General features: G+C 38.1%; 1 protein-coding gene across 1 annotated transcript; it reads right to left on the bottom strand.

Annotated features, from left to right (window-relative positions):
* Window positions 1–129,824: 129,824 nt before the first annotated feature.
* LOC149168231 (uncharacterized) lies at window positions 129,825–130,739 on the bottom strand. Its single transcript, XM_089424859.1, has one exon. The coding sequence runs from the start codon at window positions 130,737–130,739 to the stop codon at window positions 129,825–129,827; it is 915 nt and encodes a 304-aa protein (XP_089280985.1).
* Window positions 130,740–144,179: the final 13,440 nt, after the last annotated feature.

Here is a 144,179-nt window from a genome sequence, read left to right as displayed (position 1 = left end):
GGTGAATGTAAGGAAGTGTTGTTGGTTTGAGTATAGAACTATTGGGTGATTTGCTTGAAGGAGGTGAAGAGGAGATTTCTTTCTGCTGGGAGGTGATGCTGGATTGGGCCTTTTATGGTTGTATCACTTCCTGAACTTTACTTCTTCCATTAATAAAGCATTTGAGGTTCTTCTATATGCATGTGCTTCAATAGTGTATTGTTATACTTGTGTATTTGATTTATTCTAATCCTTGAATCAATTATGAATGTATGCTTCTTGTAGTTTCCCTCTCTTGCCATTTTGCAGGATCTTGGTGTAGCTGGGCCAGTGAAAGAGCAAGGAGCTGGGAGCAAGCAGCAAAGAGAGAAGATTGAATCAATCATTAGCGGAAGACAACGGTTAGTGGATCTCTTTCTCCCCTCTCTTACATCTCATAAAGAAGTAATCTCGAATAGATTTGCTTTGATTGTTGCTGAGGTACTATCACCCTTAGAGTGGGATAGGGTCATTCCGTATTGGATACTTTTCCCAACAACAGTAGGGTTAATTAATATTGCGGGAGTTAAATATATACGGGACACGCGTTTTTGTTTTGGATTTAATAAATAAATTAGTAATTAGTAAAGTGAGCGGAAAGAGGCACAATACCCTAAGTATATGATACTTCATGTTTTAATTCTTTTCCAATAATGACATAAAGACTTAGGATATAGTGTTTTTGTGGGTTTTTGATACGAAAATAATTTATGTGGGGTAATAAATACTTTTCCTAGGTAAAAGTAATTTAACCTTAGGAGAAGGTTATTATTAGGGAAAATGAATGAACTAAAGGGGGGAATGAATGTTTATGAGGGGGTTCTAGTACTTGTTTCCTATAAGTCATTGAGCTGAGGGTCTGGTCCCTCCAAAAGTCAGGGAAATGATCTGAGCCTCACTGACTTAGGGTTTTTTAAGCACTTTGAACTTTATTATGGGAAATTAGTTAAGTAAAGGTGAAATGAATGAGGGAAGTTAATTAATTGACTTTGATATCCATCTACATGCTTGATTGCCCATTCACATTTGAAATACATGTTGAAAGGTGATAAATGTGCATTGTCTAATCAATCATCATACTTCTGCAACCTTTCTACTACTTACCCATCTACTCATCCTACCATTTTTACTTTCTTTATTAGGGTGCATTTAAGCTAGAAAAACCTTATCAAACATTATTATTTCTATTTATAATAGTAAACTAACTAAATCTAACCTTATGACATCCAAGGGCTCAGATTGAAAAATGGAGCTCCTTTTATTCACTCTACCTATCTAATTATCTCCATGATTAAATAGTTTGGTTAGATTTTTATTCTCTATCTATAGACCTGAAATTGAGACATGAAATATCCAAGTTTAAACATTTTGACTATCATGGATTGTGGCAAATATTACAAACTGCACACAATAATTTATTATGTACAAAAGTAAATAGTAGTGGCATTTTGGCTTACTCACTTTCATGGTCTTTTTCTTTTCTTGGGGTTCATATTTTTCATATTTTTTGACCTTTTTGTTCTTTTTGTCCTTTGATTATTCTTTTAGGACATACCCACTTTACATTTTTTAATTTTTTGAATATGGAAAACATTTGCAGAAAGCAAAGGTATGTACGTATTACAGGTTTAATATGAGACATTAAAAAATTATGACTCCCATTGGTATAGGAACCTAACAGTGGCTCCACTTGGGGATGGCATTTCCTGGTGAAATGTCAAGAAATTTGTAGACCATTGGCCTTCTGAATTGTTGTGATGTTACCCTGTAACTTTCCCTTTTCATATTTCTGCATTATTACTATTTATGACAGTAAAAATTTTGAAGCTTAGGGCCTTCTCTTCGGGCTTCAACTTCAAACATTACCATCCAATCAACTCTAGAATTTGAAAGTAAAGTATGTACAGATGATTAGTGAAATCAGTAACTAGGTTCAATATAGTGTTTGAGTATTCGACCATTCACTGGTCCTCCTTTTGCTTCTGTCCCATCCATTTCTCTGAGGAAGAAAGCATTATTACCTCTGAAAGCATAAATGATATAAGGGTCTTTCCATAGGAAATCAAATTTTCCATGTTTACCTTTATCTTCTCTCCTTGAATCGCATTGTAGAACTTTGTCCCCTAGGTAAAAATATTTTGCCTTAGTCCATTTATCAAAAATCTTCTTGATCATTTCCTGCATAACTTGAGATCTGATGTACACTTCTTCCCTGGTCTACTGTAAATGAATTGTTTGGTTGATTCTTCTCTGTATGTCAATTGGTTCAACTTGCAACTCTTGGAGTAACTTCATCACTAGTGTTCCCAAGGAAGATGGGAAAACAACTTCCATTTCATAAACTAGCTGGTAAGGACTAGTACCAATGGATTTCTTTATCGTTACCCTGTCTACCCATAAGGAATTTACTAGCTTCTTGTTCCATGTTTTCTTGTTATCCTCTAACAATTTTTTGATGATATTTACCAGACTTTTCTTTGCGGACTTTGCTAGCCTATGTCCTTAGAGGTAATAAGTAGTGGAATGGCCTAGGGTTATATGATACTTATTACATAAATCAATCATTCTTATGGATTTGAAAGCTATTGCATTATAAATGATGATCTTGGTTGGGCACCCACATCTAGATAGGATGTTGGTCTCAAGGAAGGTTATTATAACAGTGTCAGTGGCTTGCCTTGATCATATGGCTTCTATCCATTTGGTAAATAATCTATAGTAGTGAGGATCCATTTGTGGTGGGTAGAGGAAGGTGGGTGGATTTCACCAATGAAGTCAAGACCCCATTGTTGAAAAGTTGCTTCAGCAGAGATTGGCTTTAAGGGCAGGGGTAAAATCTCTTTCTTTCCTTAAAAAATTTGACATTTATGACATGCGGTTACAAATTTATTTACATTAGAAAACAAAGTAGGCCAATAGAAATTGGCTCTAAGAATCTTGTCAGCAGTGGTTTTCTAGTAAAGATGTCCTCCACAGTCACTTGCATGAAACTCTTGCAACACCTTGTCAGATTCTTATTTCAAAAAACAGTTAAGAAGGATACCTTCATGATTCATCCAAAACAAAGCATTGTAAATTATGCAAAATTTTAAAGATTTCATTTTTAAAAATCTGCTTTTGATCCTGGATAATTCAAGAGGAGCTTGTAGATTTTGTAAAACATATATGATGTCAGCATACTATGGTGGTTCAATAAAGGCCTAGCTGATTGGTGGAGTCGCCATCTCCTCTCCATTATCCATTTCTACAATAAACTTTATATCTAAGGCCTGACAGTTTGATTCAACCATGAGTTTGGCTAAACCTTGGCCTTTGATTAACTTTTTTGGTTTGATTTCTAGGTCATATTCTAATATAGTATCAATCCATTTCCCTCTCTTTCCACCTGGACCATCCTGAGTTAGGATATCCTTGACTACTGAATTGGGGACATATGCTATTACATGAGAATATAAAATTTAAACTCTAAAATCTTTGATAGCTTTGACCAAAGCAAAGGCTTGCTTTTCCATTATATTGTATTTTAAAGGGGCATCTCTCAGAGCTTTTCTAAAAAAGGCGATAGGTTCTTCATAACCCTCATCATTCTTCTGCAGTAGAACTGCAACAATTATATGTTCTGAGGCAAAGGAAAATAAAATGAAGTCCCTGTCAAATTTTGGTCTAGTCAAAACTGGTGTTTTAGTTAAGGCTAGCTTAATGTCTTCAAATGATTTTTTACCCTCAACAACCCATTTTATGGTCAAATCTTTTTTTAACATATTGTTTAATGACCTAATTAATTTTGTAAGTTAGAAATAAATCTCCTAAGAAAGTTAATTTTCCCTAAAAAGGCTTGCAATTCCCTAATGCTCCTAGGGTGTTGTATTTGTAAGATGGCTTCAATTCTTGCAGGATCTATTCGGATACCATCTTTAGAGATTATATGTACTAATAAATTTCACTCTTCTAACCTAAATAAAGATTTCTTGGAATTCAAAGGAATTCCATACTTCCTACATTTGATGAAGACCTATCTTAGATGATCCAGGTGTTGTTTATCAGATTTTGAGAATACAGTGATATCATCTAATTATATTACTAGGAAGTCATGAATTTCCTTAGCAAAAGCTATGTCCATAACTCTTTGGAAAGTGGCCCTTGCATTATTTAGTCCAAAAGGCATCTTCACATACATGAATGTGCCCCAAGAAGTAGTAAACACAGTTTTAACCTGGTCATCTGGGTGAACTAAAATCTTATTATAACCAGAAAACCCATCCAATAATGAGATTTTGGTTGACCCTACTACCCTTTGTAATATATGATCCATTTTAGGGAGAGGGTAATTGTATTTAAGTGAAACTTTATTAAGGTTCCTGAGATCAACACAAAGTCTGATCTCACCAGTTTTCTTCCTTGTTGGCAACAAATTTGAAACCCAATCAAAAAATCTAATTGGTGCTATTACCTTGGCCTCATACATCCTTCAGATTTCCTTTTAAATAGAAGGCAATAGGATGGGATTGATCCTCCTAAGCTTCTGCCTGAAAGGTTTCTGGTTTTCTTTTATGGGGATAGTGTGTTGTATGATGCTGGTGTCATAGGACTTGAGGTCCTCATAACTCCAAGCAAAGACATCTTGGAATTCCTTTAATAGTTCAATGTATTTCAGTTTTTTGGTAGGAGGTAAGGACTTTCAAAGTTTGATCAATTTTGGATTTTCCTTAGTGCCTATATTACACTCCTCTATATCAGATTTTAAGGGTTCCATCTTTGGTTTTCTAGGGACATCATTTGAATCAAACAAGTCTTCCAAAGGGGTTAATCCTTTGGGCAAAAAGTTGTCTTTGAGATTAATGATTTCAAAGTCTTCGTTAATTACCTCATAAATTTCAACTTGCTTTAGGTTTTGTACATCTAATTTTGTCAATTTAGTGGGATGGAATCTACCTATCTCTTCATCTTCTATCTCATTAATTTATTTTTCATCTTTGAAATCGGGATCTAATTTTATGTTAGTATCTATATTGCTATTTACAAATTCCTCCTCTAAGGTTAAAAAATTGTTTATCTATTGGTCAGTAGCAAATACTTGCCAATTTTTGAAGTTATCTGGGATAGCAGGTCTGTGCCTGACCTCAACATTGTACTAATGGTTAGGTTGAAATGGTAATTTACAAGTGCTGGCAAACATTGCTAAACTATGAGCCTGCATATTATGTTTCCTAGGAATTACAACAACCTTGGTTTCTAAGAAAGTGTTTAGTATTTCTATAATGGTTCCTCTGTAACAACTTAATCTAGGGTCTTTGGTAATATATACAACCTTAATCTGATTTATCATTAATTCAGAGTCTCCCATGATAGAAAATCTTATAGCTCCTAACTTTCTAACTAATTTAAGACCTAAAATAAGTGCTTCATACTCAGCCATATTATTAGTTCATTTGAAATTCAGTCTGTAAGCATGGTCCTCTGAGTGATCATTCTCTAGATTATATATCCATACTCCTGCTCCTTCTCCTAACTTATTCACTGATCCATCAAATTCAAGGTGCCATAATATCTCATGTTCATAGTTTTCACTATCAGGGAGAAGAAAATTTCCTTGTTTGAGTTGTTTTGATCATCTTGTTTATTAGAAATCTCTTGAGTTTGGATAGTTTATTTTTTAGTTGTAATTGCAATTTCTTTTGGTGCTGAAATAATATTGTTTGAAGTGGTTTGTTGTGTTTGTTTAGCATTATACAAAATAAAAGAATCAATGTCCAAATGCAGGGAGTAGATAGGGAAGTTTTGAGGCCTATCCCGGCTACTCACCACATATTTCATTAGGGTCTCTCTGTACAACATTTTAGGTTGTCCGAATATTGACATTGTGGCATATGATATGTCAAGTTGCAAAGATCCTTGGAGTTTAGCTCTCCATGATCTAGACAATAGCATGCCATATTTAGGTGGGATATCAGCAACTACTATATCCATGAGAATGGTCTTGGAAGGATATTGTACTAAGGAAACACATAGGTCTTTAATTAATCCTAGACACTTTACTTGACTTGAATCAAATGTTAATAAGTCCTTGTAAGGTCTAGTGATGTCCAAGTTTAACTTTTCCATAACTGATTTAGGCATAAGATTGTGTGAAGCCCCTGAATCTAACATTCCATTGTGTAAGATTTTATCATGAATGCTAAGGCTAATATAAAATGGTGGTGTTCCTCCTTTTAATGGTTTTCCATTAACATCAGGACCGAATATAAGCTCATGCTGATCATCAAACAAGTTGAAAGAGTCTTTATTCTCAACAAAGATTAAGGTTTTTCTTATTTGAGATTTATAGGTTTCATTTTTAATCAGCTCTGTTAAGGGAACCAAAATTTTCAGTTTAGCTACCTCTACTCCCAAATTGAAAGGAAAAGGGGTTTTTTTTGTTTGAGTGTTTGGAATTTTCATAGAAGGATTTTGAGTAGGTTGCTCTTCTTCTTCTCCATTTGAAGTCTTTTTCTATGGATTTTCTAATATGGTGTTTGGATATTTCTCCACTGTCTCCTTGGAGGGGATTGAAGTGGATGTTTGACCATTAGGCGGTTGGTCATGGGTTATATCTACAATGGTGGGACCAGAAGGGTTCTGATTTGGTAGAGGGAGGATTTGGAGAGTCTTATTAACTAGAGCTATTTTGATTTTCTTGGGTTGATTTGGCACTGTTTTCTTGTTCTGGTCAGGAGTATCAGAATTATTTCTACTCTTTAAGCTTTATTGTTTGTGTACTTCAAAAATAGCATAATCATACCCTTGCTTATAATTGATTCTCTAGATTGGGTCTGCAATTGCTGCAGCATATGCAGTTCCTGCTCATCTTGGGTCAAGAAGACATTTTCCTCATCATCTAATCCCATTAAGTTAATTTGTGTGTCTTGCTTAAGGTCATCTGAATGGGATGTTTCAACATATTTTTCTTGAAATGGAGGCCTAATATTCTGATCAGGTCCATTCTTTCCAGTATTTTGATTTTAATTCTTTCTAAAGTTTGGGTTTCTCACCGGAGGTGCCTGTTGATTATCCCATTGAAGCTTCCTCCCAGTGTTCTCTATCATATCCATCAGTTTTTCCATACCCTTGGTTATAACATCTATTTTAGGGTTAGAGGGTGAGGCTTCATCTTTGGCAGATCCTCTCCTTTCATTCCTAAACCTAGTTGTTTTTGCTAGAAAGTTAGCTTCTACACTAACTGCTACACTCTGCATGTCTTCTAAAGTTGGGGGATTTCTCTCTCTAAGTTGGAATTCCATATCAGTATCAAATCCATAAGGAAACTTTATCAGTGCTAAGTCAGGTGGGGGTCTAAGATCGACTGGTATTGCATTGTATATATTGTTAAATCTGGTACAGTAATCCTAGACTGTTTCATTTGGTCCTCTTCTGATGTTTTCATATTCTGAAAGGATTTGCAGAGGGTTCTTTTTCTTTTCCCATCTATTTAAAAATTTCTGATAAAATATATCTAAACTATCTATGCTATTAGCAGGTAAAGCTCTAAACCATTTCCTAACATCACCAGCTAGAGTTTGAGAAAAAAGTCTCATTTGAACATCTCCAATATCAATTTCATGTAATTCAAAGTAATCTGTCATTTTTTTTACATGATGTTGTGATGTATAAGGTCCTATTCCATCAAATTGGACAATTTTGTTTTGGTAATCTTGTGGCATGGCACCAAGTGGGGCAGGTAACACAAGAGGAGCATATCTATTTGCCATGGCTCTAAGTTGGGCAGGGCTAAGAAGTGGGGTTGGGGTACCAAGAGATGATACAATAGTTGATGGAGAACTAGGAGTAATAGGTGACTGATGTGTAATGATAGGTTGGTAGGGAAGTGAAGGTATAAATGAAGGTGAGGAATGAACTTCAGAGGTGGAAGGGAATAATGGTGAACTAAGGGTAGTTGACACTAGTTCATAAAGATCAGGGATCTTAGTAGTAGTAAGGGATGATTGAGGGGAATTTAGAATATACTCATAAATTGACTGGTTTTCCTTTTGGACTTCAAGATCTGCAATAAACTCTGGATCTAGAACTATATCTTCAAGTGCACTTTCAGACTTGGTTCTAAATAGGGAAAGGTCAAATGACTCATCAAAGGGGAGGTCTTCTAAAAACAACCAATCATTAGGGCATGAATCTGCTTTGATTGAAGGTGTTGGACTTACTAAACTTTCTTGTCTTTTGGATCTTCTCAAAATCAGGTTGGGATTTTCCACTACCGGGGCAGGGTTTGGGTCTGGATTGACCCTAGTATAGTGATTTCTCCTTGAATCCATAGTTTCAAACTTTTCTGATTACTTTCTTTTTGTGATATTTTGTAAATAACTTCTAATAAACCCTTCAAGAGGCTTGAAATAAATATTTGAAATTTTCTCAAAGGTTTATTAAGATCGAGGATTTGAGTTCCCCAGTATGGTCGCCACTATGTTATCACTCAGAAGTTTTCCCTAGAAGTTATCAAAAGAAGGAATCATCTGAGGTAACCACAAACCAATCTTTTAGACTTAGGTTCTAGCCAACCTAAGTCTAGAGAGGGCTCTCTCTTTATGATTTAACTTTGTTTTTATTAGATTTTAGGCTAGTTCTTAGTGTTCATAGGGTTTTGATTTTGGATTGAAGGTTGGGTGGTGGAATTCTTGAAACATATGGATAGAGCTAGGTCTTCAAGCCATTGGGCTATGGATTCAATCAATGGATAGCATAATTGGACCAAATCAATAAAGGGAATGTTCACAGGGCAGGCTAGCAAAACAAAAGGAAAATCTTCAAGTCTAATGGATGAAATGATTCTAACCATGGTGAAAGGGCACTTAAGAATCCTTGGACCAAGATCAGAATGAAGAAAAGAGGCTGATCATGAACAAAGGGAAACTAAGAATCCTTTGCTATAGACCAGGGGAGAAACTACGGAAGCTAAGGAGCAATTAAGGATTCCTTAACTAAGATGTTTAGCAGAAAACATTCAGAATGCGAAACAGTCAAGATAGAGTGCATTCAAGCAATTTCTAAAATATCATTTCATGTTATACATTTAGATTTACAGAAACAAACAAGATTATGAAGACACATTAGAGAAACAACAGTAAACATGAGAGAATACTTATTTGTATTTTGCTTTACACAAGAATCCTGTAAAATATCTGATCTTTAGTCCTTCATCCAGCAAACCAATCCTGTCATTGCTACAATAGAACTTTGATTTGAGCAGAAAGTCTACAAAAATGTCTTGGAATCCACGCTACATACTTCGAAATGTGAAGTATTTAAACAAAAAGTAATTACAAAATATCTCATAACAATTTGAGATTTAATCTAGGAAATAAAATATCTTCATGCATGAAGATAGAGACAAATGTGAAACTGCTTCTTGCTATCCCTTTTATTGTGGTGTTGCTGGTTGTTTCTATTGAGTTTTAAGCCCTTTAAAATGGCTGATAGTTGTGGTATTTCCACGCTGGAGTCTTCTTTAATTTGATCTTTCTACTGATACTCTTTGACTCTGTTACTCTTTGACCTTGCTTATTTGTCTTTCACATGTTTCACCTGGCTGCCTTCAGATTTAATGTGGTAACTTTTTGCTATAAAACTTTTTCAAAGTAAATCTATCATTTTTTCCCACTATTCTTCTTTAGGCAATCTCACCTTTAACATTCTTCTGTAAATTTCATTTTCCTCTGTGTATTTTGTAAAATTAGGCTTGGTGAGAAACAAATGCTTGACCTCATGTTCTAGGAAAAATAGGTTTTCCAATGGATCATATAATACTTTGCCAGTGGGCAAAGCTTGAATGCCTAAAGAGTTGGCTTGTTCCTTGGCTAACTTCATGAGTGTATAACTATAATCTAATTGGGTCATGAGTCTATCATTGATGACCATAGGACTAGGAAGGCCTTCGTTCCTCAAAAGTTGAAATTTGGCCATAAACCTGTCAAAGGCCACCTGTATGTTGTGGCACTTTTATTTTAAGTTGAGCATGAGGTTTCTTTTGGAAAGAACCTTTTTAATCTTTAGGATAGATTCAATCCTATCCTCTACACCAAGCTCATGGAGCTCATACCTGTCCTTACTGTTTAGGAGGTGGATGAGTCGATTTGCATCATCAGGTTGGTCTCCTAACTATTCCCTTACTTTCTGGATAGCCTCAGTGGCTACCTTCACCAATTTAGTTTGCTCAAATATAACTTGAATTGATGGCTAAATATCATTGACAGAGTCAATGATATTGGCCCAGAGCATTTCTTTAGTCTATCCTAGTGGCTTCTACAGTGTCAAATATTTCTCTAGGACTTTGATTTTCTCACCCATCCTTAGGGCTTTCTGTGTTTCTTCTCTTTGCTGAATTTGGGCAAGTTTACAGTCAGGTTCTAAACTTGCCACTTTTTCCTTTAATATTATGAGCTCTGTAGCTTGGATGGACATCTCCTCCATAGATTTTACCAATTCTGCTGTTTTTTTAGTTGAAGTACTTGCTGCTGTAGTGGATTCAGTTGTACTTGGCAGTGCTGTAGCAGGTGGAGTTGTAGGCACCAATGATGTTGCTAATGTGGAAGGAACTGTTGTTTTCACTGCGGGAATGGTAGTTGTGGAAGTTGTTTCCCGGTCACCTTGCTTGGACTGAATCAAAATGTCCAACTCCTTCTCTGTTTCTTTAAGCTGATCATTTAGCTTTAGGACTAGGTTCATAAGCTCTTCATGCCCTTTTTTTGCTTCTATGACTTCCATTGTTTGAGGGTGATGTAGCTGAGGAATTTTGAGAAGCTTCTTCAAGGCAACAATGTCATCATTATTCTTTTTAATTAGCTACTTTATTTCTTTCACATCCTTGGGATCATGTCCCAATCCTATCACTAAGTCCTCTAAGGACTTGATTCTTGTATCTTTGGCCTGTGAAGAGGCCTTCTCCAACTAAAAATAAGATGACATATTATTTAAAGAGTTCTACAGTTGGTGGGCTGCTATGGCTTTTCCTGTCAATGTAGTATAAATCATCTCACCTATTTGTTTATGTAGCTCAATATGGTCAATGGGATGAATATCCCTTGCTAGTACTTCAAAATCCACTCTTTTTAAATATGTCATTGTCTTTGGCTGCTGAGTGGTTGGCTTGATGAAGGTCATTTGCATTTTCCCCTCTTTAACAACATAGGCTGACATAAGCCTTGTCTGATTGGTAGGGGTCATTTTTCAAATATTGTGCATAAGTTTGGGCTTTCAGTGTCTCATTCCTAGCCTTTATCTCTTTGTATCCCTCTTTGATGTCTTGGTCTTTATCAACTGGAATCCTGAAAGAGGATACCTCGACACTTTTTTGTCTTTCCAACATCTGAGTGTGTGATGTGGAAGGTTCAAGGATGCCTCTAGATGGAGTGGCATGCCTGCTCCCATCTCTTTCTGTGCTGGTAACCTCAGTTGTCTACTCTGTATATTCCTGTTTAGAGACATGATTTATTCTTTGTCTTTTAGCCTGGCTTGTCTCTGCATAGGCTTGTGATGTTGTTCTTTTTGAAGGACTGACCCCTTCGTTGTTTCTCTTGAGGCTTTTCTCCTCATTTAGAGGAGTCTGTAAGACTGGGGGGGTACTCATGGTGGCCTCAGGTCTATCTGTTTTCTCTAATTATTTTGGTATGTATGATTTCTCTGGTGCTTCTGATTCTTCTGGTACTTTTGTTCCTTCTTGTACCTATGATTCTTCTTGGACCTGTGATTCTCCTAGCACCTACAGGAAATAACATTTATCAAGATTTTTCCCTAGATCAATTAAATCATTTTCCACAACAACTTCAGTGTTATCCCTGTTTTCTAAAGTGTTTTCCACCCATTACAGTTGGTTGGCATACTTTTCTATTTCAAGGATTCGATGATGAATATAACGAGCCATCTTGTTTTTCTATCTTTTATTGCAGATGAAATCCAAGGGATCATATCTCCATATGAAGATCTATTTTAGATTTAATCTTTGAAGGATTTGGTCTGCCTCCTTTCTAGCTTCTCGGCATTACAAATGAAGGGATCTAATTGGTCTTTGATCCTAAGTTGGGCCTTCTTTTTGGCTTTGACAAAGTGTACCTCACCTGAATTGATCATCTTCCTGTAGTACTCTAGAGAAAATAACCTCATTGGGAGTTATTTGGGTAGTTTATATGGGGCCAACTCACAACCATAAATTCTAATCTCAGTGTGGTATTGGTACAAGTACCAATCCCCCCCTTTGGATTGTTTTGAGAGTTGCAGGATCCTCCTTATATCTGAACGGATTCTTGGAGGAGGGCTGCCTATTAGCATTGTCATAATGGGATGTACAAATAGGTCTATGAAGTCTATATATGAATATGGAGAGTCATATTTATAGATCAATGGAGTCTAGAAAATTACTGACCTAGGGTGACCTTTTGTGTCAATCTTTTAAAGAGTAAATGGGAACTTATTAGCTTGGTAGTATAGAAAGAGGTGATATAAAACAGAGGAGTACTTGAAGACTCGCTCATTACTCATCCTAAAAACTGGTCATGCATCCTATCAGCTATAAACTTGGCATAATTATAAATAACAACAGGAGGTTGTCCTGGAGTGTATATGGAAATGAAGGCCGGGATGATCTCATCTATATACTCACTGGTGGTATAACCTAGGACACTACATATCATTGCTACAATGTCTTGACCAGATGGGGAAAATATGGTATACACATAAGGAGGAGGTTCCTTGGGGGTATACTTTTCTTCTACAATGTAGGTTTGGATTATTTGGGCCAATATTACAGGGCTAAGATTGGGAAATAAGTCCAATAGATCTCCAATGGAGAGGGGATTCAAGTTTTGGACAGGTTGAAGTTGCAGCATCTCATTTATTGATTCAGCAGTGATGGTGAAAAGTATAGTCTGGTTAGGGGAAATCACTGCTCTTTGGCTGGGGATATAGTTTGCATGGTAGTAATGGACAATTTTTGGGAAAATGTGAACTTCAGGGAATTGGTACTTGGGAAAATTGGACTGCCACAAACCACTTTTATCAACATGGTTTAGGTATTAGTCTCTGTATCCATAGTAGAGTTTCAGAGGGGATTAATGGATAGAGGTGTCCTTTATCTGGAAATCCTTGTCTGCTAGGGGGAGATGGTCTAGGTCTAGATGAGGAGTGGAAATATGTCTCACATCCATGGCAATTTGGGTAGCCATTCTTAGTTTTTGTGGATTTGAGAATGGGGGAGGTGATTTTCCGTTTTTTAGGGCAATGGTGGTTCAATACAGTGTAATCTTAAGTTACTTTAGTTTCTTTAATTATTTTTTCACTTTAACTAACAAACTCAGTAACTAGTTCTGAAATTAGGAGGTTTTCTAGTGAATTATGGCTTAAATACCTAGAATTAAGGAGAACTAGATCTGAATAGGGAAACTACAACTGCAAATGGTTGAAAAAGGTTCTGAGTAAGCTGGAGAGCAATCTGGGTTCTCTGTGGCATCTTTAGGGTGCAATTAGATGTAGGTTGACAAATTCGACATTCGCAGGTGCGTGCATGGAGCTTTTCAGTTGAAAAAAACGATAAAACAAATGATTTGGGATTTTTTGGCTTTATGCGCAAAAGTCAATTTTGGCGGGTATGGGTGAACAATGGTCGTTTATCGCATAGCGAGGTGAACAGTGGCTTTTTGGTGCATAGCGGGTAGGCGGTAAGTGGTTTCTATCGCACCACTTTTCAATGCTTGGTGGTATTGGGGGGAGGCCGCTCGATTCCATACATTGAGTGACATGTAGCCTTGGGGGCCCAATAGAAAACAACTCTTTTCAGGCAAATAATGCTCAAATTTCGAGGCCTATCTGAAATGGATGAGGGTCATCCGATGTCGAGGGGAGCGATCATGCGATGATCGGGAAGTGGAGTTGCATGGAGGGTAGTGGGGGGTCCGATGGATAATTAAGTGTTGCAGTTTTAAGTTAATGAGGGATTAAGGCGGGGTTAAGGCATCAAGGTCATTAGTGGAGGGTTTAATTGGATTTTTACTAACTTAATCATGGATTGATTAGTTAGTGGGTTTGGGTAGAAAATCATAGTTTATATAATTAAACTAGGGTAGGGTTAATTAATATTGCGGGAGTTAAATATATATGGGACACGGGTTTTTGTTTTGGATTTAATAAATAAATTAGTAATTAGTAAAGTGAGAGGAAAGAGGCACAATACCATAAGTATATGATACTTCATGTTTAAATGCTTTTCTGGTAATGGCATAAAAACTTAGGATATAGTGTTTTTGTGGGTTTCTGATATGAAAATAATTTATGTGGGGGAATAAATACTTTTCCTAGGTAAAAGTAATTTAACCTTAGGAAAAGATTATTATTAGGGAAAATGAATGAATTGAAGGGGGGGAATGAATGTTTATGAGGGGGTTTTAGTACTTTTTGCCTATAAGTCATTCAGCCGAGAGTCTGGTCCCTCCAAAAGTCAGAGAAATGCTCTGAGCCTCATTGACTTAGGGTTTTTTAAGCACTTTGAACTTTATTGTGGGAAATTAGTTAAGTAAAGGTGAAATGAATGAGGGAGGTTAACTAATTGACTTTGATATCCATTTGCATGCTTCATTGCCCATTGACATGTGAAATACATGTTCAAAGGTGATAAATGTGCATTGTCTAATCAATCATCATACTTCTGCAACCTTTCTACTACTTATGCATCTACTCATCCTACCACTTTTACTTCTCTTTATTAGGGTGCATTTAAGCTATAAAACCCTTATCAAACATTTTTATTTCTCTTTACAATAGTAAACTAATTAAATCTAACCTTATTACATCCAAGGGCTCAGATTGAATAGTTGAGCTCCTTTTATTCACTCTACCTAATTATCTGCCAAGATTAAATAGTTTGCTCAGATTTTTATTCTCTATCTATAGACATGAAATTGAGACATGAAATAGCCAAGTTTAAACATTTTGACTATCATGGATTGTAGCAAAGATGACAAACTGCACACAATAATTTATTATGTACAAAAGGTAAATAGTAGTGGCATTTTTGCTTGCTCACTTTCATGGTCTTTTTCTTTTCTCAAGGTTCGTATTTTTCATCTTTTCTGACCTTTTTATTCTTTTTTTCCTTTGATTACTCTTTTAGGACATACCCTCTTTACATTTCTTAATTTTTTGAATATTGAAAACATTTGCAGAAAGCAAAGGTATGTACATATTACAGGTTAAATCCCAGACATTCAAAAATTATGAATCCTATTGGTATAGGAACCTAACATATACTATAACAATAGGAAAAATGAAGGGTGTTGAAAAGTGTGCAACAAGATGATGGAGGTTAGTGAAAAGAGTCGCCTTCACTAAGTGGGCCCGCAGGCTATTTTTGGCGCAAGTCTATTTTTAGACTATGTCTATTTTTAGACATATGGATCATGTCTATGTTTATGGATGATTGATCAAGTTGGGAAAAATAGATGGACTTCTATTTTGGATGAAAGTGTGAGTGATCACAGTGTGAGTGATCAAAGTCTATTTTTAGACTGGCTGTCAAAAATAGAAAAGTCAAATATTATTATCTCACAATAATATTTGGACTATGAACTTGATCTGATTCTCTTGGAGCACTTTAGAATGAGCTACGGATGTGGTACATGCAGATCCCACAAGGAAATACGTGGTTACCTATGGGATGACTAATATTTGCATGCAGGACTTCAGTTAGAACTCAAGTGAGTTGACTTTAGTGGACTGGAGGTGCAGTTGATGGAGTTGTGTTCAGTTTAGCTTTGTTAAACTGGTTGTATTTAGTCGAACTGATCAATAGACTAGAGATGAGTTGGGTGAATTAGTTATTAATTAATTCACAAGTTATTAACTCATAATACAACTAATGAATACATCAGTTAACTCAGTTGCATGTCAGTGCATGTTCAGTTCAACAGGGACAAGTGGTAGAGAATCAGATTGCTATCAGTTGTGACTATAGTTGTGCATCAGATCTTGCACAATCAAAGGATTGAGTATGCCAATGAGTTTGCTCACGTATTTGGCCCACATTTTAGCCTTTTCTCACGTCCACAAAGAGTGAGTGACTATTTTGCAGGTGAAAAACGAGTTTGGGAAGCTATTCTCATCAGTTCTTGAGCAGGTATTGAGCAGTGGAGGCAGGCAAGCAGCGGGGAAGATTTGGAGATCAAATATGAGCTGTATTGTGTGTAACAGGTGGAGATACTTGTGAGAAGTATTATGCTTTGTAATGTTACATGATTCAATCAATATAATATACAGATAGTGTGGGGTTTTTAGCGAGATGCTTTCCCCGTGATACATACTGTGTTTATGAGTTTGATTGATGCTTCTATGTGTGCCTGTGAATGTTTCTGCTTCTGTAAATTGATGATCAACGTAGAGGAGATTATGTATTATACATGTTCCGCTTATAATTGTATGATCAGGATAATCTCTGTGAATATGTGTTAAATTATTCAAAATTTCTACATGGTATCAGAGCTAGATGATTTGTAGAAAAAGTTTCTACATGGTATCGGAGCTGCTTGATTTGTAGAAGAGATTTTTACAGGATATCAAGCGAGGATTGATCATCAGATCTACTATTCAGGAAGTGTTTACATTCTATTTCTTCAGGCAGAGTCTGTAATCGGGCCAGGTGGCCTCTGGATTCATCCTTCTTTTGGAAGGTGAGATATCCGGTGAATGCCCATACAGTCGATCTTTGTAGAAGAAATACTTTGTTCTCACGAATTGTAGATCGGAAGCGGTTGAGTTTTGTGCTGGTGGAATTCGAATTTAATTCCAAAGCAAGAGCGAAACTCAGAAACATTCAGTGTGAGAATGGAGACAGTATGCCCCAGTATCTCACGAAGTTCACCTAATGCCGGGATGAGCTGGGAAGTGTGGGGGTGACTGTCGGATGAGGATGGTGAGTCTAGCACTCCTTGACCTTCCTAAGAGTTGGCATAGCTACCAGGACTCGGTGAATGGAAGGGAGAAACTGCCAAATTGGGAACGACTATGGTCAGATTTGATGCAGGAGGAGATTAGACGGAGCACCAGAGACAGTTCTTCATCCATGCAGGATGAGGAGAACTGTGCCTTAGCGAGTAAGGCGAAGAAGGGGAAGGGGAAGGTTTCTCTTTCCAAATCCAGTTCTTCCAATGATGGGAAGAAGGTTGACAAGGCGAAGGTGAGATGCTTTCGTTGTCATGAGTTGGGTCATTATGCTACTAATTGCCCAAAGAAGAAGTCCAAGAAGGGATCCGGGGAAGGATCTGAAGGTGAGGCAGCCTCACTTGCTTCACAGTTTGAGTTGGACTTCACACTCTTTGCATGCATGGTTTCATCCATGATGGGAAGTGGTTGGTTTCTCGACAGTGGAGCTTCTTTCCACATGACCGGTGACAAAATTTTGTTCAGTACTTTGGAGGAGAAAGATCTCCAGATACTCATAGGGATGGGTAATGATGAGAAGTATAGTGTCTCAGGTGTAGGCACGGTTATTTTTCAGAGGGAGCATGGAGCTCGCCTTACCTTGACTGATGTCAAGTATGTACCAGGACTGAAGAGAAACTTGGTGTCGATCGCGATGCTGGAAGACAGAGGCTATGATGTAGTCTTCAGTAAGGGAAAGGTTTTCCTTAGACACATCATCACCAGACAGGTGAAGAAGATTGGTTCACGGGTCAAGAACCTGTATGCTCTTGAGGTTCAAGATGCATGCAAAGCCTTGAGCAGCAAGGAAACTGATGGAGACTTGGTGGTTGAGAGGGAGCGTATATTACCTCTCAACATGCAGAGCCAGAAGAAGTCTCAGACGATTGTGGAGGAGCCACGATTGGTGCAGCAGCTTCAGGAGATTGTGGAGGAGCCACAACAGGGGAAGCTGAGAGGAGATCGAGTAGAGACATCTACTCATCCAGAGACCTCCAGTAGGGGGAAACTTCAAGCCAGGTGGGCTGAGGGATCGCATGCAGCCATACCTCCAGGTAGGAGGTGGGGTGATGTGGATTGATTGTCCCAAGGAGGAGGGGCAGGATCCTTGAGGTACCCAACCTCTTGGATGAGACCTTGCTACGGGAGCCCCGATGTGTAGTAGCAGGAACTGATTGATTGGGTAGAGACAGATGCGGATGGAGCGGCAGAGAGAGCGACAGTGCAGGGAATCCCAGGACAGCGCAGCTAGCAGGCTGTAGCAATGCGAGAGGCACAAGTGTTTTGCACAGTGCTAGGTGGCACAGAGAGGTGTGCAATGGTGCAAGATGCATGGAGATGTTGCAGTAGCGCAGATGTCAGAGAGGGAGCACTTGTTAGCAGCAGGTAGAGCTTCAGCATCAGAGGATGTTTCTAGTCCAACAGGGAGGTCAGTTGGGAGGTGCAGTGTGGATGCAATGCTGGGAGATAGAACCAGCAGCAGCACGGATGCAGTCAGAGATCAAAGTGACAGAGGCTAGAGTAGTCAGATACTGAAGAGCACAGAGATGCAGAGTTTCAGTCGACAGAGGCAATAGCAGTCAGAGACTTTGATGACAGAGCAAGTGGACCGGCCAGATGTGTTGCATGGAGAACATTCCAGAGTTACAGGATCGGGTTTGAGAGGAAGCCTTTCTTGTTGAGAGGGAGTGTTGAAAAGTGTGCAACAAGAAATTCTTGTTGAGAGTGCAACAAGATGATGGAGGTTAGTGAAAAGAGTCGCCTTCACTAAGTGGGCCCACAGGCTATTTTTGGCGCAAGTCTATTTTTAGACTATGTCTATTTTTAGACATATGGATCATGTCTATGTTTATGGATGATTGATCAAGTTGGGAAAAATAGATGGACTTCTATTTTTGATGAAAGTGTGAGTGATCACAGTGTGAGTGATCAAAGTCTATTTTTAGACTGGCTGTCAAAAATAGAAAAGTCAAATATTATTATCTCACAATAATATTTGGACTATAAACTTGATCTTATTCTCTTGGAGCACTTCAGAATGAGCTACGGATGTGGTACATGCAGATCCCACAAGGAAATACGTGGTTACCTATGGGATGACTAATATTTGCATGCAGGACTTCAGTTGGAACTCAAGTGAGTTGAGTTTAGTGGACTGGAGGTGCAGTTGATGGAGTTGTGTTCAGTTTAGCTTTGTTAAACTGGTTGTATTTAGTCTAACTGATCAATAGACTAGAGATGAGTTGGGTGAATTAGTTATTAATTAATTCACAAGTTATTAACTCATAATACAACTAATGAATACATCAGTTAACTCAGTTGCATGTCAGTGCATGTTCAGTTCAACAGGGACAAGTGGTAGAGAATCAGATTGCTATCAGTTGTGACTATAGTTGTGCATCAGATCTTGCACAATCAAAGGATTGAGTATGCCATTGAGTTTGCTCACGTATTTGGCCCACATTTTAGCCTTTGCTCACGTCCACAAAGAGTGAGTGACTATTTTGCAGGTGAAAAACGAGTTTGGGAAGCTATTCTCATCAGTTCTTGAGCAAGTATTGAGCAGTGGAGGCAGGCAAGCAGCGGGGAAGATTTGGAGATCAAATATGAGCTGTATTGTGTGTAACAGGTGGAGATACTTGTGAGAAGTATTATGCTTTGTAATGTTACATGATTCAATCAATATAATATACAGATAGTGTGGGGTTTTTAGCGAGATGCTTTCCCCGGGATACATACTGTGTTTATGAGTTTGATTGATGCTTCTATGTGTGCCTGTGAATGTTTCTGCTTCTGTAAATTGATGATCAACGTAGAGGAGATTATGTATTATACATGTTCCGCTTATAATTGTATGATCAGGATAATCTCTGTGAATATATGTTAAATTATTCAAAATTTCTACAAAGGGGTCGGTCTATAATATTATGGCATGCTTTAAAGGTGTGTGGGAATTAGACCCTTTTATTTCCTCCCTCAGATTTGTATAAAAAGGAATTTATTATCACAGAAATTCAATGTAAATAGGGTAACAAGGAAGCACTTTTTTTGACCAAGACTAGGCATTGTGGGTAAATAAGGCTAAAAAATTTGGGCTTGCATCAAACTGATATCAGACAAAAAAATATTTGTAAGCTTCAAAATAGAGAAGTTGAATGGAGGAGCAAAAGAGATAAAGTATATGATCTAGACGAGAAGTTCCACAGGGTATATTTCTTTGTTTTTAATTTTATATAAAGGCTGAGGAATGATGATCACAAGTTATATTTTGAAGAAATTGCTAAAACGTTGAGGAGATGAAGAAATACTGGAGCATGTAATCAATGAAGAAAAAATAATTAAATTATAGGTGTAGGATCGATAGGAAGAAGGAAAAATACCGTAGAAGTTCAGGGTGGAGGATTTGGTAGGTAATCATTTTATTTCATGATAATTTGGAAGATAGAATATAGAAAGAAATGGATGTCAGGAATTAAAAGGAAGGTAATTTTATTTTTATGTAGAATAGAGATTTGATTATGTTTGAGAAAAATAACATCAAAGTTATTTTGAGGATGTAAAATAGGGAGTTTGGAGAGGTAATGTTATCTTAAGGGTAAGGAGTGTGAGTCAATGGGGTACTAGAGATGTTTCAAAGAAGGAGATTTCTTATGTAGGTTTTAACCCCATATAGAAATTACCTACATACGAATTATAAAACACAGAAAATAAAGAATGCGAGATCATAACACATAAAACACATATACATAGGGATTTTCCCCTGGATCCCAAAACCAGGACTACCAGCTTGATTTTTCATTATATTCCTTTCAATGTTACAATACATATTTATACATGCCGAAGCATCCAATACCATGGACCGAAAAACCATCACGTCAAAAACCATGGACCGAAAACCATAGGTAGGTCTGTGCAACCTAATATAGGGTCCAAAAATTTTTTTCCCAGGAGACTACCCGCCCCCCTAAAACCCCCAGGATAGGGGGGCTACCGCCCCCCTTGTGACCCCCCCACTGTGCAATCGACGCAACAAAGGGAGGGCTCCACCCCCCCTCTAACCCCCCAGTTCACTAATTCGGTTAGTCGTAGAAAGAATATAACACAACCCAACATTCTCCCACTTGTTGTTTTCCTTCCACGGGGGACCACATGAAAGCTTAGTCATTTTTCCAGCCCTGAAATGCCCATTGTTTCTCTACACTAGGAGAACTTCTCAGAGCTCACAGATTTTTTCAATGCATCTACAATATTCTTCAAAGTGTCCACCTTTATGAGCAACACCCTTTTGTCTTCTATAATATCCCTCATAAAGTGATACTGAACATCAATGTGATTTGTCTTTGAATGATAAGCAGGGTTCTTTGCTAAGAAAATTGCAAATTTTCTATCACAGTCTATCCTTATAGCTCCCTGTACTAACCCCATACTTGAACACAATCTCTGCAACCAAACTACTTCCTTGCTTGCATGAGTGGCTGCCATGTATTCTGCCTCTGTAGTTGATAGTGCCACTACAGATTATTTCTTACTCATCCAATTGACTGCATCTCCAAATATATTAAACACATACCCACTTGTAGATCTTCTCTGATCCAGATCTCCAACCCAGTCGACATCAACAAAGCCACGAATATCCAAAACTCTGTCCAATATTGGTCTTCCTTGGTAGCATAAACCATAATCACTAGTGCCACGCAAATACCTGAAAACCTGCTTCACTACTATCCAATGCTCCTTCCCCTGGTTTTGACATAAACCTACTCAATACTCCCACTGCATGTGCAATGTCTGGTCTAGTACAAAACATTGCATACATTAGGCTACCAATTGCACCTGCATATGGAACACGGGACATATCCTCTTCCTCTTCTTCTATCTTGGGACACTTTTCAACAGATAACTTTACACCTATAGGAATAGGATCCTTCACTGGTTTACTATCCTGCATATTAAACCTCTGCAGTATTGTCTCGACATACTTCCTCTGGTTAAACCAGAGCTTCCTCTTTTTCCGATCTCTTTTAATTTCCATGTCCAAAATATAGTTTGCAACACCAACATATTCATGTCGAATTTGGAGGGCAATTGGGTCTTCAAATCCTAGATAATTTCTTTGTCATTTCCAACCAACAACATATCATCCACATACAATACTAGATAAATAATATGGTCAGCAATTAATTTAAAATACACACAGTGATCTGCTTTGCTTCTGGTAAAGCCAAGTCCCCATATAAATGTATCAAATTTCTGATACCACATCCTTGGTGACTGTTTTAACCGATACAGAGACTTCTTTCACTTGCATACCAGTGCTTTCTTACCCTTCACCGCAAAGCCTTCAGGTTGCTTCATGTAGATCTTCTCTTCCAGATCCCCATGAAGAAATGTTGTCTTCACATCCATCTGTTCTACCCCAAAATCAAAAGTGGCAGCAACAGATAAAAGTAATATAATAGAAGTTTCCTTGGCAACACGATAACAAATATCACTAAAATCAATTCCCAGCACCTGGGAATAACCTTTTGCAACCAAACGAGCTTTGTATTTCTACACCTTTCCTTCTGCATTTGCCTTCTTCTTGAACACCCATTTATTGCCAATGGGTTTACCAGATACCAAGCCCCATTTTTGTGCAAAGATGCCATTTCATCAACCATGGCCTTTTCCTAGAGTTTTTAATCCTCTGAATCTACTGCTTCCTTCACAGTTCTGGGATATCATCAGTAATAGATAAAGAACAAATTGAACAGAAAGCATATGTTCTATACCTTTTTGGCTTCCTTCTTTTTTGAACTGATCTTCTTACACTCGGAGTTTATGGCTCTTCATCTTCTGATTCTTCCTCTGCTATAGAGTCTGATTCTTCCTCCTTTAGCTCAAACTCTATCTTCTCAAGTTCCTTTGGTTGGACTTCATGTTTAATAACATCTTTCACCTCTCTGAACACCACATCTCGGCTGTACACAACCTTCCTTATTGTTGGGTTCCAAAGCTTATAACCCTTTAAACCATCCTTATACCCAATAAAGATGCACTTTTCAGATTTACTATCCAACTTGGTTCGTTTCTACTTTGGAACATGTACATATGAATCACATCGAAATACCCTCAGATGTGAAAGAGAGGGTTTCTTACCAGTCCATACCTCTTGTGGAGTCTTATCCTCCAATTCTGATGAAGGTGATCTGTTGACCAGGTAACATGTTGTCTCCACCGGCTCTACCCAGAATTCCTCTCCTAACCCGACACCACTGAGCATGCTTCTTGCCCTTTCCATCAACATCTTATTCATTCTTTCTACAACTCCATTTTGCTGAGGTGTATATGGAGTAGTCTTTTGTCGTGCTATACCACACTTCTTACATAATTCTTCAAATTCCTTACTGCAAAACTCTCCACCATTATCTGTCATCAACACCTTTATCTTCTTCTCTGTCTCATTTTCCACTAGAGCCTTAAATTCTTTAAACCTGTTAAAGACTCCAGATTTATTCTTAAGGAAATATATCCATATATTCCTTGAGAAGTCATCTATAAATGATACATAGTACACAAACTTACCCAGTGATGGAACCTTCATAGGTCCAAACACATCACTGTGCACAAGCTCTAATATCTGTTTCGCCCTCTTACCACCAGAGGGGAAACTCACCCAATTCTGCTTCCCATATACACAATTTTCATAGAAATCAAAATCCAGAGAGCCATTACTCATACCTTCTACCATACCTTTAACTTGGAGTATTCGAAGGCCCTTCTTTCCATATGTCCAAGCCTTTGATGCCACAACATGTTCTTCTCTCTAGAGACCACTAGATTTTTTGCTCCACTTTCAAGAACCACAGAACTGTTGCACCCATCAACAACAGTGCTACCTTGCATCTTGTACAAAATTCTAGTCCGAACTCTCCAGATCAATACCAGTGCTCCTTGAACCATCTTGTAGCTATCCTTCTCGAACATTGTTTTTACACCTGCATCATCCAGCTTGCTTACAAAAATCAGATTTCTGGCTAATGCAGGAATATTCCGAACACCCAGAAGTGTTCTAACACTTCCACCTTGCAAATTCAACTTTACTTTTCCGCGACCAATGATTCTAGCCTTCCTATCATCCCCTAAGAAGACATCACCACCATCGTATTTAACATACTCGTAGAACCACTCTCTATGGGGAGTGAAGTGAAAGGATGCACCTGAGTCAATCAACCATGCCTCATGATCTACATGTGTACTTGAAGAAGCCAAGTAAACATACCCACCTTCATCTGAGGTGGTTTTCGACTCTGCAGAACAAGCAACATAAGATGCCTTTCCTTTGTCAATAGCTTTAGATTTACAGTCCCTTTTGTAGTGCCCTTCCTTTCCGCATTTCTAGCACACCACCTTTACAGGTTTTCCTGGAGATTTAGATCTCCCTCTAGATTTAGATCTCCCACTCGATGACTTAGTTTTGTTTCTTCTCTGGGACCATCCTCGTACAGACAAGGCATCACCATTCTAGCTCTCCATATCTTTCCATCTCATCTCATCTGTTAGCAAGGATTAGACTATTTCATCAAATTGTAAGGAAGTTGCTTTGCTACCTATTGCAATAACCAGACTTTCCCACAAATCTGGTAGAGAACACAACAAACTGATGCACTTATCTTCATCTGAAATTTTAATATCAACGGATAATAACTGATTTACCACTGTATTAAATGCGTTTAGATTCTCTGTCACCGAGTCTCCATATTTCATCCTCAGGTTATATAGCTTTTTCCTTAGGAAGAGTTTATTAACCAGAGACTTAGATTGGTACAAAGTCCCTAACTTGTCCCACAAAGCCTTCGCTATAGCTTCCCCTAATACATTCAGAAATACTGAATCTGAGACACACAATCGTATTGTGCTCTTAGCCTTTCGATCTAACTTCTTCCATTCTTCATGAGACACTCCCATTGGTTTAGTACCTGGATCTATCACGATCCACTGATCTTTATCCACGAACAGATCCTCCATCTTGAGTTTCCACAACTCAAAACTTTGACCATTAAATTTTTCGATCTCTATCTTTCCACTGCTCACCATCTTCTTTCACCACTGAAATCGATCCCGCAGATCTCCCATTAAACAGGGTCTACCACAGGCTTGAGCGAAACCCCTCAGAAAAAAAGGCATCCCCTTGAAGCCAAAACAACTTCGATACCAAATGTAGGTTTTAACCCTGTACATAAATTACCTACATACGAATTCTAAAACACAAAAAATAAACAATGTGAGAGAATAACACATAAAAAACATATACACAGATATTTTCCCCTGGATCCCAAAACCGGGACTACAAGCTTTATTTTTCATTATATTCCTTCCAATGTTACAATACATATTTATACATGCCGAGGCATTCAATACCATGGACTAAAAACCATCGCATCCAAAACCATGGACCGAAAACCATATGTCATGCGGAAAGAGTCGATAATGCGAACAAAACCGACCTCCCTAGAAGCAAAGGCTTTCTAGTGACAAACAAGACAAATAAACACTACCTTTCTCTAAACATGCATTGAGAATACAAGTAATCAGGTGATTTTAACATACCTTTAGTCCAACGCTTTGTAGTAGTCCAGCCTCGCCGATCCGGATGAGCTCCTCCTTCTCTTCGAAACCTGCATTCACTAACAAGCCAAAAGATTAAATAGCACCTGATAAACTCATAAAATAATACATATCCATCATACAGACCAAGGAGTATATGAAACAAATCATGAATAACAATCTGTTGAGAAAAATGAGTTCATTTGTATTAAGTGGAAACAAAAGAAACCATTACAACCTGAGCCTTGGTGTTGTGCAGGTCCCTCCTAGGGTCCAGAAAGAGTTTTCCTTTACTTTGATCAGCTCACCCACTCTCAAATAAGGCTAGGAAAGGATGGGAATCTCTCCTCTCAAGCTTTACAAGGGAGTCCTAATTCCAGCAGCATCTGCCCTTAGGAATGTTCAGCTTTCAACCTCCCCTCCCTCTGGCCCAATGCCTGCATTTATAGTGCTCTAGAGGAAGTTATTCAGGTCCACCATCAATGGGATAAGCCCCTCTTTGGATGGGATAGCTCCCCTCTTGATGGGATAAGTTCCTCTTTGATAGGGATACATGAACCATCTAGAGGCGCTCCATACACGTCAAACAAGCTTCTAGAATGCTCTAGAAATGACCACAAGTAACTTTTTTGGAGTGAAACTTGCGCCTTTTGAACTTTACAGGAGTATGCACCCTCCCCTTTACAGACAGAGCGTACAAGTACGCAGGTATTGTGAACTTGGAGTGCGTACACGCAGGTAAAGCTAAGAGAAACTGCGTACCCAGAGATATATAGATTTTTAAAGACTTTCTCTCTTTCTTGGAGTTTGACATGGAGAGCAGAGGTATGAGACTTGCCAAGGAGGATAGTATGACTGTTGATGGAGCCATACTAACTGCAAATAGTCATGGTGACATATTTTAGTGTAACAGATTGCCCCCTAAAGTGCGAAGCCTGTAGTAGATAAGGGTTTCATATCATCTAGGAAGGGTGAAGTACTTTATCATTTCAAGGATTATCTTGTGGAGAGGCCAGTCGGAACCTGCAAGTATTCAACACAAGATACATATATAAGATCATATCATCACTGAGGTAGGAATTCCCATACTCAGATTGAAAACTTTAACTAACAAACTATCTACTGCTCTGATATAGGAATGATTTTGCAGTACATCATAATTATAGACTTTGTAGACACAGTATGGACGCAGCCATCTGTTTATGATTAGTCTACTGTATAATGAATACAAAACTCCTCGCAGCCTGGATGGTGGAAACTAGATCCAGGGTCTTCATTTCTACTTCCCGAACAGGTACGATTCTATCCATGTGAATAAATGAGTTGATGTCGAACATGGTAGAAACCACTTGATTACCAGTCAATGATGTAAACTGTTAACAAGCGTGAGAGAGACCACCAGTGATGTCAATGGTTCTCAAAGTACCCAGTACAATCCATGAGATGTGAATGAATGAGTTGATGTCGAACATTCCACGGAATCCTTCGATCGAAAGTCAATGATGTAAACCGTCGTCAAAGGCGAGAAACCTGCAATTGATGCATGCAGATTTCAAGGTACTGACGATTTCTAGGTCATCTTTCTAGATAATGTGCTGATGTCGATAGAAAGCAACTCGTTGCAGGCAAGCCCACAACATGAAATCATAGATCAAGTTGAAGAAATGTAGCTGTAAGGACTGACTCAGGGATGGTCAAGATGGATGACGGGTATTTTGTAGATGAATGGTTTATTTGCAGAGAACTCTTGAACACATAACGACACAACAGATGGCTTGGTGACATTTGACCCAAAGTTAATACCCGGCTGAAAACTTTCAATGTGGTTTGATCAACTGTGAGGCAAAGGATTTCCCAACCCAGGTGAATGCAAAGTGTCGTGTTCAAGAGTGGTAATAAGGCTTCTTCTGAGACAAAGGATAACAAATAGGCTCATTTTTCTCTCTTTTCCCCCACCATTTCTGGCAAGTACCTCTTTATTTTTTACAAGCTTGAGGAGGATAACATATGCTTGATTATAAGCTCATCCTTCGGATGAGTCCAACTTAGTTTTGATTCGAACCCTAAGAAGGAGTGGTCCGTTCCTGTTTGTAATCGAACAGGTCCTTTACTGTGAAATTTTAACGAGTCCAGTATAGGAGAAACTCGGCGTTTTTCAATTTTGGAGAGTCTAAAAAAACTTAAGAAAACTCCAGGTCGAACTTTTTCGTAAAGTTGTGTCTCCCAAGCCCGAAAAAGTATAAAATAATACTTGAGAGAACCGCTTGATCTTGCGACCAAGGAGTACTTTCATGATTAGTGTCTTTGACCTGATAAGTAAAAAGCGATCAAGGACACGTCGTTTTATTTCCAATATCGAATTTGAAACGACAAAAATCTAGGAATCTTTTCCTGTTTTTTACGGTCAGAAAAGGTCTATAAGGGGACCGTCTTTTAATTCCGTTTTAATGAGTGTAAAAGAAACGCTCAGCAATCTTTTCATGTTTTAGGAGTCAGAAAAGGGCTTAAAAGATGACTCTGATGTTTTTGTATGTGAAAAATGACAATTTTCCCTGAAAATCCTTTTATCCTACACAAAAACCAACACATTACTCATACCTGTTTAATATAGATAAAAATACTTTGAAAAATACCTTTTCATGGTGGAAAATAAACAAATTTAACATTCATTTACTCAAAAAACCTATAAAAAGGGCTTTTACCATTTCATTTTTACCATTTCACTGTTGAGGAGAGAAAAAGGGCTTTTGGCAAGAAATTTCCCATGGTCGTTGCGGAGAATCCGACCGTCGAAACCGAACGCCGTCTCATCAGGTATTCTACAACATCCTCCCTTGCATTTCCATCCGTTTAGAATTCATTTTTAGGCTTTAGTTTTATTTTTTGGAGACCTTGGGGGTTTCAAGGTCCGCTTTTCGGGGTACGCAGGTGCCCCATGGGTGACCTGCGTACCCCGACATTTTCTCCATTGGGAAAATGTCGGGCGTACGCAGCTTGCCTTAAGAGAAGGTGCGTACATACACCCTGTCTCTAAAGGGCTGGCTGCGTACACCGCGGAGTGGATTCTTAAACTCCAAATTCTCCAAAATGAACCAAAAACTTTCATTTTTATGGACTCTAACAGATGTTTTATGGTGTGTAGATTTCCCACCATGCTTGATTGGCGCGAGAGGGAACACAAAGATGTTGATTTAGTGGCGATTAATCATCAACCTTCCATTGATGCTTTGAAGGCATGCGATCTTTACAAATACTGGGCCATACCTGGCATGAGGGTCCAGGTGCGCTTTCTAGAGTGGCTGGTCGAAAGGTGGAATGTTCAGGATCAGTGTTTCTACATTGGAGGGCACCAGCTCGAGATAGAGCCCTCTGATATTTACTTCATCACTGGTTTGCCCAAGAGGGGCGAACAATTGACTCTGTCCGGGACTAGGCCGGGTGGCCAGTCCATTGCTAGCCTCCGGCTAGAGTGGTGTAACAACCAAAACCAGGATAAGGGGATAGAAATAAAAAAGATATCCCTACATGAACTTATGGTAATTTCCTTTATAGTTACCAGACTTTGCGGCGCTGCCGCTTTGCACATTGCCAATGGGTCCCAAATGCGGATGGCGATTGACTGCTATCGAGGCACCATTTTCAACTGGTGCGATGCTGTGTTGGCCAATTTAAAGGGCCAACTGACTAGGGCAAAAGACGGGCAACTGAAGAATTTTGGTTATGGGCCCTTAGTTGTGAGTTTTTCCCTAGAGAGGGTTCCGATGTTGATCCCGCAGCAGCTCACCGTTGAGGCTGGGCTTCCCCGAGAGCCTAAGTTGATGTGATGGGTTGCGGTGATGGCCCGTCATCCTGACGAGGGCACGGAGGTTGTCCGATTTAGACCGGAGTATTTTCACTGGTTAGAGAACCAGGTCTTCTCGATTCAGGATTTTCCGTATGCCGGAGTTGATTTTCGCGGAGATCTGGACATGATTCTTCCAGTGGGAGAACAGTGGGACGACACAGGTACTTCATTTTCCACAAGTTTTTTAAATTATTTACTTTTTTTTTGTTTTTATATCGTCTCAAAACTGACAGTGACAATTTTCAAAATGCAGATGTAGGTCCACAGCGTCCGGCCAATCTCCGGCCTTTCGAGAGGAGAGTACCAGTTGCACCAGCACCAGCCCCACAGGATGCGGCCGCAGAGACCTTAGCCGAGTTGGAATAGGACCTAGAGCGTCTTACGACAGACATACCAGAGACGACTATAGATGATATACCTATCAGACTTCAGCGCTATGTGGTCGCAGTCCCAGGACCTTTTAGGAGGTTCTTGTGTAGGGTAGCGCGTGCAGTGGTGTCATATAGAGAGCACCACCAGTGATTGGATAGTCACTTTTTGTAGACATATGTGACATTTTGGTTTTTTGTATTTATCATTTTTGCCGATCATAAGCTGTTTTTCAACCTATTATCGAAGACGATGTATATTTTGACACACTCCTATCTATATATATCATTATTACCGGCTTATCTCGTTAAACATGTGTGATGAAATGTTTTTTAAATTTACATGTATGATTATCGCAAATGTCTGTCTAACATTCGAGAAGCAATTGCATCTACTAATGTATTTAATGACCTTGGAATATGCTGATATTCAATGTAATCAAATTCACGTTCCAAGAGGCGCACTCTCAAAAATAACCTTAATAACACTGGCTTTCTAATGGCATACACTCTATTAAGTTGTAATACAATGAGTTCAGAATCTAACCTCACTATCAAACTCCGAATCCCAAATGAAATAGATTCAGACAATAACTCAATCACTGCACTGTATTCTGCAATGTTGTTTGTTGTTTGACCGAGGCTCACCCCGTGCATAGAAACTAACTCGTCAGAGGGCGAATAGATAACCCAAGCTGCGGAAGAGATATTCCGTGTACTACGACAAGCACCATCAGCGAATCCAATATACGTTCGGAGAGGCGTCGACATCTGCAATATCAAGAGTAAAACCAAGATAAGCCAGAATAACGACGAAAAACACACTCTCTAAGCTAAGCACACTGTCTATACTAACAAACACACCAACTAGAAAGAAAAACTAACCTAACTAAATCTCCATACCCATCATTTAAGCATAATACCTCTTTAGGTAAAGTCCATTTCTGGGCTTACCCAAAGAGTCCCCATCAAAATCTACCAGCTCATAGGCCCCTTTTGCTAGCTTTCGCTTGACAATGTAGGGCCCATGCCACATAGGAACGAATTTTCCAGCACCTAATTTATCGTTAGCTTGATCATATAATAGCACTAGGTCTCCTTCCGAAACATTTCGAGGGGTCACGTTGCGATCATACTGAGCTTTCATCCGTTTTGCGTGAGTCTCGATTGCCAATGCAGTATCACGTCGAGTCTCATCTAATTGAGCTAAGTATAATAAACGCTTCTCCTCTTTGGAAGTAGCTGGAAGTAATTCGACAGCCATTTGAAGTGACGGGATTTCGCATTCAATGGGCAGCACAGCTTCCAAACCATAAACTAGTTGGAAAGGAGTGAACCCTGTTGATGTTTTCACTGAGGTTCGGTACGCCCAAAGCGCGGAAAATAACATGTTGTGCCAATTCGACCGATGAATACCAATGATTCGTCGGATCATGATAACTAAAACTTTGTTGATAGACTCAACCAGGCCATTGGCTTGTGGATAATAAGGACTTGAGCTATCATGACGCAAACCAAGCTGGACTGTAAGTTCTGTCATCATAATGTTTCGAAAATGGCGCCCATGGTCAGTGATTATCTCTTGTGGGACACCAAACCTAGCAATAATGTGATTGAATACAAAAATCGCAGCTGTCTTGCCGTCTGCCTCGAATGTAGGCATCGCCTCGGCCCACTTAGTAAAATAATTAACCGCAAGGATGATATACGCATGCCCCCCGGTCGAGTGAGGGTTACATGTAATAAAATCGATACCCCATTTAGCAAAAGGACCAATGACAATTATAGGGTGGAGAGGAGCAGGTGGTGCACGCATCTTGCGATCAAACACTTGACAGTTGTGGCATTTCCGAACCGCAATAATACAGTCTTTAAACAAAGACGACCAGAAGTAGCCAGCGCGCAATATCTTTTGGGCTGTGGCATACCCAGACATATGACCGCCACACGCTCCAGAGTGACAGTCATTCAAAACCCTTTCAGCTTCCTCATGAGTTAGGCAATGACGAAAAACCAAGTCCACCCCACGACGATAAAGAGTATCTCCAATAATTTTGTACTGTTGGGACTGGAATCGAATTTTCCGACGTTCCGACTTTGAAACTTCGGGCCAAAAGGATTGGGTTTGGAGATAGACAATTATATCCCCATACCACGGATCTAAAGTGCTGATGAGAAACAAAGATTCGTCTGCAATTGGTTCCTCTGCCACAGTTTCTGTGTCAGCACGCGGGAAAACACACATCAACTCCGCAAAAACTAAAGATTTCTTAGACTTAGACTTTTCAAATTCCATGTCGAACTCCTGCAGGATAACGATCCATTTAGTCAAAATGTAGATCATATGGCTGCAATCTGAAATGACTGTAGTTTTACGGAGAAGAATGTAGTGACGAAAACGTTGGACAACTTGAACAGCTGCCAAGGCCAATTTCTCCACATGTGAATATTTGAGCTCAGTGGGATTTAACGTCCGACTAAGATAATAGATCACATGTTCCGTTCCGAATTCATCTTCCTGGACTAAGACCATTCCAATGGTGGAATGAGCGGCGGCGAGGTACAAAAAATAATCCTGGTTGTAGTTGGGAGGATGCAGCAACGGTGCATGGGTCAACGCGTGCTTTAGCACATCAAAATATTTCTGAGCTATCTCATCCCAAGAGAATTGAGCATTTTGTTTCAACAACCGGGTAAAACCTTTGGTAATCTCAGCGTAGTTAGGAATGAATCAGCGTAAAAAGTTTTCTTTCCCTTGCAAACTTTGGAGTTGGCGAAGACTCGAATGAGGAGGCAATTTGATGATAGCTTCTACCTTCGAAGGATCGACGCGAATGCCGGCTTTTGAAACTACAAATCCCAACAATCGTCCCACTTCTATGCAGAAGACACATTTGTGTGGGTTCAACCGTATATGATAATGCCTACACCTCATAAAAATTGCTCGTAAATGGACAAGGTGATCAGCTCGATGTAAGGAGTGAGCGGGCAAATCATCGAGATACGGTTGCACAATGTGCTTGATGTCATGAAATGCATAAGACATCGCCCTTTGAAAAGTGGCTCCGGCATTCTTAAGCCCAAAAGGTAATTTGCAATAAGCAAATGTCCCCCATGGACAAATGAAAGCCGTTTTTGGTTGATCGGCAGGTAGAATATTGATTTGGTTGTAACCGGAAAAACCGTCCATAAAGGAAAATATTTCACTGCTGGCACAATCATCAATTATTTGATCGATATACGGCGTTGGATAGTTGTCCTTGGGACAAGCACGATTGATATCCCTATAATCGATACATATTCTTATTGTTCCCTGTTTTTTGTTAACTGGAACAATATTCGATACCCAATCCGTTAACGGGATCGGATAAATGAAACCTGCTTTCAACAACTTCTCAACTTCTGCTTTAATCGCAGCCGCTTTTCGTGGGTGAATCTGACGCAAACGTTGCCGGATGGGTTTAGCGTCCGGGTAAGTCTTGATTTCATGGACAACAATGGCGGGATCAATTCCTGGCATTTCCTCGTAAGACCAGGCAAACACGTCGCGGAATTCTTGAAATAGGGCCTTGTATGTTTGAATTTCGTCATCTGAACATGAGGCACCTATATGAATGTGTTCAACAATTCCGGGCTTCACTGAAATGTCAATGGGAATAGTGCGAGAAATGTTTCCCAAATTCAGCTCTTAATCAGGATGTTTCATTGGACTCTGAGCGTCCTTGACATATTCAGCTGTAAAGATTGATGAGAAATCATTTTCAAAACGATCATCCTCAGGTAAAAACGGAGATCTATGATGGAGATATTCCCATGGTAAATCGTCTACGCACAGGACTTCACAAAGTTGTTCGTCAGATGACACAACTTTGGGAAACGTTGTTAACTCCGAGGTTGACGCAAAAAGGGATTCCTCACGGACCACATTCATTTGGTCGATTTTGGTTGAACTTGGGTCGGTAAAAGACTGCACGGCTTCATAGGCTATTTCATATGGACTCAAAGGCATTGCATCACCAAATGAGTCTATCTCAGATTCAGAAGGAACGATCCAAGGATCGTCATAAATAATAGTGTCTGAAGTAATCATATGAATAGATGAAAACGAAGACACAGCGTTGATTGGAGGAAAAGGAAAAGTTCCCAGTAAACCGACATCTTTAACTAATCCTACACCAACATCCTTATAAGGGATAGTCGTTTTACCGACATGCTGGATACTCTCTGAAGAGGTTGGGTCGGATGAAAAATAAGCCAGCTGGTCTATGGTTACGATCTTGCCATTGTGTGGAAACTTTATTACTCTAAAGACCGATGAAACGACCGTTGTCATAGCGTAAGACCAACTTCGACCCAAAAGAAGGTTGTAGTCTAGAGGGGCATCAACCACCTCCACATCTAGACTAACGGTTTTTCCTTCAACCCCTATAGGCAACTCCTGTATAATGCCAAACGGATGGAACCCACGGCCATCAAAGGCCTTAAGAATTGTCGGGATTGATTTAGTGAAGGAGAACCAAGCAATCTCCAACACTGTATCGACATAATACACGTGGAAGCTCCCTCATCAATTACAGTCCGATGAATAGGCCTGTTTTTTACTATCACTGGGATCTGGAAAGCCATCTGATGAGGTAAATGCGGTGTACTATTTTCTAGATCAAATATTATTAGGTTCAGGTCCTGAACATCAACAGCTCCTATAGACGACAAAAGTAATTTTCGGTGTGCTGGGAATGATTGCAGCACTTCTAAAGCCAACATTGCTGAGGGTGAAACAGCTAAATTCTCAACAATGTTGTAATTCTGGGCTGCTTTCGCATGTGGATTGAAAGCAGACCTTCGAAGTACACCCTTGGTGGGCGGTTTGATTACTAAGTCAGGGTTAGGTTTATCGATCTGTAGTGGATCGGAACCGGGAGCTGAGGTTGATGGATTTGAATGAGAAGATTCTGCTTCTTTCGATCCATCAACAGGACTTTTACTACCATAATCTTGCGATCGAGTCGCAATCCTTACATGAGACATCATCAATATGGGTTCTTCGGTGGCACCCGAGGAAGAACCTATCATCGTACTCTCCTGCTTTGGAAATGGATCTTTCAAAACGGCAGGAGTTGAGGAATCTTTGACGATTTTCACAACCTCGGCCCGATGAGGGCAATCTCTTGTAAAATGATCCTCTTCACAAATAAGACAAGGATATCGAGGTTTGCGCTTTTCGTCATTGGTTTTCGACTTTTCTGTTTTCTCCTTTGGAGTCTTGTCTGCTTTACCCTTATTCTTACCTTTCTTCTTCCCACCGTTTTTTGATTTAGCCGTAGATGACTCTACAGCGTGAATATCAGCGGAAATTTCAGGAGAAGATTCTCCTGTCGGGGAATCTGGTAAGGTTATAATGGGCGAAGAATTCTTTGAAGACTTCTTCTTGCTTTTAGTATTTACCGTACCAATCATGCCATCAACAGCATGAGATCCCGAAGGAGCAGCAGCAATTTGATTTGACTTTGGAAGATTTGGGATCTTTTCGTGTAACGTACCTGACTGAGTGTAAACTAAGTCAAGGTACTGCGCTTGAGCAATTACTTGCTCCTCAGTAACTACTCCAGCCTTAGCTACATCTTCAGTAATCTTCGGTAATAATGATTTAACAAACCATTCAGCTAAGATTTGGTCCGGGATAAAAACTTTCACTAATCGCCGTCGACGTCTCCATTCATGTATATGATCGGAAATATAAGTGGACGTCGACTGTCTTAGTGAAGTTAGTAGCTCCGTGCCATTATCATATCTGACCGGCAACTGAAAATGAGTTAGGAACGAGGTAGCTAACTGACTAAAATTGTAAAAAGAGGTCCGTGGTAACTCAATGTACCACTTGGCCGCGAGACCAATGAGCGTACGCTGAAAAAGACGTAAGCGGATCGAATCATTCGAAATGGAATTTGGAGCACACCAGAGGTGGTAAGTCATCACATGATTTGACGGATCCTCTCTAGACTTACCTTCGAACTTGGGTATATCACTGGGCAACTTATTTGGCATTGGCGGCCAGAACGGAAGATAATTTATTGGATCGTTCGTTAGGCGCGAAAAGTCTGGTAAATCCAAAGTTGCGATAAACAGTAACTGCCGATTAGGATCCCTAAAACTCTGGGTCACAAGACCAGTCCCAGGAGGAGGATATCCAGGATAACTTGGAATAGGAATCGCATTCGGGATATTGTATCCTCCTGGAAAACCAGGATTAACCGGACCGTACTGGGGTTGCTGAGGTTGTTGATAAGTGTACCCAGGATACGGTTGATACTGGTAAACCGGCTGTTGGACAGCAGGCCCGTATTGGTACGGTCCCTGGTACGGTTGATAAGCGAATTGTGGTTGACTAGTGACAACCGTACTTAAACCAGGTTGTCCTACAGGCATCTGAACCGTAGTTTGAATCGTAGATCCAGACAATGGTAAAGATGTCTGAGGAGTAGTTGCAGAGACAATAGAAACCGGAGTTGTCGATACTCCAGAAGCAACTGTGGTGGAAGGAACAGATGTTGCGGTAGTTGCAGCAGTCGTTTGAGATGGAGTACTAGGTGCAATTGACGACTGAGTAACTACCGAAGGTATAGAAGTTTGAACATTAGACTGGACTGGTAGCTGGGATGAACCAGCAACTAAGGGTTTTCCAGCTTGAGATGAGAACTGTACACTTGGCTGCAATATCTGTTGAACTTGCGATGGATCCCACACTATGTTCATTCCGGGGTATTGACCCATGACAGGTTGAGGATATTGAGATCCATAACCGGATTGAGGGTAGGATTGATAATTGAAAGGTACATTTCCCGTACCTTGAACATAAGATTGACCTTGAGGTGGTTGATAACCTTGACTCGAGTATTGACCTTGAGGTTGATACCCTTGAGGTAAATACTGATACTGGGGTTGACCTTGAGCTATAAATTGATACTGAGGTTGACCTTGGGGTACATATTGAGGCTGGGGTTGACCTTGACGAACGTATTGTACTATGGGTACATACTGTCCTTGAGGCTGCCCCCCAGATGCAATTTTTGTACCTTGAGGTTGCCCCCCAGGTGTTAATTGAGGCTGCCCCCCAGGCGGTAATTGGCCACCTTGAGGTTGAGAACCGGGAAGTGAACCTGACATCATGTAAATGTCTCCTACACCCAACGGTTTATTACCATTGTTTCCAGCAAATAACCCATGTTCAATGGGTTGAGGAGATGCTCCCGCAAAAGTACCAGAAAGTGACTGATACCCGGAGGGAACAGAAGGACCGCCGTACATGAAAGATTCAGGAGATTGAGTGAACACGGACGACTGACCAGACATATTTACAGGAGTATAAATACCTCCAGGTGGATAAGGAGTACGAGGTGGAGAAAAACTTATCCCTGAGTTGTCTAAATAATTGGTTAACGAAAGGTACCAAGTAGTACTTCTAGGAGAACTGTAAAAGATGGATTCACGCTCCCTTAGATCAATGGTAGGTTGATCTTCAAGGATAGAAACTCCAAATTCTTCCTCTGGAGAAAGTTCTTCAATAGCTATCAAACCAGCAGGAAGATTTTCAGTGATAACTCTTTCTATCCTAGGTGAATCAGGAGCACTAGAAGTTGGAGTAACAGGTTCAGATATTTCAGGTTCTTCGCCTATATCACTAGTTGATGAAAAACTACCAGCAAGCTCAGAAACTACAACAGCTTCGGGATTATAACCTGTTTCTAGACCTTGGTAATCTAGATGGACTACCAACGACGACTCTCCTTCTTCAGGTGAACCTACTTTACTGCCACTAGGAGTTACAAGGACTTTCAAACCTTCGTAATGACCCGGAACCTCTTCAGGAGGTTCGCCCCAAAGTCTACGGGACTTCCTCAACAAATCGGCCACGGTAACAATCTCAGGAGACTTGCCCCGAAGTCTACGGGACTGTCTCGGTAATTCAGCCACAGTTAAAAACTTTTAACTACTGCACACGCAAACAAAGTAAAATCTCAAAGCAAACCACCTAAAGTCTCTAAATAACCAAACAAATTCGAATCACACGCCTAAAGAATCTAGGGCGTCAAACCATACACAAACAGTAGCCTTCCGGACCGAAAACACTAGTTGGAGATGAAACCCAACATCGCCGAATTCAGTACAGAAGTGGTGGGTGGAACAGTTACCCCGGCAACCTGCTTAATGAATAGACCGGCACAAGTTCCTCCACTTTAACCGTCTCGAGTGAAGTGAACCCCCCATAAAATCCAAGTGAGTCTAGCCGACGTCTGCTCCAGGTACAGTGGGATCTTCCCTCCATCGTCACCTCGGTAGAATCCTAAAGATAATGGTCACTAAGGTTACCAACAGCAACAAATATACCTGGGGGAACAATCTACGACCCGATAGCACGCAAGGGCAGAGTAACAAGCTCAATCCCCTTGCCGGCTCCTTGACAATAATCCAAGGTTTACCGACAAGTGACCCCAGGCTCCTCGACAATAATTTGAGGTTTACCGTTTGTAGTACGTGCGTATCTGGCGTCTTTCCCAATGAAGGAGGATTGATCCCCTCACTGGTTTAGACACGGTCTCATGCTTCTCCTTTAAGAGGAGCTTTCCCAGAGTACAAATGAAATAGTTGGATTTATCCTACCACAAGATGAGCTACTTGTTTGGTTTTACTGTCTTGGAGAGTTAATTACTTTGCTACTCCAAGACACTAGCCTGATCTATATTGGTGTTTCAGAGCCCTAGTAAATAAAAAGTTACTAAGTTGATTTTAATTTAAGCGTTAATTTTTATGGCTTTTCTTTAAGACAAAAGGTAGTGGAGATGAAATTGATGGTGTGTAGACTCGACCGAAATCCACTAAAAAGATGCACTTAGGATGATTTATACGAATTTTCTTTTTCAATGAATTCCCTAGCTAAGAGAGTTGGAGAATGCAAAATTGATATAAAAACAACTTTCTTGGCAATGAAAATCAAAGAAACAAACTGTTTATCTTTTCCAAAGCATACAACACATGACCACTTATTACTTCACGAAAATTCCTTTTCCTTCCAAAGACTCAAATGCTACCAAAGCAAACTTTCCTTCAAAAGATATTTTTTGTATTTTTCCTAATTAACAAAGCATGTAAAACTTACTTTAACAGAAATCAAAGTTAAAAAAGCTATGGCAATCAAATCAACTCAATTTCACTCGAAAGCAAATCTAAGAGAAATGCACCTAAAAACTAAATCTAACGAGGCAAAAGCCTACTAAAGATGATTCCTGGATGTTTTACTTAGTCAAAATGTAACTAAGGACTAGTTAATGGAGAACCAAAAACCAGTCAAAAACAAAAATCAAAATCTTTTGTTCTTTTTCTCAAGAATAAAATTCAAAGTTCAATCAACAAACTTTTTCGAGATTTGGCAAAGAGAGAACACAAAGGTAGGTTTCTCACAAGGGTGGATTCTATGAAAGGCTCGACTCCTAAGAGGACTGAACAAAACCAGGGAGATCCAAAGTTTGACAACCTCTAAAGCCAAAGTCACTACAGGACCAGTGCAAAAATCAAACCCTAGGGCAAAATCTCTATGAATTTCACTAAAACTCTCGACACTGACAAAACAAGCTTAGGTGAAGATTGATGGCAGAAAACCAGTGGATCTGGGCAAAAAAATCAAATTAAAAACAAAATGTAAAAGGAAAAAAAGGAGAAAATTGAAATTTTCTCAATTTTGACAGGGTACGCAGGTAACCTGTTTGCACAGGTGCGTGTACGCTCTGTGCACAAAGCTGCAGTGCGTACAGGTACGCACTATGCTCAACGCAGAGGCTGCGTACTTCTAGCAAAACAAAGAAAAACTAAAATCTAATTTAACCCTAAGCTAGCCCACCCAAATACACAGTCAGACAGCCAAAAACAGAAAACAAACGACTTTTCTCAGACCAAAGTTTCACACAAAGGAAAAATCATTCACATCAATGGATTCCCCAGTGGAGTCGCCATTTTGTCATGCAGAAAGAGTCGATAATGCGGACAAAACCGACCTCCCTAGAAGCAAAGGCTTTCTAGTGACAAACAAGACAAATAAACACTACCTTTCTCTAAACATGCATTGAGAATACAAGTAATTAGGTGATTTTAACATACCTTTAGTCCAACGCTTTGTAGTAGTCCAGCCTCGCTGATCCGGATGAGCTCCTCCTTCTCTTCGAAACCTGCATTCACTAACAAGCCAAAAGATTAAATAGCACCTGATAAACTCATAAAATAATACATATCCATCATACAGACCAAGGAGTATATGAAACAAATCATGAATAACAATCTGTTGAGAAAAATGAGTTCATTTGTATTAAGTGGAAACAAAAGAAACCATTACAACCTGAGCCTTGGTGTTGTGCAGGTCCCTCCAAGGGTCTAGCAAGAGTTTTCCTTTACTTTGATTAGCTCACCCACTCTCAAATAAGGCTAGGAAAGGATGGGAATCTCTCCTCTCAAGCTTTGCAAGGGAGTCCTAATTCCAGCAACATCTACCCTTAGGAATGTTCAGCTTTCAACCTCCCCTCCCTCTGGCCCAATGCCTGCATTTATAGTGCTCTAGAGGAAGTTATTCAGGTCCACCATCAATGGGATAAGCCCCTCTTTGGATGGGATAGCTCCCCTCTTGATGGGATAAGTTCCTCTTTGATAGGGATACATGAACCATCTGGAGGCGCTCCATACACGTCAAACAAGCTTCTAGAATGCTCTACAAATGACCACAAGTAACTTTTTTGGAGTGAAACTTGCGCCTTTTGACCTTTACAGGAGTACGCACCCTCCCCTTTACAGACAGAGCGTACAAGTATGTAGGTATTGTGAACTTGGAGTGCGTACACGCAGGTAAAGCTAAGAGAAACCGCGTACCCAGAGATATATAGATTTTTAAAGACTTTCTCTCTTTCTTGGAGTTTGACATGGAGAGCAGAGGTATGAGACTTGCCAAGGAGGATAGTATGACAGTTGATGGAGCCATACTAACTGCAAATAGTCATGGTGACAAATTTTAGTGTAACACCATAGGTAGGTCCTCCCAACCTAATGTAGGGTCCAAAAAAAATTTCCTGGGGTGCTGCCCTGCACCCCATAGAGGCAGGCTATCCACCCCCCTAAAACCCCCCGGACAGGGGGGGCTGCTGCCTCCCCTATGACCCCCCTGCTGCGCAATCGACGCAACGAAGGGGGGATTTTCCCCCCCTCTAACCCCCTGGTTCACTACATCAGTTAGTCATGAAAAGAATATAACACAACCCAACAGTTTAGAGAGGTGAACCAAAATCAAAATATGCCTTTGGTAATTTGATGACACCTTTGGTTGGGAGGATTTATGTTTGTAGTAGAAACAACCATAGAGTAATCTAGAATGTGACAAATAAAGAGGAAGCAACCACCATAATAACAATGATAGTAAAGAAGGGAGGAGAAAAAAACCAGAGAATTTAAGAAATGATTGTCACATAACCTGATAGTAGCAAGTTAATTGTGAGATGAGGATAGCTGAGTTCTCAATAAGAGTGAGAAAATTAAGATGTAGAAGCCAAAACATTTTGGAAGCTGAGAAGCAGATAAGCTCAAGAGAAGAAGAAGAAGAGGTTCTACTACAAGGAACAAGGAGAATTCCAACGAGTAGTAGTTGGGTAGAAGTTGTAAGAAACGAAGTTCCAAAATCATTGTGGGTAGAGATATCCATAAGAGGAAAGAAGATACCAAGAGGAGATCTTGGTATTGATTGCAAGAACCTTTTTTTTTTACAAAGGGAGATAGGCTTCTTGCATCTCATTCATGAGTGAGGATGTTGGCATTATGATGCATGTGTTGTCCTTGATGGCAACTCACTTGTAACAGAATTCACAGGTCAGCTCAAAGGTAACAAAATGAATACAACAAAATACTAGAATGAATACAGTTGTGACATAATGCATGACAATTCAGAAGATTTAGTTCAGAGAAATGATCAAGTTGGAAGTTGAAAATATATACGAGGGTTCTGTTAAGGAAAGTTGCATATGCACACGAGTTCAGTGAAGAAAAGTATTATATGATTTTTGTACCATGGTATTCTAAAATACCAGGTGTCCTTACCAAGGTATTGGCCCATAGTAATGAGCGTGACAACGAATATTGATCCCATTAAAGATTACCACTGACACTAATGTTTTATTGACCTGTGGATACAGATGAGGGCTAAAATATATAAAGAAGTGAAGATCGAAGGGATACGTATGCAAGTGCAAGGGTTTTTGATGACTACTTCAATCTAAAGTATATTTGTATTATAAAGGCCATATGTGTCCCATTTCTCTGAAATAATTATGCACTGATGAATACAATGATGGATCAGGATCATGAGACCTGAAATGACTATTATTGTATGATTTGTTCAAGGATTGAATGGATCTAAGTACTAACACATGTTTTTATCTTTGATTATTATTATCTGGGTCTTTCTGAAGCTCTCAAGAGTTGCACAATTTTAGGTTACAATTTGCAGGTCTATATGCTTGGATGGTTTTAGGAAAAGCGTGTATACACGTGGGTTCACTTCTATGAAGTCGTGTATATAAAGTAAGGAGTTTATGTTCATAAATGACTCATCAACCTGATCAATAATGTTGCTTCTCTATTGTCTGTCATTGATGTCCTCATGTTAATCTGGTTTGAGTGATAACGTATGAAGTAGATCTGATTGAATGATGAAGTTGAATTTGGGTATTAATTCATTGATGAATGTTAACAATACTTGCTAATTGTGATTGATGATCAAAAACAATTTTGTGATTGGTTTAGAGTGTTGTAGTAGATCTTGGTGTGATTCAGTGTTCTTTTCAGAAATTGCAGTGGTCAAATTTTCAGTTTTTAGTATCTTAAGATCTATACATGGGTTTCTCTCCAAAAAAGCGGGTATGCACGCGGGTTTCCTTATGTGAAGCGTATTCATTTTGGTAAATGAATGATCAGGGTTGCAGTTGATTATGTGTGTTGATGCAACATTCTGAGTTCAGTTCTATGTATTGGTTATAATGATCTAACTGTTCCAGTTGATTGGTTAAGTTTTGATTATGTATCAGTTGTTTGGGTTTCAGTGATTGGTTGATTCTGTGTGTCAGAGATTGATGATTATTTTACAACGATGATTGAGAATAAGTGTGGATATTGGATCCAGTCTGAAAATCTGCTGAAGCGTGGTCCATTAATGTTGCTGAGGTTTGGATCCTTCAGTGAGGAAGTCAAAACTTCCTGTCAGTAGTGGCTGATGATCAGATCAGTGGGTTGGAGCTCCCTTCCAATAGTAGCTGGAGAATGATTGATGGTTGTAGCCTTCAGCAGGTGCGTGCTTGTGCACTGGTATGAGTTTGCACTAGTAAAAGAATGTAAGTAGTTTCTAATGTTAATATGTTTTGAAGACTGAGACAACAACAACAATGGTTTTCTCCCACATTGGGTTTCCACCTTAAATCCCGATGTTCATGTGTGATACGTTATTTTTTTCTTACTGCACCTACTACTGCTTATCAAATGACTGATAAATATCTTACATTCTGGATCAAAGATTAATAAATAAAGAATTAGCTATTTTACAAAGTTTACTAGGAATATGCTAGTTTTTTTTAACAACAGATGTGTATAGATGATAGTTGGGTTCAGTCAAATCACATATACATTTCAGAAAATAAAAAATATTATTGTGAGTTTTTAAAATACTGATTCACCCCCCCTTTGAGTATTTTTCCCAGCAATTGGAATCAAAGTAGGTCCTTCAAAAGAAGCTTGATCGCTTGAAGGAAGATCTCGGAATATGAACAATTAAGATGGATTAAAATATATCAGACCACCACTTTTTCAACGAAAATAATTTTATATATTGGAAGACAAGAACTAGATCCTATCTTCAGTCTCTTGGAGCAGATGTTTGGGAAATTGTGGAAGGGGTTCACCAAATCCATCTAAAGTTCCCACAAATGTAGCAGAAAAGAAGACATATGAAACCAATGCCAAAGTTGTCAATGCTTTATTGGGAAGTCTGATAGAATCATAATTTGTCAAAGTTATGCAGATAAACACAACAAAAGGAATATGGGATAGAATAATTCAAAGCTATGAAGGTGATACCAAGGTAAAAAGTGTTAAACTCCAAAATCTTAAAATTCAATATGAAACCCTTAGAATGCATAATGATGAAAATATTGACAATTTCTTTCTACATATAGAAGAGATTGTAAATCACATGAAAAATCTACGTGAAGAAATAAAGGGCACTAATTTAGTAGAGAAAATATTAAGATCTTTAACTCCTAAATTCGAGTAAAAATGTCTTCCATTGAAGAGAAACATGATCTATAAACTCTTACTGTTGTTCAACTTCATGGGATACTGACAGCTTTTGAAATGAGGAAAGGAGGTCCCTCAAAAATCAGAGAAGTCACATTTAAAGCATCTGCAGAAGGAAAAGAAAAGGAGGAATGCAAGGAGTCAGGATAGATATCAGAAGAAGAGGAGGTGAAATTTGTAAAGAAACTTCAACTGGGCACTGGAAGGTTTAGAGGTAAGATTCCCTTCAAATGCTTTTCCTGTGGTGGAGTTGGTCATTATGCTACTAAATAAAGACAACCATGACAAAGGGAAGGATTCTGCAAAAAGTAATAGGAGACAATTTGATACTAGAAGATCTTAAATTACTCATGGATTTTGAGAAAAAAACTAACGAGTCTAAGGATAAATTTGTGGATGCATTAGAAGAAAACGATTTCTTTGAAGAAATTACTCAACTCAAATTTTCTTGGAAGAAAACAAATTAGCCATAGATACTTTGAAGCATCGACTCATAGAAAAAGAAGAGCATAATGAGAAGTTAGAATCTGAAGTAGTACATCTAAGAAAGGAACTTGAGAAAATAAAAACTTTGAATCTTATATTTGCTAAAGGATATGAAACCTCATATGAAATTATCAAGGTACAATGTTGTCCTCTTATGAAGATAGGTCTTGGATACACTGGAGAAACATATCAACCAGAAAAGTCTTCAGCCACCACCGGAAGCTATCTAAATGCAACAAAAATAAGTGAGAAAAGCTTCATTAATGTAGCAAAACCCAACCAGCAGAACTACGGTCCTCAGCAAAATAATATAGGCATTCCACAGGTAAATCATGTTCAATCCATTCCAAGGATTAAAAACAAAAGAAGCTCGAGTCAAAAGGTAAAAAACACTATACGATTCTATGGTCACATAAATTTATTCTTTAATGGACAATGTTTCTCATGTCATAATTTTGGTCATAAGGTTGCTCAATGTGTTGCATACAAAACTATCATGACAAGAGAAGCAAGAAAAAAAAGGAATGAGACAAGAGTGAAGAAGAAATCCTATAATATCTTCTCACCTCTTATGGATGAAATTCAATGCTCAGTTTGCAATAAATTTGGTCATGAAGTACCTGAATGTAGAAGAAAATTACAAGCAACATCTCAATAGGAGCAACTATCAACAAATTCCAAGGTATGGAAAAGGAAGGAGTTACACTCTGAAAGTTGTGGCATAGCATTATTTGCAAAAGGACAAGAAAATCAATGGTACATTAAAAAAAGATGCTCAAAACACATAAAATGTGATAAAGATAAACTTATTTCATACAATGCTTTATAGAAAGAAAAGAATGTCACTTTTGGAAATGACAAACATTTTGTCATTAAGGGTAAAGGTTATGCTTTTTTAAAAGAAAACGTTAAGGTTGTTAATGTTATGTATGTTGATGGATTAAAGCATAAATCATTGAGTGTTATACAAATGTGTGATTAAGGAAATGAGGTGGTATTTCGATCATGGAAATGTGTGGTTTGTAAACTTCACATAGGAAATACCATAATAAAAGGAACAAGAACCCAGAGCAATCTGTGTATATTGAAAGGTGGCCAAGAACAATGTTACTTAGACAAGGTAGAAGAAAATTGGTTATGTCACAGAAGTTTGGGACATCTAAGCTTCTCTCAAATAAGAAAATCAAGTAGGCTCAAACTTGTTCATGATCTACCCTACATCACCATACCAAAAAGTACCATATGTAAGTCATGTCAATTCTATAAGAATACGAGAGTTTAATTCAACGCCAAAGAAGGATCAACAAGTAAGCCTCTTGATCTTATACATAGTGATTTGTGTGGACCAATAAGAAAAAAGTCACCTCGTGTAGAACAATACTATATCTTATTCATTGATGACTTTTCTAGAATGTATTGGATCAGTATTTTGAAACACAAAGATGAAGCATTTGATAAATTTAAAGTCTTCAAGGAATTAATTGAAAATGAAGCAGATCTAAAAATCAAATGTCTCACATCTAACCGAGGAATATTTTACATATCAGATTAATTATTTGATTTCTATGAACAACATGGCATAAAAAGACAATTTTTTGTAGCTAAAACTCCTCAAAAAAATGGCGTGGTAGAAAGAATGAATAGAAATGTTCAACAAATGGCTCACGCTATGCTTGATGAGTTAGGAACTCTTGACACCTTCTGGGGTGAAGTTGCACATACTGCAATAAATATTCTCGCCAAGGCTCATGTTCATGTGAATAGTTATAAAACTCTGAATGAACTTTGGTATGGTAAGCCTCCCACTATAAATAATTTTAGAGTTTTTGAAAGCAAATGTTTCATTAAAAATAATGATGAAAAACTTGGTAAGTTTGAAGCTATAGTAGATGAAGGAATACTTCTTGTATACTGATCTAGAAGTAAAGGATGCAAATGTTAGAATAAGAGACTTTGGAAAATTGTTGAATGCATTGATGTTGTGATTGAGGAAGAACGCACAAGGCTCAAAAAGGTAACATCAACAAAAGAGGATGATGATGATGAATTCTTTCCCACATCAAATCGTAATGATATAGAAAAAGAAACTAATGAAGAAACAAAATAAGATACATCAAACAAAGAAAAGGCTCTATCCAGGTATGTTCAAAACAATCATCCAGAAACTCAAATCCTAAGAGAAAGGGAATCTGGGCTACAAACAAGAAGAACTGTTGTAGGATATTCTAGTCATCCATATTTATTATGCACCATTGAACCACCAAATGTAAATCAAGCTAGTAAAGATGAATGTTGGGTTAAGGCCATGAATGAAGAACTTGAACAAATTGAAAAGAATGATACTTGGGAATTGGTTCCATGGTCTCATGATAAGAATGCTATAGGGACAAAACGAATATAAAAAATTAAGTTGAATGAAAATGGAGAAGCCATTAGGAACAAAACTGGAATTATTTGTAAAGGTTATGCTCAACAGTAAGGTATAGAATTTGAAGAAACATTTGCATCAGCAGCCAAACTTGAAGCCATAAGAATGTTTCTTGCATTTTCAAGTTTTCAAAATTTCAAAGTTTATCAAATGGATGTAAAATATGTCTTCCTTAATGGAGATCTAGAAGAAGAAGTATATATTGAACAAGCAGAAGGATTCATTTTGGGGAATGTTGAAAACCTTGTATGCAAACTCAGAAAGGCTTTAATGGGATAAAACAAGCTCCACGGGCATGGTATTATAATCTTGAAAGATATCTTCAACAACAAGGTTTCACAAAAGGATCCATAGACAAAAACTTGTACACAAACATTGAGGGTTATAGACTACTAATTATTGTTTTTTATGTTGATGATATCATTTTTGGTAGTAATGAAGAATCTACGAGTAAAAAATTTGCTTCTGTTATGCCACAAGAATTTTAAATGTCTTTACTTGGGGAACTAACCTATTTTCTTGGTCTACAAGTCCAACAAGAAAAACATAGCATCTTTCTCTCACAAACAAAATATCTCAAGAAAATTCTGAGGAAGTATGGGATGAAAGAATGAAAACCTATATGTACTCCCATGATGATAGGATGTAGCCTTAGTCCTAATGATGATTCTCTTGCAGTAAACCAACCAGAATAAAAGTCTCTAATTGGAAATATACTTGATCTAACAGGTACCAGACCAGATATCATGCATGTAGTTGGGATTGTTGGACATTTCCAAGCCAATCCAAAGGAATCACATCTTCAACCAGTAAAGATAATATTCACATATCTCTATGGAACCCAAGATTTTGGTCTACGGTATCTTAAAGATGAAGACCTTACCCTTCTTGCATACACAAATGTAGATTGGGTTGAAAATGTTGATGATGGGAAAAGCACTAGTGGAGGTGAATTTTATATGGGGCCCCAATTGGTATCTCGGTTCAGCATTAAATTCTGTTTCATTGCCTTATCTACAATGGAAGTAGAATATGTAGCTGCTACATATTGTTGCACATAAATTATCTAGATGATGCAAATATTATAGGATATACAAATAAAACATTCTCCACCCATCTCAATCCTATGTGATAATTCAAGTGCTATTAGTATTTCAAGAAATCCTGTTATGCACTCCATGACCAAGCATATTCCTATTAAGTATCACTTTCTATGAGAACAAGTGCTTGAGAAGAAGGTTAAATTGGAATATGTTCCCTCCAAATAAAAAGTTGCTAATATATTTATCAAACTCCCTCCTAGAGAAGCATTTAAATATATCATACATAAACTGGGAGTTTTCTTTGCCACATTTTGCTGTTAAATCAGTCTTCTCAGTCTATAGGTGAAAATTCAGAAGGTTATTGGCTATATGCGGGATTCATGAAGTGTAGTCGCGTATATACGCGAGTTTCTTTGTAGACAATCACGTATTTTTTTCTCTGATAGAAAAAGAGTGGGACAAACTCAATATCAACCTCTGACATGCTTCTAAAAACTATGATTTGATTTCTCTTGGTCTAATGTTGATGGTATAGTCTAGTGATATGGTATTGAGTTATGTTTTTCTCATTGATATTTATTTGATTGATGAATATGCTTCGATGAATGATTTATTGAAAATGAACAAGTAGCACAGGTTTAGGGGGAGAATTAGCCTTGCATAATATAATGCATTATTTCCATTCTCGTTGTTGAAGTTTGCTAGTTTTAATATATTTTAGTCTCAATTATTAATGTCATATTTTTCATTTGATGTAAAGGTCATGTAAATACCTATGATGTAATAATTGTCATATTCAATCATGTATGGACTTTTGAGATCATGTCAAATATGTAATCCCACTTGGTTGGGTGTTTGTGTTTAAATATAATCCCACTTGGTTGTGTGATTGATGTGAGTATGGGCCCTTGGTGATAGGAAGGTCATAGTGATAAAGTCATATAATTCATTTTACATCCTTCATAGATTTTGGCATGTGCTCCAGGAGAGCATGATCAGAGAATTCATCATGTTCTCGAGGGAGCATGGTTAGTATGCATATTTAGCAGTTCAGATATGGAAGTATTCATTTAACATTGATCAGTCCTTTTCCCCTGATGTCAAAGGGAGAGAGTAGCTTGGTGTTTGGAGAATAGCTTGATGTTTTGAAAAGATTTGTGCTTGGATTGATGCTATTTACAAGTTGTGGTGACCAAACACCAAAGTGGTTTCCATCAAGTCCAAAGGGAGAAATTGTTGGCATTATGATGCATTTGTTGTCCTTGATGGAAACTCACTTATAACAAAAATTACAGGTCATTTTAGAGGTAATATAATGAATACAATAGAATATAAGAATGAATATAGTTGTGACAAAATGCATGATAGTTCAAAAGATTCAGTTAAGAGAAATGATAAAGGTGGAAGTTCAAAATATATACGTGGGTTCTGTTAAGAAAAGTCACGTATGCACACGAGTTCACTTAAGAAAAGTAGTGTATACTTTTTGTACCATCGTATTCTAAATACGAGGGGTCCTTACCAAGGTATTGACCCATAGTAATGAGCACGATAACGAATATTGATCCAGTCAAAGATCACCACTGACACTAATGTTGTTTTCACTGATGGTATTGGATGAGGGCTACACTATATAAAGAAGTGAATATCGAAGGGATAAGTGTCCAAGTAAAAGGGTTTTTGATGAATACTTTAATATGAAGTATATTTGTATTGTAAGGGCCATAATTGTCACATTGATCTAAAATAATTATGCACAGATGACTACAATGATGGATCAATATTATGAGATCTAAAATGACTATTCATTGTCTGATATGTTCAAGGATTGATTGGATCTAAGTACTGACACATGTTTTTATCTTTTCTTATTATGATCTGGGTCTTTCTAAAGAGCCTAGCAATTTTAGGTCAAAATTTGTAGATTTATACGTTGCTTCGTTTTAGGAAAAGCACATATACATGCGGGTTCACTTCTGTGAAGTCACGTATATAAAGTAAGGATTTTATGTCTATAAATGATTGATCAACCTAATCATGTTGACTACACCCTATAGACAAGTATCCAGTAAGCAACCAACAAGGAAGCATTTCATTTCCGCTCCCATAGGAATGAATACTATAATTCACATCGCGAACAAGCATAAAAACAACATCTATAGGAAAAATTCTGTCCTGATAATTATTTGGACTGGGAGAGAAATAATGATGATTTGGAGAAGCAAAATTATGTTCCCCCTTTAGTCGAAAGTTTGGTGTTTTGGTGTTTCTCTATTGTCTGTCAATTATGTTCTCATGTTGATCTGGATTGAGTAATAATGTCTCAAGTAGATCTTATTGAATGATGAAGTTGAACTTGGGTATTAATTGATTGATGAATGTTAATATTACTTGCTGATTGTGATTGAATATCATAGATAGTTATGCAATTGGTTCAGAGTGTTGCAGTAGATCTGAGTGTGATTTAGTGTTCTTTTAAGAAATTGTAGTGGTCAAATTTTCAGTTTTTAGTGTATTAAGATCTATATGTGGGTTTCTCTCCAGAACAATGTGTATGCATGCAGGTTTCCTTAAGTGAAGTAGCATATACAATTTGGAAAATGAGTGATGAGGGTTGAAGTTGATTTTGTGTGTTGATTCAACATTCTAAGTTCAGTTTTGTGTACTGGTTACAGTGATCTTACTGTTCCAGTTAATTGGTTAATTTTTTATTATCTATCAGTTGTTTGGGTTTCAATGATTGGTTGATTCTGTGTGTTAGAGGTTGATGATTCTTTTACAGTGATGATTGATCATAAGTATTGATATTGGATCCAGTCTAAAATTTTGATGGAATTGAATTCGTTAATGTTGCTGAGGGTTGGTGCCTTTAGTGAGGAAGTCAAAGCTTCTTGTCAGTAGTAGTTGATAATCATATTAGGGTGTTGGAGCTCCCTTCTAGTTGCAGCTAGAGAACGAGTGAAGGTTGTAGCCTTCAGTAGGTGGGTGCCTGCGTACTAGTATGAGTCTGCACTAGTACAATAATGTAAGTAGATTTTAATATTAATAAGTTTCGAAGACTGAGACGATATCAACAATGGATTTCTACCACATTAGGTTTCCACCTTAAATCCTGGTGTTCATGCATGTTTACTTATGTTTGATACTTTATTCTATTCTTATTGTACTTGTTTACTGCCTATTAAATGCCTGATAAATCTCTTACATTGTGGTTTAAACTTCAACAAATAAATAATTAGGTGTTTTACAAAGTTTACTAGGAATACACTAGTTTCTTTTACAACAGTTGTGCATATACTCTAGTTGGGTTCAGTAAGATCACGTATTCATTTCCAAAAATGTGAGTTTTTAAAATATTGATTCACTGCCGCACACCCCCCCCCCCCCCCCCCCCCTCTCAGTATTTTTCCCAACATAGTTCAAAAGGGAAAGAGGTAAAAATGGCTATTGATAGTCATGTGCAGGGTTCAAGCAGAATTCAAAGTAAGAGAGAAGAAAAGGCTAAAGTAGTTGGCATTAATAAAAGAATAATTGAAGAAGAAAGGAAGATTGAATTGGCTGAGTTAAGAGTAGATTTTTATAGTCTGAAGAAATGATTTAGAGAGTGGGGATGTTATGGTAAGATAATGAGGAAGAAAAAGGTAAGATGGCCTTCATTGCAAGCAGAGTTGAGAGAAAGCATGTATAACATGCTGAAGGAGGAACTCAGAGAACCTGAGTTAGAAATAAGTGTGTTATTTTATGTAAAAGAAGCCAAATATGTTGAATAAGGATTCCTAAATGGTATGCAAGAGGAAGAAGAGGAGCCTAAATCCTCGGGAAAATAAGGAAACTATGTTTTTGAATATGACATTTTGTGTGTGTTTGTAGGTATGGCATGTGGTTATCAGTACATGATAGATATATTTATGAAAACTATGAAAAAATGAGACTTATCAGGGAGATGGTTGAAATGGAAAAGTTTTGTGACTGTATGTTTAATAACTTTGAAGAGGCCAAAGTTAATAAGGAAGATGTTATACCGGGAAAAATCTAGGGGCTATCATCCTTGAATTATAATCTAAAGGAGGATGAAGCAACGTCATTTTAATAATATGATACAAATGTATAATATTCATAAACATAAAAAGGTGAATCAACAACTAGAGATGAAGAGCTACTTTACGAAGATATGCTCAAAAGAAGATTTCAATTGGAAGTATCATGCCTGGGAAAGAAGGCATAAATGAGGATGAGGAGAAATGGTTGACAAGAAATCAAATAATAGAGTCCATGAATACAATTCCAAGTAGTTTTGAATTGTATGAAGAATTGAACTCCTTAGAGAAGAAGATACATATCAAAAAACTGCAGATTCAGATGGCTAAAGCATAATTAAAGGAAGGAGAAATTGTGTTTGGAAACAATGAAGAGAGGACTACAAGATGTAGGCAATAAACTGATAAAGGGATGTGTAACCCATAATTGAATCAAAGTTTTATAATTCTTATAAAATAAAAGCATCTTCAGCAACCTAAGAGAAATGACAACAATGGAATTCAGCTAAACATGGAAATTGATGAGATGATAGACAAAATGTGGATGCTGATGAGAAGGACATCTAGGAAAAGGTACCTCAAAAGGAGGAGGACAACCAACAAATAATTGTAGCTGACTGAAGCAATGTGTATTAGTAGAGAGAAAGGACAACAACAACATAAAATATGAAGACCTGGAGAGTTGGAAGCAGTAAAATAACAACAAAACAACAGGGAGAAAGACCAACTACAGATAGAAGTTGGGGACCCAGAAGGATTTTCATTAGCATATGAAAGAACACGGTCAGGAGACCATGATCCTTCTGACCTTGGGAGTCTAATGAAAGAGTATCCAACTTCCAAGTCAAAATGTATTTTGACTAGACTAGAGATAATTTCTTTAGCAAGGGAGTTAGTTCCTTAATTAAATGTAATTGATTGATTATTTGTATTTTCTTATGTTTTCAAGGATTTCTGGAACAATATGTAATTAGGAAATAAATTGTAATCAAATATATTCCTTAGGATAAATCTTGAGAATATTTTGGTGAGTTGGAGATATTTTAGGGTAGTTGGATTCCATCAATAATTGGTGAATGTAAAAATCCTAGAATAGAGGATTAGATGAGGATTCTATCGATCTAAACTGAATTAGTTCAAAATCTTATTCTGTATAGTTGTAATCAATTTCATACTAGCCAGGAGTGTAGAGAAGTGTGTTGAAGAGAGAGTTTGGGAGGTTTTTAGGGATAGGACATGCCTTAGGCAAGGGGGACTTTTATTGTAAATCAGGCTGAGAGGGCCTTATGTATGTTTTATGTTTATGTTTATTAATATAGAGATACTTTGTTCACGTATATGGACTTGTGTGTGAATATTTGTCTATTGTTATGAATTTCTGTTATAAGTTGAAATGATCTCGATAGGTTGTAATTGTTTTAATGAATTGCTGAGTGGCCACAACTGAAGCTCAGAAGGAACAACAACGTATTTTTTCAACATTCAAAAGGAGAGCCATCAAATTAAGTGCATTAGAAGTGAGAAGATGCTCAAGAATGAGGAGAAGGCTTTGAATAATGTTAAGACTTGTAGGAGATGGGATTTCTTTTGAATCAATACAAATTAGAGTAACACAGAAGAATATTTAGAGTTGGAGCATAAAAAAGCAGGAAGAATAAGCTCAGGAGAGATAGGCATTGATCATTTAACAAAAACATATCAATGAGCCATTAAACAAAAGAACCAGAAGCCACAAACCAAAGGAAGAGGAGAAGTTAGGTACAAAGGAGTGAATCGAGCCAAAGTAGTAGAACATAGAGGAACCAACATAACACTTAGGTTTTAAATGTATTGATGGAAGTTTGTCATTTGACAAAGTCGAGATATGCCATTTGACAGAGCTGAGAGACAAAATTCATAATGTTGTGTTAGAACCCTAGAAGCCAGTAAAATTTATGAATTGCATTTAAAAAAAAATCATTGGGAACCATGGATTCACCCATCGATGAAAATTGTAAGAGACGAGAAAATTTCCATTGCTCGAGACAATCAAATCCAAGACGAGATTTTCAAATCCAAGAGATTTTTTAATTGAGATATAGGGATAAGTGGGAATAATAGGTGGAGAATTGGAACAACAAAAAGACATGAACAATGGGCCATGCCTTGAAGCTGGGAAGCCAAGAAATCGTGAAACTTCCAATTAATTTGAAAAAGGAAAGGAGCGGTCATTTAAGAGCGGGTTCACATGGCAAGTGGACACACATAAGATAATGTGTAGGAAGGAGCATTAAGGTGGGAAAAGCTAGAATCCCATAAGCTTGGGATTGATTTTAATCGTGTGCCAGGTATCAAAAGGACCAAACTAGAATGAGGGAGTGAGATTTTTAAGTGCATGGCCATGGGGCATGGATATTAATGAAGTTGTGGGGCTTAAGGGGAAAGAAACTATAGGAATTATATCCTTTGAGTTCCTCCCTATGCTTTGTAAAAAAGAAATTTACTATCATGGAAAATTGACTGTAAATAGGGTAACAAGGAAGCACCTTTTTGGACCAAGACTAGGAATCGTGGGTAAAGCAGGCTAAAAAATTCAGCCTTACAACACATTTTTGATCTGATTCTATAAGTAGAAGATTCTTTTGGGTTTCCACCTGTTGACGATGTTGGACCCTCCAACATGTAAGGGGATCTCCTTGGTAAGAAGTCCCAATTAGATCTTAGACCGTTTGGTGTAGGAGTCCCATCAGTGGATTGTACAGTGATGCATTGACTACAATTTCACATAGAGGCAAGTAAGATAACTCTGTTGGTAGCAAGGGTGTGACATATGCAGCGGACCAAGGAAGGTGCATGAGAAGCTCTAACACAAGGGGGTTGAGATGAGTCCACCCCTTGGAAACATGTGATAGCACACAGTTAAGAAGGGAACACACAAGAAAAGATACATCACAACATGGAAGGAAAGTTAGCAAGCAATCAAAAGTGATGGTTAAACCAACAACACATTTCAGAAATATTCATGCATACATACACAAATAGTTATGCATGCATGCATAAGTAAAAAAATACATATATCATTTATAGTAAACCAGTTATGATAGAATACAATACAACATATGCATGAAACATGCTAGCTCTTGTTATATTAAGAAGTTTAAGTTCCAGTCATACAATACATCCATTTCCAACCACTAGTTCCGATAGCAGAACATTACGACCACAACTTCCTGCTCCTCCAAAGAGGTGTACTAGCTCTACACAATGGAGAAGCCAAGGCTCATTACAATACTGTCCAAGCTCTCCCCAAGATAGTCTTATCGGAAGCCTGGCTAACCAAAAGCCTTTACAATGAGTTATGAGGTTCTATTTATAGCAAAGGGTGGGGTGACCCTTGACATTCCCCTTTGTGATAGTTCATCTTCCTTCATGACTCTTCATCTACTCTATGACTATTACTTCCAACTATCAACACTTGAAATTCCACTTGACAACATGTTACATTACAATGCACATGTGACCATGTGAGACAAAAATGGCTTGAGCAAGCCATGCAAGACATCATTGACACTCGGTCCGTTATGGTGAGACCAACTCTTTGACATGCTTATGAAGGTGAAGGTAGTGAGTTGATGCCAAGCTTGGTCGTCCGTGATTGTGTGCATGCGCTCCATGCTAAAATCTTGATGAAGCAAACTCTTGCCTCCATTGCATCTACTGCATTGGTATGGCTCCTCCATCCAATTCGTCAGCTAGAATGCACATGGTTTTCTTGGGTGCGGACGAACTAGCAAGACACTGATGCATAGTGTCTATGTTGATCTTCCAGTGTGTGCTGGTGGTCATGCGCATCAACTATAAACTACATGCTCAACTACTGTTGGAATTTCTTCTTATCTTTGCCTCGGTGAGTGTGTTGAATGGGTGGGATCACGTGCGTGTGCACAATGACATGCGTTCTGCTAAATTCCCTTTCATGTGATCAACAACAATGCTCACCATGCTTTCTCCGTGCGAGCTGCTGTGATGGATCTTTAACATGTAAGGCTGCAGTTTCATCTGTGAGTGCATGTTGCACCCACTGTTGTACTTATTCGTACTGCAACTCATTCTCTCGTCTATACAACTCATGTTCTTCCTTGAGTTTCTTATTCAACACATGCAACTTCTTCTTTGTTCCATTCTCTATTTTTGCGTGATCTTCGTGTCACGTCATCACCTCATAGCCTGAGTCTCCAAAGTTTCTTTCATCACAAGTGGATTTGCTTGAGTTTGCAACTTTTTTCCATATTTTTGTTGTCAACAACCTTCCTCTTGGGTTCGTTGCATTTGATATGCTGCCTTCAACTATTGTTCATGGTGCTTCTCACTGTGATGTTGCTGCCATCTTATCTTGATGTTCTTGTCTACGAACAACTTGATGTCTTCATAGGTAGGCAAGCTCATAGACACTTTCTTTACTGCAACCCATGTTGTGCTCTCAACGGTGTCATTTGACTCTGCTTTCTTGGTGGCCATTGTAATTGTGTTGCTGAGAGACAGACAAACACCTGTGATGCCTGTAGACATAGAAACACTCATGGAAAACAATCTGTTAGTCAAAAACCAAAAAAAACTTGAGGATTGACTTGCAACATACCTATGTGATTGATCATGAATGTTGCACAATTTCCACCGGGAGGTTGGGACATTGACTTCCAAGACTACACAAGGCACAATCCAGGCTACCGTTCGTGAAAAACATTTTCATGCATGTGACAGAAGTGAGATGTTAACAAAAACTGAAACGGTGCTAGTACAATGTAGTATTTATCGAAATGATAGCAAAAAATCGCTAAAATCAAGTAGACGTTATTCATACAAAGCAAAACACAAAAAGCGCCAGAAATGCAACACAAGACATGAACGCTGGGCTTACCCAAAAACATTTGAGTTGAATGTGCCGACGACTTCTAGAAGTGATGTGGGATGTCAGAGCTACAAGGTTTATGAGAGGAATGCACTCTATAACATTCGGTTCATTAATTTTCATAAAATCGAAGATGTGACGCGCATGCCACAAATCTAGGAAGAGCGACACTTGGTGGGAGGTTTACCAAATGATCTTTGCATGCACCCTCCATCTACTAAAATTAGATCCCTGAATCAAGGGATGCCTCTGCATGTTGCCATGGGAGAAGCAACCCATGCATGAAAATCAATTTTGCTTGGTCCAGAAGGGAACCGGTCAACTCGAATGCGCATGAAGGAGGTTGCTTAACTTTGAGGAGAAAATGCACATTTCTGGAAGGGAGTTTGGATGGCTTTCCAAGAGATTTGCAAAATTTATGGGCAGAGCAACTGACTACTACCCAATATTGCACAATTCCTCGGCTCAACAGCCTTGCTGGGAGGAATTGCACAATTTTCTGGATGAAGCCTCATAGGTAGAATTGTGCAATTCTGGAGCCCAGTAGGCTGCCAGACTGACTTGCACAATTTCTAGAGGGAAGGCTGGTTTCCCTCCAGAATTATGCAATTTCTTGAGGGAGATGCTCAGCCTGTAGCTCGACCAAGTCCAGAGAAACAACCTGTGAGGGGAATGCATCAAGATTTGATAGACAGGCTGCCTTTCTATAAGAAAATCATTGAAGCTTGTGTATGTGACGAAGTAAGACATGTCGCTGTGAAAGGTTGGTAGGCAGGTTCCAAAACGAAGCTAAGGAAAAATTTTGGAGGGTGGTTGTAGCCGCTATAACACCACCTTCTGCGGGTTTTCCCTAGATTGGAGCCTAATTTATTGTTTTCTTTGTCTCTTTGTGATCTTTATGTTTTGGTAATTTCTTGATGAAGAGAACATACAATTTAATAAGAATCCAACAAACATTCATAGGAAATTATTAAGTTAATGAAATCAATCATCATCTTTATGGCACTTAGTTTCTCAATAGATTTAACCTCCATGGAATATGTTGGAATATTCATAGTAGTATTCACGGATCAAGAGTTAAGACTTATTTCCAAGTTACTTGTGTTCTTTTAATTAATTGATCTCAACTTTAATTAATTGAAGAAAATTTCATATAAACACATGTTATATTCAACATGTGGTAATAATAAGCCATGGTGTCGGCCCATGGTAATGTAATAAAATGTTGTAGCAACATCGACCCCCTATGTGGCCATTTCACCTAGATCTCAAGGTTGTCATGAAGTTTCCAAAGGGAAAGAACTTTGAATATTAGGTTTTTATATGAGAGAGTGTTTTATGGCTAAGTGGTCCTTTTTAAAGATAACAAATGTCAAGTTGAGTTGTTAGGAAAATAATATGAGTTAGGACAGCTATCCAAATCATCTCCATTATGTTAATAAATATTCTAGTTAGTAGGAATCCATATAGGTGTGTATCGACATAACTATGAGGGTAGGTTTAGAGGTACAAAGGAGAGACAAAATCAAATCACATGAGATACCTTAGAATTTGTGGGTATAGACTATGTAATCATCTTCAAATATGCCCTTTTTTGAGTAATGGATTTCTTATGAATTTTTACTTGTACATATATTGTGTATTTTGATCCTTGCATTCATACACTGTGTGAATGTTGTTGTATTGTTCATGCGATGGTTGAATTGAATTTTAAGTCTCAGGTTTTGTTAGTCTCATTGAATTTAACAATTGGTTTTGGTGAATTGAGCATGTATGTCCTATAGGATAAAATCACAGAGTGTGTAATTTGAGTGTGAATGTGAGTTTAAAAAAACTTTAAGTGTTCTTGGTGTAGGTGTAGTCTATTTGTTTAAAAAATTGAAGAAAGTCTCATGAGAAAAATAGTTGTTTGAAGTTCATTTCAATCAGAGAGTCTTTCAATCCAAAGGCTCATGTGGTTGCTTTATTTGTTTAAAACCTAGATTTAGGATTACAAAGTTACGTGAGGACCATAGGCTGTATCTGGGTTTAGCCACACTTCGAACTCTTGACGATTTTGTTGAATCAATCTGGACCTTTACCTATCTATATTCAAAAAATATCTTGGTTCACACATTAATTAGGTACTTATTTCACGTCTCGACTTTTGATAAATTTAAGCCTCAAGGAATTCAAATTCGAGTGGATATCCTCACTATATTAAAATATAGACAACACTTCATCTGGGACTTATCAAAAAACCTGGTGGCAAGGATATCTAAGTCAATAGATTGATATTTCCCTTAAACTATCTGGAACTTGCATCAAAGTGAAAATTAAATAGAATCTATATCTTCCAATAGAGTTTGAGACAAGGAGATTTGATTCATAAATCATGGTTGTCCATCAAAGAAAAGAGTGCAACCCAAAGAATTGACTTCATGTCCAAAGAAGACTAAATCAAAAGTTGGTTTGATCCAAGGAGGACAACCAATAGTTTCATAAGAAGGAAGAATCTAATTATGGAATCCCTTCATTCACAATCGAAGTAAAATAAGGTCTATGATCTATGAGGTCTGTAAATCTTCACTAATAAATCCAGACCATTGTGAAAGAATCTCTGTCCATAAGAAATAGGTCAGTAATGAATAGTTCCATAGTACAATCTTTGTCATTGGGTTATCTAATAATTGAGAACCATCGATCATGATCAATGATGAATAACAATTATGCACCCCCTTGATTACTAACGTAAGGCATAGACCCCCTTCCTTACAACAAATTCAAACTGTTGATTAAATCAATCATGGTTATTGAGTGCAGGCCCCCCCCCTTTCCACTAACATCATAAGGGGAGAACCCTCGCACTCCATAATAGTCATTGATTCACCAACTTAATTATGGTTGTAACACCCCTCGATAAGCCTCGTATAAAAATACACAAGATAAAGAATTTTTACCATATTCACTACCATGTAGTATTCCCAATGAATTATCACATACTTAACTGATTATCAAATGTGAAAATCACTCTCATAAAGTGAAGTAACCTTAGAAATAAATTTCACATCTTGTAAAGAAATAATTATCGGTGCAACTTGTTAACATAGTGCTTTTTGTTGAATATTTGCATCATTACATTGTGTAGAAATTCTGCAAATTCTCTACAAATATCCCTTTGAGACCTATGTAGAAAATCTAACTGTAGGTTAACTCTATAATGCAATATAACCAAAGAAAACTATAACCTACTTCTACTATCAATTTACGGAAGCTTAAATATAGAGCAAGATCAAGCTGAACACATATAACCAGAAGAAGAAGAATCAATCGCACAATACACATGAAAATACTTTGGGGAAAGACTCAACTAAAAACTCACTATTTGTATTATCATACAAGGTGGAAATACATAGAGATTATACAAAGCCTTAGCTCTCACAACTAGTTAGCTCTCAATACAATCCTCACAGATGCTCACAGGAAATCCTGGCTTCTCACAAGCCTTCCTCTCTGCCGTCCAAGTTCCTATTTTCTTGCACTATTCCTAGTGGATGATTCTCACCTCACCAAGTGGAACACTGCTCTAACACACTGTCAGAACTGCGCAATCCTCCAAGGCACCTTACCTTGACTGCATGCATGAGTTTCTTTTATAGGAAAACACATGCAATTGATAATACACTATCATTGACTTTAATCTCAATTGGGTCTTTCTCATAATAGACATGCATGAGTTTCTGAAGAGGGAACCTTCAGTTATCTAGAGTACACTAGTTGAGTGCGTGCATGCATCAACTGAATGATAACTCACAATTAGTTCCTCAAAGAATTTGGAACTAATTTAACTAGACTTAACTGTTGTGGGGAAAAATGCCTATGCAGGACGATCCTATCCACCTAAGGTGTGACAGTGCCTTAGCAACAAACAGAAACAACTACTCTAGTATTCTTCCTTTATGAATTAAGAATGAAGAGAGATGGATGGACTAATCAGTGTCTTCCGTTTGTCCCTCGATCCGGTTTCTCTTCTCTTTGGGAGTTCCTAGCTACTTGCCTTCTCGCTTGCCCAACTTCAAGAGGTTTCTGCAAGATCACAAGAAGATAACATTACACAAAGACATAGATTCATATTCATAACTAGTTCAGGATTAGAAATAAACTAAATACACTAATGCAATCATACATCAAAGACACATCAGCATATAGGAGAAACCAAGATAGCTTTATTGATGAATAACAAGGTTCAGGAAGAGATACAACCCAGAGGGCTCCAATCCAGCATCTCCTTCCCAGAAAATGAAATTCCTATCTTCACCTTCCCTCAAAGCATTAAGCACCCAATGATTCCAGTCTCAAACCAACAACAATTCTTTGCAATAACAAAATTCCAGCCTCTAGATCTCATGGAGGAGAGATCCATATATAGATGTTTGGAGAGAGGATGAGTCAGCTTGAGATCTAACTAGTGTCCTCTCCCTCTGTCAGTTCTTGCTTCCACTTTGAGGTTCTTGCTTCCACTTGGAGATTGAGAACCTCTTACTCATCACTAGTCGAATTCACTGAGGCAAGTGTCATTGAGGAAGATTCTGGAAGCTTCCAGGGTCTTGACACCTTGTTGAATGAACTTGCCATTTGTCAATTCTCGCTCAGGCGCACCCTGGTAGTGCTTCTACCTGCGTTGCAGTGCAGGTAGCCAGTGAAGACTTTGCATTTCAACGCAGACAGCTAGTGGAGCCTCTGAATTGATCCTGAATTGACTTGTTTTTGAGCAGTTTCTGGTGGAGAACTTCTGTGAATTGCTGTGGTTTGTTAGCCTTGTTCCTCTAGGGGTAGGAACAACATGTTTAGGGACTTTGGATCCCTTAGATTATGGACATTTCATGCTTATAGCTGTAAGGCACAAAAATGTCTATAACAGTTGCCCCCTAAAGTATGAGGCCGTTTATCGGGTGAAATGCTTTATCAGGAGGATCGGAAGTTCGTCCAATGTTGGGAGGAGACCTGTAATAAGATACAATACAATACATTATTTTTCATGCTGCTTTCATGATCTAGCTGAGGCGGGCATTCCCATGCTCAGCTTTACAAATTCATTTTTCTGTACATAGAACAGACAATCGTCTGATGGTAGACTGATAATTTTGATGAAATTATCATCCTTTGGGTAGGATGATTATCTGCTGCAATGATGTACATGTCAATGTCTTTATCTTTCCTGAATATATATCGCAGCCCGGATGGATGAAACTAGATCAGGGGTCTTCAAACTCGTTCGATCTTCACTCTAAGTACAAGTCGATCCATGTGATAAATGTTCTGAAGTCGAACATGGAAAGACATCGCTTGATTACCGGTCAATGAGGTAAACCGTTAACAAGCGCGAGAGGAATCACCGATAATGATAATGACCCTCAAGGTACTGCAGTACAATTCACGTGGTGTGAATAAAGGACTTGGCGTCGAACACCACACAAAATCTTTCGGTCGAAGGTCATTGATGTATACCTGTCGCCGGAAGTGAGAAACTTGCCATTGAGGCATGCAAGCTTCAAAGTACTGAAGGGGTTGTTCCTAGATCAACTTCTTGGATAATGAGCTGATGTCGACAAGAAGCGGTCCGTCAAAGGAGGGCCTTAATGAATCCCACATCAATGACACAGAACGGAGCTAATGATTTTGATGGAGGTGAAAACGATCTGATGACATATGATTCAGGGTGGCAGTCATGAAAGGATGAAGGATAATGTACGACAGTGGATGGGACACGGTTGACTTCTCTGAATGACTTCTCTTGAACATATGGTGACACTTATGCGATGGATCGGTAGCATTACCCCAAATATGGATGGTATGGCGAGACCATGGTGATGTGACCGGTGAATGAAACAACCCAACCCGTTTGTGGTACGGAGGAAAAGTGTCATGTTCAAGAGCGACTTGCTACCATCAAAGTTTTCTTGAGTTTCTCCCAATTTTTCCCCAGTCATTGCTAACCAGTACCTCTTTATTTTTGTCAAGCTTGAGGAGGATAACATATGCTTGTTCTATAACTTTCCCTTCGGGCAAGCCCATCGCTATGTTTTAACGAGCCTAGCGATAGTGAAACTCGTTCTTGTCTAAAGACAAGTTTTTCGCTATTTAATGATTTTAACGGGTCTAACAACAAAGATAACTCGGTCCTTTTCATTTTTAGAGAGTCTGAAAAGGTATGTAAAGTCAACTCCGAAAGTCCTTTTTCGTCATCTAATCCCTTAAGTTCGAAGAAGTATAAAACAATACAGAAGGGATGAGTTTTCGATAGTTTTAACGAGCCGAACAAAACAAGCGCTCGATCTTTTTGTGCAATAATCCCTCAGGTCCAAAAAGATTAAAATCTAGAGGAGGGATAGCACTTCTGGTCGCTTTAACGAGCTGGAAGGCCAAAACTCGACAATCTTTTCATATTTTACGAGTCAGATGAAAAGAGCTTAAAGAAGACTCGTCTTTTGAGGAACGAGTGATGAAACGGGTTAGCAGCTGATTCCAGGTAAGGCTTGGAATTTTCCAATCACGGCAGTGTCACAAGGATGGCTAAGTGAAATCACTCTTCGCAACTGTTCCTCAAAATGGGTAAACAATCAAATGGAGGTGAATGATCGGCCAATGGAAAAGTGGAGGTGACGGTGCAAACACGACCAAGGCTTTAATGGCTGATGATATTACATTCACTGTGGTTATTTACCGGGTAGTTCATTTTTTAACGAGCTTAAACGCGGATTGAAACACTTGCTCGATTTTATGTTTATTTTTTAACGAGCATGAACTATACGATAAAACTGCTCGGATCTTGCGTTTATTTTTTAACGAGCATGAACTGTGTGCTAAAACTGCTCGATCAATCCAGTCATATGATAAGAATGTCTCATGTAAGATTCCATTTTTTATGGAGCTTGCGCCTTACCAAAGCTATGCCCCGCATCCTTTCGTTATGCAAGTTCAGAAATGACTAATCCTACGAGTTTAAAGGGTTAGACCTACAGGTTTAAAGGGAGGACCTAAAAACTTAAAAAATAAATGGCCGCCCCTTGCTTGCACTCTGAAAGGTTTGCATGCCCCCAGGTATAAAATAGAGTTTCAAGGTTACCCCTACTTTAGTCCGGCAAAACAATTGTTTTACCGAGAGAGGCCTACCTCTTTCAGGTTACCCAAAGATTGCTCCATTCGCGGCCACGAATAAAACACTTCCTCGGTGATGTCTATCGAAATAGACAACGGTGAGCGACGATGCCCGCCAACTCACATAACTTTGACAAAAGAATCTTATTCTAGAACAACCCCTCTTCCAATCACGGACGACGTACGGACTAGTCATATTCTCCCGCCGAAACTTACCCTATACCCAAAGTTTTCCTGCCGAAGCAGACCACGACGCACGCCCCCTGGGTTCCAGTCATATCCTCTCGGATTACTCGCGCTCATCAGGAGGACGGACCGTGGGTTGAGACATTTCTTGCGTGAAGAGACCATTTAGGGATGGTATATGACTATTTGCGATGCGTGATACGGGAAATGAAAGCTGGTCCACGAGCTTGACCACTCTTCCTTCATGCGGAAAACACATTACTCTAAAGAGTGAGGAAACGATGGCTCCCATGCAATATATATAGTCTCGTCCAAGGAGTAGGTTATAATCCAAGGGTCCTTGAACGACCATCACGTTCATTTGAACGGTCTTCCCTTTCAATGTTATGGGCACATTGGGGAGGATCCCTAAAGGTCGACTGGTTCCTTTATCAAAGCCTGATAGATTTCTCATTTCAGGGAAAAGCGCTCGCGAACCAAGTGCTTTCCAAGCAATAGAGGAAAGGATACTCACAGATGCCCCCTCATCAATGATTGTGCCAGTCATTACCATTCTGTATATTTGGACGATAATTCTGAATGGTATGCTTGCTGGCAAACGGGGTCTGCCTAGTTGGTTCCAGTCGAACGAGACAACTAGGTTGCTTGGTGGTGGGACCGAATAGACGGCCGGGTATGACTCTGATGAAGTTCCTTCCTACGATAAAGGAATGGGCAAATTGCCCCCTTGTTCGTCGGAGTCTGTGTTGATGAAGAGAATTTGGACGGTGTCATCTTTATTCTCCTCTGTGATGGTATCATTCGAAGATAGAGCCTCTGAAGGCAAAACCGAGTCAACTGCCGCCTCAACCTTTTGACTTTCGTCAGGTATGGATCCAGACGGTTCATCTTCAATGATAGGTGCTTCGGCTGACCACCTGGGCGGGCCAGCCGGGTTCTCAACTAGTGAAGGACTTGGCAGGAGTTTTTGATATCCAGGAGGAAGTTGCGCTCGTATAATCGGGCGATCTTCCAAAACTTTTTTAGCCTTGTCTAAGAAGGGACAACGGTGGATGGCATGGTGGCCTTCACACAGTTTGCAGGGAAATCTAGCTTTCCCTCTCTGTCCTGTGGCTTCACTTTCACTAGTTGACGGTGTGCTGTCAACATGGCTATCAGAGGTTGACGCCACCGAATTGTGCAAACGGGGAGACCAGTCCCTTAGTATCCGAGGGATGCAGGGACAATCTCTGTGGAAGTGGTCTCCCTTGCATATGACACATGGCGATTTAGGCCTAGTCAGTGCTGTGTGTGGATTTTTGTCAGACGACACTTGTTTGCCCCCAGTCGCTTTTGGCTCCTTCTTCTTCTTCTCTTTCTTCTTCTTTTCCTTCTTCTCCTTAGGAACTTGGTTTTTTGTTTTACCAGTTCCGTCAAGCGAAGAGGAAGGAGGAGAGGAAGAATTAGATGAAGTAGAAGGCTGGTGGGCAACTCTGGTCTGGTCTAACTGTTGACTCGACTGTTCAGGAATAGTGGTGTTCTGAACGACATTGGTTGAAAAGAGCCAGACCGGCAAGCCAATTTTCAGTCCTGGAAGCGACAATGTGGCCATATGGGGCGCACCAACATCTCCCCAAGAGGAGAAGGGACTAGGATTTCCGCCAAGGGGAATTCCTTGGTTGGTGAGCTCCATTTTTTCAACCTAAAGATCAACGCAGGAATAAAGGGTGATTGTTCCGTTTAAAATAAATTTTTAACGATGCTTAGACACAACTTGCTTTTTCAATTTTAAAGAGTCGAGAAAAAGCTAAGGATGACTCTAGTCTCCTTCGATGTTTTAATGAGCCCAAAGTGACAAATGCTCGGATGGAATTTTTCCGTTATAGAGTCTGAAAAAGGCCAAAAGGAATTGCTCTGGAGTTCTAGGTAAAGGGTGTGCCAAACTTTTCGCAAAACCGCAGAATACTTTTTAAGGTACGGGCGGTCGATCTTCCTGAATGCTGTGTTCAATGCATTGCGATCAGTAGGGCGGCCGACACGGCTTCATAAGGATAAAGGTTTTATGCCTATAGGGGTCTCCCAATATATACGCGACGGTACGTGGGAGCACAATCCGTACTGGCGCTATCGTCCCTTAGGAGGAATCACCCACCATCAACGATATCGACAATCACCAGGCTTTACGACGCCGCAACACGTCTCTAGCCTAGACCTCTATGTTGTGCGTTATGTTGCAAAGCGTTGTTAAGTTCATTCAATTTATTTTAGGTTGATCTTTTTAGAAGTTTGCCTTTTGAGGTTCACCACGAGATGTATGATACAATTCCTAAATGCAGTCTAAAGATGATAAGCAAGCTTTATATCTTTTCAACTTATGAAAATCCTAGCTACAAAGGGAAAAGAAAGACACCATCTTTTCTCAAAGAGCAATCAGCACACTCTAATGCACTTTCTCTAAATCAAGCATGCAAACTATCAAGATGCAAATGCACAATGCAGGTGTTTGTTTTCCGCTTTCTTAGTATTGATGCCTACAAAGAAAGCTTTTTGTTCAACTTTGAATTTGCTTTTAAATGACAAATACAAACAAGTTTACTTTTTCGAAATCAGAGAGGGTAGAAGAGATTACAACACTTAACAATTTCCGAAATGAATACTTGTTTCGACACTTAAAAGAGACAAACTCAAACCAAAAGCAAAAGTAAATGTATAATCAACTGTAAACATCCAATGAACTCTCTCCTAAGATCACAATCAACAGATCTGAATCAAGGGCTACAGGATGACTATTTCACTCTTGCAAAGGAAGATTGTAAATGACGCCACAAACACATAAAAACACTCACAGTCTTTTTGTACAAAAGGAGGCGGAATTTAAGCAGAGAAAAGGAGTTATCAGACAGGTACCTATGCTGGTTACAGGTTGCAAAAATCAGAGATCAAAACAAGGCAAAACAGAGCAGAGAACCCCAGCTGCACAAGGCCTAACTGGATCAGCACACCCTCAACACAGGGGTTTTGACATTCAGCGCAGGTAGCCTTCACGGGACCTGCGTTGAAATGCAGAACCTCTTCACAGGGTCTGCGCTGAAGGAGAAACGAGAGTTTCTCACTGGGTTCTGGGTCACAGTTTGCTATTTAATCTAGAGTTTCAGGCCAAATCAAAGCAACAATGAAGGTACAATCGAAGGGATGATTTGAGGGAGTACAAAGATCTATCACAAAGGATCATCAAATCATTTGTGAGTCCATTTTTCAGATCATAGACAAATCCAGTGATTGGATCCAAGCAGCAACTGTCTACTTTGCATCTGATAATAGCAGATGCAGTTCGATTGTTGTTGTTGAGTCTATGAAACAAACAATGATAGAGACACAAATAAAATGACTAAACAGATTTCCCCAGCGGAGTTGCCAATTTGTTGTGGGGAAAAATGCCTATGCAGGACGATCCTATCCACCTAAGGTGTGACAGTGCCTTAGCAACAAACAGAAACAGCTACTCTAGTATTCTTCCTTTATGAATTAAGAATGAAGAGAGATGGATGGACTAACCAGTGTCTTCCGTTTGTCCCTCGATCCGGTTTCTCTTCTCTTTGGAAGTTCGCAGCTACTTGCCTTCTCTCTCGCCCAGCTTGAAGAGGTTTCTGCAAGATCACAAGAAGAGAACACTACACAAAGACATAGATTCATATTCATAACTAGTTCAGGATTAGAAATAAACTAAATACACTAATGCAATCATACATCAAAGACACATCAGCATATAGGAGAAACCAAGATAGCTTTATTGATGAATAACAAGGTTCAGGAAGAGATACAACCTAGAGGGCTCCAATCCAGCATCTCCTTCCCAGCAAATGAAATTCCTATCTTCACCTTCCCTCAAAGCATTAAGCACCCAATGATTCCAGTCTCAAACCAACAGCAATTCTTTGCAATAACAAAATTCCAGCCTCTAGATCTCATGGAGGAGAGATCCATATATAGATGTTTGGAGAGAGGATGTGTTATGAAACCAGCTCACAAAAAGATAGAAAAGAGAGATCCACGACTTAGAATTCAGCCTCTTCGAGGGGGCAACCTCCTTTACATTACATAAATGAACAATTCTTGGATGATACAAATGAAAATACCTCCTTTCTATATATAGGAGTCTAAGTGGTCCCAATACAATCAAAGCCTACATAACAATAATATTGTAGGGCACAACAATAACAATAGTGGGCTTCTATGTGGCACAATAGTAACAATATGGGCATTACATGGGTACATCAATATAAATAAGGGGTATAACTACAATAGTAATGGGGTAATCACTAGTATTATAGGGACCCAACATGCCCCTCTCCTTCAAAAAAGTGTTGTCCTCAACGCTTGAGTAGTTCAGGATACTTCTGCATAAAATTCTCGTCCTCCCATGTGGAATCTTCAGCGGATAAGTTCTTCCACTTGATAAGGTACTCTGAAATTGATCGATTTCGTAGCTGTCGAGTTCTTGTTTCTATAACTGCTTCCGGTTCCAATATAATTTTTCCTTCTTCGTCAAGTTCTGGCAATATTGTTTGAACTGGGAGCTTTTCGCCTATAACCTTCTTTAAGCATGAAACATGGAAAACTGGGTGCAATCGAGAAGCTGCAGGAAGCTCCAATTTGTATGCCATAGTACCAATCTTTTGCAACACCTTGTACGGACCATAATACTTTGGTGATAATTTATTATCCTTCTTAGCTTGCTTGAGGGACATTTGCTTATATGGTTGTAGCCGTAGGAATACCCAATCACCTACATCAAAACTTCTTTCACTGCGATGCTGATCTGCCTGTTGTTTCATTCTATTCTGTGCCAACACAAGGTTATCCTTTAAGAGTTGGAGGACTTGTTGTTGATGTTCGATGTGATGTTCCACTGCCTGAACCTTAGAATTTTCTCTTAAATATGATGTGATGGATGGTGGTTGATACCCATAAAGTGCCATAAATGGGGTCATTTTTGTTGCTGTATGAAAGGAAGTGTTATACCACCATTCAGCCAGAGGCAACCATTTGACCCATTGTGTCTGTTTATCAGATACAAAGCAACGAAGGTATCCTTCCAAACATTTGTTTACTATCTCAGTTTGCCCATCAGATTGAGGATGATAAGATGAGCTATGAGCTAACTGAGTACCAAGACAAGAAAATAATTCTGTCCAAAAATTTCCAGTGAAAATGGGATCTCTGTCACTTACAATAATCTTTGGGTTTCCATGTAGCTTTTGAATTGTTTCCATAAATGCAGTAGAAACTGTACTGGCTTTAAATGGATGTGATAATGCACAAAAGTGTGCATACTTGGTAAGTCTGTCAACTACCACCATGATGACACTCTTTCCCTCAGACTTGGGTAAACCTGTGATAAAATCCATTGATACCTCCTCCCAACGTTGGCTTGGAATGGATAAAGGTTGTAATAGACCCGGTGTCTTAATTGTTTCAACTTTATTTTGCTGGCAAACCAAACATTCTGCCACAAACTTTTGAATATCTGATTTAAGGCCATCCCAAAAAAATTCCTTCTTAACCCTGTGGTAAGTTTTTAAAAATCCTGAGTGCCCTCCTAAGGGAGAAGTGTGTAATTCCATAAGAATCTTTTGTTTTAGCTGGGAATTCTTATAGAGGTATAAGCGATCTTTGTACCATAACGAATCATTTTTCCAGCTAAATGTATCAGACGTACTGGAATCTTGTTGTAGCTTTCGAATAAGTGCCCATACTTCTTCGTCATTCTTCCATTCCTCCCTTGCTTCATTTATCCAATCTGGTTGGATGATAGAAATAGCGCACAACAATGCTTCCACATCCTCATCCTTCCTTGAGAGTGCATCTGCCACCACATTTTGCTTCCCCTTTTTGTAGATGATTTCAAAGTCATAACCCAACATCTTTGTGACCCACTTTTGTTGCTCTTCAGAGGATAATCTTTGTTCTAAAAAGTATTTAAGGCTATCATGATCTGTTTTTACCTTGAAGTGTCTTCCCATTAGGTAGGGTCGCCATTTCTTAAGTGCATGGAGTATTGCCAACATTTCCTTCTCATAAATAGCTTTTCTTAGAAACTTTCCCTTGATTGGACGACTTTCAAAGGCAATGGGTCTTTCATCTTGCATTAGAACAGCACCAATTCCATTTCCTGAAGCATCACATTCCACAATAAAGGTTTTTGTGAAGTCCGGTGTAGCTAAGACCGGTGCTTGGCACATTGCCTCTTTAAGATGTTCAAAGGCCTTTGTTGCTTCCGGAGTCCATGAAAATGCATCTTTCTTCAATAATGTTGTTAGAGGTGCTGCTATTCTCCCATAATTCTTAACAAACTTGCGATAATACCCTGTCAACCCAAGAAATCCGCGCAAATGCTTTATGGATGTGGGGATTTTCCATTCCTTAATGGCTTTAATTTTGGTAGGGTCTACCTTAACTCCTTCATGAGATACAATATGACCCAAATATTCCACCTCCTGGACTCCAAAGAAACATTTGGATCTTTTGGCATATAATTGTTTCTCTTCCAATAGTTGTAGCACCCTGTCGACATGTTCAACATGATCCTTCCAAGACTTGCTGTAGATAAGTATATCATCAAAAAATACTAACACAAATTTTCTAAGGAATGGTTTGAAAATTGAATTCATCAAACCTTGAAATGTTGAAGGTGCATTGGTAAGGCCAAAAGGCATGACCAAAAATTCATAATGACCCTCATGAGTTCTAAATGCCGTTTTCGGAATGTCTTCAATCTTCATTCTGATTTGATGATATCCTGAACGAAGATCCAACTTGGTGAAGTAAATTGATCCATGCAATTCATCCAGTAATTCATCAATGACAGGAATGGGGAACTTATCTTTAATAGTGAGCTTGTTGAGCTCCCTATAATCCGGACACATGCGCCATGATCCATCCTTCTTGTGCACCAATACTACTGGAGCAGAGAAAGAACTTTGACTCGGTTGAATTATACCAGCCTCTAGCATTTCTGCAACCATACGTTCAATTTCACTTTTTTGGACATAGGGATATCTGTACGGCCTGATGTTTGGAGGAACACTTCCTGGAATCAGATGAATAGCATGATCATGATCACGCATAGGTGGGAGACCTTTGGGAGTCTCAAATACCTTGGAATGATTGTCCAGGACTTTTTGGAGATCTGGAGAAATAGATGATTCTAATGTGGAAACATCTAGCGAACATAATTGTGCAATTACACCCTTTGCTCCTTTTTTAGAAGCTTTGTCATACCATTAGAGCTGATTATCTTTCCTGGTTTCCCTGCAATACCCCTTAATTCAACTTCCTTTCCTTCCACAGAAAATTTCATGAAAAGTTCTTGAAAATTAAAAGCTATTGTACCCAAGGATTGTAGCCATTGGACTCCTAGTACAACATCAGCACCTCCCATTGGAATGGAAAGCATTGGGCTAGTCAATACATATTCTCCCATGGATAGCTTGATATTATGGCACTTTCCAGAGCAATTTATTGTTCCTCCATTTGCAATCATCACTTGACACTCTGGTGCTGGATATAGGAAGCAATTCAATTCTTTTGCTACCCTACAATGAATAAAATTGTGGGTGCTTCCTGAATCAATCAACACTATCACCTTTTTCTTCTTGATTTGTCCTTCTATCTTGATGGTTTGAGGAGTGGTAATTCCCGCCAATGCATTACAAGATATGGTCGGATTTATTTGTTCTTCATATAGGCTTTGTTCCTGGAATATATCCTCTTCTTTTGACCTTTCTTGCTCCTTTTCTTCTTCCTCTTCACAATCTATGTAGAATAATTTCTTCTCAGCACACTTATGACCTTTTGTGTATTTGCTATCACAATTGTAACAAAGCCCTTTTGCTCTTTTTTCTTCCAATTGTTGTGGTGTCAACCTTGTAGGTTGTGGAAGACTATGGGCAACAACACTTCCATCTTTATAGTTGTGAATGGTATGCTTCCTAGTTGCCATAATTTTGCTTTCCATTTTTCTTGCTAACCTGAATGCCTTCTCTAATGAATCAGGTTCCCAAAGGCGCACATCATGTTGGATATTATCCTTTAAAGACCCTATGAACACATCAATCCTATGCTCCTCTGGAATATCTTTTATCCTTATGTTCAATTTTTGGAACTCCTCAATGTGCTCCATTATTGAACCCTTTTGTTTGAGATTATCAATTGGCTAAAAAAAGTGTTGCTTTTTGTATCCTCATAATGTGCTATCAATTCTTCCGTAAAAATTGCCCAAGTGATAAATTGTTTACGAGAACAAAGCCATTGATACCATACAAACTGATTTGGTTCCAAATATAAAGTTGCCATACGTACCTTTTGTGTGTTTTGCACATTATTGAGATCGAAGAATTGCTCCATCTGTAATATCCATGTGGCGGGATCCTTGCCATCAAACTTCCTCATATCGATTTTTGGAACATGGTGAGTCTTCGATCCAACATTAGAGTCTATGGAATCATGATTAACATTTCTTTTGTTCTCATCATGAGTTTCCTTTACTACCTTTTCACCATTAGTGACCCTTTCTTGTAGCAACTTCTTCAATTCATCCATCTTATCATCCATGCCATCAAATTTAGCGTCAATCTTAGCTTCCATGCCATCCATCTTAGCTTCCATGCCCTTTATCTTAGATTCCACGCCATTTACCTTCGATTCCACGCCATTTATCTTAGATTCCACGCCACTTATCTTAGCTTCTGTTAGCTTTTGTGAGCGTGACATTTGTTGCACTTGTTCTTGTAATTTTGATATATCATGTAGCATTTCTTCCTCTTCTTCATGAGTCATGCTAGAGCTTTCAGGTTCCTTACTAGGTGTTTGCATTTTCTTTCCTCGGGGCATCAGTTACCGATAATAATGCTTTACTATGCCCTTTGAATTCCGTTAAACCAAGCTTACACAAAAATTTAAAAAAAAACTACACACCTTTTTTCACTTTATAGAAGCCTGATATTGAATCTGATGTATCTCTGTGATTTCGGATCATCTAGTTCTGAAATTGCTATCTGAAGTAGCCTTCTGCGTCCTCTTTCCAATGCCACAAGTCTGAGCCAAATTGGATTCTCCAAGGAAGAGTTATGTGAAATCTCCCACAGTGACTTGCTTTTAGACTGGTTCAGTAGAGCGAACTTGTACGACGTGCCACGAGTCACTGTTTCAACCTTTGAATCTGAAACTCACCCACAGGAAACTACAGTCCGTCCTCTTTATGTACCTTTTTACGAAATTTCAATCCGATCCTCAGAGAGAGAGTTATGACGATTTTCCCCAGGTCACCTGTTTTGAATGTAATTCAGGAGTCTGCAAAAAGACCAACTTCCTCAGATCATATCTCCGAAAATATCGCGAGAAAAGTTCTGAAATTCGGACCCAAGGTTCAGCGCCAATTCTTCTCAAATGGGTTTTTTTTGAGACTTCTGAAACGTCACAGAAAAAAATTTATAGCGAAAATTCCACGATGACCTGTTTGGAGCAGCGAAACCCTAGAATCCAAAGCTCTGATACCAAATGTTATGAAACCAGCTCACAAAAAGATAGAAAAGAGAGATCCACGACTTAGAATTCAGCCTCTTCGAGGGGGCAACCTCCTTTACATTACATAAATGAACAATTCTTGGATGATACAAATGAAAATACCTCCTTTCTATATATAGGAGTCTAAGTGGTCCCAATACAATCAAAGCCTACATAACAATAATATTGTAGGGCACAACAATAACAATAGTGGGCTTCTATGTGGCACAATAGTAACAATATGGGCATTACATGGGTACATCAATATAAATAAGGGGTATAACTACAATAGTAATGGGGTAATCACTAGTATTATAGGGACCCAACAGGATGAGTTAGCTTGAGATCTGACTAGTGTCCTCTCCCTCTGTCAGTTCTTGCTTCCACTTGGAGGTTCTTGCTTCCACTTGGAGATTGAGAACCTCTTACTCATCACTAGTCGAATTCACTGAGGCAAGTTTCATTGAGGAAGATTCTGGAAGCTTCCAGGGTCTTGACACCTTGTTGAATGAACTTGCCATTTGTCAATTCCCACTCAGCGCACCCTGGTAGTGCTTCTACCTGTGTTGCAGTGTAGGTAGCCATTGCAGACTTTGCATTTCAGCGCAGACAGCTAGTGGAGCCTCTGAATTGATCCTGAATTGACTTGTTTTTGAGCAGTTTCTGGTGGAGAACTTCTGTGAATTGCTGTGGTTTGTTAGCCTTGTTCCTCTAGGGGTAGAAACAACATGTTTAGGGACTTTGGATCCCTTAGATTATGGACATTTCATGCTTATAGCTGTAAGGCACAAAAATTTCTCATTAACTTAGTAAACTGAGCTAACTAATTACAACTCAAATATAACTCAACCTTATCTCCTTAATTTAAGGCGTATCTCCTAAATTTAAGGGATAACTCTTGCATGACTTCAGAAAGACTTCTAACTTGAATTTCTCCAACTAATTAAGTCAAAATAACTTAATTAATTATTTCCAAGTAGCTGGTGAGACTAAATTCGATTTTAACTCACAATTTTAATTCAAGGGAAAATTAAAATTGGAATCTCTGGATTCTATTTTTATCATTTCTTGTTGCTATTTTCAACACTCCCTCTCAAGAAGAAAGGAATTAAACTCGATCCCGATCGTGAACCTTTGGAATGTTATGCATGCAACACTTCTCTCTAGTGTTGTTGCTCTAGAAACTCCAGAAACAAAAAAAAAAAAAAACATCCAACCTGAATCAGTATGATGCATCTGTCATCAAAGTCTCTCACTGCTATTGCCTCTATCAACTGAAAACTTTGACTGCATCAATCCCACTGATTTCTCCCGCTAATATGTACATTGGGCTCTCGTAGCAAGGTACGATCCATGAGATAAAACCTCTCAATGGACCCTGCCCAATTTCAGCCTTCTTAGGACTATCACTTCACATCACCCCACCTCATACCTGGAGGTATGGATGCATGTGATCCCTCTGCCCACTTGGATCGAAATTCCCCCTTAATGGAGGTATTTGCGTGAGTGGATCTCTTCACTCAGTTTCCTCTCTACTTCTCCAATTGTGACTCCTCCATAATTGTCTGAGACTTCTTCTGGGGCTGCATGTTGAGAGGTAATTTACTCTCCCTCTCAACCACCAAGTATCTAACATTTGCCTTGCTCCTCAAGGCTTTGTATGCATCTTGAACCTCAAGATCATATAGGGTCTTAACTCGTGAACCGATCTGTTTCACATGTCTCATGGTGATGTGTCTAAGAAAAACCTTTCCCTTACTAAATACAACATCGTAGCCTCTGTCCTCCAACATTGCAACCGATACCAAGTTCTTCTTTAGTCTAGGCACATACTTCATATCTTTCAAGGTGATAGGAGCTCCATGCTCCCTATGAAAATCAACTGTGCACACTCCTGAAACACTATACCTTTTGTCGTCACCCATCTCTATGCGCATCTTGAGGTCTTTCTCTTCCAAGGTACTGAATAAACTTTTATCACCGGTCATGTGGAATGAGGCTCCACTATCAGGAGACCAGACACAACCCATCATCGATGACACCATGCATGCGATGAGGGTAAAGTCCATTTTGAACTGAGAGGCTAATGCCTCACCTTCCAATTCTTCTGAGGATCCCTTCTTGGATTTCTTCGATGGGAAATTAGTCGCATAATGTCCCATCTCAATTGAAGTATGATATGAATTCGATTTGCACCTACTACCTCAAACTTCAAACTTCGAATTCTCTTCTCAGTATACTGTTCATGGCTATCATAAACTTGGCTCCGATACCATGTATAAAATTCTGTACAAATCTAGCTCTGAGACCTATGTAAACAATTTGACTGTAGGTTAACCCGATAATGCAATATAACCAAAGAAAAATACTATAACCTACTTCTACTATCAATTTGCGAAAGCTTAAAGATAGAGCAAGACTGAACTAAACACATATAACCAAAAGAAGAAGAATCAATCGCACAATACACAAAAAAATACTTTGGGGAAAGCCTCAGCGAAAAACAAACTATCTATATTATCATACAAGGTGGAAGTACATAAAGATTATACAAAGCCTTAGCTCTCACAGCTAGCCATCTCTCAATACAATCCTCACAGATGCTCACAAGCAATCCTGGCTTCTAACAAGCCTTCCTCTCTGCCCTCCAAGCTCTTATTTCCTTGCGCTGTTCCTAATGGATGATTCTCACCTCACCAAGTGGAACACTGATCTAACACACTGTCAGAACTGCACAATCCTCCAAGGCACCTTACCTTGACTGCATGCATGAGTTTCCTTTATAAGAAAACACATGAAACTGATAGTACATTGTCATTCACTTTAATCTCAAATGGGTCTTTCTCAGAATAGACATGCATGAGTTTCTGAGGAGGGAATCTTTAGTTATCTGGAGTACACTAGTTGAGTGCATGCATGCATCAACTGACTGATAACTCACAATTAGTTCCTCAAACATTTTGGAACTAATTTAACTGGACTTAACCCAGTAAACTGAGCTAACTAATTACAACTCAAATATAACTCAATCTTATCTCCTTAATTTAAGGCTCATCTCCTTAATTTAAGGGATAACTCTTTCATGACTTCAGAAAGACTTCTAACTTGAATTTCTCCAACTAATTAAGTCAAAATAACTTATTGATGATTTCCAAGTAGCTGGTGAGACTAAATTCAATTTTAATTCACAATTTTAATTCAAGGACAAATTAAAATTGGAATTTCTGGATTATATTTTTATCATTTCTTGTTGTTATTTTCAACACTTGTTCAAATAATGAGAGCTTATTTATAAAACATTAAATGATGTAATTTTCAATGTCATGAAAGGTAATAAAATCATCAAGATAACAAAATAACAAGCACATACTTGAACATCAATATAACCTAGAAACCCAAAAGGGAAAAACCAAAAATAATTATTTTATTAAATGGTTGTGAGGGATTTCACCCCTCACTCAATGGAAACAAGGGATTCCATCCCTTTTCCATTGTTAAAATTTTACATAAGAACATAATCATTAATTCAAACATTAAACATAATTTCATATTTTCAAACACTTTACCCCATTCTCAAGAAAAATATATTTGTGGCATGGTTTATTTCCTATAGTGAGTCATCCCTTCGAAACTGCATTTGGTAATCCTTCACTCTACTTGATTCAATATCCAAGCGCAATGACATCATTATTTGCCATAGTGTTAGTGATCATCTATATTTCAGTTGTTGCAAATCAGATATATTTGAAACTATCAATATATTCTTTGCATAAGTCATATTTCTTTCCTGTAATTGCTATCGTCAACAACTCTAACACCATGATTAGGTAAAATATCGATTTATCAAAACCAAAATAATCAATCTCCACTACTTATCTCTAATACTCTTCTATGTGTTATACATATTTTCATGTTTCACCCTCTTCCACATGCATAATAACTGTAAAAAAAATCCATCCTTAATATTTTACTTTTACATGCATCTCCAAGCACAAGACCACTCTGTTAACGGGAGTGTCTACTCAGAACGCCCCTATCCCACTAAGGTGTGACAGTAACTTAGAAACAAACAAGGAAAACTACTTTCATATTCTTCTTTATGAACTATAAACGAAGAGGAATAGGATGAACCAACCTGTGTCTTGTGCTAGTCCTTTGATCCAATCTCTATCCTCTTTGACAGCTTCCAGCTATCTGCTCCCTTACTTGCCCAGCTTCACCAAGTTCCTGCAAGATCACAGAAGAGGAAAACTACACAAAGACATGGATTTACATTCATAAATAGCTTAGGATCAGATTTAAGCTAAACATGCAAATATAACAAAACATCACTGATACACAAGCATGTAGGAGAAACTCAAATAGTTTTATTGATATAACAAGAAGGTCCAGGAGGAGCTACAACCGATGATTCCTGATCCAGCATCAACCCCCCAGCAAAGGAATCCCCTCTTCACCTCCAACAAAGCATAAATCACCCAATACACTAATCTCTATCTCAAAACCAACAACAATTCTCTGCAATGTACAAAATTCCAGCCTCCTGGATCTCTGGGATGAGGGATCCATATATAGATGTATGCAAAGAGGATGAGTCAGCTTATGATTTGACTAGTGGCCTCTATCTGTCAGTTCTTGCTTCCACTTGGAGACTGAGAGCCTCTTACTCATCCTTGGTCGAACTCAGTGAGGCAAGCGTCATTGAGGAAGATTCTGGAAGCTTCCATTGTCTGTCCACCTCGCGGAATGACACTGCCATTTGTCATTTCCCGCTCAGCGCACCCTGGTAGTGCATTTAGATGCGTTGCAACGCACCTAGCTAGTGTACTGGGGTGCTATGCAACGCAGCTAGCTAGTGGAGTAGCTGAAATGATCCTGATTTGACTGATTCTGAGCAGTTTCTAGTGGAAAACTTCTGGGAGAAGCTGTATTTGGTTGACCTTGTTCCTCTAGGGGCAGGAACAACACTTTTAGGGACTTAGGATCCCTTGGTTTATGGACATTTCATGCTTAGAGTTGTAAGGCACAAAAATGTCTATAACAGTTTCCCCCTAAAGTATGAGGCCATTTATCGGGTGAAATGCTTTATTAGGAGGATCCGAAGTTCTTTCAATGTTGGGAGGAGACCTGTAATGAGATACAATACAATACATTATCTTCATACTGCTTTCATGATCTAGCTGAGGCGGGCATTCCCATGCTCAGCTTTATAAATTCATGTTTATGTACACAGGACAGATAATCGTCTGATGGTAGACTGATGATTCTGATGAAGTCATCATCCTTTGGTAGGATGATTATCTGTGCTGCAATGTTGTACATGTCAATGTCTTTATTTTTCCTGAATATATATCGCAACCCGGATGGATGAAACTAGATCTGGGGTCTTCAATCTCGTCCGATCTTCACTCGAAGTACAAGTCGATCCATGTGAGAAATGTTTTGAAGTCAAACATGGAAAGACATCGCTTGATTACCAGTCAATGATGTAAACTGTTAACAAGCGCGAGAGGAATCACCGATAATGATGATGACCCTCAAGGTACTGCATTACAATTCACGTGGTGTGAATAAAGGACTTGGCGTCGAACACCACGCAAAATCTTTCGGTCAAAGGTCATTGATGTATACCTGTCGCCGGAAGTGAGAAACTTGCCATTGAGGCATGCAAGCTTCAAGGTACCGAATGGGGTGTTCCTAGATCAACTTCTTGGATAATGAGCTGATGTCGACAAGAAGCGATCCGTCAAAGGAGGGCCTTGATGAATCCCACATCAATGACACGAAACGGAGAAAATGATTTTGATGGAGGTGAAAACGATCTGATGATATATGGTTCAGGATGGCGGTCATGAAGGAATGAAGTATAATGTATGGTAGTGGATGGGACACGGGTGACTTCTCTGGATGACTTCTCTTGAAAATGTCGGCGACACTTATGTGATGGATTGGTAGCATTTAATGCAAATGTGGATGGTATGGCGTGACCATGGTGATGTGACCGGTGAATGAAACAACCCAACTCGACTCAGGCACGGAGTGGAAGTGTCATGTTCAAGAGCGACTTGCTACCAATAAAGATTCTTTGAGTTTCTTCCCAATTTTTCCCCAGTCATTGCTGACCAGTACCTCTTTATTTTTGTCAAGCTTGAGGAGGATAACATATGCTTGTTCTATAATTTTCCCTTCGGGCAAACCCATCGCTATGTTTTAACGAGCCTAGCGATAGTGAAACTCATTCTCGTATAAAGACAAGTTTTTCGCTATTAATCTTTTTAACGAGTTTAACGACAAAGATAACTCGGTCCTTTTCATTTTTAGAGAGTCTGAAAAGGCACGTAAAGGTAACTCCGAAATTCCTTTTTCGTCATCTAATCCCTTAAGTCCGAAAAAGTATAAAACAATACAGAAGGGATGAATTTTCGATAGTTTTAACGAGCCGAACAAAACAAGCGCTCGATCTTTTTGTGCAATAATCCCTCAGGTCCAAAAAGATTAAAATCTAGAGGAGGGATAGCACTTCCGGTCGCTTTAACGAGCTGGAAGGCCAAAACTCGGAAATCTTTTCATATTTTACAAGCCAGTTGAAAGAGCTTAAAGAAGACTCGTCTTTTGAGGAACGAGTGATAAAATGGGTAGCAGCTGATTCCAGGTAATGGTTGGAATTTTCCAATCACGGCAGTGTCACAAGGATGGCTAGTGAAATCACTCTTCGCAGCTGTTCCTCAAAATGGGTAAACAATCAAATGGAGGTGAATGATTGGCCAATGAAAAGTGGAGGTGACGGTGCAAACACGACCAAGGCTTTAATGGCTGAAATCTTCATTCACGATGGTTATTTACCGGGGAATAGTTCATTTTTTAATGAGCTTAAACGCGGGTGGAAACACTTGCTCATGTCTTATGTTTATTTTTTAACGAGCTTGAACTATGTGCTAAAACTGCTCGATTAATCCAGTCATATGATAAGAATGTCTCATATAAAAATGGCAATTTTTAGATTTTCGCCCCACATCCTTCCTTTATGCAAGTTAGGTGATGACTAATCCTACGAGTTTAAAGGGTTAGAGGTCCTAAAAATTTAAAAAATAAATAGCCGCCCCTTGCTTGCACTCCAAAAGGTTTGCATGCCCCCAGGTATAAAATATGGTTTCAAGGTTACCCCTCAATTTGCAGACAAAACATTTGTTCTATCAGGAAAGGCCTACCTCTTACAGGTTACCCAAAGATTGTTCTATTCGTGGTGCAAACAAAAAACTTCTTCGACGATGTCTACCGAGATAAACAAGGGTGAGTGATTCAGTTCTGTCAACTCACATAACTTTGACAAAAGAATCTTATTCTAGAATAACCCCTCTTCCAATCACGGACGGGGTACAGACTAGTCATATTCTCCCGCAGAAACCTACTCTATACCCGAAGTTTTCCTGCCGAAGCAGACCACGATGCATGCCCCCTGGGTTTCAGTCATATCCCACCCAATTACTCGTGCTCATCGGGAGGACGGACCAGAGATTGAGACATTTCTTGCGTGAAGAGACCATTTAGGGATGGTGTTATCACTGAAAATATTTCAAAGGAAAAGGAGAGCAGAAATCTTCATCAAATTCAAACAAGGCAGCCAGCAGTCAAGAAGAAAGACAGAGCTTTGAGGAGGATAAGGAGAAATTTTGAAACTAGCTATGAATCCACGTTCTCGTAGCGCATACAGTGTAAAAATCCTGTTTTGCGCTACGAAATCAGTGTTTTCGCAGCGCGCTGCGAAACCCCTGTAGCAGCCTGTTTCAGCTGAAGAAACTCTGTTTTCTGCTTTTACTAGTCAATTTATAAAAGCTTTCTTGAGCAGCTGAGAACTTAATTTTGCAAACTGAAAGAGGCTTTTCTTAATAACATGCTGCACTACAAAAACCTCTTTCCGTTTCTTCAAATTCGTTCTGAGGTGGGAGTAATTTATGGTTAAACTTGCGCTACGAAACTGCAGAAAGTCAAGCTTTGTCTACTGGTTTTAGTAGTGTTTTTCAAAATCTGTTTCTGGTCACATGAAAGGCTATCTTGGAATTCAGAAGGAGTTTTCTCTTCAAAACATGTCCAGCTACAATAACCTATATCACTTTATTCGTATGTGTTTTCAGTTGGGAGATAAGAAGCTTTCATTGAGACCCTAATTTCAGAAAACGGATTTTTCCCTGTTTGCCACGTGTTTTTCAAGGACAGGTTCTGGACATCTGGAGAAATATTTTAAAAAACCAGGAGAGGTTTTTGTTCTTGACATCATGGGCTACAAAAACCTCCTTCCGTTTCGTAAAATGTGTCATGGATGAAGAGATAAAGGCTCTGCAATTTTCAAGGATCTAACCCTAAAAACAGGGAAACATGTTCCCTAAATTCTAGGGTTTCTCATCAGCAGTTGGGTGACCACGTGGGAGGCTTCATCAAATTCGACCTCATGGAGTATTAGGTGTCAAAGAATGCTTTAAATTTTTATATAAGTTTGTTGTAATCATAATAAGGAGTTACACTCCTAGTTGTATTAGGTCTCTAGGACTACTAGTTAGGTGTCAAATACATTTAATGGTTTGTTTTATGGTTAGAATAGGTGTCACTGATGGCAAATTCGAATTCTCTTGAGGAGGGATGATGGAATCCTAATTTTAAATGCTTTATATAGAGCAAGAGGTCGAATTAGCAAGGGGTTGGAGAGTTTTTGGCTCAATTGCTGCTCTATGTGCAGACTGTGTATATTTTTAACCTAATGCAGAATTTCTACTTAGACAACTCAAGATTCATGAAGAGTTCTTGTATGTTCTTGTTTTGATGGCATCTTCCAATACTTACATTGCAGTGAGGTTTACTTATGATACTCAGAATTCATCAATGATGCTCTGACTTCCTTCATAGATAAACTAATTGTGTTTCACTGTTTTATATTTGCATTTCTGCACTTGAACTCTATAATGCCTTGACTTCCATGCTAGGTAGAATGTTTTGGCTTCACTACTCAGGATTCAAAGAGGGTTTTTAATGTCCTATTGTCTCATGGCTTTCCTCTTTCACTTACTTGCAGTGGTATGAATACATGTTACTTAGAATTCATCAATGATGCTCTAACTTCCTTCATGTATTTATAAACTGTGTTTCCTTGCATTGTATCTTTGTTTTGTTGATGTATAAAAACTCTCTATGCCTTGACTTCATGTTAAAGCTGATCTTGCTGTGGTACTGAACATACTTTGACTCCATAGCCCAATGGTAGCCAACCTTCATCTTTCAACCTATAAACATATACAATCACAAACTATAGAGTTAGCCATCTATCTTATTCTTTAATCAAAATCTTTAACCCTTTGAGAGAGCCCTCTCAGGCTGAGGAGGCTAAGCCTCAGCCAAAAGTTTGGTTTGAAATAGTTACTCAAAGTCTTCCTGATCAACAGCCTATCAGGGGCATGATTTTGTGATAACATTTTGGTGCGTCTGCCGGGAGCCTGAAGTCTATTCATTCCCGAAATCAATGGTTGAACTTCTGAAGGTAGCAGGAGCTCAGACATCTTTGAGGCTGCAAAACTACCTTGGCGACTCCACACATTGAATAAGAAATTGTAAGGTGACTCCACTGCTAGAAGATCAGTAGCTTGATGAAGTTTCAAAATGAGTTCCACTGCAAGAATGAATGCCAGGTATGCTCCTATGAATCGGTCTCATATCCCTGGTTTTCCAAATCCTATGCCAAAGGTTGATTGGTTAGAGGATCTTCCGATATTCAAAGATGAAAAGAAAGACAATGCTGCTCTTCATTTGGTTAGGTTTCATATGCATGTACGCAGTCTTAAGGTTCACTTTCCTGAGGATTGTCTCATGAGGATGTTTATGGCCACTTTAGAAGGAAAAGCATGGTCTTGGTATAAAAGTTTGGAAAATGGTTCATTATCTTCTCTTGCTGATTTCCATGATGTCTTCTATGACATGTATAAAGAGTGTCATCCTTCCTTATTGTTGCTCAAAGATTGTTGTAGACATTCTTTAAGTCTTATTCAGTACTTGGAGGATTGTTATGATGATGATGAATTTATGGATGAAGAAATTTTAGAGGCTCTTCATAACAATGCATTTCAGCACCAAGAAGAAAGTACAACATCTCATGAAATGCAGCATGAAGATCAGCAGGGGTTTACTTATGAAAATCATATTACATCCTCTGAGATTGATGTAGAGATGCAGCGGACTTCTCAGTCTTCGAATCATAATGAAGATGAAAATGATTACGCACAGCAAGAAGAAATGTTGGAAGAAATTTTTTATGACCCTCAGGCAGAGGAAAAGGTTGTTCATTTTTGTGATTCCTTGCAGCAGCTTGCATCAAAGAATGATCTTTATAATGAGGAAAATTCCATTGTTTGTGGGCATCATGCAGAAAGGCAGTTGGATAGCACATCAAAGGAATTTTGTGTGGTTGAGGATAAGTTGTTAGAAGATATAAAATGTTATGAGAATCATCAAACTAACCATGTGTTTTTTGACCCTATAGCTGAATACATGGAAAAGATTTACTGTTCAGGCTTCCAATTATATGTTCATCTTGAAGAACAGTTGCACCTCATGCTTCCTTGGTTATTTCAGTATCTGGTTTATTTATGCTTCAAGCACAGTAAGGAGATCCAAGTTTCAGATCAGATTGATGACTGGATTTATTGGAAGTTTCATGTTCCTTGAGCTACAAGTGGAGCTTGCAGCTGATAGGGTAGGTAGGTAGGAAAGTGCAAATAAGCTCAAGGTGACTGAGCATTTTTATTTTTCAGTAGATATAGACTTCTTTCTCCTACAGTGATCATCAAGCTTAAGCCTGAGGTGAAGGCCCAAGGAACTTAAAGAAGATGTTTGTCAAATAAATTTTTGTTCATGATAAGAGGATAAGGCACTGGAACTGCAGGTTCTTAGTGTACCACAAGGGCACACTATCCCAAGTGGAGCCACTGTTATCACTGAAAATATTTCAAAGGAAAAGGAGAGCAGAAATCTTCATCAAATTCAAACAAGGCAGCCAGCAGTCAAGAAGAAAGACAGAGCTTTGAGGAGGATAAGGAGAAATTTTGAAACTAGCTACGAATCCACATTTTCGTAGCGCAGACAGTGTAAAAATCCTGTTTTGCGCTACGAAATCAGTGTTTTCGCAGCGCGCTGCGAAACCCCTGTAGCAGCCTGTTTCAGCTGAAGAAACTCTGTTTTCTGCTTTTACTAGTCAATTTCTAAAAGCTTTCCTGAGCAGCTGAGAACTTAATTTTGCAAACTGAAAGAGGATTTTCTTCCTAACATGCTGCACTACAAAAACCTCTTTCCGTTTCTTCAAATTCGTTCTGAGGTGGGAGTAATTTATGGTTAAACTTGCGCTACGAAACTGCAGAAAGTCAAGCTTTGTCTAATGGTTTTAGTAGTGTTTTTCAAAATCCGTTTCTGGTCACATGAAAGGCTATCTTGGAATTCGGAAGGAGGTTTCTCTTCATAACATGTCCAGCTACAATAACCTATCTCACTTTATTTTTATGTGTTTTCAGTTGGGAGATAAGAAGCTTTCATTGAGACCCTAATTTCAGAAAACGGATTTTTCCCTGTTTGCCACGTGTTTTTCAAGGATAGGTTATGGACAGCTGGAGAAATATTTTAAAAAACCAGGAGAGGTTTTTGTTCTAGAAATCATGGGCTACAAAAACCTCCAGTTTCGTAAAATGTGTCATGGATGAAGAGATAAAGGCTCTGCAATTTTCAAGGATCTAACCCTAAAAACAGGGAAACATGTTCCCTAAATTCTAGGGTTTCTCATCAGCAGTTGGGTGACCACGTGGGAGGCTTCATCAAATTCGACCTCATGGAGTATTAGGTGTCAAAGAATGCTTTAAATGTTTATATAAGTTTGTTGTAATCATAATAAGGAGTTACACTCCTAGTTGTATTAGGTCTCTAGGACTACTAGTTAGGTGTCAAATACATTTAATGGTTTGTTTTATGGTTAGAATAGGTGTCACTGATGGCAAATTCGAATTCTCTTGAGGAGGGATGATGGAATCCTAATTGTAAATGCTTTATATAGAGCAAGAGGTCCAATTAGCAAGGGGTTGGAGACTTTTTGGCTCAATTGCTGCTCTATGTGCAGACTGTGTATATTTTTAACCTAATGCAGAATTTCTACTTAGACAACTCAAGATTCATGAAGAGTTCTTGTATGTTCTTGTTTTGATGGCATCTTCCAATACTTACATTGCAGTGAGGTTTACTTATGATACTCAGAATTCATCAATGATGCTCTGACTTCCTTCATAGATAAACTAATTGTGTTTCACTGTTTTATATTTGCATTTCTGCACTTGAACTCTATAATGCCTTGACTTCCATGCTAGGTAGAATGTTTTGGCTTCACTACTCAGGATTCAAAGAGGGTTTTTAATGTCCTATTGTCTCATGGCTTTCCTCTTTCACTTACTTGCAGTGGTATGAATACATGTTACTTAGAATTCATCAATGATGCTCTAACTTCCTTCATGTATTTATAAACTGTGTTTCCTTGCATTGTATCTTTGTTTTGTTGATGTATAAAAACTCTCTATGCCTTGACTTCATGTTAAAGCTGATCTTGCTGTGGTACTGAACATACTTTGACTCCATAGCCCAATGGTAGCCAACCTTCATCTTTCAACCTATAAACATATACAATCACAAACTATAGAGTTAGCCATCTATCTTATTCTTTAATCAAAATCTTTAACCCTTTGAGAGAGCCCTCTCAGGCTGAGGAGGCTAAGCCTCAGCCAAAAGTTTGGTTTGAAATAGTTACTCAAAGTCTTCCTGATCAACAGCCTATCAGGGGCATGATTTTGTGATAACATTTTGGTGCGTCTGCCGGGAGCCTGAAGTCTATTCATTCCCGAAATCAATGGTTGAACTTCTGAAGGTAGCAGGAGCTCAGACATCTTTGAGGCTGCAAAACTACCTTGGCGACTCCACACATTGAATAAGAAATTGTAAGGTGACTCCACTGCTAGAAGATCAGTAGCTTGATGAAGTTTCAAAATGAGTTCCACTGCAAGAATGAATGCCAGGTATGCTCCTATGAATCGGTCTCATATCCCTGGTTTTCCAAATCCTATGCCAAAGGTTGATTGGTTAGAGGATCTTCCGATATTCAAAGATGAAAAGAAAGACAATGCTGCTCTTCATTTGGTTAGGTTTCATATGCATGTACGCAGTCTTAAGGTTCACTTTCCTGAGGATTGTCTCATGAGGATGTTTATGGCCACTTTAGAAGGAAAAGCATGGTCTTGGTATAAAAGTTTGGAAAATGGTTCATTATCTTCTCTTGCTGATTTCCATGATGTCTTCTATGACATGTATAAAGAGTGTCATCCTTCCTTATTGTTGCTCAAAGATTGTTGTAGACATTCTTTAAGTCTTATTCAGTACTTGGAGGATTGTTATGATGATGATGAATTTATGGATGAAGAAATTTTAGAGGCTCTTCATAACAATGCATTTCAGCACCAAGAAGAAAGTACAACATCTCATGAAATGCAGCATGAAGATCAGCAGGGGTTTACTTATGAAAATCATATTACATCCTCTGAGATTGATGTAGAGATGCAGCGGACTTCTCAGTCTTCGAATCATAATGAAGATGAAAATGATTACACACAGCAAGAAGAAATGTTGGAAGAAATTTTTTATGACCCTCAGGCAGAGGAAAAGGTTGTTCATTTTTGTGATTCCTTGCAGCAGCTTGCATCAAAGAATGATCTTTATAATGAGGAAAATTCCATTGTTTGTGGGCATCATGCAGAAAGGCAGTTGGATAGCACATCAAAGGAATTTTGTGTGGTTGAGGATAAGTTGTTAGAAGATATAAAATGTTATGAGAATCATCAAACTAACCATGTGTTTTTTGACCCTATAGCTGAATACATGGAAAAGATTTACTGTTCAGGCTTCCAATTATATGTTCATCTTGAAGAACAGTTGCACCTCATGCTTCCTTGGTTATTTCAGTATCTGGTTTATTTATGCTTCAAGCACAGTAAGGAGATCCAAGTTTCAGATCAGATTGATGACTGGATTTATTGGAAGTTTCATGTTCCTTGAGCTACAAGTGGAGCTTGCAGCTGATAGGGTAGGTAGGTAGGAAAGTGCAAATAAGCTCAAGGTGACTGAGCATTTTTATTTTTCAGTAGATATAGACTTCTTTCTCCTACAGTGATCATCAAGCTTAAGCCTGAGGTGAAGGCCCAAGGAACTTAAAGAAGATGTTTGTCAAATAAATTTTTGTTCATGATAAGAGGATAAGGCACTGGAACTGCAGGTTCTTAGTGTACCACAAGGGCACACTATCCCAAGTGGAGCCACTGTTATCACTGAAAATATTTCAAAGGAAAAGGAGAGCAGAAATCTTCATCAAATTCAAACAAGGCAGCCAGCAGTCAAGAAGAAAGACAGAGCTTTGAGGAGGATAAGGAGAAATTTTGAAACTAGCTACGAATCCACATTTTCGTAGCGCAGACAGTGTAAAAATCCTGTTTTGCGCTACGAAATCAGTGTTTTCGCAGCGCGCTGCGAAACCCCTGTAGCAGCCTGTTTCAGCTGAAGAAACTCTGTTTTCTGCTTTTACTAGTCAATTTCTAAAAGCTTTCCTGAGCAGCTGAGAACTTAATTTTGCAAACTGAAAGAGGATTTTCTTCCTAACATGCTGCACTACAAAAACCTCTTTCCGTTTCTTCAAATTCGTTCTGAGGTGGGAGTAATTTATGGTTAAACTTGCGCTACGAAACTGCAGAAAGTCAAGCTTTGTCTAATGGTTTTAGTAGTGTTTTTCAAAATCCGTTTCTGGTCACATGAAAGGCTATCTTGGAATTCGGAAGGAGGTTTCTCTTCATAACATGTCCAGCTACAATAACCTATCTCACTTTATTTTTATGTGTTTTCAGTTGGGAGATAAGAAGCTTTCATTGAGACCCTAATTTCAGAAAACGGATTTTTCCCTGTTTGCCACGTGTTTTTCAAGGATAGGTTATGGACAGCTGGAGAAATATTTTAAAAAACCAGGAGAGGTTTTTGTTCTAGAAATCATGGGCTACAAAAACCTCCAGTTTCGTAAAATGTGTCATGGATGAAGAGATAAAGGCTCTGCAATTTTCAAGGATCTAACCCTAAAAACAGGGAAACATGTTCCCTAAATTCTAGGGTTTCTCATCAGCAGTTGGGTGACCACGTGGGAGGCTTCATCAAATTCGACCTCATGGAGTATTAGGTGTCAAAGAATGCTTTAAATGTTTATATAAGTTTGTTGTAATCATAATAAGGAGTTACACTCCTAGTTGTATTAGGTCTCTAGGACTACTAGTTAGGTGTCAAATACATTTAATGGTTTGTTTTATGGTTAGAATAGGTGTCACTGATGGCAAATTCGAATTCTCTTGAGGAGGGATGATGGAATCCTAATTGTAAATGCTTTATATAGAGCAAGAGGTCCAATTAGCAAGGGGTTGGAGACTTTTTGGCTCAATTGCTGCTCTATGTGCAGACTGTGTATATTTTTAACCTAATGCAGAATTTCTACTTAGACAACTCAAGATTCATGAAGAGTTCTTGTATGTTCTTGTTTTGATGGCATCTTCCAATACTTACATTGCAGTGAGGTTTACTTATGATACTCAGAATTCATCAATGATGCTCTGACTTCCTTCATAGATAAACTAATTGTGTTTCACTGTTTTATATTTGCATTTCTGCACTTGAACTCTATAATGCCTTGACTTCCATGCTAGGTAGAATGTTTTGGCTTCACTACTCAGGATTCAAAGAGGGTTTTTAATGTCCTATTGTCTCATGGCTTTCCTCTTTCACTTACTTGCAGTGGTATGAATACATGTTACTTAGAATTCATCAATGATGCTCTAACTTCCTTCATGTATTTATAAATTGTGTTTCCTTGCATTGTATCTTTGTTTTGTTGATGTATAAAAACTCTCTATGCCTTGACTTCATGTTAAAGCTGATCTTGCTGTGGTACTGAACATACTTTGACTCCATAGCCCAATGCTAGCCAACCTTCATCTTTCAACCTATAAACATATACAATCACAAACTATAGAGTTAGCCATCTATCTTATTCTTTAATCAAAATCTTTAACCCTTTGAGAGAGCCCTCTCAGGCTGAGGAGGCTAAGCCTCAGCCAAAAGTTTGGTTTGAAATAGTTACTCAAATTCTTCCTGATCAACAGCCTATCAGGGGCATGATTTTGTGATAACAGATGGTATATGACTATTTGTTATGCGTGATTCGGGAAATGAAAGCTGGTCCATGAGCTTGACCACTCTTCCTTCGTGTGGAAAACACATTACTCTAAAGAGTGAGGAGACGATGGCTCCCATGTAATAAATATAGTCTCGTCCAAGGAGTAGGTTATAATCCAAGGGTCTTTGAACTACCATTACATTCATTTGAACTGTCTCCCCTCTCAATGTTATGGGCACATTGGGAAGGATCCCTAAAGGTCGACTGGTTCCTTTATCAAAGGCTGTCAGATTTCTCATCTCAGGCAACAGCGATGGCGAGCCAAGCGCTTTCCAAGCAATAGAGGAAAGGATACTCACAGAAGCCCCCTCATCTATGATGGTACCAGCCATGACCATTCTATATATTTGAACGATAGTTCGGAATGGTATGCTTGCTGGTAAACGGGGTCTGCCTAGTTGATTCCAGTCGAAGGAGACAACTAGGTTGATTGGAGGTGGGACCGAGTAGATGGCCGGGTATGGCTCTGACGAACATCCCTCCTGCGGTAAGGGAATGGGTAGATTGCCCCCATGTTCGTCAGAGTCTGTGTTGATGAAAAGAATTTGGACGGTGTCATCCTTGTTCTCTTCAGTGACTGTATCATCTGAAGATAAAACTTCTGAAGGCAAGACCGGGTCAACTACCACCTCGACCTTTTGACTTTCGTCTCGTATGGATTCAGATGGTTTATCTTCAATGATAGGCACTTCAGCTGACCACTTGAGCGGGCCAGCTGGATTCTCAACTAGCGACGGACTCAACAAGAGTTTTTTATATCCAGGAGGAAGTCGTAACGGTGAAACCGGACGATCATCCAAAACTCTTTTCGCTTCATCTAAGAAGGGACAACGGTGGACGGCATGATTGCCTTCGCACAGTTTACAGGGAAATCTAGATTTCCCTTTTTGTCCTAGGGCTTCACTCTCGCTAGTTGACGATGTGCTTTCAACATGATCATCAGAGGTTGACGACACCGGATTGTGCAAACGAGGAGACCAGTCCCTTAGTATCCGAGGGATGCAAGGACAATCTCTGTGAAAGTGGTCTCCTTTGCAAATGACACATGGTGATTTAGGCCTAGTCGGTGCAGTGTGTGGATTTTCATTAGACGACACTCGTTTTCCACCATTCGCCTTTGGCTCCTTCTTCTTTTTTTCTTTCTTCTTCTTCTCCTTCTTCTCCTTAGGAACTTGACTTTTGGCTTTGCCAGCCCCATCAAGCGAAGAGGAAGGGGGAGAGGAAGAATTAGAGGAAGTAGAAGGTTGGTGGGCAACTCTGGACTCATCTGGTTGCTGATTTGATTGTTCAGGAATAGTGGTGTTCTGAACGACATTGGTTTAGAAGAGCCAGACTGGCAAGCCAATTGTCAGTCCTGGAAGCGACAATGTGTCCATATGGGGTGCACCAACATCTCCCCAAGAGGATAAGGGACTAGGATTTCCACCAAGGGTAATTCCTTGGTTGGTAGACTCCATTTTCTCAACCTAAGATCAATGTAGGAAAAGGGGATGAATATTCCGTTTAAAATAAATTTTAAGACGCTTGGACATAACTTGTTTTTTCAGTTTTAAAGAGTCGAGAAAAAACAAAAGATGACTCTAGTATCCTTCGATTTTTAATGAGCCTGAAGTGACAAGTGCTCAGATGGACCTTTTTCGTTAAGGAGTCTGAAAAGGAACGAAATGGCGACTCCGCTTGGGATCGTGTCTAGTTAGTTTGTTTGTGTTTCTCTTGTTGTTTGTTTCATAAACATAGAAGTAGCAATCGAACTGCATTTGCCATTATCAAATGCAAAGTAGACACCTGCTACTTCAATCTATTCACTGGATTTGTTTATGATTTGAATAGCTGATTCACAAGTGATCTGATTACCCTTTGTGATAGCTCTTAGACCTCCTTTAAATCCACCCTCTGATTGTGCATTATTGATTGCTTTTACTTGGCCAAAATCCATAGATTAAACTGCAAACTGTGACCCAGAACCTGGAAGGAATTCTCGTTTCTGCCCCAGCGCAGGCACTATGAAGAGACTCTGCATTTCAACACAGTTCCCGAGAGGGCTACCTGCGCTGCAATTTAGTTTCTCTATGTAACAGGTGTGCTGATCAGCCTAACCGTGTGCAGCTGAGGTTCTTTGCTTCATTTTTTCAGTTTTGTCTCTGATTTTGCAGCCTGTGATCAGTGTGTATCTGTTTAAAAACCCCTTTTCTTTGCCTTAATTCCGCCTCCTTTGTACAAAAAGACTGTAGATGTTCTTTGTGTGTTTGTTACATCATTTACAGTTTTCCATTGAAAAAGTAGAATAGTCATACTGTCGTCCTTGGATTTAGATCTGTCATAAGTGTCGATTTTGATCTTAGGAGAAAGTTTTTTTGCTGTTGACAGTCGATTATGCTTTTACTTTTGCCTTTGGTTTGAATTTGTCACTTTCTAGTGTCGAAACGAGTGTTTATTTCAAAATCATAAAGTGTCGTAATCTTCTCTACCTTTTGATTTCGAAAAGAAGCTTGTTTGTGTTGTTCACTTGAAAGCAAATTCAAATTTGTACATCAACTTTCTTTTTAGGCATCAATATTAAGAAAGTGAAAACAAATACATGTATCTGTGCATTTCCATATTGATAGTCTGCTTGGCTTGGTTTAGGAAAAAGTGCATTTACAGTGTTCTCTTTGCTCTTTGAGAAAAGATTGTGTCTTTCTTTTCCCCTTGTAGCTAGGATTTTCATTGCTGAAAAGAGATAAAAGCTTGCTTATCATCTTTAGATTACATTTTAGGAATTACATCTACATCTCGTGGTGATCCCAAAAGGCAAACTTCTAAGAAAGATCAACTTAAAATAAATTGAATGAATCTAACAACGCTTTGGAACTTAACGCACAACATTTAGAGGTCTAGGCTAGAGACGTATTCCGGCATCGTAAATCCTGGTAACTGTTGTCCTCACTGATGGTTGGGTGATTCCTCCACTTTGAGACGATAAGTGCCAGTACGGACTTGTGCTCCCACGTACCGTCGATTATATATTGGGAGACCCCTATAGGCTTAAAACCTTTTATCCATAGGAAGCCGTGTCGGCCGCCCTACTGATCGCAATGCACCGAACACAGCATTCGGGAAGATTGACTTCCGTACCGTAAAAAGTATTCTGCAGTTTTGCGATTGGTTTGGTACTCCCTCTACCTAGATCTCTAGATCAGTCCCTTTCGTTCCTTTTTAGACTCCTTAATGGAAAAGGTCCATCTGAGCACTTGTCACTTCAGGCTCATTAAAAATCGAAGGAGACTAGAGTCATCTTTTATTTTTTTCGACACTTTAAAACTGAAAAAACAAGTTGTGTCCAAGCGTCTTAAAATTTATTTTAAATGGAATATTCATCCCCTTTTCCTACGTTGATCTTAGGTTGAGAAAATGGAGTCTACCAACCAAGGAATTCCCCTTGGTGGAAATCCTAGTCCTTTCTCCTCTTGGGGAGATGTTGGTGCACCCCATATGGCCACATTGTCGCTTCTAGGACTGACAATTGGCTTGCCAGTCTGGCTCTTCTCAACCAATGTCGTTCAGAACACCACTATTCCTGAACAATCGAATCAGCAACCAGACGAGTCCAGAGTTGCCCACCAACCTTCTACTTCCTCTAATTATTCCTCTCCCCCTTCCTCTTCGCTTGATGGGGCTGGCAAAGCTAAAAGTCAAGTTCCTAAGGAGAAGAAGGAGAAGAAGAAGAAAGAAAAAAAGAAGAAGGACCAAAGGCGAATGGTGGAAAACGAGTGTCGTATAATGAAAATCCACACACTACACCGACTAGGCCTAAATCGCCATGTGTCATTTGCAAAGGAGACCACTTTCACAGAGATTGTACTTGCATCCCTCAGATACTAAGGGACTGGTCTCCTCGTTTGCACAATCCGGTGTCGTCAACCTCTGATGATCATGTTGAAAGCACACCGTCAACTAGCGAGAGTGAAGCCCCAGGACAAAAAGGGAAAGCTAGATTTCCCTGTAAACTGTGCGAAGGCAATCATGCCGTCCACCGTTGTCCCTTCTTAGACGAAGCAAAAATAGTTTTGGATGATCGTCCGGTTTCACCATTACGACTTCCTCCTGGATATAAAAAACTCTTGCCGAGTCCGTCGCTAGTTGAGAATCCAGCTGGCCCACTCAAGTGGTCAACTGAAGCACCTATCATTGAAGATAAACCATCTGAATCCATACCAGACGAAAGTCAAAAGGTCGAGGCGGTAGTTGACCTGGTCTTGCCTTCAGAAGTTTTATCTTCGGATGATACAGTCACTGAAGAGAACAAGGATGACACCGTCCAAATTCTTTTTTATGAACTATAAACGAAGAGGAATAGGATGAACCAACCTGTGTCTTGCGCTAGTCCTTTGATCCAATCTCTCTCCTCTTTGACAAGTTCCAGCTATCTGATTCCCTACTTTCCTAGCTTCACCAAGTTCCTGCAAGATCACAGAAGAGGAAAACTACACAAAGACATGGATTTACATTCATAAATAGCTTAGGATCAGATTTAAGCTAAACATGCAAATATAACAAAACATCATTGATACACAAGCATGTAGGAGAAACTCAAATAGTTTTATTGATATAACAAGAAGGTCTGGGAGGAGTTACAACCAATGATTCCTGATCCAGCATCAACCCCCCAGCAAAGGAATCCCCTCTTCACCTCCAACAAAGCATAAATCACCCAATACACTGATCTCTATCTCAAAACCAACAACTATTCTCTGCAATGTACAAAATTCCATCCTCCTGGATCTCTGGGATGAGGGATCCATATATAGATGTATGCAAAGAGGATGAGTCAGCTTATGATTTGACTAGTGGCCTCTCTCTGTCAGTTCTTGCTTCCACTTGGAGACTGAGAGCCTCTTACTCATCCTTGGTCGAACTCAGTGAGGCAAGTGTCATTGAGGAAGATTCTGGAAGCTTCCATTGTCTGTCCACCTCGTGGAATGACATTGCCATTTGTCATTTCCCGCTCAGCGCACCCTGGTAGTGCATTTAGGTGCGTTGCAACGCACCTAGCTAGTGTACTGGGGTGCTATGCAACGCAGCTAGCTAGTGGAGCAGCTGAAATGATCCTGATTTGACTGATTCTGAGCAGTTTCTGGTGGAGAACTTCTGGGAGAAGCTGTATTTGGTTTACCTTGTTCCTCTAGGGGCAGGAAAAACACTTTTAGGGACTTAGGATCTGTTGGTTTATGGACATTTCATGCTTAGAGCTGTAAGGCACAAAAATGTCTATAACACACTCCCTTGCACATGCATAAAAAACATTAAAATTTATATTCAATATTTTATATTTACATACATCATCAAGCACAAATCCATTCATTTTTGTACCAATGTAATAACTAAGATCTAAAATACAACTAAAGTCTTGTTTTTTTATTCTAATGGATTAAAAAATGCATGTTTAATTTTTCATATTTCCAATACATTAATAAATGAATACAAAAACCATGCCTACTTATCTTGCATGAAATAATGCATAAGCTTATAAATCATGTGTTTTTATTCATATTTCATATACTTTAAATATAGGGATATGATTATGAAAGCACATTTTCTTATCCACATCACACATGCATTAAATAAAATCCATGAAGAATATCAAGCATGTTTATTCATCCCTAGATGCGGGTGACACAAATGAATTTAATGCTCTTCATGGCAGACAGTAAGGGCTGGTACTGCCAGCTGCAGGGCAGCATGGCTTCCCAGGATTTCACCCTGCGCAAGAAGGATAATCTTAACAAGGGTGGATTTGGTAGGATCTCGACATTAATGGTTTGCTCCATTCAAAGTGAAGCAATGATAGTTATAATCATGGCGATCTTGTTCATTCTCTTCACAATTAGTGTTCAGTCTTCTTGCTCCAGGCCTTGGTTTGCTGCGGATTTTGGGGGAAAGCAGGTCTCTTCTCACAGAGGCAAGCTTCGTACCTATACCCCATTATCTTGGAGGCGGTATTACTATGTTAAGGGTCTTGGTGGCAGGATAAACTCTGCTAGAAGTGGTAAGCTTTCTATTGCTCTGGAATTTCGAATTGGGTGGTCTTCAGCTTCCTCTCAGGCGTACTCTGTGCGCTCGTATTGGTTCCCGGTTCAGTCCTTTTGCCCTCCAATCATTGTTTCTGGTTGTTCAGTGCCTTCCCCTATGCACCTCAATATGGTTCGCTAGAGTGGGAGGAATCGTTCCGGGGGGCAACGAGGTAGCCGAAAGCATTCGAAGGCAAGCTATTCTGTGGACCTTGAACTGTATCCTGTCAATCTCCCCTCCTCTCCAGTGAATGTGCCACCTCCTAGCCCTGTTCGCAAGCCAACTCCGACTAGTGCGTTTCAAACCACTCATTTCAATTTCCAAAGCAATCTTAACGGGCCATTGATCATCGCTCATATCACTATTATCCTTTCGGAAGAAGAGAACCAGCTTTATCCTCTGACGTGTGTCGCTCCTGAGCCTTCTCAAAGCAGTGAGCAATTTATGGATGGGGGAAGCCAGGAGAAACGTATGGGAGATAGGCTTGGCCAAGATGAAGCTCCCAGCGTCACTCCGCCTCTTGAAGACATTATCCCAGTGGCCGGGGAAGGGAATTCTAGGGCCACTAAACATCCTATGGCGAACCCAGCGGGTGAGAAGGCTGGAAACAAAGATTTGTGGATTGGCAGCGCGTGTCAGGAAGTGGAGAAGCCTCCTAGTGAGGACGTGGAAGTTTAAGGCCACCTGGGTCTGTTCAATCTTTATTTTTGGTTTTGCTGACATTTCAAATGCCTATTTCTAGGTCGTTTTGTTTACAGTCATGGTTTAGCATCTTCAACCTGATGATTTTGTTTCCCTCCAGGGCAGTAGCAGTATAATTACCTTCTGCTTTGCCAAGGAAATTGGCTATCTTGCTTTCACGTTTCTTCTTATGTTCTACTGGTCTATCTCTGGGCTCTACATATGTTTTCTAGCTTTCTGTAACTGGTCTTCCCAGGTTCTTTCTATACTGGGGCAGTTTTGCTGCGTTGAGTGCTCTCGGGTACTGTTATCTGAGGCCTCAACGCCTTGTAATATTATTTTACTTTTCAGTTAATAGAATTTAGTCTTTGCCGAGAAAAAAAAAAGCATGTTTATTCATAAGCATTAATTAAATGCATAAAATCTCCCTTATCAATCCTTATTATACCTCCATTACCACCTTTACCTATAAAATAATCACTTGTAACCTAAATGTGAATGAAGAGCATCATGCAATCATGACGTTTTATCTTTTTCTCAAATATAAACCAAAGTTATATTATCTTGCATGTGAACAAGGATTGTGCATGAACTTACAAAACTTCATCTATTCAAGAAATCACCATAGTTTAGTTATCTTTCTACACAAAATAACATAATTAACTTGTCTATGAAATATTTTCAACAAAAATATCATGATATACTTCTCTCTTCATGAAACATATAATATTTTCCAAGAAATCAATATAGTTAACTAATCTTAGTTCACAAGAGTCCATGAAATATTTTCAAGAAATTAATATAATTAACTTATTTTTGTTCATAGGAATGTATGAAATATTTTCACAAAATCAAGAATGTTAACTCATATTTCTATGGACAAGAACATTTTATATTTTAAACAAAGTTAACTTATGCAATATTCTCAAAGAAATCAATGAAGTTAACTTATATTTTTACCCACAAAATTCCATGCAATCTTTTTCAAGATATTAACGCACAAGAAACATGTAAATTAAAAAAATTATTCTATCTTTCCACACAAAACCATGCATTATTTTTCAAGAAAATCACTAGCACAATTATTATATCTTTCCACACACATAACCCTGCAATCTTTTTCAAGAAAATGACTTGAATTCTTATCTTTTTACGAACAAGATTAATTTTCAATCCTTTTGAAGAAAATAACATGGATGCTTTATCTTTTATGAACAAGATTCATATGTAATTTTTTCAAGAAACTAGGATGGATTCTTTATATTTTTATGCACATGATTCATATGCAATCTTTTTCGTGAAAAATAACATGGATTACTTATTTTTTTCTTTTTGGTCTTCATCAACGTTGCTTCATCTCCTCTACTACAAGTAGCCAGGTCGATACATTCTTTATCTTCGACCTCTTTTCTTATTTAGGGTGTAATATGAATGGATCTTGTCAATTTATTAGCCTCTCCACTATTTTTATAGGAGAATTACTTTTATTTGGATTTTTCTTTCATTCGTCCCTTTCCCACTTCACCTTTTTACCTTCATCTCTTAAACAAAATGCACATAGGCTAACTACTGGCAAAAATTCTTGAAGACGCAAGGAAAACATACATAGTTTATCCAATACAAATATTAAACCAATGCAAAAAATAATTGTGATTAAGGAATAATTATATAAACTCTCACTCGACATAGCGAAATACCAAGTTAAGGCTTCACAGTGAGGGTATCACAAGAACAAATATGAAACGCATTTGCATGGATTCAAATCAAATTAATTTTTTGTTCCCTGCACAATCCTATTTAATATTGTAGGATAATAAGATCCAGTGTTAAATTTTTGTAGTCAAAAGACAATAACACATTATCCGACATGGTAACAACCATTCCAGATAGCCAATAAATCGAATTAACTTGAAAGGTGTTAGTCCTTACAATCTCCTAGGCTAAAAAGGAAATCGACAAGGGTAATATCAAACCACTTCAGCTCAGTAGCTAGCCCTACTGAGCATGAGAGGGATCTCTCTAAGTCTCTTATCAGTGATATGACTTTAAAGCAAATGAATTTTAGGCTATGTGTTTTTGTTTGTGAAAATTTGTTTTGTTAAGGATTTGTTGAACTTAGAATTTGGAGCCACAAGTAGGTCTAGGCTATGGGAATACAGGAGAAAACATAGAAGGAGCTAGATGTCAGAAGCCATGGTGTAATTTGAGTATTTGTTAGTGTAGTATAGAGGATATAGTGTGGAAGAAACTAATGAGCATAAATAAACATGATCTCATTAGCTTAGGAAGACAAAACACATAACCATGAAAACCATATAACAGAGCTTAAAAAACAAGAATTCTGAGTATTTTATCACAAGGCATTCATAGAAAGAAGAGATATAATGTAGATAAAGATGATTAGACCATGAGAAAACAAAAAGAATGAAGTACAAACACCATGAATTGACTGGGCTAGAGTTCCTTGAAAATAGCTACAACCTATATCTGTATTAGTTGAAAGATGATTACAATGCAAGCCTCATTCACAAAAAGTTCAACCATCTTCTCCTAAGGATAAATGATACATATAGAATCTCCTAGATCACCTTCCCACCTTCAGGAGTCAAATTCCTTGGTTGGTGGAGGAACTAACTCCAAGATTCTCTCAACCAATAGGTGAAAGTGAGAAGGTGAAACTCAAACACTTCATGAAGAGTTTGTTTCGGAGTTTGCTTCTTTTGTGAGGCCTAATAAACATAAAAAACAAGCTATGATGTACATTTATTCATGCCTACATCACCTAGCCTCGTAACTAGTGCCATTACATAGAGAATCTTGACTTTGAAAAAGTCTGACTAGAAACTAGAAATTTTACACTGTGAAATTTTCCAAATAAAAACATAGAAAGTGTAGAAGCGTAACACCAACTTTGAGCTAATTTTCAGGTGCCTTCCAGGGGTCACAATACAAATCTGAGAGAATGGTAAACTAGCCCTTCAAGTCTCATTTCCATAACAATTTTCATTTATGAATTTGGAGCACGACAAGACCTTAAAAAATCCATTCTCCCAAAGCCGCTCTAGAAGCACAGCGCCTCTCAAAAAATGGTCTAGAATGCTAGTTGTTTGCCACTTTTTTGCATTTTTCTCCAAAACTAAGCCACCTCTGAAAAATTTGGGCTAATAGGTTTTTAGAGGATGGAAAGACCTTTCCAAAAAAGTAGACTTTTCCTCAAATGGAGGCCTAAGGAAAAAGCGCAGTGCCAAGGTGTTGCGCTTCTATAGGAGCTGCATTTCTGAACTTAGACCAAAATTTGTCAGAAAACTCAAAATGCTCAAAATTTGCTCAAAATTGGAGAGAAGGTGTAAAAATAGGTTTGGTATATCTTCATGGATTCTTCAGCAAGCATCTCCAAGTTTCCCTCATCCTTTTGATGTTTTCTTGCCTCCTTGAGCTTCTTTTCAAGTTGTTTCACTTTGACATTGGCGATCATGTTTTGAGCTTGATAGTGATGCACCATGTGTCTGAGAAATTTATTGTCTCTATTTGGCTTCTCAAGGAGCTTCTCCAAGTGTTCATTCACCCTATTAAGCCAATATTCCTTATCTTGATGAACCTCTAGGGAGATCCTATCTTCTAGGTCCAGATCCTCATTAAGCAAAAAATGTTCTTGTTCCTCTTGCAAAGCTTTCTTGAGGCCTCTTGTTCTTGGTATTTTCCTTTTTCCTCTCACCTCTAATGCTTCAAGCTCGCTTGATGTCATGATCTCCTTAGCTTTGTTGACTTGCTGCAATAACTTGGATTTTTCCTTTTCTAGGATCAACTCCTTTGCTTTGAGTTGACTGTCTTCTTGTTCAGGGAATGATATGACATATTTTTCTCTTTCCAAATTGATTTCTAGCTCCTTGATTTGATATTCCTTATCCCTATTTTTTTGTCGCATGTTTCAAGTCTGATCCTCAGCCTCTGAATCAACTAGTTCAAACTCATGCTCAACTATGTCTTTCTCTTTTGCTGCTGATTATTGCTTTGTCGATGAAGAAGGCTTCGCCCCTTTCTCTCTATGAGAAAAAAACACAAGCCTATGGCCCTTCTTATACACTTTAGTCACCTCAGGGGTGGATAGCTGAGTCTTCTCCACTAATTTGCTAGAGGACCCCACCTCCATTTGAATGAAAAATAAATTATGAGGTATGAATGGAAATGAAGTGATGTGAAGGTGGATTTTGACAAAATGATAGAGGAGGTTTGAAAAAGGTGTATATCAACTTTGTAAGCTGGTGAAAATGAGTGAAGAAGTAGTGGAAGAGTGATTTGCTTGCAAGGAGGAAAAACAGGGTTTGTAATGAAAAATGCCTAAAAACATCTAGGAATGAGCTAGGGTTTTACTTTTTTCAGAGGTAAAAATTTGTTTTGATGTGAATTTAATATTTATAATGGTTTATTAAACATATATGTAGGTGTATGAAACCATTTTACATGTTTTAGAAACTAAAAACTAAAGATGGTCATTTTCACCCTATCATTTCCCGTGCAAATTTCACTACAAACCATAACTTGAAGAATCATTGACATGAGATGAATTTGGAAAAGCAAAAGGGGGATAATGATGGTGTAATTACTTGTCGCTTGGATTAGAAGTCAATAAAATCAATATTTCAAGTGAGAAATTGAGATTTGGGAGAGTTTTAAAGGATTTCTGGGCACTCTGTCCTGCGCACAATGCAATGTTCCTACGTACAGCACCAAAGCACAACGTAGTTCACAAAAGCACAATTCCATCTTACAAACCAATTTTGGAGGCCTTAAACGGCTCCAAATTGAGAATGTTATAGCTTGTTGGAAATCTCTTGAAGTCTGATATACGATGGACACCTCAAGAATGTAATTTGGACACTCGAGGAGGGCACACAATTGATTTTCCTAAGGTCACTCCAAAAACTCAGGGTTTCTCTGACAAAAGAGAAGTGCCAACTTGCAAAGCACTTGTGGATGCCTTCCACTAATCCAAATCATGATATGAAGGTACCATTGGAAAGCTTAGGATGTTTGCTACACAATAGATTCCTTAAGAACTGCCAACACCTACTCCAAACTCGTGAAAAATTGTCTTGAAGTCAAGCTGTCTAGAAGTGCATTAAATCTCCCGTAGAAAGTGTATTTTGGTAATTTATTTCAAATAATAACACCTGCGCATAAACTAAAGGAGGTTGTTGTTCCTTGGACTATAATTGACAAAAACCTCTTTCACTTTGGTAAAAGTATTCTCCATTTTTTCAGAAACATATTTTGAAGCAAACACGTCCCTATGAGAAATGATGAGGCGAGGTGGTGTACTGAAACATTGTCTTATTTGAAATTAAATTTATTTACCTAAGATGCTAACTCCATTTACCCACTTAATCACATGATGGGCATACTTTTGGCAACATATGGTATCGTGATGACACATGAAGGTAAACCCTAGACCATGACCTAAAATGAGGAATTTAACCATTTGATGACCCAAGACATTTAAATGAAGATATGATACCTCAAAGAAGACAATGAACATGATGAGTGATGAAGACCATGAGTAAGTGAAGGGAGCACCAGTGACCTAGACACGATAACCAGTGACCAAATCTTTATTTGAAGACTCACTGAAATGACAAAAATTTGACTTGACACCCTAACAACACCTTGTAAGAGCATATTTGATCACCAGTGACAGGCTGAACTGACTAACACTAACAAAAGGAAATCCATCACAAAAAATAAATTAATAATGGAATGAAAGAACCTCTTGGTTTTCATAAGACACGATGAGGAGGTCCCATAGTGTCACAATCAATTTTTACAACTAATTCTTGATGGAAACTGTTAAATATATTAAAATTAATAATATTTTCAAGAATAGAAAAAAAATGCACGGTTCTTGGGATATTACATTCCCCCACCACCTTTAAAGATACCACCGTCCTCGGTGTTTATCTCATCATCATTATATGTTCTTCTAGTGTTTATATCCCAATGGTGCTTTGTATTTTAATTTAGATTACTTTTATTACCCACATTTTTAGATCATCTTTCCCTAATGAGATTTAACTTCAATCATAATAATTTTGTAACCAAAACAATCAAAAGGGTATCCTTCCCCTTCAAATGAAGGATTTTAGTTTCAGGAATTACCAATGAGTAAAAGAAATAACGTTTTGTTGATAACTATAAATATATTCAATTTTTACCTTAAATGTTTTAGCTATTGTTCAATTTCGAAAAAACAAAAATAAAGGGTATTTATGAAACTTATTCTTAGTTTCCAATACTCTTGGAAACCATGGCCACTTCAGGAAATAATTTAATCACATGTGGTTTATTAGCTGTGTCAAGCACTCTAACAGTGGGTTATGGAACCAACAAAAAACACTTTATGTGGTTTATCAACCCCCATGGAAAGAACCTCGTGTCATATGCCCAACATATACAGTTCGTATTTCTCTATAGTAATCATATTGTTTTCAATCAAATGATATTCAAAATATTTTTAACTATCAATCATTTATCATAGTACCTCTGCAAGTACTGAGAGAATGTATAGTTCTCTAATCATAGAAATGATCAAAGTATTCATAACAACACAAGGTTCATACCATTTTATCCCATGCTAAATACATCCACAAGATTAGTATCATGACCTCCTATAAATACAATAGAGGTCGCCCTCCAACTAAAATTTCAGTAGTTCCTCCTTGAGTACTAGGCTACTTTCCTCCCAAGAAACTATTGATAACATTTTCATACATTTACACCTCCTCAACCCAATCAATGTCTAACTAGATATGGGTATAAGTCTAGTCTTTATCTCCCACTCGAACCTTTAAAGTCATACCTCATTTATCTCCCACATTATTTTCATTCATATTCCACCCATTACATTTATCTCTAGTCATTTTAGCTTTTGGTGGTCTTCGATCCATGACATTTTTCTCCATTCTTGTTACCTTGTGGTGGTCAAATCAGCCAAACGGGATCATCCCTTTGGTCAAAAATGGACGATTTTTCTTGTCCCTTCATGGAAATAACCAATTTTCACTATTTCCTAACAGTTGGGAGCCTATGCTCCCATGTGGTGGCTCCTCTAATATCCCCCCCAAAAAATAATAAATATTCATTTTAATTTTGATGGAAAAATAAATATTTATTTTATCATAAATAATATTTACTTTTCACCTTTTTTGCCGCACACCATCTTAGAAAATCCTAAAAGTCATTTTAAAATGGATTTACCACTTTTTCTTGATGTTATTTATCAATATGCTAAAGTCACCTTTCGATTTCCACTGTCATCAAATGTTTCCTTGAAACATTTCCAAATCATAAACATTTTCAAATAATTACTTATGATTCCTACAAGTTCATGATTCCTTAAAAAAAATTAGTCTCTACTACCTAATCATCCTCACCGTTTTGGCCTTCAATTACGACATCCTTCGAAATCCAACAATTCACATGGGTGGTGGTCATTTCAAATTTTCCATAGAATAATTGCCATGCAATTTAGAAAAAATATCATTAACTCTTATATGCACAAATATTGGATGTCATGTTTGCACAATAGTAACCATTATACCTTCATATTTCCAATCACAATTCACATTGCAACTATTTTCTTTCCCCTGGTTCTAATATTCCATGTTGATGTAATCTTAGTGACATCAATATGCTACCATCAAGCTACACCTATTTAATCATACTAGCAACATTAGTCACATTTGTACTTCATAAAACCATACTCTTCACAAAATCATGTTATTTACAAAACATCTTCAATTTTCACAAGCATCAGCTTTTGGTACATCTTGTTAAATATACTCAAGATGCATTTCAATTTTCACAAGCAAGAGTGTTTGGTACCGGTCCTATCAATATTTCACATCGATTTACATGAATTAAGAGTAAAGATACCAAATAAGGATACCTCTTCCTCACAATACATAAGAAAATTAAAAAAAAAATTCCATGAATATGTTTTTCATAATAATAATTAAGGAAAAAATGACCCTCTGGAGGATACATCCATTATAATCTCACATTGACATTCATCATAGTTCTAATTAATTAAAATGGAATTTCACACACATGTGGTCAATCATGAGTCGTTATGCAACATTATTAACTTAGAGTCAATGAAATGGACATTTCAAGTCAATAAAATTGTTAGAAATTAATTAACAAAGTATTGAAATACATAAAATATTGCGGAAACACAAATACAAAAATTCATAAAACAAGAGAGACACAGATATACATGGTTCACCCACTTTGGGCTACATCCATGGAAAACCAGTTGGTCCTTCATTTTATATTATACAACAAAATGAAGAGATACAACCTATAATAGATCCACTGTAATTTCCTTTTCTCTCTCGTACAACCTCCTCTCTCTCTCTCTCTCTCGTTCAGAATAATATTACGCAACCACAATACAATTCCCTCATATAAAACAAGGGTTTCCTTGTAGGGACCAATAGCCTAAATTAACATAACTTCTACCATTACATCATCTACCTAATGAACGAACCAGATTGACTACAAAATTACAATATTTTACAAGGAAATTTTTCATCTATTTTTAGCTTTAGGGGTGTTTCCCTTGAACCCCTTACATGGGGTGCTCCGTTAGGTCCCTATACTACTAGTGTAACCCCTTATTATTATTATTACAACCCCCTTATTATATTCTTGTGCCCATGTAGTCCCCATATTGTTATTATTGTGCCCCATAGAAGCCCACTATTGTTATTATTGTGCCCTTACATTATTTTTGTTATGCCGGCTCTGATTATATTATGACCCTTAGACTCCTATATATAGAAAGGAGGTCTTGTCATTTGTATCATCCAAGAATTGTTTATTTGTGTAATGTAAAGGAGGTTTCCCCCTCAAAGAGGCTGAATTCTAAGGCATTTATCTTTCTTTTCTATCTTTTTGTAAGCTGGTTTTCTAACATTTGGTATCAGAGCTTTGGATTCTAGGGTTTCGTTGCTCCAAACAGGTCATCGTGTCATTTTCTCTATAAATTTTTTTTGTGACATTTCAGAAGCTAAAAACAAAAACCCATTTGTGCCAAAATCGTTCTGAACTTCGCTTCCAAATTTTAGAGCTTGTGTCGCTACATGTTCGAAGATATGATCTGAGACATTTAGGGTTTCTATAGGCTCCCGAATTACATCCCAGACAGGTGACCTAGGGAAAATCGTCATAACTATCTCTCTGAGCATCAGATTGAAAGTTCATAAGAAGTTGCAGAAAGAGGATGAATTGTAATTTTCTGTGTATATTTTTTAGGTCCAAAGGTCAAAACAATGACACGTGGAACTTCATACAAGTTCGCTCTTTTGAAAAGGTATATAATCACGTCCTCTTGGGAGATTGTGCACAACTCTTTCTTGGAGAATCCAGTTTCGATAAAATTGGTGGCATTGGAAAGAGGATGCACAAGGCTACTATGGGTTGCTATTTCAGAACTGGAAGATCCGAAATTACAGAGTTACAATCGTTTCAATATCGAGCTCCTAAAATCAAGAAAAGGCGATATGAGGAAGTTTGATGGCAAGGATCCGGTAAATTGGATACTATAGATGGAGCAATATTTTGATCTACATGAGGTGAAACTGTTACAAAAGGTACGTATTGCATCTTCATATTTAGAACTGGATCAATTTTTATGGTATAAATGGCTTTTTTCTCGTAAACCACTTGTTACGTGGTCAATTTTCACAGAGGAAATGATAGCACATTATGAGGATACAAAGAGAAACACCTTCTTTAGCCAATTGATAATTCTCAAACAAAAGTGTTCAATGGCAAAGCACATTGAGGACTTTCAAAAATTGAATATAAGGGAAAATGATATTCTAGAGAAGCAAAGGATTGATGTATTCATAGGTACTTTAAAGGATAACGTTCAACATGAGGTTTGTATTTGGGAACCTGATTCATTGGAGAAGGCATTTAGGTGGGCAAGAAAAATTGAAAGTGAAATTATGGAAACAAGGAATCCCACCACTCATGACTATAATTATGGAAGTGTTTTTTCTCCTAGCCTTCCACAACCTACAAGGTTTACACCACAACAATTGGAAGAAAAAAGAGAAAAAGGGCTTTGTTACAATTGTGATAGAAAATGCACTAAAGGTCATAAGTGTGTTGATAAGAAATTATTTTACATAGATTATGAAGAGGAGGAAGAAAAGGATCAAGAAACATCAAAAGAAGAGGATATACACCAAGAACCAACCCTAGAGAAAGAAGAAATGAATCCGACTATATCTTGTAAAGCATTGTCAAGAATTACCACTCCTAAAACTGTCAAGATAGAAGGACATATCAAGAAGAAAAAGGTTCAAGAAGTGAAATATCACATCGAGAAAGAAGAAATGAATCCAACCATATCTTGTAATGCATTTTTCGGAATTACCAATCCTCAAACTATCAATATAGAAGGACATATCAAGAAGAAAAATGTTCAAGAAGTGAAAGTTCACATCGAGCATCAAGAAATGAATCCAACCATATCTTGTAATGCATTGGAAGAAATTACCACTCCTCAAACTCTCAAGATAGAAGGACATATCAAGAAGAAAAAGGTTCAAGTAGTGAAAGATCACATCGAGCATCAACAAAAAGTTCTCCAACTTTTAAAGGATAATGCCACTTTGGTGCAGAATCGAATGAAACAACAAGTAGATCAACATCGCAATGAAAAACATTTTGATGTAGGTGATTGGGTATTTTTACTGCTACATCTCAAGAAAGCTATTTATGAGAAGGAAATGTTGGCAATGCTACATGCAATTAAGAAATGGCGACCTTGCCCAATGGGAAGACACTTCAAGGTAAAAATGGATCATGATAGCCTTAAATACTTTTTAGAACAAAGGTTATATTTAGAAGAACAGAAAAAATGGGTCACAAATATTTTGGGTTACAAATTTGAAATCATCTACAAAAAAGGGAAGAAAAATGTTGTCGCAGATGCACTCTCAAGAAAGGATGAGGATGTGGAAGCATTGTTTTGTGCTATTTCTATTATCCAAACAGATTGGATAAATGAAGCAAAGGATGAATGGAAGAAGAACGAAGAACTGTGGCTACTCACTCAAAAGTTGTAGAAGGTCCCAGTTCAAACAATATTGCCAGAACTTGACGAGGAAGGAAAAATCATATTGGAACCTGGAGCAGTCATAGAAAAAAGGACCCGACGGCAACAAAATCGATCAATTTGAGAGTATCTCATCAAGTGTAAGAACTTACCTGCTGAAGATTCCACATGGGAGGACAAGAATTTTATACAAAATCATCGAGAACTACTAAAGCATTGAGGACAACACTTTTTGAAGGAGAGGGGAATGCTAGGTCCCTATACTACTAGTGTAACCCCTTATTGTTATTAGTACAATGCCCTTATTATATTGTTGTGCCCATGTAGTCCCTATATTGTTATTATTGTGCCCCATAGAAGCCCACTATTGTTATTATTGTGCCCTTACATTATTATTGTTATGTCGGCTCTGATTATATTATTACCCCTTAGACTCATATATATAGAAATGTGGTCTTGTCATTTGTATCATTCAAGAATTGTTCATTTGTGTAATGTAAAGGAGGTTTCCCCCTCGAAGAGGCTTATTTATAAGGCGTTGATCTATCTTTTCTATCTTTTTGTGAGCTGGTTTCATAACATGCTCATTAAAAGTAGTAGTCACTCCCATGGACATCCCTGATAGCTATCATATGGGAGGTGTTTTTGCCCTGTTTAGGAACTGGGGTCCAACACGACTGAGACCTCTAAATTAAGAAGATAATCAAGATCGAGACCCAATAAAAGTCAGTAATGTCAACTAATTCAAAATTCCATCCAGATTCCAATTAGTAGTGACAATAAAGACACCACAATTCCACCACATAATGGAATTAATTGATTAGGTTTAATATGTACTATCACCCACATTATTCAGACATACTGGATGAATTTATAAAGGAGGAATATAACATATTTTTTAGATGAATAATTCATACATGATCATTCATACTAACACCATCTCTGAATCATCAACCTGCAAAACTCATTGTTATGTGTGACGTTTGAGAAAACAATGTAATCAACAACACCTAGTTGTTTCTTTTATATCATTCAGTTAGTGAACATACATAATATATTTCATATCATGCATTTACATTATGGGACAATACATTATTAAAACATCAAATAATTTGTGTTGCCCTTATCACACTAGTTACTATTTATGAATGTTCATATAAAAGGACATAATCCCTTTTCCTTCATGTTCTTATTGTTGACATAACCATGCATTTATAACAGTATTTTTTATAAGGCATCATTGTCACCGAGATCTAACTTATTGTTAAACATTAATATATTTATGGATGGTTAAAAAAATATCTACTTTCATAGTCATCATAGATTCTTGCGTACTACTACCTTAATATGCATAAAATCCTATAGAAACCTTTACTCATATAATAACACTAATTCACCATTAGTACTTGAGTGTCGATAAAAAATATGGTAACAATTAAGAATCTAATCAAACCCAAATTAAACAATGTATTGAAATCATTAAACCAAAATTCACGAAAATGAACTACCAGTATCACATTTTTTACTTCTTAAAAATGTTCATCAATAAAAACCGACTGATGCATATTGCATTCACAGGAAATGATTTCATGTAAATGCTAATTCATAGGAGGTAGAAAAACATAATAAATAGTCAATGATACCCAACTATCATAAACCCAAAAACCTATGAGTTGACTCATTGTTTATTCTCAACATTCAAGGGCATCTTTGTAAATTTATTGTTAGCAACACATGTCTTCCTACACTCTTTTTCTATCACACAAAACAATACGCACATTCATTCTATCACACCAATATTTTTTTTTAATGCACCATTAAACATTGAAAATGTATGCATACAAAGATTGATAATTAATTCACACTATCACTATTTACAGTGTGAGTATTTAAAATTGTCCATGATTTATCTATAACTAGTGCAACCAAATTTCTAATTGTCTTTCATCCATGTAAAGACTGAAATTCCATGAGTACAATTATTCTTCAAAGCAATGATTAACACTATCACTCTTCAATGTAGTCATTAACATCATCATGTGTCTCATATTATATATGCACTCTATTTTATATATTTCCATGTAATTTCATTAGTGTCATACCTCAATTTATATGCACTAACATCATACCTCTACTCCTTCTCATTCTTACAAACCCCAAGGGGTGTCAATGCTGCAACCTTTTCTTTGATACCACTTATAACATCCCTCGGTAAACCTCGTTAAAAAATACACATGATTATAATTTTTTACCATATTTACTAGCACGTAATATTTCCAATGACATACCACATAATTAAATGATTATCAAATGTCAAAATCACCATCCTCAAGTTAAGTAACCTTAGAAAAGGAATTACACATATCGTAAATAAATAATTATCAGTTCAACTTGTTAACATAGTGTATTATGTTATAGCTTTCCATCATTACATTGTTCAACTAATGAGAGATGATTTATAACACACTCAATAATGTAACTCGAAATTCCATGTAAGGTAACCACATCATCAAGATAACAAAATAGTAAGCACATAATTGAAAACCAATATACCTTGGAAACCCTAAAGAGAAAAACCAACAAACATTTTTTTAATTAAACATTCACGAGGGATTTTATGCATCACTCAATCGTAGGAAAAGATTCCATCCCTTTTCCATTGTTAAAATTTTACAAAAGACTATAATATGTAATTCAAACATAATTAAGTAGAGGTCAATAAATTCAACATGATGTCATTTTCTCAAACACTTTACTCCGCATTCTCAAGCACAATATCTTCGTGGCATGATTTTTTTCTACTATAAGTTATCCCTTGTAAATTGTGTTAGATGATCCTTCACTCTATATAAATCAATAGTCAGGCATAATGACCTTATTTCTTGTTGTGTTAGTTATCATCAATCTTTTAGTTGTTTCAAAAGGTATATATTCGAAACTATCAGACCATTCTTCACAGAAGTCACATTTCTTTCTTGCAATTTCTATCGGAAGCAACTCTAACATCATGATTAATTAAACTATTCAATTATCAAAACCCAAATAATCAAACTCCACCAGTTATATATAATAATCTTATATATGTTATACATGTTTTCATGTTTCACTTTCTACCACATGCATAATAACATCGAAAATCATCCTTATTCTTTTACTTTTACATGCATCATCAATACTAAAACCATTCTTGTTTGTACCAATGTAATAAAAATGGTTAATAATAGAAAATACAACTAAAATGTTGTTGTTTTCATTCTAATTCATTATACAAATGCACATCTAATTTTTAATACTTCTAATGCCTCAATAAATGCATACAAAAACTATGCCTACTTATCTTACATTAAATAAATGCATAAGCTTATAAAGCATGTGTTTTTATTCATATTTCACATACTTTAAATACATGCATATAATTTTAAGAGCATGTTTTCTTATCCATATCACACATGCATTAAATAAAATTCATGAATAACATCATGTCTATTCATAGGCATTAATAAAATGCATAATTTTTTTCATACCCATCCCTATTCCAACTACAATACCACCTTTAACTATATAATAATCACTTTCAATATACATGTGAATGAAGAGAATGCATGCAATCATGGTGTTTTATCAGCATCTCAAATTTAGGCCACATTTGTTTTAACTTGCATGTGAATAAGGAACGTGCATGCGATTACAAAACTTCATCTACTTAAGAAATCACCATAGTTAATTTATCATTCTACAAAGAAGAACATAGTTAACTTATCTCCGGAATATATTCAAGGAAAATATCATGGTTAACTTATCTCTCTACATGAAACATGAAGTATTTTCCAAAAAATTAATACAATTAACTAATATTAGTTCACAATAGTCCATGAAAGATATTCAATAAATTAATGTACTTAACGTGTCTTTGTTCATAAGAATCCACGAAATCATTTCACAAAATTCAAGAATGTTAACGTATGTTTCTATGCATAAGAACATGCTATAATTTCAAGAAACTTAACTTATGAAATTGTTTCAAAGAAATCAACGAAGTTAACTTATATTTTTATGCACAAAAATCCATGGAATCTTTTTCAAGATATTAACACACAGAAACCATGCAAATTAACACAATTATTTTATCTTCTTTTTTTTTCTCAGCAAAGACTAAATTCTATTAACTGAAAAGTAAAATAATATTACAAGGAGTTGAGGCCTCAGATAACAGTACCCGAGAGCACTCAATGCAGCAAAACTGCCCCAGTATAGAAAGAACCTCGGAAGACCAGTTACAGAAAGCTAGAAAACATATGTAGAGCCCAGAGATAGACAAGTAAAACATAAGAAGAAACGTGAAAGCAAGATAGCCAATTTCCTTGCCAAACCAGAAGGTAATTATACTGCTACTGCACTGGAGGGAAAAAAAATCATCAGGTTGAAGATGCTAAACCATGACTGTAAACAAAACTGCCTGGAAGTAGGCATCTAAAATGCCAGCAAAACCAAAAAGAAAGATTGAATAGAACCAGGTGGCCTTAAACTTCCATGTCCTCACTAGGAGGCTTCTCCACTACCGGACACATGCTGCCAATCCACAAATCTTCACTACCATCCTTCCCGCCTGCTGGGTTCGCCATGGGACGATTTATGGCTCAGGAATTCCCTTCCCACGGCCACTGGGATAATGTCTTCAAGAGGCAGAATGACGTTGGGAGCTTCATCCTGGCCAAGCTTATCTCCCATACGTTTCTCCTGGCTTCCCCCATCCATAAATTGCTCACTGCTTTGAGAAGGCTCAGGAGCCACACACGTCAGAGGATAAAGCTAGTTTTCTTCTTTCGAAAGGATAATAGTGATATGAGTGGTGATCAATGGCCTATTAAGATTGCTTTGTGTGGAGCGATAAAAAGGTGTCTTTTTAACTCCTAATTACCTTCACATTAATTATCAACCCAGGGACGACTTTTGATTTCAAGAGTATACTCAGTCTGAGGCGGCTATTTACTCAAGAGTAATCTTTTGTAGTATAGTGCTTAAAATCCAAAATTAAATGAAAGCTGGAAATAAAATCTACTTACAACAAAGCACTTTAAGATTTAAATCATTCATTCGGAAAAATAAGCAATGTATCAGTCAAGGGTCCAGTAGCAATAACTCATCCCTTTGGAAATTGTTGTAACCAAAAGTAATCAAGGAACAAATCATCAATCTGGGGACTAGACAACAAATGCCAATGCCCACTACAGTTTCAGATCGTTCTTCACACCGAAGCAAAGATAATGTGAATAACAGGAAATGGAACGACAGATAAGAAATGAAACAACAATTAAGAAATGGAATAGCAAGAAACTGAAATGTTCTTAAACTAAATCATTCACTCAAACAACCATCAATTGATGATACAGTAGCAATAACTCATTGCTCTGGATATTGATGCAATTGAAATCAAACCGGAACAAAACAATCAATCTGGGAACGAGGAATCAATAACCAATGTTCTCTACAGTTGACAGTCCTGCTTTAAAGCAATCAAAAGGAAATCGAAATTGAACTAAAGTTGCCATTGAAAGTAAACTAGGAAAACTCTTTAAAAGCAAACTCTTGCAATTAATCAACCAAACTGAACAACGAAGTAAATGGACAACAAACTTATAATTAAAGGAATTAAACAATGAATCATATTTAATAAATTTTAACAACAAACTCTAATTAGTGGAATCGAATAACCAACAATCTGAAATGAACAACGAAGCTTTACACTTGAAATGAACAGCATAACAACATAAGTTGAAAAGGATAGTAATCTCTGTTATGATGGAAAAGAATAGCCACGCAATTCAATCTCAACTTGTGCAATGAAACAATTCCATAAAATATTCTAACAGCACACTATAAAAACATGAAACTGTAAAATAATGCAATTCCAAAGAATAGGAAATAAATCAAACCATCACACAACAGCAATTGTAAAGATATGATACACAGCAGCAGCGTACTCCACCAGAGGCTGGGCCCTTAGCCGCCAACGGATGCTGCTGGGCTACTTCAGATGAAAAGAATGAACAACAACTCCCAAATCAGGTATTAATCATTAAATGGTAAAATAATTACAACATCAGCAGCTTTGATACTTACAGCCTGAAACAATCCTTTCTTCCTCCTATCCTATCATGAATTCCTAATTCTAAATCTCTAATTCTAAATCCTCAATTCCATCATTTTTCCATCATTCGGATCCCCCAAATCGTCCCCATCTCTGATCTCTGTTCTGATTTAAATAAAGAGAGATCAGAGACTAGTTACAATAAAGATAATTACAACATGATTTCTATTACAAAATTGGTTTGCTTCTAACCAATTGATCAACAAGAAGATATATTTCCATCCAGCTTTCAACAAGAGCAAGACGAATTTGGCTTTGCAGCTGAGATTTGGAGGACGGCCGCAACAACAAATCTGAGAAAATCGTGCTCAAAGAAACCTGTGTTTCTCTCAATACAAGCCGAATTTGGGCAAACCGCTCTTTCATAAAGTTAATTGGGTCCGTTATGGACAAAACCCATGTTCTAGATTTTCCAGATTCTGCTTCATTTGCTCAAAATCTCAACCACAAAACTGTCACTTCCTATTCCAGTGAATTTCTGAGTTGGCACTTTTATTGATCAAATCTTCAATCTGGGCATTATCTTGGAGGCTAAAAATGGTGAATAATGTTACAAATGATTTATTAAAAATATCATTGATAAAATCATTCATAATCATCAATTTATTAGAAATAAAGGAGAATAAATAATATTCATTCATAGGAGCATAAATCATCATAAAATGGATTTATATAATAAATTATAATAAATGACATGATGAAGAATAGTAGAAATGGGTGGAATAAGTGTTCAAAAGTGATAATAATAATGGCATATTAACGGCCCAACATACCCCCACACTCAATATGTTGCATGTCCTCATGCAACCCAAATACAAAAACCCATGTGTTAACCAAGCAATAAAAGAATATGTTCATCTCAGCTCATGAAATGGATAGAACAAATGAATTCTTCCTTAATGAATATTCACTTTTAGTAATCTTGATGAAGGCATAACAATTTTTACATTGACATTCAACTATATGTATATATGAAGTTGCAACAAATTTATGATATAAGTAACAGCAAACTTCATTAACCATTTTCTCAAAAACTACAAACCATCTTTTGTTGAAATTTGGCAAGTAAATTTATAATATATGAATTCCTTTATGATCCAAAAAGTCAGACTGTTTTGATGCATGGATAATGAGATATAAACAAAATGGCTGTAGGTGAGAGTGCATGATTTCTGAAATTTTATGAACCAATTTATCTTGAAATTGTCTGGGTTTTTATTAATGATACGTCTGTGTTTTCCAAAAATCACAAGAATTGAGTTCATAGCTTTAAAAATATTATGGAAATCAATTTCTACACTGAAATTGTATGCCTTAAATGAGAAATAAATTAAAAAAACATCCATCATGCGTAGCAATTCCTCCCCCTCTTTGAAAAATTAGCATGCCCTCATGCGATGCTAGAAAACAAATAGAGGTGGTTGCTACTATCTGTTGAAGTCTATGCTTGGTGTAAAACAACATGTAATAAGAGAGGTGTTGAGAATGAATAAGAATAGCAATGGATGATAAAGAATATGAATGACATGGTCATAAGAAAGAAATGAATGAAAGCAACACTCCCCCATACTGAAAGATAATATGCCGCTAAAAAAGGGGAAGTGGTAAAGATGTGGAATGAAGGATGATAAATAATGCTCAAAATGGATTTTATTAAATTCTCTTAAATTTGTAATAAATCAGAAAATTATGTTATTTTACCTCAAGTTTTACCTCCAAAAAGAAAAATGTGGAATGACATATATGTACTGGCATTTGTTGAAACTGATGTAGGCAGAGTTGGCACTGAAAGTGATGCAAAAGGTGGGATCCAGGTAAGCACATCATGTTTGAAGAATTGTTCACGTTCACGAGTTGCTCGAGCCTCTTCTGTTAGTTGCAATAATGTGGTCATGCTGCGAATAGAGTTTCCCCCCATACTTGTTGTTCTCCTGTAAACAAATCACTATTTTGCATACAATTTTCTTGAATCCATAGTGTTAGCTTTGAAGAGAAATAGATAAGATGCATGCAAAACTTTCAGTCAGAAAAACTTTTGTATACATGCAATATTAATATTTTGTCAAATCAACAAGTTATGGAAGAGTGTAGTAATCATATCGCATGCAATCCCATAATGCATACATCCCCCCCCCTCCAATTGGAAAATGAATTCCATGACCATAAAGCGTATGAGAGGGGTTATGTTGACGGCAAGGCACAGGAATGAACAATATATCAGTAAATGAAGCAGAGTACACTTATCAATGATAGGACAGCGAGAGTTATGGTTATAATGAGAGCAGAGTATGTAAATATAGTTATGAATAAGAGATAGGATGCTTAGGATTGATGATAAGTTATGAAAAAGATAAAAAGAACAACAATATGCCAAAAAGATGCTTTACTAATAGTATGCTAGTTGAAAATGATGTGATTGATCATAAAACAATTTCTCATGCATAAAGGTTTAAAATAGGGAAAAAACAATTAAGGAAATAACTTCTCTGATAAAAAGAAAAAATAAGAAAAGGGTATGTTACACAAAAATATCGTCACCATGATTATTTGCAGTCAGTATGGGTCTATTATCACTTGTACTTTCCTCCTAAGCAAGTCTAAGACCTCATCTCTTCAAATCAAGCTTTATAAGTGGGAGAAAGACATTAAATATCAATGTAACTCTGGTTCCGCACTTTCTCTCATGGTCACCTGCGGTCCCGCACCTTCTGTGTACAAAAGCTGCGTACCTACCCGCTATGTTCCTAACGGTGTAGGTGCGGACCCCTGTGAAAGTCAAAAGGCGCAAGTTTTATCTTAAAAAACTCACTTTGGGTTAATTCTAGAGTTTTCTAGAAGGAATTTTGACGTGGATTGTTCGCTCTGAGGTGGTTCATGCATCCCAAAGAGAAGGAGCTAATCCCTTGACTAAAGGAGCTATCCTTTGAAGGAGGGCTTTATCCCTTTGAAGGAGGACCTAGTAACTTCCCTCCATTGCACTATAAATACAGGAATTGGGGTGAGGACTAGGGAGGTTAGAAGCTGAACATTTTTAGGGTAAATGCTGGTGAAATTAAGACTCTTTGGTTGAGCTTGAGAGGAGAGATCACATACCTCTTGGTTCTATTGGAGAGTGAGTGAAACTTGTCAAAGTAGAGAAGACATCTTGTTGGACCCTGGGAGGAGCTTGTACAGCGTCAAGGCAAAGGTTGTAAGGTTCTTCTTCTTTTGAATTAATACAATCAAACTCATTTTTCTCAACAAGTATCTTATGTTATTTGTTTCATGGACTCCTTGACTTTCATGTTAAATATGTTTTATGCAATTGGCTTTTCAGGTGCTATTTAATTTGTTTGCCTTGTTTGTGTTTGCAGATTCGCGAAAAGGAGCTCATTTGGATCAAAGGAGCGAGGGCATCCACAAGTTTGCGTTGGACCAAAGGTAGGCCCTAAAAACACTTGTTTGCTATTGTTTATTAAAACATATTTAGAGAAAGATAGTGTCTAGTTGGTTTGCTTGTCGTTAGGTCTTCTTTAGATTCTAGGAAGGTCTATCTTGTCCACAAGATCGACACTTTCCGTGCGACAGGGTATTATAGTAATAATTGACGATAAGATATAACTTCAATACCATAAGCAGAGCCTCTGCTGCCAGTAGGCGTCCATAGCCTCGGCAGGGTTGCTTTTTAACCCATATGAGCCAGAATCTTCAATTTATAACTAGAGAGTTTCAGTGCTGTTCTTACAGAAGAGACCAGTGTGCTGGCGTGGTAACCAGATAACCACACTGCCATTCACTGGGATGTAGCAGAAGTGATCAGGCCGGCTTGTGATGAGACCTCCTGTTCCAAGGATAATCTGGCTATCCAGTGGATCATAACCCTGGTGTGGTGGCCATAATGGGAATGTCACTTTCTTACAACCTTATGAACATGGTAGGCTAGCTCGTAATGAGACCCCCTATCCTCCATCTGCGAACAAAATTTTGTTATTATTACACATTTTTATGATAAAAAGAGGGAGGCTCAGTATTCCTTAAGAGCAGGGATGGTGGAAGAAGTTGAACATGTCAATAGAAAAATATACCCATAATCTGATTTATTACAGACAAAGAAGATTATAAGCAGGGAAGATGGAACCAACATGGCATTAAGATGATCAATCAGTATCATGTACGACAGAAAACAATGCAGTAAAGTAATATATAAATAATTGTGTCCATTTTGAAAAAAATCTATCATCAAGGAGCTGTCTTGTTAAAGATCATAACGTGAATGATATTAACTCGCTTCAAAGAATCCATAATTCTTGTCTTCATAAAAGTAGTGTACTTCATGCCATAAAATGGAATCAGTTAAAATGTGATTGAGATGAATTAGGAATAATCCCACAAGAGGAAGGAAGGGTTGCTCTCGAAAAGAATCCCAAAGTGTTGCTCTTTTGAAGGAAAAACAAAAACACTCAAAAAGTGGTGTTCCGTGTAGGGAATAAAAAAGGAAATGCACACAAATAAAAAGCAAAAATAGACACAAAAAAAATGTGAAAACGCGAATGTCGTTCCTTTGGAAAAAGGAACAGCAAAAACTAAAAGTGTCGTTCCTTTAGAAAAGGAACAGCAAAAACGCAAGTGTCGTTCCTTTGGAAAAGGAACAACAAAAATCAAAAGTGTCGTTCCTTTGGAAAAGGAACAGCAAAAACGCAAGTGTTGTTCCTTTGGAAAAGGAATAGCAAAAACGCAAGTGTCGTTCCTTTGGAAAATGAACAAAAAAAATGAAAAGTGTCGTTCCATTGGAAAAGGAACAGCAAAAATGCAAGTGCTGTTCCTTTGGAAAAGGAACAGCAAAAATGAAAAGTGTCGTTCCTTTGGAAAAGGAACATCAAAAAAGCAAGTGTCGTTCCTTTGGAAAAGGAACAGCAAAAATGAAAAGTGTCGTTCCTTTGGAAAAGGAACAGCAAAAACGCAAGTGCCGTTCTTTTGGAAAAGGAACAGCAAAAATGAAAAGTGTCGTTCCTTTGGAAAAGGAACAGCAAAAACGCAAGTGCCGTTCCTTTGGAAAAGGAACAACAAAAATGAAAAGTGTCGTTCCTTTGGAAAAGGAACAGCAAAAACGCAAGTGCCATTCCTTTGGAAAAGGAACAGCAAAAATGAAAAGTGTCGTTCCTTTGGAAAAGGAACAGCAAAAACGCAAGTGCCGTTCCTTTGGAAAAGGAACAACAAAAATGAAAAGTGTCGTTCCTTTGGAAAAGGAACAACAAAAACGCAAGTGTCGATCCTTTGGAAAAAGAACAGAAAAAACGCAAGTGTCGTTCCTTTAGAAAAGGAACAACAAAAATGAAAAGTGCAGAAGTGTTGTTCCATTCGAAAAGGAATAGCAAAACGTGAAAGTGCAGAAGTGTTGTTCCATTCAGAAAGGAACAACAAAACATGAAAGTGCAGAAGTGTTGTTCCATTCAGAAAGGAACAACAAAATGGACAATCATAAAATGCAAACATGCAAAAAAACAAATTAGCTGTTCACGGCATTGATGCTGGGGATGAATTACACTTTGAATGAAGCAATACCTGAAACACAAAATATAAGAGAAATTAGAAAAGAAACAACATTTTATTTAAAAACAATATGTAAATTAAGTTACAACAGCTATGATATTATGTAAAAAAAATGATCTTTTTGAAAAATGTTTTGGCAGCAGTGACAAGACATGAATCTTCAAATTGAAATCAATTCTTCATTTCTTCTATTATGAATCCGTTGGCTAATGACTTGGATGAAATTCTTTTGTTTCATTAAAATTTCTTTCAAAAATCACTCGTCCATAAATTGACCTTCTTTATTTTCCCAAGACCTGCAAAAAACGAGTGTCTACCTGCAATAAAACATCAAATCATGGAGAAAGAGAGGTGATCGGGCTCCCCTAATCCAAGAATTATGCAAAAAACTAACAATTAGTTACTCTATATAACAAATCCATAGAGAAAATAACAAAGTAAAATTTATTTGTCACCTGCGGGAGAGCAGTGGTCGACCGTACTAACCAGCGGTGTTTTAATCACAACTTCTTTGTTTTTTGTCCAAATTGAGTGATTCCAAAGAAAAATGAGAGCTAATTCAAAGGCGTATCTCCAATAGAAACATGTTTTAAAAATTCAATGATATGATATGTCAATTTTAGCTAGAACAACCTGCATAACAGTCATTTTCGATTACCCAGCTCAGACCAACAGTTAATGTTTTAAGCATAGGTTTTTCGTTTGATGTCCGATTTGAATGATTGAAATTTGAAATGAAATTAGATTCATTTATTTATCTCCAATAGAAATATGTTTTTAATAAAAGAAGAATTGATAGGTCAAATACTCTAAGGAACAGCCGGAAAAACAGAGTTTTAAGGGTGCTGATTTACGATAGACAGTCAGTATTTTGATCATAACTTCCCCATACGATATCAAACATTAGTGATTCAAATTGCATTGTAAACTCGATTCATAGGGGAATCTACCATAGTAACAGGTTTTAAAAATTCAAATATTTAGGTCTCCAAAAACCGACTGTCCCAACTCTGTTCCTGAGCTGCCCGCTAGACACCCTGTCAATGTTTTGGTTCTAACTTTTTCGTTTTAAATCCAAATTGAGTGGTTCAAATTGGGTTAGAAAGTATACATCAAGGGCTACCTAGGGTAGAAACAGGTTTTAAAAATATTCACTTTTGGTCCCTCAAAACATGACTGTCCCGACTGTTTTTCCAGAAATCTCATTAAGCCCGCAAGCCAAAAAAATGATATTCAACCATTTTTTCATATTGATGATAAAAATGAATATAAGTGTTTGTAGAATTTTTATTTCTATTATAAATCATCTACATACACAAATGAATTGAAACATTTATCATCGATATTGATTTCGATAGCGTGTTGCAACAAAAGAAACAACTAGTTTTACAAAAAAAAACAAAATGCATTTATTTATTCCCTTATTTATTTTATTTTCTACACTAACATATTTTGATTTGAAAAATGAATATGACTACGTATAGGAGTACTTCCAATGGAACCATTTTCGAAATAGGGCTTCATGTATGCACATACCCAAATTTGAAAAATGCATGTTAATGGATATTAGGGTATGAGAAGCCCACTTCCCTTCAAAAAATGGTATCAAAAATTGTTGAAGCATAGAGTGATGTTGCAAACAAATGATGGAGTGAAACCAATCTTCAATGTATGTGTTACTTTCTTGATTTCTCATATCCATTAGATCATGAAGTTCTTGAGCTTTTAAAATAGCTTGTTGATACATACTACAAGAAACCTCATTTTCTTCCATAGCTTCTACAATTTTTGAATTTGAAACATTCTGAATCTCATTATAAGTTTTCTCTAATGGCGCATGTGAGATAGAATGGGTGGGAAGGGTGGGTAGATTTGGCAGTTCAACATTGTAAGCATGTTGTACTGGTTTATTATGGTGAGGGTGTGGAATTAGTTGAGCAGGAAAATGTGTAAGGAATGGAGCATTGTGATGATGTGGTTGATTGGGTTGAGTGGATGAATTTGGTATGCAAGCAGGATGTTGTGGAAGAGCTGGTGAAAAATATGGAGAATATGTTTGTGCTACAAGATGAGGGAGAGTAGTCATGCCATCATAAGATGAACCATGCGCAACTTGTAAACAAGATTGGTGGTTATATTGAAATTGACATGGCTGCCCTAACACATTAGTATTCCATAATGGATTATGCAAGTAAGAGAATGAAGAGGAAGTGTTTTGAACCATACCTGTAGGCCATGATTTCCATGGTTTTGACTTTGTTGTATCTTCCTCATCTCTTTGATATGCCACTTCTATCTTAGATAAGGAAGAGTGAGTATCTATGAGATGCTCCTTTCGATCATGAGGGCAAAACACTTCATCAAATTCTTCATTTTTATGAACCTGCAAAACGTCCAATTTTTCATTTAGAGAGCTAATAAAATCAACTTTAAAATTTTCAAATAAAGCATTGATTTTAGCTCTTATGTCTCCTATTCTTGTAGCAGATTTAGAAAATAAGGAACAAACATCTCTACAACTCTTACCAGCCTTGAAGATTCCTCTTGAATACCTTATGCACAACTCACAAACATCATCATATGATAACTGAAAAACATCACCTTTTCCTATCAAATTTGAGAGTTCTAAAAATTCATCTTTGATTCCTTTGAGTAGGAGTGTTTTTAGGATCTCTTTTTCCAAATACTTATGTTTTGATTTTTGAAGGTTGTATTGAAATCGATCTACATAGTCCTCCAAACTTTCATCTTCCCCTTGTATCATACCGAAAATATCTTCATTGGATTTGCAATAGTCTTGGTACTTCTTCAAGAATATGTTCTTCATGTCCTCCCATGTTTGGATGCAATTCTCACCTAGGCTCATGAACCATCGGAGAGCTGCTCCTTTTAGAGTAAGAGGAAACACTTTCAATCTTTGATCATTAGTACAATAATCATATCCTCTACAAAGTATTTCGAACTCAAATAAGAATGTATCTGGATCTTCATTTGTCAAGCCATGAAAATTTGGTAGAGACAATGGGGGAATTATGTGCATTTGTGTCACTCCTCCTAGATCTTTGATAAGAAATTCAAAAGTAAAAATGTGATCCATTTCTTACCATAATAGAAGATGTTCTTCATGTGTTTCTTCGAGGCCCCTTCTTCAAATGTTCCTATCAATAGGTTAGTGAAATGGGTGGTTCTTACATCACCACTTGAGAGAAATCTTGAGATTTTCTTTTCAAAATTTCTATTTTTTCTTTTAATTCATTCACACAAAAATTTAAACATCTATTTCTATCCAACAAAGCAACAACAAATTTGTTAGGAAAGCGGACAGTGGAGCAGGGCTTTTACATGCTCCGCACATAGGTTCTTACCTTCCGTTTTTAAGATCCAACTCTTTCCTAGCAGGCACTCATCAGATTCACACTACTCTTTAGAAATGGCTACACTCTCCCCGGCAACGGCGCCAAAATGTGGAGTGATAAAAAGGTGTCTTTTTAACTCCTAATTACCTTCACATTAATTATCAACCCAGGGACGACTTTTTATTTCAAGAGTGTACTCAGTCTGAGGCGGCTATTTACTCAAGAGTAATTTTTTGTAGTATAGTGCTTAAAATCCAAAAGTAAATGAAAGCTTGTTTAGAAACTTTTTGGCGAAATCACATAATTGATCATTTGTCGACGCGTTTCAAACCAACTAGTGTGGTTCATCGTCAGGACAAGTTGAAGATACAGATCCAGTATAGCGAGTTAAATAGTCCAAGTAGAGACTCCAACGGCTAAAAAGACTAACGGCTATTTTTCAACTTAAGGACCCAGTCAAACCCCCTTTAACTAAATTAATATTAATATTCTTTATAATTATTATTATACTTCTAGAGCTAAGTAAACTGGGTAAAAAATTTTACCAGATCAAAGGTTATTAATCTATTTATATATTTAAATTATTCTATATATATATATATATATATATATATATATATATATATATATATATATATATATATATATATATATATATATATAATTATATATAATAATATTTTTCCATACTTAATATAATACTATATTTAATATTTAGTTTTTAAATTATTTATATAAATTATTAGAAAACTATAATTTTTACTAAAAATTGAATTAGATCAATGGTTAGTTATCAAAACTAAAATATATATATATCTAAGCTGGAAATAAAATCTACTTACAACAAAGCACTTTAAGACTTAAATCATGCATTCGGAAAAATAAGCAATGTATCAGTCAAGGGTCCAGTAGCAATAACTCATCCCTTTGGAAACTGATGTAACCAAAAATAATCAAGGAACAGATCATCAATCCGGGGACTAGACAGCAAATGCCAATGCCCACTACAGTTTCAGATCGTTCTTCACACCAAAGCAAAGATAATGAGAATAACAGGAAATGGAACGGCAGATAAGAAGTGAAACAACAATTAAGAAATGGAATAGCAAGAAACTGAAATGTTCTTAAACTAAATCATTCACTCAAACAACCATCAATTGAGGATACAGTAGCAATAACTCATTCCTCTGGATATTGATGCAATTGAAATCAAACCGGAACAAAACAATCAATCTGGGAATGAGGAATCAATAACCAATGTTCTCTACAGTTGACAGTCCTGCTTTAAAGCAATCAAAAGGAAATCGAAATTGAACTAAAGCTGCCATTGAAAGTAAACTAGGAAAACTCTTTAAAAGCAAACTCTTGCAATTAATCAACCAAACTGAACAGCGAAGTAAATGGACAGCAAACTTATAATTAAAGGAATTAAACAATGAATCATATTTAATAAATCTGAACAGCAAACTCTAATTAGTGGAATCGAATAAACAACAATCTGAAATGAACAGTGAAGCTTTACACTTGAAATGAACAACATAACAATATAAGTTGAAAAGGATAGTAATCTCTGTTATGATGGAAAAGAACAGCCACGCAATTCAATCTCAACTTGTGCAATGAAACAATTCCATAAAATATTCTAACAGCACACTATAAAAACATGAAACTGTAAAATAATGCAATTCAAAAGAATAGGAAATAAATCAAACCATCACACAATAGCAATTGTAAAGATATGATACACAGCAGCAGCATACTCCACCAGAGGCTGGGCCCTTAGCCGCCAGCGGATGCTGCTGGGCTACTTCAGATGAAAAGAATGAACAACAACTCCCAAATCAGGTATTAATCATTAAATGGTAAAATCATTACAACAGCAGCAGCTTTGAGACTTACAGCCTGAAACAATCCTTTCTTCCTCCTATCCTATCATGAATTCTTAATTCTAAATCTCTAATTCTAAATCCTCAATTCCATCATTTTTCCATCATTCGAATCCCCCAAATCATCCCCATCTCTGATCTCTGTTCTGATTTAAATAAAGAGAGATCAGAGAGCAGTTACAATAAAGATAAGTACAACATGATTTCTATTACAAAATTGGTTTGCTTCTAACCAATTGATCAACAAGAAGATATATTTCCATCCAACTTTCAACAAGAGCAAGACGAATTTGTCTTTGCAGCTAAGATTTGGAGGACGACTGCAACAACAAATCTGAGAAAATCGTGCTCAAAGAACCCTGCGTTTCTCTCAATACAAGCCGAATTTGGGCTAACCATTCTACGATAAAGTTAATTGGGTCCGTTCTAGACAAAACCCATGTTTCGGATTTTCCCGATTCTGCTTCATTTGCTCAGAATCTCAACCGCAAAACCGTCACCTCCTATTCCAGTGAATTTCTAAGTTGGCACTTTTATTGATCAAATCTTCAATCTGGACATTATCTTGGAGGCTAAAAATGGTGAATAATGTTACAATGATTTATTAAAACTATCATTGATAAAATCATGCATAATCATCAATTTATTATAAATAAAGGAGAATAAATAATATTCATTCATAGGAGCATAAAACATCATAAAATGGATTTATATAATAAATTAGAATAAATGACATGATGAAGAATAATAGAAATGGGTGGAATAAGTGTTCAAAAGTGATAATAATAATGGCATATTAATGGCCCAACACTTTGGAACTTGAAATGAGTGGTTTGAAATGGACTATTCGGAGTTGGCTTGTGAACAGGGCTAGGAGGTGGAACATTCACCGAAGAGGAGGGGAGATTGACAGGAGATAGTTCAGGGTCCACAGAACAGCTTGCCTTCGAACGCTTTCAGCTACCTCGTCGCCCCCCGGAACGATTCCTCCCACTCTGGGGAACCATATTGAGGTGCGTAGGGGAAGGCACTGAACAACTAGAAATAATGACTGGAGGGAAAAAGGACTGAACCGAGAACCAATACGAGTGCACAAAGTAGGCCTGAGAGGAAGGTGAGGACCACTCAATTCGAAATTCCAGAGCAATAGAAAGCTTGCCACTTATAGCAGATTTTACCCTGCGACCAAGACCCTTAACATAGTAATACCGCCTCCAAGATAACGGGGTACAGGCATGAAGCTTGCCTATGTGAGCAGAGACCTGCTTTCCCCAAAATCTGTAGCAAACCAAGGCCTGGAGCAAGAAGACTGAACGCTAATTGTGAAGAGAATAAACGAGATCGCCATGATTATAACTATCACTGCCTCACTTCGAACGGAGCAAACCATTAATGCCGATATCCTACCAAATCCGCCCTTGTTACGATTATCCTTCTTGCACAGGGTGAATCCTGGGAAGCCACGCTGCCCTGTAGCTGGCAGTGCCAGCCCTTACTATCTGTCATGAAGAGCATTAAATTCATTTGTGTCACCTGCATCCGGGGGTTCTACTTCCACCTGATGCATTTCCTTCTACACTAAGTTTTTGTAATCCAAGAGTTGAGATTCAGAGGCTAAGCTTGAAATTGATCCAACATGTAGATGCAACCTGCAGTCAACCCCCATATTAGCAAGTAAGTCCGCGATTTATTCCCTTCTTTGTGAATGTGCTTCAGAGTGACCGCCCTATGGGAGGAAATCCGACATTCAATAGATTGTATCCTTTTTTCAATTCTCCAACTGTTACTTACTTTGCAGGAGGGGGATCCCTGTAGGATTCTTGAGACCATATTGATGATGATCTGGGAGTCTCCCTCTATTATGAGTGGAAAGAGGCCTTTGCCTTGCGCAAGAATTAGACCCTACCAGAGACCTTCCAATTCTTCTCAGTTATTGGTATCCCATCCTCTTGAACCTAAAAATGTTAAGAGAGGAGCTCCCTTATGATCTCTGAAAATCCCTCCAAAGCCGAAATTCCATGGGTTGCCTTTAGCTGGTACATATGCATGGGGGGAGGTAACCATTTCTCAGGTGAGTGGCTCCTTGGAGGCTTTTTTCCTTTGATTAGTTGTTCTCGCTTCCATTGGAAATTCCAATTGGCCCATATAGATTGTTCTTGGGGGATAATTGGGAGATCCTCCTGGTACCAAGTTTTGAGATATATGGTTTCTTCAATATTTTGGAAAATTATTTTCCAGATATCTTCCAGCGGTCTAGTGTGATCCTTGAATATTCTACTATTTCTCTCCTTCCATATGGCCCACATGAGAAAGCCCAGAATGATCTTCCAAAGGAGATTTAAGATCTTACTTTGATAGGGGGTATGGTCCCAGTTGCGCATAGTGGCAGTGATGTCTCCATTAGTTCTTCCTTCCTTTTGGCAGTGGAAACTGACCTTTTCCCAGAGCTTGTGTGCCATCGGACATGAATGCATGAGATGCTTTATGGTCTCCTCCTTTTGTTTGTAGTTAGGACATATTGAAGGTCCATGAAAGTTCCTTTTTCTCAGATTGTCCCACGTGAGAATCTTGTTATGACAGAGGAGCCAAAGAAAGGTGGAGATTTTCGGCCATATGGAAGGGTCCCATATTTTTCTCCAGAGAGGATCTATCACCATATGTTCTTTGATAAGGATGTTGTAGGCCTCTCTCATAGAAAAGGTGCCTCTTTCCTCATATCCCCATCGAAGAATATCCTTTTCCTCAGAATATTGAATTCTTCTTTTCATTAATTCTGTATCTAGAATTTGTTGGGCTTGTGTCGGACCCTGTCTTAAGATCTGAATCACCTTGAGCCATTCCCTGTAATCTTGGTTCGATGAATTTCTCCAGAAGTTTTCCACCATATCATGAGATTGCATGTCCTGCTCCAGATGTTGACAATGAGGGATTTGGTCCTTTAGTTTGGGCATCTTCTTCCAAGAATCTTCCCAAAACCATGCAATGTTATCGTTCTTCACTTCCCAAAAGTTGTGTTGCTGAATGAGATTCCTATGCTGCTTGTCAGAATTCCATATAATGGAACCCATGCTGACCTCTGATATTCTTATTAGTTCCTCCGCTGGGCAATTTCTTGCATACTTAGCTGTCCACAGAGAGGCCCAAGGGGTGAGAGGATCAGTTAGCCACTTCCACCAAATTCGAGCTCCCATAACCTCATTGCTATGAGAAGGGTCCCTCAAAGCAATACCGCCCCCTTTCTTTGGTAGGCACGCCGTTTCCCATTTGACCAGAGCCCACTTGTGCCTGTGACCACTTCTACTCCAGAGAAAGGATCTCTAGAGAATTTTGATTTCTTTGAGAACCCATTTGGGTGCTGCTAGGATGGAGAAGAGGTATAGCGGCATAACCTGAAGAACTACTTTTATGAGGACTAGCTGGCTTGCCATATTAAGAGATCTGTGAGTCCAAGAGGAAAGCCGCGCCTCCAGATTTTCTAGAAGGATTTTCCATGAAGAGTGCTTTAGGGCCGAGGCAGTCAGAGGAGCACCTAAATATTTGGAACGGAGTTTAGCAGAGGAGAATCCTAGAATACGAGTTATAGCTGTCTGAGTTATAGAGGGAGTATGGAAAAAGAATATTTGAGATTTGGATTTATTGATTGAGGCTCCAGATGCCTCTGAGAAGTCCGTCAAAAGGGATTTGAGCTGGCGAGCTTCCTGGACCGATGGATGCCCAAAAAGCATGTTTTCATCAACAAATTGCTGGTGAGTGAAAGCAGGGGAATTATGAAAGGATAGGCCTCTGAGACACTGGGATTGTTGAGCTGACCTAATACTTCGACCTAATCCTTCAGCCATGATAACAAACAGAAAAGGGGAGAGAGGGTCTCCCTGCCTGATACCCCGGGAAGGATGAAAAGTAGAAGAGGGTATACCATTGATCAAAAAGGAGAAGAAGGAGGAGGAGATGAGGCTCATAACCCATCTAACCCAAGGAGCAGCAAATCCAAAAGCAATTAGAACTTTTTCAATATACATCCAACTTAGGCTATCAAAAGCCTTTGAAAGATCTAGTTTGAGGAGCATACCTGGCTTCTTAGAGATCTTCAGAGAATGAATTATTTCATGAGTGAGGATGATACCATCAGTGATCTGCCTCCCTTCGACATATCCGGATTGCTTGAGTGAGATGATGAGAGGAAGCAACAGTTTGAGCCTAGAGGCGATGATTTTGGAGACAATCTTGTAGATTATATTGCACAGTGCTATAGGTCTATACTTGTCAGGTGTGCTTGGCAGATCCACCTTGGGAACCAGGGCTATGAATGTAGCATTCACCCCCAGAAACATCCATCTTAAGGATCGTGACTCCTCAACCACTTGCCAGACTTCCATCTTGATCAAATCCCAGAAATTATGGAAAAAATTTGAGGTAAATCCATCCGGGCCTGGGGCCTTACCTGCTTTCAGTTGTCGCACTACTAGTTCCACCTCTTGTAAGTCAACAAGCTTGAGAAGCAATTGGTTATGCTCTTCTGAGATAAGTTTAGGAATGTTTCGAGTGATTTTCTCTATAGCCTGTGATCTATCACCATTTGGCTCTCGGTGCATTTGCTTGAAATAATTTAATAGTGCGCTTTCAATTTCTTCGTGCGTTTCCACTTTGATTCCCTGCTCATTTTGAATATGAGTTATATTATTGTTCATTCTGCGCTGGATTGTGGTACTATGAAAAATTTTGTGTTTTTCTCTCCATCTTTAAGCCATCTGACTCTTGATTTTTGCCTCCACAATGTTTCTTCCTGCTTATCCCTTTCTGCAAGTTGCGTTTCAAGAACTTTTTCCTCTTCTGACAGGTCCTATGAATAGCCATCAGTAATAATCCTCTGTTGTAGTTGCTTCATTTCTAGCTCGAGGGCACCTTTATCCTGGAAGATATTACCGAAAGATGTGTGATTCCAGTGTTTGATCTTGCCTTTTAGATGCTTGAGCTTTTGCTGGAATTGGAACATTTTTGAACCTGGAGGAGGGGAGAAACTGTTCCATTCTGTACTGATTAAGTTATGGAAGTCCGGATGGGACATCCAAAAAGCCTCAAAGCGGAATGGCCTGCGAAGCTGGTTTCCTGGACGTGACCATTGAAGGGAGATGGGCCAGTGATCAGATCCTGAGAGCGGCAGGATGGATGCTGCGAAGTCTCCACCAAGATGAATAGCATTGTCCGAGAGCAGAAACCTATCCAGCCGAGAAGCAATCTGCTGGTTCCCTGCTCTTTTGTTATTCCAGGTAAATATGCCATTATTGAAGGGAAGGTCAATGAGCCAGTTAGTCTGAATGAGGTCCTTCAGGGGTGACCCTTCCTGACTTCCTCTGCATCTTCCTCCTCTTTTCTCTTCCAGTCTAGTAATAATGTTAAAGTCTTCTCCAGCGATCCATAAAGGGTGCGATCTGTTATGGTTGATGTCAGAGAGAGTGTTAAGGATTCCAGCTTTAAGTGATGCCTCATGTGGAAAATATACATTAGTTAAGAGCCCGTGTATATTTGTCCCTATGATGTGAAAGATTGCTTGAAGGAAATTCTTGTGTGCATGGATATTGTTGAGTCTGATAGCTCTTGAATCCCAGACAATCGCCAGGCCTCCAGAAGCCCCGTCAACATCCACAGCAACATTAAGACTCCCTGGCCAAATTTTTGCTGCAAATATTTCTAATGCACTAGGATTGCATTTGGTCTCTTGCAAGAAAAGGACTTGAGGATTTTCTTGCTTTATCATGTTTTTAAGAATTCGAATTTTCCTTGGGCTATTGAGCCCTCTTATATTCCAAGAGATTAACTTCATTGGGAAGGATTATTATCAGAGTTGTAGTACTTGGTTAACTTGGAATACCTACCGGAATCCACTAATATTTGTCCTATTCTAATTGTTCTCTGTAGATCAGTTTTCCTTCCTCGCTTTTTGATGTCTTTGGCTATGAATCTTCCATCCCAGGGGCCTCCAGTCTGTATACCTAAAGATTTTTGCCGCTGCGCCTGAGATAGGACTTCTTCCAGATTCTCAAGTTGTCCCACTGGAATGTTGTCAAAATTGTTTGTTGTGCAAGCCTTTTCTAGACCTGGAATGTCCAGTTCCCCAATATCTATTGCTTCTGTTTCTTCCTCCATGATCTGTGGATAGTTTGATTCCTCATTCGGTTCCTCTTCTAGACTGGCATTAGATTGTGGGACCTCCATCTCCATAACTTGAGTGTTCCACATTGGTTCCTTTTGCTTATCAGAGGTGGAAGCTCCCTTAACTCGAGGATCTGCATGAGGCACTGTGGGATCTGCCTGCTTCGAATGATTGTCTTTCATTAACTCTGGCTCTGGTGGGGCAGGAGAATCCGTGCTCAGATCCGTTTGGTGAGCTAAAACTCCAAAACTGTTGCTTGTTGAGGGCCCAGAGGGACTAGTTTGCGGCATTTTGGGCTTTGAGCCTTGTTTCTTTTAAGATTTCCAGCGATTTGCTACTTTGGTAAAGCCAGCTGCTTCAGATGCATCCGGTCCAGAGGCAGGAGAGGGTTTTTAAGTTAAAGGACAGTCTTTGAATAAATGTCCCAAGGCATGACATCTCCGACATCTAAAAGGCACATGTTCATAGTCAATCGGCTGAACCCATTCAATGTCATCATGAAAAACACTTACCGCATCTGGGAGAGCCTGGATGCGGTTCATATAGATGCATATACAAGCAAAGGAGGTGTATCTGCAGGTTCTTGTTTCCTCTGCAACCTTTACAAATTCGCCCAAAACGTTTCCAAGCGCTTGTAGGGAGCTTCCTCCCAATATTCCACTAGCAACGAGTATAAGCAGATCTATACTGGAGCCCAGCTGAGATCCTCCTTGTCCAGATTGATGCGTTCTACCCATCCTCTGAGAAACAGTCCAGCGCATTAAAGAAGTAAGGCCCTCCATCCAGGACCCTGTTTCTATCCTCCAGGAAGTTGAAAATGGTAGTGAAGAACCCTTTTGGTCCTAACTACAGAGTTATATGCCCCTTTGGATGCCATTTCTCATTTGTCCAGCTCCTTAGCGCCTTCTCAGTCAACCACAGTGCATTGAACTTCCCTATCAAAGCATAGTCTTTCATATATGGTATCTTCACATTGATTCAGTGGCCTGGAAGTTCTACCTTTCGACGCTCAGAGGCAACATGTTTTCATGTTACCGAGCGGACCTCTGGTGGAATTTTGTCTTGTTTTGTCCGTTGAAAGTTCAGATCCACATTATCCTTGTCCTAGTTTGCTGTTTTATTTCTTTCCTTATGCTGTTGCCGCCCATTTTCGTTTTGTGGGGGAGGTTCATCGCCCTCCCCCCGAGGGGGTTCCATGGAATAATGTACCCTTTAGTTGGTGTTTGAAAATTCCTTATCCCGTCAGAAGTTGCAGGTATTATACTTTCTAGCGCAGCCTGCCATTGCAACAAGTGTTCAAACCCTAGAATGCAGAGCGCAGAGCTTGCTTGGACCTGCACACTTGCTTTAGATCTAACTCACAATTATTCTATCTTTCTACACACATAACTATGCAATATTTTTCAAAAAAATGACTAACACAATTATTCTATCATTTCACACACATAACCATGCAATATGTTTCATGAAAATTACATGGATTCTTATAGTTTTATGAAAAATATTCATGTTCAATATTTTTCAAGAGAATAACAGGGATTTTTTTATCTTTTACGCACAAGATTCATACGCAATTTTTTCAAGAAAATAGCATGGATTCTTTATCTTTTTTATGCACAAGATTCGTATGCAATATTTTTCAAGAAAATATCGTGGATTCTTTATGTTTTTATGCACATGATTCGTTTGTAATATTTTTCAAGAAGAATAACATGGATTACTTATATTTTTATTTTTGGTCTTCATCATCCTCACTTCATTTCCTCTATTGTGAGTATCCATATCGATCCATGCTTCATCTTCAACCTCTTTTCTTCTTCAATGTGTAATATGGTTGGTGCCTATCAATTTTTTAGTCTCTCCACTATTTTGATGGGATAATGAGTTTTATCTGGATATTTCTTTCATTCGTCCCTCTCCCACTTTGGCTTTTTGACATCCTCTCTTAAACAAAGGATAGAGAGGCTAATTAATGGTAGAAACTCTTGGAGCCGTAACAAAAACATATATAATTTATGTAAAACAGATCTTAAACCAATGAACAAAACAAATGGGACTAAAGAATAATTATCTAAACTCTCATTCTGCACATAGAAATTCCAAGTTGATGCTTCATGGTCAGGATATCACAAGAATAAATCTGAAACCAATTCATGTGGATTCAAATCACAATAATTTTATGTTCCTTATGCAATCCCAATTAATATTGCATGATAACTATTAGAGTCAGTATTTGCATATTGCCACCAGTGATCAAAACTCCTCTTTTATATCATATTAGTGTCCCATGTTGAAATTTTTATCATTCCAGCTATGTCATCATGTAAAAATTTACTCACTGATGGTAGCCCAAGTTGAAACCCCATCCCCTCTCAAAAATAAAAATTTGCTGGCCCACCTCCATGTGTCTCGTTGAGCATACATTGACTATAAAAGCTCATTTCATCATGTTTTGTGTCATTCAAGTCCACCTGAAGTCCAGTCATTCAAGGTCCCATTAGGTCACTAGGTTTTATTTTCCAAGGTACAATAAAACACCATTTCACTGCAGGAGGCTAGGAAAGTATGAGAGAGAAGAAAATAAAATCCCTTTTTTAGTTAGATAAGTGTTTACAAGCACGTAACCATGGTTGCTAAAATTCTAATCTAGATTTTAAGAAAACAATTCATTCTAGTTTATAATTTATTAAAATAAACAGAGATGTAATCCTATTTTTTATATTTATGTAATTTCATGTCATTATATGTAATAAGTGACTTTTCTCAAGCTGTCAACTCAGTTCCAAAATGCGAAAAGACCAAAATTCAAAGGTCAAAGTATGCCAATGTATATCAAGTGATCAATTCGGACAAGAAAGGGTCAAATGTAAAGATATAGTTTCCAAAAGTAAATTGAATGACAAAGGAAATAAAGTGGGTCCCAAGGACCAAAACATCAATTTCATCAAGTATAAAAGCCACCAAGACATCAAAATGAAACACATTTGCACTCCTAAAGGTCGAGCTCACACTCCCTTGGCTTAAAGAATCAATTTTTCAGGCTTAGAGGAGAACAATTTCTTGGCGTTGTGCTTAGAGGTCAAGCGTTACGGTTAGAAGCCAGCAGTTAGGCTTAGAGATCTCGGCGCTTCATTTTTCAACACTGGCACTGTGCTTCTAGGGTAGGCGTTGTGCTTTCACTTGGTGCATGGCGATTTTTCCCAGCAAGCCTCCAAAGTGCCAAAAAAACCTCCAACTCCTCTCAAAGCTCCTCAAGAGTCAGTTTTCCTCCTCTATCAAGTAAGTAACCCTCTCTTCCACTCATTTTCTCTTTAAAATCAGATTTTTTCTTGGTGTTTGATATCCTAGGTAAAATTGGTCCCTATGTAAGGGACAAAACCTTGAGTTTACTCCTATCTTAAAAATTGATGCCTACAGGCCATGCAATCCCTTCTCACATCATTCTTGAGACTATCCCAACCCCTACACTGTCTTTCCTTAGTCCCTAACTACTTTTCCTACAAAACCCTAAGACCTAGGTTTCTATAAATAATCCCTAGGTAGCCTCTATCCTAAAACCTGTAAATTTATTCTCATTTCCAACTCCCTTCACATTTTCACCCCTCATCACCTCACACATATCCATAACCCACCCCCTCATCTCCCCAAAATTTTTAGTCCTATCCCCATTCCCTAGACCTATTCCCACCTCCCATTCCCACCTACCTTATCATAAGAATCTCTTGAGAAAACATTATGGAGGAAGATGGCACACAAGAAGAAGATAGGGAACAGAGTAGGCCACACAAAGGAGGCAGAATCCTAAGGCTGGAGCCCACTAGCATCAAAGAACTTATGGCTTCACAATTGGCAGCCTCATGTTTTTCAGTATGTGGGTTGCCTTGACTTTTTCAAATTGATTGAAAGAGTTCAGCATCACCCAGTTTTGACCGGACTCTTTGCATCACACCTTAAATACAATCAAGTAACCCTAGTAGGAGTGACCTTCACTTTGTTTACTGCTATCATTGTTGCTGCCACAGGGATTCCAAATATGGGTGAGAAGTGGTTTAAATAAAAGGAGGTGGAAGATCAGTATTATGAACCATTTATCAAACCATTGTACAAGAATGAAAGGAGGAAGGTGTTCCCTTTCACTTACCTTCTAAATAGGTATGCCCCCTTGATAAAAATCATCATGAAGTACTTCTAAATAGGTATGCTCCCTTGATAAAAATCATCATTTTTTATCAAGGGAGGGAGAAAAACTTTAAATTATTGGTGAGGCATCACTCATCACTTGACACACATCATCAACATTCCTCAGGCCAAATTTTGGGAAATTTTTAGCAATTTTGGGAAATTTTGAGGTTCTGTTCATTTTTGGCAATTTGTGCACCCTTATAGGTTTTTGTGCTGCACTTTTTCTAGGAACCTCCAAATGCAAAATGGCCACCACCATTGGATTCGGAAGGCCAATTACAGTGAGTAAAACCACTTTTCTAAGTATTTTTTGGTAAAATGGGTAGTTAAAAGGTTAAAAAACACCCAAACAATCATGTTTCTACCCTGTTTTGGAGGTTGGCATTGTGCTTTTGACCAGTCTTGGGAGAATAAACTTTTGGAAGGTAAAAACTTAACCATTTTGGAAAGTAAGGGTATATATGGAAATTAGATAGGACAAGATTTCCAATGAGCCATATTGAGTTCAATTTGGACACCGAGAACCCCCTCAAAATTGGAGCTAACGTTGGCACTGTGCTTAGGACAGTGGCACTGCGCTTTTGACACAAATTTTCCGAGTTTCTTAGTTTTACAATTTTTCTCAGTTTTGTCAGTTTCACCTTGTAAAATCATGTTTTTACCCATGTAATTGACGGATGTAAATTTAATAATGATTTTTTTATTGTTACCTAGGGTAAATACATTAGGTGAAAACTCTTCTTATGATTTAATGAATTAGTTTCCAAAAGTGAGGGATGAGTCACTTTGACCACCCTACACTCTTGTTATCAGTTCAATTTTTATTGTAACTACTCCTCCTCTCATGAATTTGACCCCTAAGGTTAGGATGAGTTGGTTTGAGGCCTATATTATGTATTTTTCAGTCATTCTACAGGTTGGACTCCATTGGATATTGTATTAGTGTTTCAGACATTGGCATGAAATATATTGGATGAGCTGTAGCTATTTTGGTGGGATTCTTGTGGCATGACATTTTGAAATTATTTCTTCTTCAGTTACATATGTATGAATGTCTTGTACCCTTCATCATTCATTTCACTCTAATATGTTTGATTTTCAAGGTGTGATAAGCATAATTCATCTTGTATGCTCTCTTTCGGGAAAATCATCATAAATTGTTTCATTTCTTTAGTTTAAAAAGAATTCATGATTTTCATGCTCTTTTTAGCGTCTCATTAATCTAAACCATTTCATCACTATACTACAAAGTGTTAAAGTAACTTTCCTACCTTGGCCCATCAGATTTCTACAATTCTGATTCTCTTTTGCCCTGACCTAGTTTACTCTTTGACCTAATTCACCCATCCAATGACTACCCCAACCAAATCAAATCAAAACAACCCTAAGCTACTATATCTAGCCTAAAACCCTAATCTATCTAGCCCTCTTGGCTGTGATCATTTGGAGAGATCCCTCTGTGGTTTGGTAGGGCTAGCTACCAATTCAAAAGATTGGTCTATGGTTACCTCATCTGGACTCTTCCTCAGCCTTGGAGATATGGAGGAATGATAACATATTGGTGCCATTGCCAAGGAATGGAAGGTTCATTTTCCCTGGATGTACGACTAGTTCTTATTGGAGTTTGGTCCTCTGGATGATGGAACTAAGCTTCATAAAGACTGATTCACTAATTACAGTTTCAATATTATAGAGCTAGCCTCGAGGAGACAAACGAGACAAATTCTACATCCTGATCCAGTTTATTCAGTTGAATACAATCAAAGCTTGTTCAAAGAACAAAGAAGGTTACAAATCACAAGTTCGGTTAGACTTCATTCCATTAGTAAGCTCTCATTCATTACCAATTTTAGATTTCTCTATTGAAGACTTTCCTTTGAAAATATCTCTGTTCAACTCAAAATCTTAGGCCTTTTACCTCATATAGTTTGTGACCCTATTAAGAAACTGGCTCTAAAAAGATATACCAGGTCAAAACCTGACCCAAATCCTCCTTCTCCACTTGATAATCCTAAAATATTGTTAAGAAAGCATAAAGTCCCTTTCCTCGAGACTGAAACCACAAAATTGGAAAGGACTACTCCCTTAAGAGACCAAATCCATAGTATTGAGGATATACCTTTTGACATTAAATTTGAGTTATACCTATTCCATTCAAAGTCTGAGTCTTGTCTTGCCGAAGAAGTTTTTGATCCCATAAAATTTGACTCACACCTTACTGCCTCAAACTCTTTGTTTAACCAATATTTGGGTGCTTCTCAGTCTTCAAAACTTGAACATGAGGTTTGGTGTAACTTTGAGAAGCTACAAAGCCTAGCTGATCATTTACAAATCACTGTTAAATAGGCCTATATTTAGTATCAATTTGAAATCTTTTATTCCGCCATACCCTCTACTGCACCTTCGAAAACATCCCCATCACCTCTTTTATCTTCATCTCAACCAAAACAACCCATTGCAGTTCCCATCCACCATTCTCCAGGAGTTATGGCGAGATTTGCACCCTTAGTGTTACCTGGTCAATTGGCAGCTTTACCTCAGACCTATCGCCAGAGGCTTCCTCTGTTTGATGGCAGCCCACGAGTCACAGTGCAACAACATATTGATAAGATGGCTGATTTTATTAACTTAGAGGAATTCGATGAAGATGATGCTAAAATGATACTAATGGCTCAACGTTTTTCTGGAGATGTCAAAAAATGGTTCTATGGCTTGGAATCTCGTTCCATTGATACTCCTCAGAGGTTGAATGAGTTGTTCTTAGCTAGGTGGCAGGAAAAGAAGAATCCATTGTAGATCTTGGCGGAATACAACACATTGAAAAGGAATCCTAATTAGACGGTTTAAGAATTCACTATAAGGTTCAATCAGATCTACAATTCCATTTCGGATAACATGAAATCTCCACCAAATTTTGCACTTCAGCATTACCTAGATGATTTTGATCCAGAGATGGCTTATCAATTGAGGGAAAGAGATCCTACAACTCTGGAATACATGCCAAACAATGCAATAAGTTTGGAAACAAGCTTGATGATTAAAAAGTCTCATTTGAAACATGAGAAACCAAAAAAGAGAGTAACCATCAAAGAAGAACCTTCTTCTTCCACCAATCTTAAGCTAGATGCACTGATCATAACCATGGAGAGAATGGTTGACCAGATGGTAAATTCAGATAGACCTCAAGAAACCCAAGTTAGAAATCCTAACTTCAAAAATAAGCAACAAACTTAGTATATGATAAAACAAAGAGAGGAGAAAGATTTTGAAGCTTCGACATCTCAACAGCCCATTCAGACACCCTTGCAATAGAATTATGCTCAAGGATAATTTGATGGTGAAATAGACCCGATTTTTGAGGAAAATCACTTCTTTAGGGAATATTACCATCCCATTTTCTTGACTAAAAATGAGAAGTATGTCGAGAAGGTGGAGGATCCTAAAGATGAGGATTACATACTGGAAAGTGATAATGCATTGGAGACCTAAACCAATGATTATCAAAGAGGATATTTGAATGCACTTAGTTCTCAGCAGAAGCAATATTCTTTGATGAATAGAGATGTCCCAATCACTCCTATTCAAAAAATGACATCACAACAAAAAGATACCCAACAGTTATCAAATCCTCAACGTAGTCAAAGAAAGGGTAAAGAGTTGGTAGCAGTCGATCAAAGCAGAGAAAAACAACCATTTACAAGCAATCCAAACAAGGATCATGACAGTCAAAAGAAGGATCAGATACCAAGAGATCTACCCGAGAAGAGATACAATGTCCAAAGAGAGGTAGATAAATCTAGTTCATTCAATCTAGAAACTGAAATTTCAAAGTTGAAAGTGTCAATCCCTCTTGCTGAACTAGTCAAAAATAGCCATTACAAGTCTGATATAATTAAAATACTAAAATTTGATCTTATGTATGACATGGTTAATATTTTTTTTTGTAAGCTTAGGTAGGTCCTTTTTCTATTTATAATAAAACAAGTTGAATACACATACTGTCAATAGGTGGCCTCAACTTGCCCAGTGGGAAACCAAGTCTGTTGGCCACTTATGCATGTTATACGTCATCTAAAATTGGTAAATTAGAAGCCTTTCTACCCAAGCTATGTAAACGGAACCATTTAAAATCCATTTTTTATCTACTGTTCCAACAAACATGCAAATATAAGAAAAACCAACCGCTAAAAAACAAAAATGACCTGATACCATGCTCAGTCTAATCCTGTGGTTCATCCTGGTCTAGCTCAACCACTACTGGGTCCACTGCTGATCCAGCATGCGCTGGTGTCCTGGCCACTAAACTAGGGATGTGTCTCTCTATGCGATCCAGGTGAATATCATGTTTACAAAGTTGAAATTGAATAGTCTGCAAGTCCCGCTTGTAATCAGGCATTTCCCTGGTTATTAAGGCCATACCCATGGAGACTTGCTCCACTGCCTTACACATAAAACTCTTCATGAGCTAATATAAGTGGAGGGTCTAATTGTACTGAGACTCCCGTCCTCTCATATTACCAGGGTCAGACACCAATTATCTCCACTCTTCCATCTCCTCCTCAGAATCTTCTTCCTTCACACTCTCCTCCATTTCATCAACTATTTTCCTGATGCCTTCATCTGTATCCCGCCTATAGGCTCGAGCCGTTTCCTACACTGTCTTTTCCATGGGGTGATGACCCCATCTTTTTCCACTAACCTAGGGTTGTGGACTCTTACCTGTCCTCCCTCTTCGTCCCCGACCATAGCCTTGGGCTGTCCTTGCCATATTGTTGTTGCCTTCTATCTGTTCACAGGACGAACAGTAATGGGTCAAGATGAAATCATCTTCCAACCAGATTCCCATAAACTTTGGAGTTTTCTGTCTGTCTCCCTTATCTCACCTGTGACTAACTCTCCTATTCCTAGACCTCCCGCAGGGTTATTCCATTCCTTCTCCCCATTCCCCCTTGCCTTCTTCTCACTTGGATTCCTAGTATTGGTCTCTCCGTCGCTTCCTCGGTCTTCCTCTGTATTTTAGTTGTCCTTTGCTTGAGGTTTCCTCAGCATGGTAAACCCCTGAGTCTGACTATTATACTTCTCTCCTCTCCTCCCATGAAGTCTGGCTCCACTCCGTTCCCCGACAATGATCCCCCATGGGCAATCTTTTCCTTATTTTTAGGATTCTCACCCGAGTCACCTTCCCAGGTTCGCTCTCTCCCTCGACTCGAGTTTCCCTCCCCTACCCAGCCTCCCTGACTAGTTAATCCTTCTAGACTATCCGACCTCACATCTACCCTATCCCTCTCTCTGTCACCCTTGATGTCCATGGCTCTAGACTCATCCTGCCTCTTCCTGTCAACATCTATGCCTGCTCCCTTATCCTACCTCCGAGCCAAACTACCTGGCTCTTCCTTCACCCGAATCCCATACTGATTACGCAAATGAATTTCCTCACCGAGTCTTTCCTTATCCCCCATACCCTTGGTTCTAACCCCTCCAAACATTCTGTAATTGGAAATTCTTATTACAGAGTATAGGTTTGATACATACCCAGTGAATCTCTTCCTGGACTCTGGTTGATTGCTTGGCTTCCTCATCCCACTCCTTCTTCTTATCTCCATCCTTCTAACCTTCCTTTCTGCCTTGCTCCCCCTTTCATACCTCCTACCACCACCCTGCTGTCCCATCCTACCTTCGCTTCCGTCCTTCCCACCTCTCCTCGTCTTGACATTCCTTATGCCACTTCTCGCAGCCATTCGGCTGTAACTCTCCACGTTCATTCCTTCACTCATGTGAGCTGCAGTGAGCAGTCCTCGCTCCGTCCCTCTTCTGAAAACACTATTATGGTGCTTTACTTCCTCCATCACCTCGATCGGGGGTGACATGGTTAATATTGAAGATGACCAGACTGAATTGATTTTCATTCCATCCATAGATCATCAGTCAGGAGATAGTGATGTTACTCCATTTTATCCCAGTTTAAGAATCCACTAATTCATTCTTCACAACTCCATGATTGACTCTGGAGCCTCTCATAATTTAAAGCCAAAATCCATCACAGAAAGGTTGGGTCTAGATATAACTCATGAGTACCATGACCTGTATTCTTTTGATTTCAGTAAAGTCTGTTGTCTTAGTCTAATCAAATATTTGTTAGTATCCTTGGATCAAATCCCTGCAAATAATGTTTTAATGGATGTGGTGGTAGCTGATATACCACCACGGTTTGGCATGTTATTTTTGAGATCCTGGGGAGAGAAACTAAGAGGCACACTGCAGTTAGAATTCTCCTATGCTACCATCTCAGTTTTGGGAAATTGAGAAAATTGACCGAGAAACAAAAATGAAGTTCATGATAACTAGCAAGGATAAGACTAATAATGATCCTATAAATTATGTACATACAGATTTAGAATCTTTTATTTTATATAATGATAGTGGATTGAACAATATAGATAGTCAACTTATGGAAATTAAAGATGTACTCAAGATTTTCAATTGTATAAAGACATTTTCAGATCAAGAAAAAGAAGAGCTGCCAAGTTCATCCAAACATCCATTGGATAAGGAAGAAAAAGGTTTAGATCAGTCATCTAATAAGGTAATGGAAACTTCAGAACAGTCCAAAGAGAAATTTTAGAAAAATGACCAAAAACAACAAAAATATGAACAACTCTTAGAAGAGGAAAATGGTCTTTGGACCATGGAATTTGATGGTGATCTTGGGAAAGACGGAGCAAGTACTAGCATTTGGATTCGAACTCCACATCATCAGCAAGATGAGCTCCCTCAACATGTTAGATTATGCTCATACAAGTTAGCTTTTGATTGCACCAACAATGAGGTGGAGTACAAAGTGTTGATCACAAGTTTAAAGCAGGTTTAAAGATCTTGAAGAGATTAGCTGCACGAGTAATTTCCATGTATGGTGATTCAAAACTTGTAATTAAGAAAGTTAAAGGTGAATATCAGTATCACCATCTGCAAATGAAATAGTATAAAAATGCAGTTTAAGATATTCTTAGAATGTTTCCCGAATATACACTCTCAGTTGTACCAAGAACTCAAAATATTATGGCGGATTCATTAGCTATAGCTACAAGTAATTTTAAAATTCCCGTATTTTTAATTCAAGATTCATGTGAAGCATCGACCCTCTAATCCTGATAACTTGCAATATTGCAAAGTATTCTAGGATGACAAATAGGTGAATAACTTTCTTCAGAGTGAAGGAGAGTTTGAAATTTTTTTAATGGATGAAGTTTATGATGAAGATGATCAAGTCATCGAGGTAGCTCAAGTTGATATACTACCACTGAAATATAACAATATTTCGAAAGGTCTTGTACCTTTGGAAGACTTGTTTGATCAAGATGATGTAGCAAGGAAGCCTACATTGGTACCTACAAAGAAAGGTGTTGAAGATATGAACATCAGAACAACAGAAAAACCAAAAATGATCAAGTTCTCCAAAACATTGTCTCCCGAGGTAAAAGAGAAATAGATTCATCTATTGTCTGAATTTTCTGATGTTTTTGCTTGGGATTATGCAGATTTGAAGGAGTATGATAAGAAAATAATTTAGCATACCATCCCAATCAATCCCAATCAAAAACCCTTCAAACAAAAGCTAAGGAGGATTAACCCAAGGTTGTTGCCATCCATAGAGAAAGAAGTTAATAGACTTTACAAGGTGGGCATCAATATTCCTATCAAATTTTCTGATTGGATATTGAATCTAGTCCCAATGAGAAAGAAGATGATGAAGGAGCATCCAGACTTAGCCAACAATGTGATTGTATATTCACATGTTGTGGCTAACATGAGATGAATTTCATTGAACTGAGTGGTAAAAATCAGTTTTAGTAGAGAGGGTTGGATCTCTCGAATTGATCTTTATCTCAATTATTGTAATAATTAAATCATTGTATAATTTTTAGAACAAGAGATAAGTGGTAGGATAGGTGTATGAGAGCTTGAGAATAGGGATTTAATAGTTGAGTTGATAAAAATAGAGATTGAGTTGTCAATGTTGTTAGGATAGGATCTGATCCATAAAAGAAAGGAAAAAAATGTAATGATAGATTTGGTGGATGGAATAGGAGAGTGAGTAAGCAAAGATTGAGAGAGAGATAGGGATTGCAAGTGAAAGAGAGGTCAGAAAAATTGTTGTAATCAAGCCGAGAGGGCCAAGACTCTGTAATTTCTATGTTATTGAATAATTGATTAAGTTTGGTGTTGCGTGTTATTCCTGGTGCAGAATTTCTCTTGAATCTATGTATCGGCGTTCTGGACCCTATTCGGGTATTATTTTCTATTTATGCATTTTATTGAAAAGTCAAAGTTGGTTAGCATTAAGGGTTATTCCAGGCTTAAATTCTAAACCTTTTTTAAAACATATTTATTAAAAGCATGTATTAAGCACGTGAGCAATATTCCCAAGTGGTAAGCGGTATCTCACGCGCTTAAAGAATGGTAAATGGTATTTCTCAAATTCAAGCGATTAACCTAAGATGGTGACACATAGCATAGGAAAACCACTTTTCTCGCGCACTCTCGACCTAATATCGATCGTGCTAGACAACACCCGATATGGCGCAGTAGCCATTGGATCAGACGGGATAGATCAATGGTGGAGATCAGTTGGGTTACTTGGCCCATGATACGTCGCGATATCTGTAGGATTGGGTAAACAAATCAATGGTGCAGATTGAAGCGCTCGGGAGTGGAAAAGTCAAAGTGGGACAGACGATGATTGGCCAACATAGCAGGACCCTGAGGAGGAAGTACACATACAAAATATGTTTAGCGTGCAACTGATTGGTTTTTTTAAGTGAGCCATTAGTCTAATTCTAGACTACCACATCAATTTTGGTAATC

This window comes from Pinus tabuliformis, chromosome 4_2, assembly GCF_031772625.1.
Source record: "Pinus tabuliformis cultivar Carrire ecotype Pingquan chromosome 4_2, CPIR1, whole genome shotgun sequence".
Taxonomy (NCBI): Eukaryota; Viridiplantae; Streptophyta; class Pinopsida; order Pinales; family Pinaceae; genus Pinus; species Pinus tabuliformis.
The sequence above is the reverse complement of the archived record's forward strand: the minus strand, read 5'-3'. Positions and strand labels throughout refer to the sequence as shown.

Excerpts from the sequence above, each read along its gene's own strand:
- LOC149168231 (XM_089424859.1), bottom strand. The coding sequence starts at position 130,739 with ATGATAAAGCAAGAAAATCCTCAAGTCCTTTTCTTGCAAGAGACCAAA.